Source organism: Acomys russatus, chromosome 6 (assembly GCF_903995435.1).
Source record: "Acomys russatus chromosome 6, mAcoRus1.1, whole genome shotgun sequence".
Lineage (NCBI taxonomy): Eukaryota > Metazoa > Chordata > Mammalia > Rodentia > Muridae > Acomys > Acomys russatus.
In genome coordinates, this window is record NC_067142.1 from 2,792,549 (window position 1) to 2,936,727 (window position 144,179).

Genomic DNA, 144,179 nt, shown 5'->3' on the forward strand with positions numbered 1-144,179 from the left:
TCTCTGGAACAATAAGTACACAGCTCAAAGAGGAGTAGAAGATAGGAAATAATCACACTCAGGTCTGAAATCTACAAATTAGAAACAGAGAGAATAAAAAAATCAACAAAACCAAGAGCTGGTTCTTTAATAAAATCAACAAGATAGACAAAACCTAAGTCAAATTAAAAAACAGTTACAGAGTATCCAAATTAACAGAATCAGAAATGAAAAGGGAGACATAACAACAGGAAATTCAAACAATCACTACATCTAACTTCAAAAGCCTATATTTCACAAAATAGGAAAATTTAAATGGAATGGAAATTTTTCTTGATAGATTTTCCTTACAGAAGTTAAATTAAGATCAAGTAAATAGTTTTAAAAGATATATAACACCTAAAGAATTAGAAGCAGTGATGAAAAGTTTCCCAAACCCCCAAAACAAAACAAATCCCCAACCAACCAAACAAGCAAAAAACAAAAACAAAAACAAAAAACCCAGGGCCAGATTGTTTTAGCATAGAATTATACCAGATATTTAAAGAACAGAAACAGAAAGAACAATGGCAAACTCATCCTATGAGGCAAAAGTCACTCCAATTCCTAAAAGACAAAAAGACTCAATAAAGAAAAAGAATTTCAGACCAAGTTCACTCATGAACATTGATGCAAAAAAAATACTCAAATAAATACTTGCAAACGTAATCCAAGAACACATCAAATACATCATACACCATGATCAAGTAGGCTTCATCTGAGGGATAAAGGGGGTTCAACATAGGGAAATCCATCAATGTAATCCACCATATAAACAAGCTGAAAGAAAATAAATCACATGATCATTGCATTACATGCAGAAAAATCTTTGCCAAATGCCACATCTATTCATGATGAAAAGCCTTGGAGAGATAGGGAGTACAAGGTCCATACCTAATTGTAATAAAGGCTATATACATCAAGTCATTAGCCAACATCAAATTAAATGGAGATAAGTGCAATACAATTCAACCAAGATGTGGGACAAGAAAAGGTTCCCCACTCTCTCCACATGTCCTCAATATAATACTTGAAGGTCTAGCTACAGCAGTAAGGCAACTAAAGTTGATCAAGAGAATACAAATTGGAAAGGAAGATGTCAATTTTTCACTATTTGCAGATGATAAGGTAGTATAAATAAGTGACTCCCCTAAATTCCACCAGAGAACTCCTAAAGCTAATAAATACTTTAGCAAAATGTCCAGATACAAGATTAATCTAAAAGATCAGTAGCTCTTTTGTATACAAATGACAAACATGCTGAAGAAGAATTGAGAGAATCTACACCCTTCACAATAGCTACAAATAATATATAAGCTCTTGGTGTAACTCTAACTAAACAAGTCAAAGACCTGAATAGCAAGAACTTTGTGTCTTTGAAGAAAAGAATTTAAAGAAGACATAAAAAAAAATGGACAGCTATCACAGAATGGTTAACATAATAAAAATGACCACCTTACCAAAAGAAATCTACAGAGTCAATGTAATCTATATCATAATAACAACATAATTTTTATAGACCTTGAAAGAACAATTATAAATTCTATATGACCAAAAAAAAAAAAAAAAAGCAAGAATAGCTAACACAATCCTGTACAATAACAGAACTTCTAGAGGTATCTCCATTCCTGACTTCAAGCAAAAATAATAGAAGCTTCGACCTTCCATAGGTTGAAGCAGAGACCTACCATAGAGTAGGCTCCAGGGAGCCTATAGCTGACTATAGCTGAGATGACTATAGCTGAGACTCCTTTTCTCAGGGGCCATTGAGACTGAAGAGGACACCTCTACCTAGTTGTGACTCTCAGTGGAAGGATAGTAACACCATCCACACATGGAAACATTGACCTAGTTCTTGTCCTGCCTACAAGATATGCAGGGACAGGGATGGAACAGAAATGGAGGAAATGTCCAGCCATTGCCTGGCCCAATCTGAGACACTTCCAAGAGAGACAGCAAACCCTGGGCACTATTGATGATATTCCATTGTGTTTATGAATGGGAGCCTAACATGATTGCTCAATGAGTGGCTCAACCCAACACCTAAAGGAAGCACATATGACCCGCAACAAAACATTGGGCAGAGCATGATGAGTCTTGAGGACATGTTGAGGGGATAGAATGAGGACTCAGAAGGCACAGGAGCTCCACAGGAAAACCATGAGAGCCAACTAACCAGGGCCCAGGGCCGCCCATGGGTACTGGTGTTTCATCTAGGAACCATGCATGGAATGGGCCTATGTCCCTGCACAGATGTAGCTGATAAGCAGCTCAGTTATCATGTGGGTACCCTAGTGAAGGAAGTGGGTACTGGATTTGACATGGACTTTGCTGCTTGCTTTTTTGACAGACTGACAGACAGTTAGATTGTGAGAGAGTGAGAGAGAGCAAAGAAGAGAGGGAAGATGGAGGGAGAAAGGTCTTATAGAAAGTTTATCTTTACTTTTTTAAAAATCAGTGTAGAAAAGAGAGTATCAAAATGAGATAAAGAGGAACAACACAAAGAGCTGGGTATTCTCGTCTCACATATTTGGTTTCTTGGCTGTTCTTAAAACTTACTAAATGCAGTGACAATTCACAAGTTTCCTTTGTTGATTTTCCCCTTTATTTGGTATCATGACCATTTGATCTGTGCTGCCTCAGGACTTCTTATGCTCAAGTAAAGATTTTAAGACTGTCAAGTTTCTTTCAATACAATACTTTGACTACAGAATTTATTAAGACATTAATATAAGTATAAAATGTTAATTTCTGAGATTGTCTTATAAAATAGTAAAAATATATTGAGTTGTATAAAATGATGGTTTAAGGTTCATATTGGAATACAATCTTTTGTAAGGTAGAGAGTTTTGGGTGACTGTTTAGGCTGCAAACTGTCTTTGGCATCCTCTAATTTGGGAAGCTAATAACCTGAACTCCATGTATACTTGACTAATCAATTGTATTTCTTCTAAAATCTCTGATGGGGCTGAAGACCAGATAGTTCAGTTTTCCAACTAATCATAGTTATTTAGGGGTTAAGATGTTTTTACGTCAAAATAGATGTTTTAAGTTGATAATGATGACATATGATACATATTGATTTACATTCAGAATTTTAGAAGCACCAAGATAGGAAAGATGTTTTCTTCAAGGATTCCAAATACAAATAGCCAAAACACTAAGAATGTAACATGTAATTCCTGATCATGTCATGGTTCTTCTTGCTGTAGGTAGTTTATTGTATATATATGTGTAATAATATAAATGTAAAAAAGAAAACATATTTTTAAAAATTAAAAAGAAACGAAATTTTGTGTATCTAAATGAAGAAGGCAGCAGTTAACCTTATTTTCAATGCTACTAATTTAAAAAAATGTGAGTGCCTTTCAACTTTTAAGTTCCACTTGAGATCTGTACAGGTCCCAATAGTACCCAACAGTAGCTGGGGCTCCTGAAAGTTCCTATATATGAGAGAATTGCCACTGGACAAGCACATTAATGATTTTGTATCTGCTCTTAAAAATAAGTACTATTATTTGTTTATTTATTTTGCTAACATCTCACTCTGTAGCCCAAATTGGCTTTAATCTTAATAAAACCTGCTTCCTTATGAACTTACAGTCAGTCTGTTATTATATCCAAGTGTTGAAATTTCAGTTCTGCAATACTGAAACTGGTGAAATAAATGGTTATGTAATCACTGGATTCTTTTTAAATCTAATATTTAATTTGGTGATATTTTTTCCAAAAGGTACATACTTTAAAATTCTAACCTAAACAGAACTATAAGCTTATTAACTGACACAAGAAAGTTTCTGATTTTGGAAGACATAGTAACTGATATAATTAAAATATGCAAATTTATATTATCCATCAATTACAAATATGAGCAGCCAAACAGAGTACTATGGGCCTCCTGGTATAAATTAAACAAATTACAATATAGAAGCAATTTGGAAGTAATGAGTCTTGAACATATGTCTTCTGATAGCCATACTGGTGCTTTATGGGAATTCTTTTCACTTCCTTGATAATAATAATGGAAAGAATTCTGAACGAGATATTGTGCTACATGATTTAAAATAGTAGAATAACCAGTAATTATATGTAACAAAAATAAGGAAAACAATGTATTTTTCCCTTATGGTAATAGCTGGTTGGTACTTTGTGGTATCTGGGTGTTTTACTTAGGAAGCAAAAGAAATTCATGGAGTTTTTGAAATCACAAAAAGGTGAAATAACTAAGAATAACTAATAGCTTGATTTTTATGGCTTTTCAGATATACTTATTATTATTTACCCCCCATTTGCTCTAGTTTCTATGTTTATTTGCCTCCCTAATTCCTACACAGAAATATTTTCTCATTTTTCCTATGCCATCACTCATATCCTGCTGTTAACATTTATAGTCCTTCTGCCTTCTGTATTTATTTTTTTTTCTTTTTACCTAGATACTCCTCCATTTGCAATTCCCCCTTTTAATCCTCCAATTACTCTTACTATTGATTCAAATGCTGCTATCCTAGAACTGGTCTTGTTTTAAATTTCTCATTCAATAATAAACTATTAACCCAAGAAAAAATATAATACATGAAATTTTATGAATAATTATGCATATATAGTTTTACTAAACTTGTCTTATATGGGTTGATGGTGCTACTTCAAATAGCCAAAGAACACCAAATCAAATCATACTATTATCATTTTAGAGTTATTGTGCAGTGTTTTCCATGAGACTCCAAGAGCATATAACCTATCACAGTTGCCTTTAAAAACAGTGCAGGGGGAAAAGGCAAGTCCTCATTACTGAAGATACTTTGCACTTCAGAAACAGGGTCCAGAGACCCAAAATGAATAGCCCTTCCTTGATGACTAGTTTTCAGGGGAGGAGAAAGCAGTATGCAATCTTCTAAAGGGGAAAGACAAGGAAAAGTCATACCTAACTATAAGGCTTATGAAAAAAAATCAGTGAACAAGAAAATAGCCCTAAGTGTGAAGTTGTGGCATCTATATTTTGGTGGTAACTAAAAAATCTCTAATTAGAATCAAAAAAAAAGAAAACCATACTTGGTACTGGACACCTAGCAAATTACATCATGATTGTAAAGCCATGGTTATTGGAAGAAAATCTAAAATCTGCAATTTACTAAATGAGAATAATCCCTAATGACACTCTGTAAACATTTGTCTTTATATTCACAGAAGTATTTTCTTCAAATCTTATCAAATAAATTTATCTTTGCCACAAATGAGACAACCAAAAAAATAAATAAATAAATAAATAAATAAATAAATAAATAAATAAATAAATAAAAGAACCCACAGCCAATCAAAATGCAGAGTTGCAAATCCCAATCTAAATGGATATGTTAAGATACCTGTACCTGAGGCTCAAGGAACATTGCAGAAGATGTGGCAGAAAGATGAAGGGATCAAGGATCAGAGCATTTGCTGTGAAATTGTTTTTCTTGTAATATCAAAAGCTATGCGGACAAAATCTCAATCAACATGACTGCCCAAATGTTTAGCTGAATGAGAACAATATCAAAGGGTAGGATAAAGTGTATGGTGAAAAGCCCAAGAGGTCTCAACACTATACAAAGAACTGCTGTCAACTAAGAAAGTCTGTGAGACGGAAAGCTGATCTTCCCAGAAATGTACATAACAACCGTTTTTCCAGTGTTGAACAGTTTGTCCTGGAAACACACTTACAAATAACTTTATATTAACTGAGCAAGTTAAATATAGGAAAACATATGTACATACATATACCTAGATGCATGCAATATCAATTTGGAAAAAAGAGGCCATGAATTGGAGTGAGATGAAAAATGGTATATGGAAGGTTTTAGAGGTAGAAAAGGGAAGGAAGAAATTCCATAATTGCATTATAATCTCAAAAATAAAAATATAAAAAAATAGATAATTATATGTGAAAATTCATAATTACATACTCTAAAACTTAACAAAATCTTGGAATGACAGTCCATTTTATTTTCAGAAGTATTTAGGAAATAGCAAATTAACAATCGTACAAAATATGCTATAGAAGTATGGGTCTAAGGAAATAATTTTACTACAGAAGAACATTAACCATGATATAAGCAAGAAAAGTTGTACCTGAACAGGAAGAAACATGGATATTTTCTGAATGCCTTATAAATAATATCCATTCTTTCTAGAAGAAAAAAAATATTAGCTGGCCTTTGATGGATGGATAAGGAAATGAATATAAATTGAGAGTTTATTCATTAATCAAGCATTAGTATCTTTTCTCAGAACATGTTTTTTAAATTTTTTTATTAATTTATTCTTGTTATATCTCAAAGGTTATCCCATCCCTTGTTTCCTCCCATTCTTCCCTCCCTCCCATTTCCCCCTTATTCCCCTCCCCTATGACTGTTCCAGAGGGGCAATACCTCCTCCTGTATATGCTCATAGGGTATCAAGTCTCTTCTTGGAACCTGTTGTCCTTCCTCTGCATGCCACCAGGTCTCCTCCACCAGATGACATGGTATATACTCACTTATATCTGCATACTAGCCCAAGGGGCATATCCCACAAAAGCCTTCAGCTACCAGGAAACTGTGACAGAGGAGAGGATATCCTATTGGGACTCTAAATGAGAGAAGCATGGGAGAATAGCAAAATAGAAGGATCCAGAGGGTCCTAGAAACCTACAAGGAGAACATTATGATAGGCAGATTTGGGCCCAGGGGTCCCGCTCAAACTAAGGCACCAACCAAGGACAATACAGGTGGTAAACTTTAAACCCCTATCCAGATCTAGCCAATGGTCAGAACATTCTCCACAGTTGAGTGGAGAGTGGGCTATGACTTTCTCACGTACTCTGGTGCTTCACATTTGACCATGTCCCCTCAGAATGCATGTTTAGGAAAAACAATAGAATGACAGATTCATTCCTCAACTTAATGCCTCAATTGTCACTCACAAGACATTTTTAATTCATTGATATAGAATTTTGTATATCGATGCAAAATAAATTCTAGATATAATGGTATAGAAATCAAATGTAAGATTATTCTTCACATACTATATATATTTTTTCTGACTCTAATATGAGTTATTGTACTCATATTCTCAATTATAATACAAGGTTTACATCCAATGCTTTGAAAGTGATATCAAGCAGTTTAGGAGAAATAAGTTATACAAATTAAATGTTAGTAGATTAGATCATGGTCATGTCAATTGCTAGTCTACTGTTATCACAAGAATATCCATCATAGGTGCAGCAGATTTATATGTCTCTATAGAAAGACAATGTCTCCTAAACCCCAGAAACATGCAGAATATGGCATTTAAAAATATTTTTATTACTTTAAAGATTCATTGAAAATGAGATAGGTTAACTCCTGGCAACATACAACATACCTCAAAGAAGATGATGAGCATCAGAGAACCTCCTTATGGAGACAGTTTCAAATGTGGCAAACAAGCCACTGGGCAACTGGTCATCATTTCTAACACAGACATAATGCTGCCTATAAAAAGGGCAAGATTGGATGCAAGCAGAGTCGAAGGCCGAACTCTGCCAAGACAGGGTAAGCAAGTCCTCAATAGTTCCTGCCTCACAAATATGTCTGTTAGATATATTGGTCAGAAATCCTAAAAAGGTGTTTCATCGTTATAAAGAGTATTAGGTAACTACTCAGGTAGAAAATTGTCTCTGTCATCTTTTTATTTGGAAAGCTCATAACCTTTACTCCCAGTATACTCAGATAATCAAGTTTACTCCTTCTCAAGTCTCTGAGAGAGTAGAATATCAGTAGTTAAGTTTTAAACGAAGCTTAATTGTTTAGGGGTTAAGATGCTTTGGGGTCTAGATAGGTGTTCTAAGTTGATAATGACAATATGTGAAGGAGATTGATTTACATTCAGAAATTTAGATGCATCAAGATAGAAAAGATGTCTTCTTCAAGGCTGTCAAATACAAATAACCAAAACACTAAGAATGTAACATTTATATAATTCCTGATTATGTCACGGTTCTTCTTGCCATAGGTAATCTATTGTGTATATGTGTGATAATATAAATGTATATGTACAAATATAAGATAATTAAAACAAAACAACAACAACAACAACAACAAAACACTAAGCAGATAAAGTGGTGATTGTGGATGTACCTGAACTGGTCTATTGAAGATATTTGTATGAACTTGGAATTCACTGCATTAGAACTAAACAACAAATGGGATTTCACATCACTCTTAGAAATATATGTCTCTATATTAGACTGTGTACCTTGATTTAGCAAATACATTTTTTCATTCAAGTGAATATCTCAAAGGGTCATTAAAAAGGATGTAAATTATGTTTCCTTGCTATCGTTAGATAATATTAATGGCAGGATCTTCTTTATGACACAGATTCAATAAATGATACACAGGTTTATGACCCCAACTTTTAGATAAAAATGGGTTTTAAGATTAACAAGATGTCATATGCTGTTTGAAAAATAATAATAAGAACATAGGGATACATTCCTTAGTACACAATAGAAAATATTTGTATAAAACCTTACTAAATTGCCATTGAAGCATTCTCTGTTAAAATTGGTATGTCTAGCAAAATGTTTAATACATGTCAGTTTGAAATTATACAGAGGTGTAGTGATACAAAGGAAAAAAATGTCTTTATAATCCTGTTAGCTAGGTGACTCTCACAATGTAGATAATAATGATGATGATGATTATATTATTAATGTAGGATTTCACAATACATATCGTATTCTCGAGTGCTGGTTTGTTTACTGAATCAGGAGGGACAATAAGTATGTAAAAAAGACAAAGTTATGTTGAAGAAAGTATATGTTTGAAAGTTTAACAAAATTTTTAATAGAAATATGATAACTTTAAACTTTTTGAAGGGCTGTGATGTGAATGAGAGTACATACATGTTTTTTTCTAATTCATATTGATATAATTAGTATCAAAGAACTAATTGAAATGATAATAATTAGATGATAAATAAAAAATTTGAGGGTCAAATTTTTAAAATATATTATTTTTCTTCATATCCACTTCTTAACATGATAAATAATAAACAAAATGCATAATAAATCATATTTTACAAGGATAATAAAACTCTGCTGAAAACCACAAAATCTAAGAATTTATCATGAAAGTTGCCTAAGAGGTTTATGGCAATCTTTGTCATGTAGCATTTAGAGAAAAGTGACAATTTTTTTGATTTTTGATTCTTTCTTTCTTTCTTTTTCTTCTGTCATATAATATAACTTAACCATAGTTTCCTCTCCCCCGACACCCAGATCTACTGCTCCTCAAAATCTTTTCAGAAAACAACAGGCCTAGTAGTTATGTCAACAGAACACTGCATAACATAACATATCCATTGCAGACTTGATAAAAATTACTATTCTAATTACAATTTTAAAATTAAAACCAATATTTTTTTGATTTTTTTATTTTATTAATTTATTCATATTTCATCTGAACGGAAGGGGGGCAATATTTGAAACAATTTTACTTTTAGTTAGGTGAAGCTTCCAAATTTTAAATGCTACTATCCTTTTCAAACTATTTAAGTATAAGGAGACATACATTTTTTACTGTTGTAAATTTTAGAGTATTTAACTGAAATACATGGAAAATAAAACACATCTGATGATTACAGATATCACTTAGTTATTAGTTGATCAAGAATATACAACTCTACAGTTTTTCAACTGGTCTCAGACCAACTCCTGAGTAAACTATTCTTTCAGAGTCTTTCCTCTGAGGATATTTGGGCATAAGCATTCTATGAAAAATCCAATCTCTGTACAGAATAAATGCTGAAGTCAATGTAATATCCTCACACTTGAAATTATTCTAAGGAGAATGCTCAGATGACAAGATGTATTTGGTCAGTAACTTGATCAACTTTGATAGCATAGCATATTCAGAAGAGAAAACATTTCATGCTGCAGATTCAGATACATATTTGTCTACAGAAAATAAAATGGAAATTATAAAATTAAGGAAAAGTACTGATTTATAAACAGAGCACTGCAACAACTGTCAAAAGTACTTTATCTAGTAGAATCTTCCTTTAACTGGCTAGAACTATGGGAATTCAAGCCTGTTACTTCATCTTAACATTCATCGATAAGGCAATACAGCTATTTAAAAAAAAAAAAACTGTAGTTTGTAAAGTTTTAAAAATGTTCTATATTTCCAATCTGCTTTTTACTCTGTGACCTTTATAATCTGAAAGTACAGTGCTAGCAGTGTTATTTTAACATGGTTTTCTACTTCTAATAACTGGTCACTATTTGGGATCTAAAATAATGTAAGAGACTGAAGAGCCACTACCTCCTAGATGATTCAGAGAGAGCAGATTTGATGATGTCAGTGGTAAGGTAGAAACCTTCATTTTTCAGCTCCTTTTATTAACTGTTTTCATTTCTGCTTGGAAATTCAATAAAAAGGTTGAGACTGAATAAGTGTGAAATATGGTTACATTTCCATCATTTATTGAAACAATTAGCAAATGAATGTTTCCTATGTACAAGATACAGGGTATGAACAAAAAGGAGACACTTTTTTCTTTTACTTTTTTTTTTATGTTTAACTCTGTTTAAGCTTCTGCCATGCAGATCTAGAATATGAATAAGTGTAACAATTATCGTGAAGCTGTGTAACATACACTGTCAAATACTCATAAAAGAGAAGACTTACTTCAGGAAAAAGACTGAGTAAAAATCCTAGCCTTGGCATGATATGCAAGCCACAACAGATGTGTCCACTAGAAATTGATCCAAACAAAAACACCTAAAAAATTGTTAGTGAGGTTTTCTCAATGAGTAGATCTTATTTATTACTCTTTCTCTAATCCACAAAAATGTTGGCTCCCAGACATGGAGGAAAATATGGAGGTTTGTCAAGAGTAAAGATTTGATAGCAACATCAGTTTTCTGAAGACTACTTTTCCATAGCCAAGTTCAACTTGCCTCAATTAATTCACATTCTCCTTTTAAAAAGTATTTGCTTGCCTAACGAGGAATGACATGATTATGATTGAAATATAGTCAAAACAATTCTGAATAATAATTGAAAATTTGTAAAATAAGTTTTGGAATTTTAACATTATTGGTTAGGGAGTAATTGAGAAAAGGTTATGATATAGAAAATAATTGTAGTTCCATGCTCATCATCTTCACTGAGATAGGCTGGGTGTTGTCAGGAGTTAACTTGCCTTATTTTTATAGAATCTTTAAAACAATGAAAACCTCTTTACCTGCTGTATTCTGTAGGTCTCTGAGACTTTTAAAGACCTTATCTAAACATTTTACCTTATATATCAATAGAATCATATCTATCTGTTACACCTAGGATATATATTCTTTTGAATAAAATATACTAGTAATTGACATGACTGTGATTTGATCAACTAATAATTAGCTTGTTTTGCTTAATTATCCTAAGCAGAATCTCCTTATAGAAATGGCTTCAAATGTGGCAAAAAAAAAAAAAACAAAAAAACAAAAACAAAAACAAAAAAACAAAAACAAAAAACAAAACAAAACGACAACAATAACAACAAAAAAAACCACTGGGCAAATGTCCTCATTTCTACAACAGACAGAATTCTGCCTAAAAATGGGCAAGCTTGAATGCAGGCAAAGTCGATTGCCAAACTCTGCCAAAACAGGGTAAGAAAGGCCTCAGTAATTCCTGCCTCACAAATATGTCTGTCAGGTATTTTGAGCCAGAAGGCTGAGACAATGTTCCAAATTTATAGAAAGTTTGGGTGACTGCTCAGCAGCAAAATATCTCTGTTGTCTTCTAATTTGGAAGCTGCCAACCACTACTCCCTATATACTGTCTATGTCATTTTTACATTTTGGAAGTTCCTAATATGAACTTCCAGTTCCTTAAGGAAATTATGCTTTATGTCTTTTCAAGTCTCTGGTGAGGTTGAACACCAGATAGTTTAGTCTTACAATTATCCTTAGTTGTTTATGAGTCAAGATAGATGTTTTAAGTCAATAGGGATGAGATATGATAGATATTGATTTTCATTCATAATTTTTAACATGACAGGAAAGATTTATTTTTTCAAGTTTGCCCAATATGAATAGCCAAATCACGATGAATGTAACAGTTATATAATTCCAGGGTGATTTGTGTTTCTTCCTCCTGTATGTAGTTTATTTATTTGTAATAACATAAATATATATGTAAAAAAGAGATATAATTTAAAAAGTAAAAAAGGAACAATTACATGTACTCTAAAAACATAAATATAAATAACCCTAAGCTTAGAAGTAGAAAAAATGTAGATATTACCTCCTATGTGCTTACTGTGGCAGAATCGATGCTCACAGCGTTAGCTGAGCTACTTGCAAATATAGGAAATACTTAACGGGGATATTTGGTAAATAGTCTACATCTCATGCTGGCTGTGTTCTCCTTGTGATACGCAGCTTCTCATTTCCTCTCTTGAGTATATGCGTTGCCATCTGAGGCCGTACAAGGTTACTAAGAAGGACAGCATCTACAGACATAAAATCCTGATTACTGCATTCAGAAAGGAGTCTGTAGTGTGCTCTTAGGATGTGAGATAATAATGTGTAAACTGCCTAGGTTCAACAAAAAAAGGAAAATGGTTCTAGTATATTTTATATAAAACATTAACCAATAATTGTCATTATTATAGTACCTTATCTATACAGGTAATTATTCTTTAAAAAACAGTTAAGAGAAGAACAGAAAACCTCATAAATTGTCTTCCAAGAATCACTTTTATTTTCTAGAAATCTTGTTCTAGCCAACAAGGGTGATACCATATTACATGAGACCTCTCTGCTGTATAGAGTGTAGTATACTTAAATCACCACCTATAAAGTGTTTGCATTATTTTTGTAGTAAGTCAGCAGTAATGCTTGTTACAATTACACTATTTGAAATAGCATTGTCTGTGATTACGTAGAAGATATGTCTTAATGTACTTCTCATATTTTGACGGATTAAACCATAACCATAATAATGCAGAATGGCAGAGCTAAGTTCCAGTGAGCATATCTAAAGGTATTAATATACCTAAGGATCAAGGAATATTGATGAATAGAAGAAAAGCTCTAAGATCCAGATGATTAGAAAGATCTCAGCGTTGCACACAGAACTACTGTTAGTTGAGTAAAGCAGGGAAAGGGAAAGATGATATTCTCCTGGGAAGAGCACACAACTGAGGGTCTAGTGCCAAATGGTTTGTCCTGAAGACACATATTGTTGCCTTGGAAGAAATAAAGAAGAATTAATGTACTGTCTTTACAGAAAAAAATAATTTAAACAGTGGTGCTTAAGCATTTTTCTTCAAATGTGTCCAAGCTTTTTATTTTCATTTTGAAAATAATTTTTGAGTGATATTGCCTGACCAAACCCATGTGAAATTATAGAGATGTTGTACTAGTCATAATGAAAAGGGGGAAAAGTAATCATATTAGTAAAAATCTTATAATAAATGCCATAAAACAGTAAGTACAGCAGGATACCAATGATTCTTAACTTACAGGATGATTAACGGAGAGTGTGGGAGTGGGAGGTAGCTTTGAAAAACTACCATTCCTATAAGGGTACAATATATGGGTGAGTTAGGTCCGAGGGTAGTTGATTAAATCGAATACTTGAATATAAACTAGAAATAGATACAACTTAGGTCCAACTGCAAACTTTGTCCCAGGGTTCAACATGTTATATTTCCTATCATTTTGTAATTGGTAACTACTAATAATTAAGATAAAGTAAAAAAAATTAAAGCTTATAATTTTTTATCTCATTCCATTCTATCTCCTGGCCAAACCAAAGGCAGTTAAAAATCTGATTTTTAAAAAATTTTTGGCTTTTTATTGTTTAATTTTAAACCAATAAATATGCCAGGGTCAGTGATATACACCAATGTCATTTGAGTATGTAGGAGATAGAATCACGATGATCAGCAGTTCAGAAATCACACTGTACTATATGAGAACATGCCTACAAAATAACTGCATCCAAGCACTCATTATATCATATCACAGATAAGTAACGTGTTACATATTTGATGAAAAGAAGGATGTGTGTACATAAAAATAGCTTTGAAAACATGATGAGTCTGGTCACCAATCATCTTCAACACAGTATTCAGCTCTCCTGTACGACGGAATCTGTTAGTTCTGTTGTTGTTCTCACACAACCTTCAACAGTGTCACCTATGTTCAGAAAGACTTATTATTGGTTGGTAACATTTGTATGGCAACCACAGTAATTCTGACTTGAATAAAAGACCATGTTATTATCTCCTATAATGAATCCAGAGGGTATTGATATACATGTGTTGCAGACATATTTTGTAGTGGTTTGACAATAATATGCTGAGGTACAGTACATATGCCTGTAATTCTTGTCCTAGTCCAGCTGGTATTCATCACTGATCATTTGGTACTCAAATTAAAGGGACAATTATGAAAATATAAACTGGATAAAGGAAGAGTCACATAAAATATAGAACACAGATGGCCAAAGCAATATCCAATAGTTTTGTTTCTGTCTGTTTTAGAAAACATTTATGAACTTTAAAAATCACTGAAATATATGAATAGACATGGCCAAATTCAAATGGTTAGTTAAAATTGCCATTTTCAATTCATGTTACATCCTTTGAAATATATTAGTAGTCTGTAAACTTCACCTTATTGTAGTATACTCTTTTTTGACCTACCTTAGGAAGTATGTTTTAAAAGGCATGTAATAAATATAAGATCTCAATGATTTTACTGTCAATGTGTTTTTCAGACAAGACATTATAATCTGAGAATGTAGACATTGTAGTGTTTCCATTTTGCTGCAAGTGACAATTTTAATAAAGGAGTCTATGTATCAACCATTTGTGTAGACAAAACATTTTGCAGTCCACTAGAGGTCTATGGAATAATTCCATGATGCCAGTAATATGCACAGTCAGATGCACTTCACATTAAATCTCAAAGGACTATGCACATACCATAAGCACTTCTGGAGGTGTATTCTGACTTTCAGTGACATATTGACACAAGCGCACATTCCTTGAACAGAGTCTTCCAAGTGACAATACTTATCACTTATGTACTTTGGAGGGACAATAGCAAAAATTAGGTTATTTCAAACTTGAAAAACTACTGGAACGTATATATCACAGATGCATAAAAGACTATTTGTCCAGATTCTTAATTATTTGACATGTGAAACAAAGCTGTCTTTTCATTCTATTTTAACAACATAGTTATAATCTACATTTCAATGCTTTAGTAATATGTTCTAGAAACTTTTTATAACTATATCTCAATAAATTTTATAGTGTCAGTAAAAGCTTGTATTTTAACACATATCTGATTATATTATGAAGTTTTGGTTTTTCTGGTCTTTTACTTACATTATGAACTGGGCAGGAAAATATTTAAAGAAGCAAACAGCATTCATTTTTAGTCACTGAATTGCTGTGTATTTTCATACAAAAATAATATTTTTATTTACCTTTAGGTGATATAAATTAATAAAGTTTTTATAAAGTAATCAGATGACTATTAAAGCAGACAACAAAAGGAACACCAGAACTTAATCTTTGTTTAGAGACATTACAATTATAGGCACAAAAATTACTGTTAGGTAAAATCAAAAGGTAACTACATATTTTTTAATTAATCAGAGTTTTTAAATATTTCTGAATGTTCCTATCTATGAGAAATAATTAGGTAATACATGGACTTTTAAAAATGGTTCCTACTAAACTCTGATTTGTAGAATCTGATTGTGACTATTTAATAGATTTTAAGTATTCGGATATCACATACTTTACAGACTCTCCATGGAATTTTTTTAAACTATCATAAATTGTTTTTTCCAAGAGGCTTAGTATTAAATAGAAGATATCCAGACTTTGGACAGCATGTTGACCTTGATGTATGCTTCTAACCACAGTACACATTACAGTTAGATTTGTTTGATCATTTAAAACCTTCACTAATCTTATTTGAATTTAAATACCTGTTGAAAGAATATAATCTCTCTTAAGACATTTTCCAATAGTTCATATTGAGAAATCTAAGTTATAACATATAAAATGTAGAAATGAAGCTAGAAAAATGTATTTGCTTTCAATGAGCTGGAGCCACATACAAAGAAAATGGATGAGTTCAAACTTTTTCCATAGATAGCACCTAATTTCTTGTATCTCATCCTTGCATCTATGAGTCATCTGAGAGTGTCTCTTCAGTTAACTAAAATAACACATAATTATATTCTAATTTAAACACCATTCAAAGTTTAAATTAGGTATTCTATGTATATACTATGAATGAGAATAAATTAAAAGATATAAATAGGAGGAACATTATTACCTAAATTTATTCATCAAAGCAACAGTTTGTTCTTAAATCTTCATTGTATTCAAGATAAATTTCTGACATAGAAGGTAACCAGAGTAGGGTTTACTGCAGTGTGAAACCTTTTCATTTTACCTGTATTGGGTAGAACCATAGATAACTCAGAATTCTATTATTTTTCTCCCCAATTTTTAAACACCGATAAACTTATGCTACATAATAAGTCTTAATAAATTTTGGGATTTCCTTGGTGTGTGTGTGTGTGTGTGTTTTTTTTTTTTTTTTTTAAGCTGAGTAGTATACCATAGTGAAAAGGTACCACAGTTTCTTTATCCATTCTTCAACTGAGGGACATTTAGGCTGTTTCCAGGTTCTGGCTATTATGAATAAGGCTACTATTAACATCGGTGAGCATATGTCATTGTTGTATGGTGGAGCATTTTCTGGATATATTCCAAGGAGTGGAATAGCTGGGTGTTGAGGAAGCCTTATTCCCAGTTTTATGAGAAAGCACCAGATATATTTCCAAAGTGGTTGTACAAATTTGCATTCCCACAAGCAATGAAGGAGTGTTCCTCTTTCTCCACATCCTAACCAGCATGTGGTGTCACTTGAATTCTTGATCTTAGCCATTCTGATGGATGTAAGATGGAATCTCAGTTTCGTTTTGATTTGCATTTTTCTGATGACTAATGATGTTGATCATTTCTTTAAGTGTTTCTCGGCCAGGAGATTGGATAGATGTGAGGACATCCTATTGAGACTGTAGGTAAAAGAAATATAGGAGATGGGAAAACAGAAGGACCCAGAGGGTCCAAGAAATTTACAAAAAGATCATCATAATGGATGGATCAGGGCCCAGGTGGGTCTACTTAAACTATTGCACTAACCAAGGACAGTACAATAGTAAACATCAAACCCCTACTCTGATCTACCTAATGGACAGGACATTCTCCACAGTTATGTGGAGAGTGGGAACAGACATTGAAAAGAACTCTGGTGCCACGTATTTGATCACCTCCCCTGTTTGGGGAGGCCTGGTGGCATTCAAAGAAAGAATAAGCAAGATACCAAGATGAGATTTTATAGCCAGTGACCATATAGTGGGGGAGGAGGTCCCTCTTGGTCATTGACTTAGGGGAGGGGAATAGGGTGAAAGCAGGAGGGAGGGAGGAATGGGAGGATGGTGAGTTGTAATATGAATAAATTAATAAAATTAAAAAAAAAAACCAAAAGAAAACCAAAAACAACAAACAAGAAATAAATATTAATGAAAACTTCTAAAACATTTATATATTGACACAATAGCTCATAATGTACTCATGTTAGTAGCTCTGCTTTTGAAAGGTAATTGTCGCTTTGTTCTTATCATTGAATCCATTTTCATTTTCAGATAAATGGATTGAGCTAGAAATGATCATAATGAGTGAGTTAACCCAGAAGCAGAAAGAATCAAATGGTATATACTCACTTATATCTGCATACTAGCCCAAGGGGCATGTCCCACGAAAGCCTTCACTTACCAGGAAACTGGGACAGAGGGGAAGGCATCCTATTGGGACTCTAAATGAGAGACGCATGGGAGAACAGCAAAATAAAAGGATCCAGAGGGTCCTAGAAATCTACAAGTAGAACAATATGATAGGCAGATTTGGGCCCAGGGGTCCCGCTCAAACTAAGGCACCAGCCAAGGACAATACAGGAGGTAAACTTTAAACCCCTTCCGAGATCTAGCCAATGGTCAGAATATTCTCCACAGTTGAGTGGAGAGTGTGATACGACTTTCTCACATACTCTGGTGCCTCACATTTGACCATGTCCCCTGGAGGGGGAGACCTGGTGGCACTCAGAGGAAGGACAGCAAGTAGCCAAGAAGAGACTTGATACCCTATGAGAATATATAGGGGGACGTAATCCCCCTCAGGAACAGTCATAGGGGAGGGGAATAATGGGAAAATGGGGGGGGGGAGGAATGGGAGGATACAAGGGATGGGATAAACATTGAGATGTAACAAGAATAAATTAATAAAAAAAAAAAAAAAAAAAAAAAAAAAAAAAAAAAAAGAAAGGTAATTGTCTTCCTTAGTGTAATTCACAATTGGTTAATCCTCAGCTTTCACAGGGCAATGTAGCTGTGTTACCTTTTCTGTAATATTGATGTCAACTAAAAATCACAGATATCAAACATGCTAATTAACATCACAGCCAACACTATAATTATGGAAATAGTTCCACTGTCCCAGCATTGTTCAACATTCTGATTGAAGGCAATGCTGAAGTAATAAGGTGACAGAGATAAGGAAATTAAATGTATACCAATAGAAAAATAAGTCAAACTGTCTCAGTCATAGATGTCAGGACAATATACATTAGCAATCCCCAAATTTTATCAAAATACTTATAGAAATAACAAATGAATCTAACAATATGACAGCATAGAAATGAGCTTGTACAAATCAGTAGCTTTTTGATAACTGTAACTGCAAAGACACACATCATTCACAATAGCCTCAAAGGGAAAAAAAAATACTTAGTAGTAAACCAAAATAATGATGTTAATGAAATTTTGTACATTTGAAAAAGGAAACCCTGGAAAAGCAAATACATGTCATGATATAAAATGATGAATTAGTAGAATTTATATTGTGAAGATAATCAATTTACCTAAAGCTATGCACCTGTCACTATCACAGCCAAAATTTTTTTCTTTCTTTGCAAAAACAAAAGTATCCTAAAATTCATAAGGGAACACAAAAGAAACTGACTACTCAAAACATTCCTGAAGAAAAAAAAGAATGCTGGAGTGGTTACCACCGCAAATGTTAAGATATTATAGAGGCATATTAATAAAATCAATAAGATATTGAGCAAAAAGAGACATGCAGGGCAATGAATCAAAATTAAAGATACAAACATGAATGTAGGCAACTTAAGCCATTTCATATTTGACACATGTACCAAAAATTTATGCTAAAACTAATAGCACCTTCAACAAATTCTACCAGAAAAATTAATGTCCACATACTAAAGAATACAGTTAGAACTCTACCTATCATCTTGCAAAAAAAGTAACTACAAATAGATCAAAGAATTAAACATGAAACATGAAATACTAAAACTGCTAGAAAGAATCACAGTCAGGAACCTACATTATATAAGTGCATTGCAAAGGACTTCCTGAACAAGCTTTCCTTTGCACCAGACTAAAGTGGTAATTCTTAAAATTGCAATCCTTTTGTACACCTCAATAAACAATTAACTTCAAATCAAAGAAGCAAAGAAATTCCTTGCCACATATACATTTAACAGAGAGTCTTAAATCCAGAATATCTTAAAATATATTTCTATATTTTATATAAATTTTATCTATTAGTATATAAATTAATATATGATATATATTTATATATTTTCTGTAAAATATATATCCAGAAATAAAATATGTAGCTTCAGCAAAAGTAACACACACACACACATACACACCTATTTTTAACAATGGACTTTGAAAGACAGCAAGAAAGATATATTGAAGAATTAGAAGAAAGAAAATGGAAGGTGTGATGTTTTATATTAGAAACTCAAAATTAAGAGAAATAATTTAAAAATCTGTAAATTATTATGAGACTTGAAGAGTCAATTCTGAACAGAAGGGAAAATGGCTAAAAACATAGCTCAAATATATTCAGTGTCCACTTTGAGATTTTATTGTATCTTTTTCATAATTGCAAAGATCAATAAAACAACAGAAAACAAATGTTGAAATAATTTTTTAGAAAGGGAATTCCCATTCACTGTTGATGAAATCGCAAACTTGACCAACCACTCTGAAAATTAGTGTAGAGAATTCTCAAAAAGGCCAAATATAAATTTACCATATGATCTGTCTATATGATTCCTTGGCACATACTCAAAGAGCTCTACTTCCCACTAACCAAATCTGTGTTCAGAATGCTCACTGCTGCTCTCCTCACAATACCTAGGAATCAACATAAATGTCCTAAAACTGATGAAAGAGTAGTTCATATGTGATACATACACAGTACGGAATGCTATTCATATGTGAAAAATTATTGAAATCAAGCAGATTGTTCAGTTGGCGTCTCGGTTGCCCTCCTCTCCCCCTCATGGTTAGGTAAATCCCACTCTTATTTCCAACCCTTCCCTCTGGAAGGAAAGCTTTTACATTACTGACATTCATGAAGACTGCCCCAATCCCCTTGCTTGGAGTCACCAGCTCTCCCATCCTAGTAAGTTGAGACACATCATCTTGCTAAGTCATATCCTTCGCCAGCAATCCTTAAAAACCTGTCTGTCATAGTCTAGGTGAGATTTCTTCTGGTCTCATCCTCTGAGGCTGCTGAACTCTTCATCCCCAGAGGCTCAGTTGCCAAATAAACCTGCCCATTTATACTTTCAATCTGGTTTCCATTGGTTTGTTTCATAGGTAGAGATAACTCATCACAGATTACACATAAATACATAAGATTAGAGAAGATCATATTGAGTGAGGTAATCTTGATCCCAAAGGCAAACCTTACATGTACTCTCTCATTTGAGGAAAAATGGAATGTTGCAAATTGGACTTAACTGGGCCCTTGGCTCTCAGATAGTCTTGGCAGAGGAATGCTAAGCAAGAGAACAGCAGGAGAGGGACTGAAGTGGGAGCCTGGTTCCTTATGGGTGGAAAATTGATGGCTGCTTAAGATAAGCTGGTACCAGGGCCTGGCTGAGAGCCTTGAAACAGAGAGAAACAGAGGCAGCAGCCTGGTTTTGTTCAGGCAGACAAAAATGGGTGCATCAGGAATAGCTGGTCACTTGTTCTTGCAGATGGCCACTGCACTGGGTTGAAAGACTTTACCACAGATGGACATGGTGGTGGACTGGCCTGCACTATGACAGATGGCCACTGCAGTGGGTTGAATTACATTACCATAGATGGACACTGTGGTGGACTGAACTGCACTACCACAGATGGGCATGGTGTGAGTTTAATGACTCTAGAAATATGGCAGCAGTGATCCTGATGAGACACTGGTGCGATGAGAAAGCACACAGCCACCAGGCAGGTAGGATCCTGTGAACCAGTGGAAGGGATTACACTACTATCAGCTAGAATTGCACAGAAACATTTCTGGTGGGAAGGACCTGTTGGTAATGACTGCTGTGCTTCTGTGAAAAGGGGTTACTGACTAAAAATTTATCAAATTCTAGTGGAGTGTTGTCTTGGTCCTGATTTCTCATTTGATTAATATAAACTGAGAATCCTTGGGATTCCCAAAATTCTAGAGTCATTAGTAGAAGGGGAGGTTCACCAGGGTTTTGATTTGATACTTTTCCTGTTTAGTTGCTCGTTTTTGTTTTGTTTTATTTTTTGCAACAGAATCACAGAGATTACAAAATTGATACATAGTACAAAACTGATACAGGGTTGAGGGTGAAAGGCCATGAAGTTATATTGAGCTTCTCTTTTTAAATTTTTGGTGGGTTTTTGTAGGGTGTGATTTTGTTGCCTAGAAGAAGGAGAAGCATAGATCACTTCCTCCATTTTGGCCTGAGTTGAAAGGGGGAAGAAAAGGATTATTCATTTTTATCAGAGAGTCCTGTGGCAAAGTGGGTTTTTTAATTAAGGGATGTGGGGAGAGGTGGTCTGGCCATTTTCAGCACCCATAACAGAAGTTATAAGATGGTGGAAGTGGGAACACAGTTTTAATTTCCTGTTATAATTCAGTGAGGGCTGTGAAACCTGAGGTAGGGTTGGCTTTATAGCCCTGATTCTCAGAAACAGCTGGCAGGGGAGAAGTAACACTTTTGTTTTGGTTTGTTTTAATGGGTCCTAAGCATTGAAGGATTGTGTTTAAACTGAGCAGAAAATTAAAGATGGTTTCCCTTTCTGACTACTTCTATTTTGAGTTAAAGAAGCAACTTGGATCTACAACTTAGCATTGTAAATATCACCAGTAGCTATGAGATGTGCTTTGTGAATCACCTCCCAAAATGAGAATTCCTTTATATCAAATTTTATGCCGTATCCTTTTAGGAGGTTACATGTCTTTCTAACATGATGAATTGTTTCCCAGGATGATAGATAAAGATAGAAAGTGTTCCTCTCAATGGTCAACAAAATTTTTTTCAGGAAGGATTGGCATACCACACCAAAATAAACCTGCTCACAATTTTTTTCTTTTTTTATTAATTAATTTCTTCATATTACAACTCTGTTGTTCACTCATGACTTGTATCCTCCCATTCCTCCCTCCTTCCCAGCCCCATACTATTGCCCTCCTCTATTTCATGATTGGGGGATTTCTCATTCCCCACTTTATGGTCAAAGGCTATCAAATCTCGTTTTGGTAGCCTGCATATTTTTTCTGAGTGCCACCAGGGTTCCCTACCAAGGGGAGGTCGTCAAATATGGGGCACCAGAGTTCATGTCAGAGTTAGATCCTGCTCTCCCCATAACTTCGGAGAATGTCCTGTCCATTGGCTATATCAGAGTAGGTGTTTACTACTTGTATTGTCTGTGGTTAGTGCAATGGTGTGAGCAGACACTCCTGGGCCCTAATCCACCTATTTTGTTGTTTTTCTTGTAGGTTTCTAATATCCTGTGGATCATTCTATCCTTCTATTCCCCCATCTCCTATATTTCCCTTACCTAGAGTCCCAGTAGGATATCCCCACATCTATCCCAATCTCCTGGTAAGTGAAGATTTTCATGGGACATGTCTTTTGTGCTAGTGACCAATTATAAGTGAGTATATATCATGTGAGTCTTTCTGTTTCTGGGTTAACTCAATCCGTGTTATCGTTTCTAATTCCATCCATTTGTCCATAAATTTTTGGATTTCTAATTTTTTATAGCTGAGTAGTATTCCATAGTGTAAATGTACCACAATCTCTTTATCCATTCTTCAACTGAGGGACATTTAGGATGTTTCCAGTTTCTGGCTATTATGAAAAGGATGATGTGAACACAATGCCCACAGATTTAACCATCTGGTAGCTGTTCTAAAGACTTTTAAGTGGTTGGCGTGTAACCAGCTTTTTGTTTTTCTGAGAGGCTAAACGGTCATTTCCTACACCCAGGTTGGGCCCTCATGGTCTGAAAAGAGAGTAAGAAAACGTTAGGCTAATATCAGTGAGTGCTCTGATCAAGAGGCTTCAGTTGCTTTATAAACCATTTCCAGTTCCTCATGAAGGCACAGGCTAAAAACAAAATAGGAAAATAGATAGAGCTACCTTCCTCAGACTGTAATCACCTGCTTAAGGAAGGGGTACAATCACCCATTACCTCTCTAACCAGACCTTCTGTTGCCCTATGTTATGTGCTTCAGATGTAAATCAGAAGGGTGGTGTGGCTTGTACAAAAGTGGACAGATCTTAGGATCTAAGGTCGAAAATCCAGTTTATCACTCAGGCATGGCTAGTGAACATTAGGGTGAGTCCCTAGACTAGGCACTTGGCCAAATTCCCAGTCTCACCAGGGATCAGCACCAGGTAGCAGCAGTGGTGGGGCAGGTCACAGAAGCTTCTATGGCTGTTCCACTGTTATACCAAGATCGCTTAATATAATAATGAAATCACCCAGGACTCGATACCATTGCCACATACAAAGGGTCCTGTACTACACGCTCAGAGCTTGGATCACAGTCCTTCCTGATGCAGTACGATAGGACAGTGACCCCAAGCTTCAAGGGCAATGGGCTTATAAAGGGTAGGGGGGGGGGGGGGTTATGGGTCACAGGAATGCTGACCTTTATGCAGGTTGAGTGGAGGCTGGATCTTCAGAAATGTTGTAGGTCACATGAATGTCGACCTTTAAGCAGGTTGGGTGGGGGCTGAGTCTGGAGGGGAAGTCTTTTTATCTCAGAGGAACATTGGGAGCTAATTGTATGTACTCACTCCAGTGGAGTTTCTGGGAAATGCTGCCAGGTGTCATTCCTAAAACACAGGGAGGAGGGTCACCTAGAGGGCAAGTTCTCACACAGAATATCATTAATTGCAGAATATACATTACATATGGCATTCACTTTTCCCTTACACTATCATTGCTGCCTGAGCACCAGGAATCCAGCAGTGGATCTCCTGGGAATAAACAAAATCTCAGACAGTCATGGTGCAGGAATGGTGAGCAGGTGAGTGAATGAACACTTGAGCAGGCCAACCAACATTTATTTATAAACCTTGGTCAATGCAGAGGGGTTTTAAGGGTTTATATCTCTGATTTTCTATGGCTAAGGATGCAAAAAATTTAATCTACATACAATGGTATAATACCTCATTTACAGTCAGTAACATGGGTCACTATCACAAGAGGGAAAAAACAGTGTTGACCTTACTTGCAAGGTGATGATGTCTAGGTACATTTAAAGGTCATTTGCTGGAGATTAGGATCTCAGCATATGATGGAGTACTTCTAGCCATTCCTTCTGCTTGTTGAAGTTCCTTATCAGGAAAGCTTCAGGCATGCAATCTTTCTTTAGGGCTACATGACACTCCTTACTAAAGGTGGGATTAGCAGTTCAGATCGAGTGAAACCCCAGCCAAGAAAGAATTTTTCCTTTCCATCATTCATAGGCCAAGTGCAAAATAGCTATGTGGAGAAGTCAGACTTCAACCTTCTCCAGAAAATTCTCAGAAGGATGCATGAAAACTAGATTGAGAACCATCCTATTAACAATGCAATGAAATTTAATTGTAATACACATAAATTGTTGTAGAGATATACATACAGAGTTTACATGAGGTGTTCCCATCTGGTCTAACAGTGCTATCTTCAGAAGTAATAGACCATTTAACAGAAACCCCAACATCAGACATAAGAATCCATCTTTTGAGTTGTTTTTCAGAGTTGTCCATGAGAACAGGGTTGTCCCAAAATGTCATAGGCTATTGTTATACATGTTCATTGGCAAAAAGAGGTTGATCATAAATTCTTATTTCTTGAAGTGACTTGAAAGTTTCCTATCTTAGAATTAGCTTTCAGATAAGCATAAGGGTCCTTATAATCTTCTAAGAAAAGCTTAACAACAGTTCTATGAAATATGCTGTAATTTGCAGCTATTATACATATGGGTCACAACAATGTTCAGCATGGTACAATAACTAGAATTAAAGATCTGTATGTCTTTTACTCTAAAAAAAACCTTTTTATTATCAGAAATACAATAACAGACTATAAAACCAGAGATGCAGTGAAATAGTTAAAGTCTTAATTTAATTAATTTATTTATTCTACTTTTTGAGAGAATAATTACACTATTTCATAATTTCTTCTTTTCCCTTTCCCCTATCCAGCCCCGCAGCTTTCTTTCAAATTCATGACACTTTTCTCTATAGTTGTTGTTGATGATGTTGTTAGTGTTCGTGGTGGGTGTGTGTGTGTACATGTGGGTGGATGTGTATAAGGAAGCACATAAATATAACCTGCTCAGTCCATATAACACTAATTTTGTGTATATTTTCAGGGCTAACCATTTGATTTTGGAAATCAAATGATATGAGTGTTTTCTGGAGAAATCATACAGTTACTTTAAATATATTATTGAACTATATTGCTATTTTTATGAAGGAGACATGAGTGAACACACTAAAATTTTAATTTTGTCATGATATATTTGCTTAAAGGAAAGGTTTCCTTCTGTGTGTACTATTGTAATTATAATTTTGTGTTTTTTTCTAGAGTATAGATTGAGTGGGATTCAGGTTTTATAAAACTTAAAGCAGTGCCTGAAAAGAGTCATTGCAACTTCTTTTGGTAGAGTTCTTGGCAGAATTATGAGTCATGTGTCCAGGAATGTTGAGAGTAATTTTATTTTTCTCACTGAGAAAGAATGAAGGATGGAAAGGAATAACTCTTCAAGGAAATCTTTTGTATTTCTTGTCTTCTTTGTTGTTGTTGTTTTTTCTTGTTTTTCAAGACCTGGTATCTCTGTGTAATCATGGCTGTCCTGGACTCACTTTGTAGACCAGGATAGCCTCAAACTCATAGTGATTCACCTGCCTCTGCCTTGCTGAGTGCTAGGATTAAAGACCTGAACCACCACACTTGCTTGTATTTCTTCTTTTAACCCAGTTGTTTCCTAAAACAGGACAATAAAAACCGTTGGTATGACTTTTCCCTAGGAATATGAATCAGAGCAATGTTGCCTCTAACTTCCAGAGTTTTGGGGTAAAAGACTGTTTAATAATTCAGAGTCTCTGAAACAACCCATAGCAATATATCAACTGAGTATACTGCAATCCTTTCCATACCATGTCTAAAAACCTACTTTACAATGAACCACTTTGTTTCTTGTTATAATTCTGGTTTGCAGTTAATTTCCAAATCCCTGAGTCCATAATGTGTTTATGGCTCTCTACCTAAAGCCTTATCACAGTTTTAAAGCTGATACTATTTCCTGTCATATTGATAGCAACAGGTTTATAAAGTATTCTTTTTCTCTTGTATCTTGGGCCTCCAGTTACATAAGTCACTGGATGGCCACTCCCACAAGCTCTGAGCCACTCTCATTGCAGCACATCTTTCAAGCAGAACAGGTTGTAGGTCAAAGATTTTGTCCTTGATTGATGTTCCATTTCCACAACTGAAAGCCTTGTCTGGTTTTAGAAGATGGTAGGTTCAGGATCCATAACCTCCATTTTGAAAAGCTAGGGTTACCCTTGTAGGTTCATGCAAGCTTCCACATGTTTTCACATGGCCCTTCAAATGACTTCCTATACCAATCACCTCACCTCATACTCTCCACATTTTCCATCCCATCCCTACACGATCATTCCTGTTTCTGTCTGCACTTACTATAAGACCACACACATAACCCATTTTATTTCACCTTTCTAGGGAGGTGCTTGTGTTTTCATACAACTTTTTTGGTTACTTATCATCTCTGTGTCTGGGGTTTCTGCTCAGAATGATCACTTTTAGTTCCTTCCTTTTGACAGCAAATGTCATGGTGTCATTTTATTTTCTAGTAGCTGAGAAATAATTCACTGCACTGTGTAAATGTAGACCATTTTCTGTCCCATTCTTTGGTTGAGGACACATTGTTTGTAGTTTCTGCCAATTATGAAATAAACCACTATGAACACAGTTGATCAAGTTTCCTTGTGGTAGTATGGAACATATTTTAACTTTATGCCCAAAAGCAGAATAGCCAGTTCTTGATGTAGATTGATTCTAAATTACCTGGTGAACTTCCATATTGATTTCCATGTAGCCTTCTGAGTTACACTCAAACTTGTAATGGTTGAGTGTTCCTCTTGCTCTACATTCTTGCCAACATGAACTGCTATTATTATTTTTTTATCATTATTATCATTATTGATTTTTGACATTTTAATAGATAAATGATGGAATCTCAAAGAAGTTTTGGTTTAAATATCCTAACGGACAACATGTTGAACATATCTTTAAGTGTTTTTCAGACATTTGTGATTACTCTATTAACAATTCTCTGTTTAGATCTGAACTCCATTTTTAATTGGGTTGTTTGATTCGTTAATGTCTTATTTCTCTCATTCTTCATACAATTTTGATATTAGTCTTCTTTTGGATGTGGAGTTGGTGAAAAGCCCATGCTCATTATTGCCTGGATGGCCAGGAACTGAAGGTTGAATAGCTCAGGGACTTAAGGTACAACAAAACGTATCTGCCAAAAATAAATAATAGATAGACAGATAGGTGATAGATAAATGAAGTGGTAAATAATAAATTTCTGCTATAGTCATAGATCAGTGCCTACACCAATCATCATCAGAGAGGCTTCCTCTGTTAGCTAATGGGAGTCGATGTTGAGACCCACAGCCAAACATTACTCATAGCTCTGGAAACATCACATAAAAGAGGAAGGAATGGTTTCAGGGGCCAGAGAGGTTAAGGACTTCAGGAGAATACCATGGCCTACAGAGACAGAAGCAGCAATAACTGATCTGGCATGGATCTGTACTAGGTCTTCTGCATACAAGCTGTTGCTCTTTAGCAAAGGCTTTTTGTGAGACTCCTAATAGTGGGCATGTGGTATCTCTGGCTCTTTTGCATTTAGTTTTGGGACAATTTTCCTCCTTGTTTGTCCTCATGGCCTTTTTTATCCTCAATATGAAGTTTGTGACTACTCATATTGCACCTTATTATACCATGTTCAGTTGATGTGCCTAGGATGCCTGCTCTTTTTAAAAGGGGATTGGAGAAGCATAGAAGGAAAGTTCAGGGAGGAGTGGAGGGAAGAGGAGCTGAGTTCTAGATGTGTTTTATGAGAGAAGAATGAGTAAGAAAACAAAAACAATAATTTTATGTCTAAAGACTCAAATTCATTTTAAAGAAATTTAATGCTTAAAATCTCAGTATTAACAACCAAACTCAATGTTGTGGAGTGTATGTGGAAGTATGAAAATAAAATGCAAACAAGCCATTGTCCATAATATTACAAGTTCTTCAACAAAACTGTTGTCATGAACATAAATACCAGAAAAATGGAAAAGTTCTTGTAGCAATTGTTTAGATGGAAGGAGAGAGGCAATGGTCTGTCTGCTTGTGATACTTCACCAGGAAATGTGCTAGTGTGCTAGGTAGGTTGCTGACTATTCTGTATTTTTAACATGAGTGAAATTGTATATTGAATGCAATGAGAAGACAAACACTTGCTTTTGAGAAGATTATAAAGTTTATGCCTACTTAAAATGAAGGAAATGTTTTGGTATAAACTTAAATGATCCTTTATGTATCTACATTACCATGCTATGGTCACATTCTTCTGGATCTCTGTGCTAATTTCTTCTTGAGTAGAACATGTATACCCTCCAGCAGATACTGATGCAAACTTCAGATGGCAAATGCATCAACACAGCACTTTTCTCTATCATAGCTCATTTCACAAACACTTCATATCTCCTTTTGTCTTAAATTGCTTTTTCATCATCTACTTTCTTGTTTAGCCCATTTAAGAAAAATAATAATACTCCAAGCACTTAATAGAATTTTCTTTCAGCTAGTGAACATAATGTATATTGTAAACCTTATTCATAATTTTCAGATTCTCTTGGGAATTAATATAAAACAAATAATTAGAATCTCCTTCAAGGCTTAATTCTATTCAATAATAAAACACTCTGTATTTGATATATGAGGCTCCATTCTTTATTTCACAATGAATGTGATAATGACTTTCTAGGAGATTTCTGTGATATTTCTGAAGCTGAACTGGCTGTTCCAATGGATTAGATATTATATTTACCAGGCTGAAACGTTGCAAATAAGTATAACCTAATGATGTTAAGATGGAACAACAAAGTTTTCAAGTACAAAGAACTTCTACATCTTTTCAATGGCACATTTAAACTTATGCCAGTCTCAATTCTCAGTATGGTGATAAGGAATTGTGCCTTAATTCAATAGCAGACATGTCAGTGGGACATCTTTTACATATGCATGAAAATGCATGCAGAATTTCCTACAACTTATTGATCACTTATAACAAACACACCATCTACTGATCAGTGAAACTTACTTTTTGGAAAACCAAACTATTACACACCATGAGGATCCCTTTACCAATATTAAGGGCTCAGTTTTCAGCAATAGTTATTGAATTTTTGGCTCTTGTTAATCTTTGGCTATTTTAGACCTTTGAAGACTCTAATAGTGAAGTTTCTCTTTTGTTTAGAATGAAGAATGTGTGAGTCTTTTCAAAAGACATTGTATGTAATTCTCTGTGTGGATAGGTTTAATCACCATATTTCTTTGGTAGGGTAACATATGGATTTTCTTGTGTGTGTTTAATTACTCTTCTTTGCTTCCTTCCTGTCTGCCTGCCTGCCTGTCCATCTGTCTTTCCTTTTTTCTTCTTTTCTCTATTGTACTAATATCATCCTTTCAGAGACCTTGTGGAACAAATGCTTATGCAGAACTAATGGAATAAATTGATGAACAAAACCAATAAAGATACAAAACAGATACTTTTTTTTTGTATATAACTTACATTAATCAGGAAAGTTCACCTCAAAATGAACAGCTTACTTTTCTTAACTGGCACAGAACAGATTAACATTTGCAATTTCTTCTTGTTTCAATTATTTTTTGTGGAAGGACAATGCAAAAAGAGTGTAAGACTGGCTGCCTTTCAGTGCAGCCATAATGATGAAAGCCAGATTCTCACAATTAGGTCCACATGCTATAAAATCCATCTTGTCTCCTTCCCATTGCTCCCTAGTTCTCTTTCCTTTTTCCTTCCACCCTTTTTTTATTCTGAAAATAAAATTATTTTGTCTCCAACTTGTTTTACTTCAAAGTCTCTTTTTATATTTTATTAATTTATTCATATTACATATAAATTGTTATCCCATCTCTTGTATCCTCCCACTCTCCCATTTTCCCCTTACTCTAAGGTGAAATGGAGAATGCTGAAGGTCAAACAATGATATTTACTTACATCAGAAATGGATATGTTAGTTTATATTTTATTCAGTAAAAAAAAAAAAAAAAATCTGAATATGCTAATGACCACATCTCAGGAAAACAATTGGGATAATCAGTAAGTTCTCTAGCTATCACAGAAAATTCCAAAGCATTTTGTCATAATGCCTCTCTGTTCTGAGAGCACACCATGTAGATGTGTTTATATACAACTAAATCCTTGTTCAAGACTACTAAGATTAAAACCAGAGTTTCAGTTTCTTTGTTTCTTTGTGTTTTGCTATTTGCAAGGTACTTTCATGTGCATATTTGTTTTATAGATTCATTTGGGAAGAGAAATTCTCAGTTGAGAAAATGCCTCCCACTAGACTGGCCTGTTGGCAAATCTGAGAGCCATCTTCTTGATTGATGTGGGAGTGTCCAGCCCATTATGGGTGGTTCCACCCCTGTATTGCTGGATTTGTGTTTGAAAAGAGAGACTGAGAACACTATAGAGAATAGGCCAGTAAGAAGCATTCTTTTTTTTAAATTTTTTTATTAATTTATTCTTGTTACATCTCAAAGTTTATCCCATCCCTTTTATCCTCCCATTCTTCCCTCCCTCCCATTTTCCCATATTTCTCCTCCCCTATGACTGTTCCTGAGGGGGATTACCTCCCCCTGTATTTGCTCATAGGGTATTAAGTCTCTTCTTGGCAACCTGCTGTCATTCCTCTGAGTGCCACCAAGTCTCCCCATCCAGGGGACATGGTCAAATATGAGGCACCAGAGTACGTGAGAAAGTCATATCCCACTCTCCACTCAACTGTGGAGAATGTTCTGACCATTGGCTAGATCTGGGTAGGGGTTTAAAGTTTACCGCCTGTATTGTTCTTGGCTGGTGCCTTAGTTTGAGCGGGACCCCTAGGCCCAAATCTGCCTATCATAATGTTCTACTTGTAGGTTTCTAGGACCCTCTGGATTCTTCTACTTTGCTATTCTCCCATGCTTCTCTCATCGAGAGTCCCAATAGGATGTCCTCCCCTCTGTCCCAGTTTCCTGGTAAGTGAAGGCTTTCATGGGACATGCCCCATGGGCTAGTATGCAGATATAAGTGAGTATATACCATTTGAGTCTTTCTGTTTCTGGGTTAACTCACTCATTATGATCATTTCTAGCTCAATCCATTTATCCACAAATTTCGGGAATTCCTTGTTTTTAGTAGCTGAGTAGTATTCCATAGTATATACGTACCACAATTTCTTTATCCCACTCTTCTACTGAGGGACACTTTAGGCGTTCCATGTTCTGGCTACTATGAATAAGGCTGCTATGAACATGGTTGAGCAAATTTTCTTGTTGTGTGCTGGAGCATCTTCTGGGTATATTCCAAGGAGTGGAATAGCTAGGTCTTGAGGAAGCCCTATTCCCATTTTTCTGAGATAGCACCAGATAGATTTCCAAAGTGGCTGTACTAGTTTGCATTCCCACCAGCAATGAAGGAGTGTTCCTCTCTCCCCACATCCTCGCCAGCATGTGGTGTCACTTGAATTTTTGATCTTAGCCATTCTGAGGGGTGTAAGATGGAATCTCAGAGTTGTTTTGATTTGCATTTCCCTGATGACTAAGGAGGTTGAGCATTTCTTTAAGTGTTTCTTAGCCATGTGATATTCCTCTGTTGAGAATTCTCTGTTTCATTCCAAGCCCCATTTCTCAATTGGGTTATTTGGTTTGGTGGTGTTTAATTTCTTGAGTTCTTTATATATTTTGCAATAAGAAGCATTCTTAATTTGTGGCTTGCAGCTTCTACTTCAGCTCCTGCTCAGACTTCACTAAGTGATGGCATGTCACCTTAGAGTTATGAGATTAAATAAATATAGGGATTATGCTGATGAAGTTCAGAACCACTGGCAGGAACAATATCTAAGGTGGCACTGCCAGTGGCAGCAAGATCAAAGGTGGTCTGGGCCATCACATATGGTGGGTACTGCTACCAATGGTGGTTACAGCTACTGCAACATCTTACTTCCATCTAGGCCATCACCACACACACACACACACACACACACACACACACACACACACACACACACTTATGGTTTTCTCTATGCCTAACACTACCAACTCCCTTAAACCTGTGACAAGAAACATTGCCCAAGCTGAGGGGAACACACTCTTTCCGCTGTCCCTTCCTCCCAACTCCCATCCGAGTCTTTCAGCTGGAGTGCCTGATGCTCTCACCACTCATAAGAGCTATGTAGCCGTTAATCATCAGGACACTAAAATTTAAAATCACTGAATGTCAGTCCTCCTTCCAGCCTCATGGCAGTTAGCCCTGGGAAAATGGTGCTTCAACTGGAGCTGTCCGTGGTTGCTATTACTGCTTCAACTGACAACTCAGTGAAAACCAGACACCTTTTCTGCCTCAGAAAACCTGCTTTTACTGCCGTGGGAGTTGCCTATGCCTAAGACAACTTTTCCTGCTTCAGGCTACTGCCTTCACAGTAGACTCTTTGACACATTGTAATCTTTATTACCTCTCGGGGTAGAAAATTGGCCTGACCTTTGCCTAAGAAAGCTCCCCCAGCCCGTCCACCACCCTACACCCCAAGATCTCTGTTACTGCCCACTCCAGCCCCTTGTTAGGAGTCATCCAATATTATAATAATTTGGAATGAGACGTCTGGACAAAAATACCACCAATCCTTAAATGTCCCCCAGCTCAGGCTTGAAATCCCACTAATCCAAACTCTGGAAATTCTTGCCCCAGAAAGCTCTGCCACTTACAAAACAGTATATAAATGCAGTGTTCGTCCATTTTCTGTGGTCTCCTCCTAGGAACAGAAGCAGACACACATGGATTTAACCCTCTTCTCCTGAATTAATTCCTTCAATTAATTGTTTAAGAGATTCACTGCCTGCTGTGACTCTTTCACAAGGAGAAGAAGAGGAAGAAGAAGAAGAAAAAGAGGAGGAGGAGGAGGAGGGAGGATATTGACAACTACTCAGGGAGAGAAGAAAGAGAAGAAGGAGCAGAGCTCAGGCTCCAAAGCCCCTCAGTTCCCCAGGGTTTAGGAGCAAGACTTCCCTGGGAGCTGCTTCATCTCTGTTGAGGAGGCCTCTTCTCAGATCTGTGAAATTTCTGGGCTCCCGTGTTTCAGGATACACTTGAGACACTCTCTAACCTCAGGGCTGGGATATTTCCCAGCACCCAGAGTCACAGCCACCCTTCGACCAGAGTCCTGCAAGGCATGCCATATAATGCACACAATGCATGAAACAATGGCAGTAAACCCTTTTCACATTAAGTTACTTTTGGTCCTGGTGTTTTATCAGAATAGAAATTAAGCTAAGACAGTACATAATTTTTGTTTCCTGGTTACTGTGGGTCTGCAGAAAAATTTTCTCCACAGTATTACCAGAAAAAAATAACACATACGTGATGGAAATATGAACTATAGACATTAAATTTTATTGCACAAATTCATTCAAATTATTATATTCTACAATGAAGTATTCTGAGAAGACTTAAGGATTATCCTTATTATGTAAATGATGACAAGGGAAACGGGTTCCTTATAAATAAATTGCTTTGTGTTTTCCAAAGTACTTGTTATTTTTAAACAGTTTTCCATGATTGAACCAATGAAAGCTATTTTCCCATCCTGAATAATTGAAAAAACTTTATATTGAATAATTTTTAAAAATAGAGCTTAAAATTAGAAAAGTCATTTAAGAAAAAAGAAACTGATATTTCATTTAAAAAACAAACATTAAAAAATTATATAGGCTCAATTTCTTAGATAGTTTGTTACAAAATGCTTTTTTTCTACCTTTAGAACATTATTTTGCTTGATATCCACTGTATAGACAACATTTAGTCATTGTTTTCATCTGCAGGGATAGTTTTTCCCCAGTATGTTTTAGCCAAAAAGGCATGGCAGCAGCTGTCTCAACTGGAAAAACCAATTATTTGCCAAATAATGGGATATTGCCTGAATTAACTGGTGGTTGACAAAAACTTCCAAGTATTATGTAGTCTTTGTAAGAACCGACACATGTTTTGATCTACTTCATACATTCTGCCTTTATAAGTCTTTTTTTTTTTTTTTTTACTTGTACTTCTCATATATTTTTGCGGATAAACTTTTTTTTTATTATTAATTTATTCTTGTTACATCTCAATGTTTATCCCATCCCTTGTATCCTCCCATTCTTCCCTCCCTCCCATTTTCCCCTTATTTCCCTCCCCTATGACTGTTCCTGAGCGGGATTACCTCCCCCTGTATATGCTCATAGGGTATCAAGTCTCTTCTTGGCAACCTGCTGTCCTTCCTCTGAGTGCCACCAGGTCTCCCCCTCCAGGTAAACCAATAGTTATTTTCTTTTTTTTTTTTTTTTTTTTGATGTATAAAACCATGTTTGTAGTTAAGGAAACACTATGATAGAGGCTAGTAACTTCAGAAAATCACACAAATCAGTCAGCCTGTGTGTACTCCTACCTGCTAGTAAAAACTAAAATTCTGATGATTATAGTAGGATTTAGAAATCATCAGTCATTTCTTCTAGTATTTTCTGTTTTTTGTCCTTATTTGCCTGCTTCCAATTTCAACAAAGTTCACATTCTTTTCCTAGCCATAATGAACCTGTTGGTATCTTCACATTTTTATCTTTTATTATAAGTATAAAAGCAAACCAAATAACAACCTTACCTCGGTTTAAATTTTATTCATTCTTGATATTTCTTCCACCAAACAGCATAGGTCATTACTTTGAATGCAACCATATCAGAACATTGGCAAGGCTATCATGATTTTGGCTAAGGTATTTATAAAATGCTTCTAGTCAATTTCTCAACATAGTTCTTTCACAATTCGGAAATTTCATGAGGACAATTAACTGGCTGCTGTTCTGCTGTGATTCAAAACTTCTATATTCCTATCAGAATGTCCAATTAACTTCAAATTACAATGGCCTGGGGGATTTTCTAGCCAATAAACCTTACTTTTTCCACATTTCATCTAGAAACAAGTTGTAAATGATGATGAACTACACTATCAGCCTAATTTTTAACAATGGCCTATCCACACATATTTTCACTGTGAGGTACTTTTCTCATCACTGTGACTACATACCTAACATAAGGCAACATAATAGGAGAGAGTTTATTTTGACCTACAGTTTAGTGGAAAATCTTCTATCAGTTTGGACTATTGTGACAACAAAAAATAAGAGGGATGAGAATACTGATCTGTTAGATTCTTTTTCCCTTCAGTTTTTATTCAATCTAGGAATCCAACTGATTAGAAAATATCAACTGTACTTAGAGTGATTCTTCTCTGCTCAGCTAAATCTCTATGAAATAACCTCCTCCCATATCTACAGAGATATGCTTCCTGAATGATTTCCAATCCAATGTACTTAACAATAAATATTAATCACCATACTTATATTTTTGGCTACTCTAGCAAAGGTTAAAAAATCTTTAGCTAAATAAAATTTTATTATGTCTAAGTTTTATCTTTTACATCTATTTCAGAAGTCAGTTTTTTATATTTAAACTAATTTATTTGTTGGATCTCATTACATTCCAATTTGAGCCACTTTACACCTCTCTTCCAAGGACCACCCTCCATCTCTCTGACCCCATATTTCCTCATTTACTCCTAAGAAATGGGGAGCCTCCCACCCTAACCCAGCTCATCATGTCTCATCAGAATTGCATTCATCCTTTCCCACTATGGGCTGGTGAGGCAGCCACACCACAGGTGAATGATGAAAAGGCAGGCAACAAAGTGCATTGTCAGAGACATCCCACACACCCCTTACTCAGGAAGCCACATGAATCTTAAGGTTCCCATTGGGTATAAACATTTAGGGGCCTAAGTCCAATCTATGCATGATCCGTGGATGGTGTTTCAGTTTCTGCAATCCTCTCTTAGCCCTTGTTAGTTGATTCTCTTGGTTTTTTCTTTTTTGTTCGTGTGTGTGTGTGTGTATTTGTGTGTGTGTAGTTCCTGTCCTCTTCAGGTCCTTCTCTTCCCCCAAAATTTCCACAAATCTCCCCATGCTTGCTCCAATGTTTGACTGTGACTCTCAACATCTGTTTCAAGCTGCTGCTGGGAAGAGCCCTCAGAGGGCAGTTACGCTAGGCTCCAGTCTGTGAGAATAGCAGAATATCAATAATAAGGTCAGGGCTTGGCTCTCTTTCACTGGGTGTGCCTAAGTTTGGGCCAGGCAGTGGTTGGCCATTCTCACAATCTCTGCTCTATCAATTCCCCCCAGTGTAGTGTCATTCCTGCACATCTTTGTGTTGTGGTAAATTTGAGATTGAAGTTTTGTGGGTTTGTTGGGGTTCCCCTCTTTTCACTAGGAGTCTTTCTAGTTAAAGGGTGTCTACTTCTGTCTCTATGACCCTTGCTACTAGAAGTCTTATCTAGAGTCACCCCATATCTTCTCAAAAGCCTACACTGTTTTAGGTATCTAGCTTGTCACAGAGATGACTCCACCCAAGGTTTCTATTCTCTCTGTAGGCCCTCTGTCCTCCTACAGCAGCTCTCCCTAGGTCTGGTTTTAACTCTCATTTCTCTCTGTGTTCCCTCTCATACTTTGTTCCCTCTCTTCTGCTATCTATTCTATTTCCCTCTCTTAGTAAGATTTAAGCATCTTCCCTTCAGGATAAAAGGTCCATACCTAAACACAATAAAGGAAATATATATCAATCCATCAATCCAGGAGCCAACATGAAATAAAATGGAGAGAAAAAACAATTCCACTGAAATCAGAAAAAAACCAAGACTGCCCATTTTCATCATTTCTTTAAATGTATTACTTGAAGTCCTAACCAGAGCAATACAACAACTAAAGGAGATCAAAGGGATACACATTGGAGAGGAAGAAGTAAAAGTATCGCTATTTCCAGATGCTATGGTAGTATACATAAGTGGCCCCAAATTTACACCAGAAAATTCTTATGTCCAATCAATAACTTCAGCAAAATGGGTGGATACAAAATTATTTTTTTAAAAAATCAGTAGCCAAACACCTATCTAAAAAATTAAAACTAAAGCAACTTATCTGTGCTATAAAGATAAGTTTTAGAATACAGTTAATAATTAAAATAGTCCAGCAAATTAGTGGTAATTGGGTTTCCTCTAAAACTTATGATTTAACTAGCTCCATATACTTACCTAGAGTTTCAATAATAAGCAGAATTATGCTCTGAAATACAGCAAATGTCCTAATTTAAAATGCATAATTATTGATGACCACCAAGCTATGATGGCAACTTTTCCACCTAAGGGATATTTTTGTGATACATGGACCTCTCAGCTGGTTGCTTGCCTTACTCTCAAGCTTGCACAGTATTTTTGGTACCAGGAAATGTATGCCTCAGAGAGAAGAATTTTAGATCAGTTGTATCTCAAATCATCAGAGAACATATCTGAAGTGTGGCATCTTCAGAAATAAAAAAAAAAATTAGCTTTAAACTCTGGTAGGTACCCAAGAGAAACACCTTGTTTCTAAAAAACTAAAACAAACTAACGAACAATAAACAAGGGATAGAAATGAAGCTCAATAATAATTTGTCATTCCTAACCTTCTCAGGCCTCAATTTTGAATCAAAGCGGTGGAAGAAAATTAATTCTTTGCTATTGTCAATTTCCTTTTTTTTTTCATTTAAGTAATTTATTCAGATTTCATCTACATTGTTATTCCCCTCACCTGCATCTTCCTGTTCCCTGCTCCTTCCCTCTTTTATCCTATTGCCCTCGCCTAGTCCTGTGATAGAAGGGCCCTCCTCTCCCACCATATCACATGCTAACAGGTCTCATCCTGGTAGCCTGCTTACCCTTCCTCTGAGTGTCACTAGGCCTCTGCAACAAGGGGAAGTGGCCAAATAGGGAGCACCAGAGTTCATGTCAGAGTCAGTTCCTGCTCTTCTTCCAACTGTGGAGATTGTGTTGTCCATTGACTAGATCTGAATACAGGTTCTAGGTTTACTGCATGCATTTTCCTTGTTTGGTACAGTAGTTTAAACAAAACCCCCTGGGTCCAGATATAGCAGCCTTGATGGTCTTCTTGTAAGTTTCTATGACCCTCTGGATCCTCTTATTTCCCCATTCTCCCATACTTCTCTTGCCTGGAATCCTCGATGATCTTCTTATAAGTTTCTAGGACCCACTGGATCCTTCTATTTCTTCATTCTTCTATACCTTTCTTTCCTGGAGTAACAAAATGAAGTCCCAGTACCTATCCCAATCTCCTGCTAAGTGAAGATTTTCAGGAGATGTCCCTGTTGTGCTAGTTTTCAATTATAAGTGAGTTTATACTATGTATATCTTTCTGGGTCTGGGTTAACTCACTCAGGAGTATAATTTCTACTTCCATTCATATGTTGCTCTGTCAAAGAATGACTAAAGAAACTGTGGTACTTTTACATTATTAACTACTGATTAGCTATTGCAAACAAGGAAATTCTGAAATTTGCAGGCTCTTTTCAGTATTCAAGCAAAGTAAAATTGCAACAACAAGGGGAAAATCATATAATAATTCTAACAAATTATTTCACCCGTTTTTACTAGATTGTATTTATTTTACACGTTCTTGGCATATACCTTTAACCAGACATTTTAGCTGAGATTAAAATAAATGGAAGAAAATTACTACATTTTCAATCTTACATGAAAATCAAATATTTTTTATTCGATATATCTGTAAAATACAAGGATTAATGTCCTGAGCTCACACACACACACACACACACACACACACCTATCAGCATATATATAATATGTATATACTATACGTACAATGTATATGTATGTATGTATGTATGTATACATAGGCATTCCTACATACATATAAATAGATAATTATATTTCAGGGAACTAACATGAAATATTTGATAGATGAAAATAAAAATATTCATACCCTCAGATGTAACATAAATACAAAAAGAGATATTCCACCGTTTTGGAATATACAGGGACTTACAATGAAATTGACATTTAGATGAATCTGAAAACCATGACAATAGTTCTGTAAGGGATGGTAATTTGGCTGTATAATTAAATTGGAATGTGTTCAGTAAGCAGATGTGCTGGAATAAAGAAGACTATAAGATCCCTATTCTCACTTCTTGATCTTTCTTTGTTTGCTTTTTTATGAGGACACCCCATGGCTTTTTGTCGCTGTTGCCTTGTAGTTGTTGTTTTTCTCTGTACTAAATTAGCTACAGCACTAATACACTTTAGGTTTATGCAGGAGCCTTCCAGGCTGCAGGGATCTATTTAGTCAACAGATGGCGTAAGGTATGATTCTCCATTCTCAATGACTACAAACATTTTGCTATTTCTGTCTCTTGATGCTTCTGTTGAACAAACAATGCTCATCTTGCTTCAGATATCACAGAGACATGACATTGTAAATTTAATGAAAAATCAAGTTACTCAGAAATGTATGTATTTGCTTCATTTGCTGCTCCAATAACTATATACCCAGATCTGTTTTTAAGATGTAGTTTTTTAAGTTATGTGCATTGGTGTTTTGTCTGTATGTATGGTTGTGTGTGAGGATACCAAATTCCCTGGAACTGGAGTTACCAGTTGTCAGCTGCTACATGAGTACTGGGAATAAGAACTATGTGCTCTGGGAAAATAGCTAGGGCTCGTAAGTTCCGATCCATCCCTACAGCCTCTAATCCATTTCTTTTATCTTATAGTTTAAAGTAAAAAATTTCATCATAATGTAATATAGATCCTCCAAAAACAATTGTCTTCAATTCTTGGTAACTGTCAAGTGCTTTTTGTACTGATAAATTCATTATATTTCATCTTAATAGAATGGAAATTTGATTTGAAACAGCATTGGGTATAAACACAACTGATAGCCATAAAATGTAATAGCAGAATTTATACATGGTTTATTCCAAGGAATTAATTCTATAAGTTATGTAGATGTCATTAGGTTTAAGCTATTTAATTCTTGTTTCTTTGTTTGTTCGATGATAATAAGACAAGCATCTAAACTTGTGGAAATAACTCGTGAGTGCTGACATTTTCCATGCTTTAGTGTGTTCAATCTCTCATAATAGATGTTGTTAAAAATTAGTGTTGACATAGATTCTGCCTCTGCCTTTACTGTTGAACCTAATATAGGAACAGTAACACTAAGGTAAGGAACAAAGAATGTTATTGGTACCTGGAGATCAGAGAACGCAGACTATTGATTAGATTAACTTTTCCTTTTGCAAGTAATCTGGCAGGAACCAGACTTTCTATTTCTAGATAAAAATATTCAGGGGCCATCTCTTATATTTGAGGCATGAGAATGAGATTTCTTAGAAACTGCAGTTAGAGCCCCTGGGTGACTATTTGGATTTCAGTGATAAGAAGTTGGAATATTTTATGTTCAGTTTTAAACTAGGTTACACTGTTTTCAGCTTCCATACTAGCCATCCATTGTCCACTTCTATGCTTGACCTATTGACTTTCTTACAATTGGGTTAATAACTTGGAATGGATTAATGGACCCATAGTTTCCAAACAAAAAGCTAAGAATATTTACAGTTAGCATCTGGACTCCTTTCTTTTCTGTAACCTGTCTACCTGATTTTCTTAACACTATACTAGAAAATTGGTGTGATTTATTTACGTTGCTCTCTTACTGCAAAAAACAACCTGCGACAACTGCCACATGGGTACACTGGATTGCAATGAACCTAAATTAGTTTTCCTATTGGTAACTATTTACATTTGGCTACAAAATCAACCTCTTACACCCTTTCAGGTGAAAATTGATTTTTGTTTTGCTTTGGGGTGTGTGTGTGTGTGTGTGTGTGTGTGTGTGTGTAGTTTTTTTTCCCACAGATGTAAGGAAGGTAATGTGTAGCTAAAGTTACTGGTATGTGCCAGTTGTTTGTTTGATTGTTTGTTTTTGTTTTTTGTTTTTATATTCCCTTATACTTGGTCAAGAAAGCTAAAGGAGGAAGATCATTGCAGAGAGAGAAATGTTGCCAGGGAAAGTGAGAAATGGGAAGGAAAGTGAATAAAGAGCTTGTATGAAGACAGGGGAAAGAATAAAAAGAAAGGGAGGGGGCTAAAGGAAAAGAAGGAAAGGCAGGGACAAGGACATGCTGTCATTTTGTGAGGTTCTCAATCACTCTCCTTTCCTTTAAATTCCTGAGGATCTGTTTCTTTATCTCTAACTCTGTAATGATATATTCCAAATTAATATTTTACTTAGATGGCTTTGAAGCATTTTTACACATATTTGCAAATATATTTAATTTGTACTGATACAAATTGAATTTGTAGAATAAAAACAGATTGAAATGTACCAAATTTCAAGTATATGCCTAAGAGTGATATAGTTGGGTTTTGAGTTGGAGCTATTCCCAATTTTCTGAGAAAACACCAGATTGATTTCCAAGTGATTGTACAATCTTGCACTCCCACCAATAATGGAGGAATGTTTCCCTTTCTCCACATTATTGGTAGCATGTACTGACACTTATGTTTTTAATCTTAGCCATTCTGATGTGTGTAAGATAGAATCTCAGATTTCTTTTGATTTTCCTTTCCCTGATGGATAATGATATTCAACACTTCCTTAAGTGCTTCTTGGCCCTTCAAGATTCCTCTATCAAGAAATACCTGTTTAGCACTGTACGACATTTTTAATTTGATTATTATGTTTACTGGTGTTTATTTTTTGTGTTCTTTATAATATTGGTTATTAGCCTTTTTTCAGATGTAGTATTGGTGAAGATCTTTTGCCAATCTGTAGACTGCCATTTCATTCTCTTGACTGTGTCCTTTGCTTCACAGAGGAATTTTCAGTTTTAAGAGTTCCTATGTATTAATTGTTGATCTTAGAGCTTGAGCTGTTGGTGTTCTGTTCAGGAAGTTGTCTTTCTTTCCAACGAGTTGAAAGCCCTTTCCCACTTTCTATTCTAATAGATTTAGTGTATCTGATTCTATGTTGTAGTTGTGATCCACTTGGACTTAAGTTTTATGCAGGGTGATCAATGGGGATCTATTTTCCTTTTTCTATGAGTAGACATCTAATTAGACAGAATAAATTGTTGAAGACACTTTATTTTTTCCATTGTATATTTTTGGATCCTTTGTAAAAAAAAAATCAATTGTGCATAGATATATGGAATCATTTTTGAGTCTTCAGTGAAATTCCATTTACCAACCAGTCTATTTCTGTGCAAGTATGTTCAGGGATAAACATAGAGCAGAAATTGAGGGAATGCCTAACCAATGTCTGGCCCAACCTGAAATACACCCTATGTGAGAGAGCCAAGCCCTGACACTATTAAGGATATTCTGCTTTCCTCACAGACAAGAACCTAGCATAGTTGTCCTCTGAGAGGCTCTTCCCAGCAGCAGATTGAAACAGCTTCTGATACTCATAGGTAAACATTGGGCCGAGCATAGGGAGTCTTGTGTAAATTTAGAGGGAGGGAACAGTACCTCCACAAGTAGACCAACAGAGACAACTAGTAGGTCCCAGGGGTCTTGCAGAGAATGAAGCACCTATCAAGGACTACACATAGACTGGACCTAGGTCTCATACACAGATGCAGCTAATAGGCAGCTGAGGCTTCATGTGGGTTCTCTAGTAAGGGCAGTAGGGCTGTCTCTGACATGAACTCTGTTACCGGCTTTTTGATCAATTGTTAATCGGTGGGACTGCCTTACCTGGTATAGAGGAAGAGAATGCTCTCAATCCTGATTCAACTTGATGAGCTGGAGCAGGTACCTTGTGGGGGCTCCCTTTTTTGAGCAATAGGGGAATGGGGATAAGGGAAGAGAAAGGTTGATAAGACTTAGAAAAGAGGAGAGAGGGGGCTATGGCTGAGATATAAAGTGAAAGGAACAGGATGTTGTCAATCCTGATTAGACTTGATAAGCTGGGGTGCATAAATACGGGGTCCCTCATTTTCTCAAGTATAGGGGAGGATGTATGAGGAAGAGGGAGGAAGAGAAGGACAGGGAAAAGAAGATGGAGGGGAAGAAGATGAGGGTGGAAGCTGTGACAAGAATGTATAGTGAATAAATTAATTGATTTAAAAAAGAAATATAGCGATTTTCAAATTCCATGAAATATCTATGTATTATTTAAAGAAATTTTATGTAATGTGATTTTTGTGCTATATATTAAGGAATTGTTTTCAGTGTTTCCATAAGGGAAAATAACACTACTAAATAAGTTAACAAATCTATATTCTTTATCTTTTATTAGTGACACCATTAGGAAGCAAACTATTTAACACATAATCACAGCAGGAGGCAATGGAAATATTAAGACTCTAAAGGGAAGTGTAAATATTGATAAGAAAATTGTTTTTTGCCTACAAATAGTGATTTAATACCATGAAGCTTCTGACCATTTTTAACTTGTTTGTACTATTTTTCTTCTCATTCATAAGAGTATTCTCTAATTTATATTATGTAAGTCTTTGACACAGTCATTTAATGAATTATGTTTGGTAAACCACTTCTATATAAAGTGTTTCTATTTTTCATCAGCAAAATAATATTCTGTAAGAATATTCAAAAGTAAGTTGTGAATTGTAATTCCAGGTTATCCTGCTCAATATGCAACAATGAATCTTGCACACAACAAATTGAAACTAAATGTTAAGAATTAAATTATAGTAATTACAAAACTTTTTTTTTGAGACTACAATGAAAATTACGAAAATTTAAGTTATAAAATGAACAGTAGGAAGGAGTAACACAGCCTCAGAAAGAAACCAGCAGTCTCTTGGTAGTGAACACAAGAATATTTGTCAAACTGGAGATATTTTTTAAAAAATGAAAAGCTTTAAATGCCTGGAAGTATCATAACTATAGAGCAATCTATAAAAGTTAACATATAATAAAGTCAAAGTGCAAGGGTCCAAGGACCAATCCAATCCTGAACATTAGTGATGCCTGTGTGGGACATGGCAGGGTTCTAAGAAGAAAAGCTACTCTTACTCTTAAGTAAAAGGCAGAATTATTGCCCAAATTTTAGAATATCTCACCCACTTCAACTCTTCTTAGCCCTCAGTCTCTTGTTAATGTTAAATAATTTTAAACACAATTAACAACTTTATTGACTTGGTGGAACAGAAATTTGATAAGAAATCAATTCAATGACTTGCTATATATGTTTTATTACATTAAAATAAATTTAAATAAAATATTTACTAGATACTAACATTTAATATATAAAAATAACACTAAAATTTTTAAAAGCTGATCATTATTCTGGTGTGAACCATAGGTATATGCTAACATAACATTCTAAGTATTCTGATGTGAACTGTAATAGAAACTATAGATGCAACGAAAGAAAAAGCAGATCACCACCTATTTTCATAGGCACTTGAACATTGCCAAAATAAGTTAAAATGGATTAATTTTATTATTAACAGCAGAATCTTAACATCCATAGTTGGATAATAAACTAGAGCTCCATTGATCAGTGTCAACACTTTGAACATTTGATACAAGAATAACATAGCAAGAGGATGAATAAAACATATTTTAGACATTTTAACCATTACAAATTGCATTTATCAGCTTAGATCTTCTAACAATCATACAACACCCTTTTGGAAGCTTTAAGATATAGGGGAAATTGCTGTAATGACCTAGGGAGTAGAGACTGAACATGTGCCCATCCCCCATGATGTCCTAGCAAAGGAGGTCAGTATGATAGAAAGATAACAGTTATATAGAGAACTTACGTAAGTCTCAATGATCAAGACAGGGACTTTTGTAAGACTGGCTGTGTACTCTGGACAAGAGTAATGTTTTGTCTTCAAGCAAAAGTACATGAGAACTTGAATTTATTATGGAAAATTTGAAGTCATTTTGTCAATAAAGCAAATACAGAAAGTCCACAGAGCTAGAAAATCCAAGGGTTTGCTTATACACTAATTTCCTCTTTACCACTAGAGATTAGAGGAGAGGAGCATTGTGGATTGCCAAAAATGACAAAGGCCCATGCTCCTGTTGAAGATATAGTAAATGATTTAATGTATCATAAGAAACACTATCAACTACAAATTTACATATCACTCTATTACTGGTCCCAGTGTATAATCTCCAACAAATGTTTGTTTTCAACAGAACTAATGGCTATGACAAGAAATTGATTTTCTGTTCTAAACCCAGAATGGGAGATACATATATAGATTAAGAGACAATAGAAAGAAAGAAAAGATGGAGAAAGAAAGAAAGAACAAAAAACATGAATACAAAAAATGATTAAATGTTATGGTGTCACCCAAAAAAAAGATGGAAATGCATCAATCAGGTACCTCTGAATGGTTTAAGGTGTCTATTGCTACGTTTCTAGTCATATAGGAAGCCTGAATTCTCAGTTTTTTCAAATATCTCATCAAAGAATACAGCTGGTATATCAGATGCATCAGTGCAGCTACATTCTCTTAACTTACTTTTCTAAAAATCTGCTTACAGAGGTAGTATACTCTATTACTACTTATTCACCAGATTTTTACTTACTACACAACTAAAAATTAAAGCAATCTGAAAATGAAACAGATTTTCCCCCCATAAACTTTCTCTAGCTAACATAATAAGAATACAAATATGCTAAAAGTAGACATGATTTATACGTTTTCCTTTCTCACATAAGACAATCAAAATTCTTTTATATGTTCTGTGATTTGGTCGATTCAAGGTATAAAAATCAGAATCTTGACTATAAAAAATATCCTTATGCTTCAATATACAGAGTGTATCAGTTGAACATTATCATAGAATATCTTTACAACAAACATATGGGTGAGATATACAATCCTTAAGTGGAAAGTATTCCAATGGTTTGGTGGACAGTCCAGGGTGAAGTTATCAAGACTACTACTGAAACTGTGATTCTAAGCTGAGGTAAATTTCTGCTGCTCCTATTACTTCCTAGGACCCAATGCAGAGCACAGGTTATTCACTCTGGCAAGTGGCTGGGCACCTCCCTCAAAAAGGCTCTCTTTGCAGTTTGGACCAGCTGACTGCCAAACCTTTTATTGTTGGTAAATAATGCAGACCACAAAGTGTGACTAATTTTAGATCCCTCTGATGAGAGTGACTTTGAACAGGCTGAGTTCTGCCAACCTGCATACTGCTACCTCCCGTTCACTAGCACTAAGCTGCTAACATGTGGCTCTGAGTAAGCATGGGAAGTGGGAGAGCAGGACCAAGAGAAAGGAATTTAAACAATGGAATGGTCCTCTTGGTTTCTTTTCAGAGTTTCATAACACCAACTTGATGGTTAATAATATGAAAATGATAAGATAATGAGATACCAGATGCCAGATATTATGTTATATGGAAGGTTTAATAAATGACCATAGGGAGAAAAGGAAAAGAGAGAGGGGTACACGAGACAGAGAGAGAGAGAGAGAGAGAGAGAGAGAGAGAGAGAGAGAGAGAGAGAGAGAGAGAGAGAGAGAAAGAGAGGGATAGAGAAAGAGACTGAGATAAAGGATTGGAGAGGAAGAATGAGAGGAAGAGGAAGAGTTGAGATATGAGTTGAGACTGTCCTTTTATATAGCCCTGGGTAGGGCCAGGCCCCTGTGACAAGTAGGCAATGGCATCACAGGTAGCCATACTGTAGCAGAATCTTAACATTCATAGCTAAAGAACTGTTTGTGTCAACCATGTGACCGACCACCACCTGCTTCCTACAAAGGCCCCAGCCCCTCCTTCTTTCCCACAGTGTCTCCATGAGGTGGGGAGGATATGTTCAGTCTCTATTCCCTAGGTCCTTACAGCAATTTCCCCTATATCTTAAAGCTTACAAAAGGGTATTTTATAATTGTTAGAAGACCTAAGTTGGTAAATGCAATTTATAATGGTTAAAATGTCTAAAATATGTTTTATTCATTCTCTTGTTATGTTATTTTTGTATCAAATGTTCAAAGTGTTGACACTGATCAATGGAGCTCTAGTTTATTATCCAACTATGGAAAACATTTCTATATATGATCCTATTAGCTCAAGATTTTAAATTTTCTTTTGTTTGTCTTTCTCTTAAAATGTCTCTCATTGTGCTTGAATTACCCAGCCTCTAAACAGAGGTAAGAGGCCCCTCTTTCATGATGAGTAGTGATGCTAAAGTGAACTATTCGCTGCTACTCTACAAGAGATTTCTGTCCTCCCTATGTTACTATTTCACAGACACACACACACACACACACACACACACACACACACACAAGACTTCTGCCTTTCCTAAGGTCACCTCAAAGTATTTGTGCTTTTAACAAAGTCCTTTTCCCAAGCCTCTGCTATGCTGTATGTCTACTGCCTTTTTCTACAATATGTTCATGTCTTAACAATGTGTATTTCACTGCATATTTCAAACAGTGATGATGATTAATTTATCTTCCTTTAGGATCTTAAAAGGATTCGAAATCTATGTCTCAGATCAAATGGAATCCAGAGAAGTACTGCAAATTCAAAGCCCAAGTTTCTCAACCATCTCCTTTGTCCAGTCGTAGTATTCCTTCCATTTTCACTAGTTTTAGGACTCCCCTCTCCCTCAATACCAGATTGCCACTTTTTTCCACGCAATACCAGCTGACCTTTCCCTTCCTAGTCACATAAATGCTTACCTTTGTCCAAGAGACTGATGACACCTCTCTGGTTCACTGGGAGTGGAGGTACCCAACCCCAGTCTTCATGACTGAGACTGGTCCTTTTTGCTGAACTACAACTAGGACATAGCTTCTCTTCTGCACCTGTGGTCACACTTCCAGCTGCTGTCCAAACCCTAGTACACAGGGTGGCTACATCTCTGGGCCAGCTGATTTGCTGTTGAGTTGTGATCTGGGTTGCTGGTCAGTGATGATGAGCTACTGAGTAGTCTGTACCTGTCTTTGACTCACTATTAGTTTTGGGCAATGCCATAATGGCTTACTGATTTTACCTCCTCATGGAAAACGTCTAGACACCTGTTCCTTCCTAGCATGGCTTTTGGATTCTTTCTGAGAATTTCAAATCCTTACACCCACATTACTGGCTTCTAAGCTTACATGCCCCTGCAACCAAACTTGGAGAGATCCAAAATTAAACTGATTTAATTATTGCCAACAGAAAGGTAAAATGGAAAGAAGTTTCCCATGTCCAAACCCTTTTCATTGCTCTCCCAAAATTTTCAAGAATTGTCAGCATTTTCTCTTTCCTTATTTTTAAGCCTTTTCCCTTTGCTCTCACAAAATTTCAAACGTACACATAAAGAGAAGTTTCTTCCTGAACTAGTAACTTTGTCTTCTGGCCAAATATATGTCCCAGTGTCCTGCCGGACATCCTTCGTCTGAGGCAGTGTCAAAGCAGCTATCCCTAGTGCTCCAGTCTAACTTCATAGATTGTGCCAGGTGGACCTGAATTGTTTCTCCTACTTGGACCAGTATTGCCTTTCCAAACTGCAGATGTTATCAGATACTGGACTGCAAATCAGCAGCCTGTTCTTCCAGAACATAGCCAAATTTTCAGCCATTTAAACTCCATACTGTCAGAAACAAATAAGTAAGATGATAACTTTTCCCCTTATCCATATAAAAAAGGTTGGATGGTGTGCTCCAGACCTGGGACAAACAATTCCAGATTCTCCCAGCATTCCTTATTCTCTATCTGCTGTGAGACATGGCTGATATATCGTACCCTCTACCTTGAACATTCAGGGCAGAACTTTTTCTTCCCCTTCACTGTATAATCTAGATATTTTGTTGCTATTGCTTTTTCTCTCTGTCTTGTGTATATACACAATACAATGTTCTTTGTTTTTTTAATTGTCGAAAAAGTTAGGAATGTTAGGATTCTGCTTCATCTGCCTACCTGTGATATCATTGCCTACCTGCCAGGGGCTGTGGCCCTCCCAGGGCTATATAAAAGGAAAGTGCTACCTCATCTATTTCTCTGACTTTTACCTCTGCCCCTCTCTCTCTCTCTCTCTCTCTCTCTCTCTCTCTCTCTCTCTCTCTCTCTCTCTCTCTCTCTCCAGTACCCCTCTCCTTTTCCTTCTCTCCCCATACTCATTTGATAAACCTCATATAACATAATATATGGTACCTTATTATCTTATCTTACTGGCTCATTTTCTAATTATTAAAGATACAAATGAACTTCTTAGCCATAATTTCAAATTACTTGTAAAGGAAGCTTAATATTTTTTTTCTGTTTACAAATGTCGGAAGAAATACCATTGGAGATATAAGCCACTCTTAAGATTGGTTACAATGAAAACTTCATAAACATCTAAAACAGTAAAAAGCATTAAACATAGCACTATGATATTTTCTTGATATGGCAATGTGGGGAACATTGAAAAATATGCCAATTTTTACAGGATCCATGAAGACATGCCTTTATGTTAGGGTCAGTGGCCAAGGCAGAATGGCTTGATGTCTCAGCTGACAGCCCAGTCTTTGCTCTTAATAGGCTGGCAACAGATTTGCCGAAGTTTTTTACTTTTAGATTCCAGTATATTCTGATGTTGTTTTCCATCCATTTCTACTTCTTGTTTTTGCACATTTCCCAGATCTGTCCTCTATTTTTAGACGCTGCACATATATACAGGTTCATCAAATTCCCATCAAATTCAGTGCAATCTGGCACCTGAGTATGCTGTTCAATTCAAGAGATGAAACCTTTTGTTTAGTGCCAGAGCATTTGTTAAGGCACTCACCAGTTTCCAGAACACATCTACCCAGAGCACAGAGCCTTTCATGAGCAGTCCTCAAAGCACTTTACTTTGATGGTGAAATTTGTTCTGTTTCATTTTGCTTTGGATTAACAATACTGTTTTAAATATGCTTACAACTCTATCTTTTAATTATATAGTTTACACTATTACCTTGCAAATATTTATATAAATAAGAAAACAGTTGATAAAAACTAGATAATTAAGGACTAAATCGCTTTAGTCTTTTTAAATACAGAGTTTTATTTTTAAATATTAAGTGCTGTCCCAAGTTTAATGGAAAATATTCAAGAACTTGTTTTGCATTTTTTGGCAAAAAATTACTGAGTACCTATGTTGACCATCTCCACTTTTCTGTAATACAGACAACCTGAAAATGGTGGTGGATGATATTTTTAAAGTATTGTCAGCATGTGGTCAGTAAGATTTTTATGGTTGTTGTTGTTGTTGCTCTTCCAAACATGATATCTCAATGGAAATGTATCCCCCTTCCACTCCTCCCCATTCCCCCCACCCCATACAAAAACACCTCCCCTATCTTCTAGAACCATTTTTCTCTCAAGAAAACAGCATCCTTCCAGGGATATCAACAGAAGATAAGAAGCTACAATAAGAGTAGGCATAAAGGCATAAAGGCTTTACAAGGGAAACCAGTAGGAAGACAAGGTCCCAAGAGCAGGAAAGAGAATCAGAGACTCTCCATGTCAGGAGAACATGTTAGGGACTTCCATGTCTCACTCATAAGAGTTCTAAAAGAATACAAAGCTACACAATGATAATATATACTACAGTATTTACCACAGATGCAAATAGGTTCCTGGCTGCTGTTTCAGTCTTTGTGAGCTCTGCTTAGTAGATTCTGTGTGTCATATCCTCATGGTGTCCTCACTGCTTTGGCAGTTATAATACTTTCTTCTCTTCCTTGTGGTTACCAGAGATCAGTCTAATTTTTGATGCAATTTTCTACATATGTTCAAATCAAATGTTTGATGAAGTTCCTTTGATGAAAATTGGAAACAAGGCACTGAGTAAAAGAAAATATCATTAGAAACTTGTTTTTGCTGGTGTTATTTGTTTCTACCCTACATCTATGGGCTATCTAACCTCTGACTTTGGCAATCCAACCAGTGTCAGGCCCTCTCCTGGCATGTACCCCAAGTTGGACCAGTTATTGCTTGGCCACTCCCTCAACTTCTTCTCCGCCATTACCCCAATACATCTTGAAGGCAATAAATATTATAAGTCAAAGGTTTTGTGGACGGATTTATATCTCAGTCCCACTGGTAGAAGCCTCACCTCGTTATGGATAATGGACAATTCAGGCATCATATCCCCTAATACAAATAGTCTTTGCTAGGAACACCCTTGTATGTTCCAGGGAGTTTCCACTGTAGCATGTTTCCTCTTAACCTCCAAAATGCAACCATTTCCAGTCATTTTTCCCAGGTTTGCAAGTATTTCTCTCTCTCTCTCTCTTTTTTTTTTATTAATTTATTCTTGTTACATCTCAATGTTTATCCCATCCCTTGTATCCTCCCATTCCTCCCCCCCCCATTTTCCCATTATTCCCCTCCCCTATGACTATTCCTGAGGGGGATTACCTCCCCCTGTATATTCTCATAGGGTATCAAGTCTCTTCTTGGCAACCTGCTGTCCTTCCTCTGAGTGCCACCAGGTCTCCCCCTCCAGGGGATATGGTCAAATGTGAGGCACCAGAGTACGTGAGAAAGTCATATCACACTCTCCACTCAACTGGGGAGAATATTCTGGCCATTGGCTAGATCTGGGTAGGGGTTTAAAGTTTACCGCCTGTATTGTCCTTGGCTGGTGCCTTAGTTTGAGCGGGACCCCTGGGCCCAAATCTGCCTATCATATTGTTCTACTTGTAGGTTTCTAGGACCCTCTGGATCCTTTTATTTTGCTATTCTCCCATGCGTCTCTCATTTAGAGTCCCAATAGGATGCCCTCCCCTCTGTCCCAGTTTCCTGGTAAGTGAAGGCTTTCGTGGGACATGCACCTTGGGCTAGTATGCAGATATAAGTGAGTATATACCATTTGAGTATTTCTGCTTCTGGGTTAGCTCACTCATTATGATCATTTCTAGCTCAATCCATTTATCTATAAATTTCGGGAATTCCTTGTTTTATAATAGCTGAGTAGTATTCCATAATGTATACGTACCACAGTTTCTTTATCCACTCTTCTACTGAGGGACACTTAGGCTGTTTCCATGTTCTGGCTACTGTGAATAAGGCTGCTATGAACATGGTTGAGCAAATTTTCTTGTTGTGTACTGGAGCATCTTCTGGGTGTATTCCAAGGAGTGGAATAGCTGTGTCTTGAGGAAGCCCTATTCCCATTTTTCTGAGATAGCACCAAATAGATTTCCAAAGTGGCTATACTAGTTTGCATTCCCACCAGCAATGAAGGAGTGTTCCTCTCTCCCCACATCCTCGCCAGCATGTGTTGTCACTTGAATTTTTGATCTTAGCCATTCTGATGGGTGTAAGATGGAATCTCAGAGTTGTTTTGATTTGCATTTCCCTGATGACTAAGGAAGTTGAGCATTTCTTTAAGTGTTTCTCAGCCATTTGATACTCCTCTGTTGAGAATTCTCTGTTTAGTTCCAAGCCCCATTTCTCAATTGGGTTATTCGGTTTGGTGGTGTTTAATTTCTTGAGTTCTTTATATATTTTGGATATTAGACCTTTGTCAGATGTAGGGTTGCAAGTATTTTTATTGAGAATTTTTGTATGTAACTTCATCAGGAACATGAGTCTATAGTTCCTTTTTTAGTTACTGTGTCTTAAATTTTTTTTTATTAAAGGAATACTGGCTTTGTATAAGGAGTTTGAAAATATTTCCTCTGTTTCTATTTTTATTCCTTTTATTTTTGAGTATATAATATATTTTGTATTGAAGCGGAAGTTTAAGATTTTTTTAAAAACTCTGTTGAGTCATGTGAATATGATTTTTTGTTTTGCTGCAAAGTGTGGGATGTGAAAATGTTTTTCCACTGGTGAAAACATTCATGTTCTCTGTTAGTGGAAGACAAACTCACATTTTCAGGACTAATTGTTGTTAGATAAATAATTATTATCCATTCCTCTGGAAAAAATTTGTTTCTACTCTCTCAGAATTCCTAAACTGCCTGTAGTTTTGCTATGTGGAGTTGAATCCTCCATAACTGCCCATTTCCTGTGCACATTAGCATTTCTATTGTTGTTCTGTTTCAGCCTGTGTTTAAGCAACATTTTTGGTGATACTTGAAAGGAATAATTTCTGACATTATGCCCTTCCTAGTTTTATGTCAGTTTGAAACAAGCTAGAGTCTTCTGAAAATAGTGAATCTCAATTGAGAAAATGCCTCCATAATATCCAGCTGTAGGGTATTTTCTTAAATAGAGATTGGTTGGGAAGAGGCCAGTCCATTTTGGGTGATGCCATCTCTGGGCTGGTGGTCCTGGGTTCTATAAGAAAACAGGTTGAAGCAAAATGAGCCAAACAGTAAGCAGCACTCTTCCATTGCCTTGTATCAGCTCTTATTTCAGGTTACACTTCTGTTTCAGTTCCTGTTCTGAATTCCATCCAAGATGAACAGTGATGTAGAATTATAAACCAAATAAATAATTTCCCCCTAAAGTTTCTTTCATCAGGTGTTAATCACAGCAATAGTCATAGTAGGCAAGACATGTTGCTACCATGATAGTGACATAATTCTCTGAGCAACCTATTCTTTTGGTGAATGGTTGTGGAATGTCTTTGGACTAGAAAAGCTATTAAATATTGAATGCTCAGTGAGCTGTTTTTTAGGAGCTTGGAGGAAACGAATACTGACAATGGGGTAGAGAATGGAGATTTGGTTTGTAAAGTTTCGGAGGAAAACAAAAACTCTACATCAACTTTTGTATGAAAAATCTATGGTGTCTGGTAAATTGGAACTTAAGACCTGGATGTGACAAACAAGGAAAAAAAAACTATTAAAATAAAACATTTGCCTTGCTGGGATGCTAGTCACCTGTATCTGTGGATTCAACGAGAACAATGTCAATGATAAAACAAAAACAAAAACAAAAACAAAACAATCATATATCAATCTATGCAGTGCCAGGTTTGGGCTTCCTCTAATGGCTTGGGTGTCAAGTTGGAATAGTCATTGGTTTGCCACTCCCAAGAGTTTTGTACTACCATTACCCAAGAATTTCCTTCAGTCAGGAAAAATTATAAGCCACCCTTTTTGGCAGGGTTGATGTTGCAGTCCCACTGATATAAGTTTTGCCAGGTTATAGAAGATAGCCAGTTTAGCCTCCACAGATCAAATTACTAGGAGACTTAGTTTTAGTCATTCTCATAGATTCCAGGGACTGCACTTGGTTTCTACATAACCCTCTCAAAAGTCACTCAATTTTAGTGTTCTTTCCTTCCATCCCTCTTGCCTCCACCTGCTTGATTCCTTGATTTCCCGTACCCACCAGCCCTATTTCACCCACAAATCTATTCTATTTCTCCTTCCCAGGGAGAACCATGTGTTTCTTCTTATTATACTTATCCCTTAACCACTTTGTGCCTGTGGATTATATCACAATCTTTCTTTACTTAATACCTAATGTCTACCTATGAGTATGTACCTACCAACATCTATGCATCAAATGCAAGAGCAAAAATGTTTGTTAGAACTACCACCACCACAACAAAACAAACAAACAAACACAAAGCTACTATGCCTTAAAACACATTTTGAGTCTCATGCACTGATAATAGGTAATTTTAATACCCCATTCCTGAAAATGGTTAGCCCATCAAAAATTTTTTAAAGGAGAAAAATATATTGTGGATTTAACAGACTTCATAAATCATGTGAATGTAATATTATTTGAAGAACATTTCCTCAAAACATAAAAGAACATACCTACTTCTTAGCATCTCATGGAATTATTTTGATAATTGACCATAGACTTTGCTTCAGCAGACATGGGAAAGTAGAAATAACAGGATGCATCTTATGAGATTTCCCACAAATTAAAGCTGGAATTCAATAACAACAGAAAGAATAGAAAATTTAGAAGGGAACACCGCACTACTGAATGAAAAATAAACCAAAGAAAAAATTAAATACTTTCTAGTATTGAAAGAAAATGAATACACCATATATCAAAACTTATAAGACCTAGTGGAAAGTGGTTTGCAAGGATAACTTCATAGCATTGTCTATATAGTAAAATAACTGTAGAGATGTCATAGTAGCAACTTAAAAGCACATGTGAAAATGTGAGAATTAAAAAATAGGAAATAACACCTAGAAAGACTCGAAGGAAGAAATAATCAGATTCAGGTCTGAAATCAAAATAGAACCAAACAAACCTAATATCAAGGAATAAATTAAATGAGAAGTTGGTTATTGAGAAAATTAATAAGATTAACAAAACTTAACAAACAAACAGGCTGAGACAAAAAAATATAAATTTAACTTTTTTAAGATTAAAAGGGGGACAGAGCAACAAACACCAAGGAAGTTTAGAAAATCATAAAGATGTACTTTTCAAAATCATTAATACAGCAGATAAAAAATGTAAAGGAAATTAATAGTATTCTCAATACATACAACTTTCCTAAGTTAAATAAAAGTTAGGTAAATATATAGACCTTCAATGAACAGGGAAAATACAATCCTTAATTTAAAGCTCTCATCCTCCTCCCAACTCTCAGATCCAACACTTTTAGTACAGAATTTGATCATATTTTCAAAGAATAGTTAATGCCAGTATTCCTCAAATTATTTCACAAAATAGAAACAGAAGGAACATTTCCCAAATCATTTTGTCAGGTCACAGTATTCTGAGATGTCAACAACATAAAAACCCAACAAAGAAAGAGAATTATAGACCAATTTTCCTTATTGCATACATGGAAAACTTTTCTATAAAATATATAAAAATTGAATTAAAAACATATAAAAATCATAAATTATCCTTAAAATTTCACAAAGGAAACTTCTACAAAGGGTAAACAGTTTCAGAAAAGAAAAAAAAGAAAGAAAAATAATAAAAACTGTGATACCCAGCAGGCAAAACAAGTCCCAAATTAGTATTTAAATACTACTTTTTTGATGGTTATGTGCTCATGTTTTACCTATAAGGCCCTGGGTTGTCAGTAGTACTGAATACTGCTGTGGAATATTTGATATTTATGGGCCATGTTCAGGACCTCCTTAGGTATAGGTGTTTTCACCATGCTTACAAAATCAGATAACATACTGAAGCTGTGATTTCAACCTTGCAGCAATCTACATTTGAATATGTCAGACTTGGACATTGAAAATTGTAGTATGAGAAATATTTTTCAAAATTAAGGCTAATTAAAATTAATGTTCTTCTGAGAGTCATTTTGGAATTTTGCATGAGCCTGTGTGATGATTAGAGACACCCAAGAGTGTCACCAAATCAGTAATGGGAGTCAATGCTCTTTCAATCATGACCCATAGAAGCAGCTCCTGTGTGGCTATTAATATCACCAACTGAAAAATATGCCAAAGTTTATTAAGTCAAAATCTTATAGTGGTTTGCAAATAATGTACTGCTTATGCAATATAGATAGCATGTGATTTAGCTCCCCTAGGAAGAAGAGTATTAATAAACAAAGGTAAGTGAAGAGTGTGTTTATTATCAGCAAATTATTCGAAAGGTATTCCTGGGAATTCAAAAATTGTTTTTCTAGTTTAAACGAAATATTGCACTAAGACTGTATGGAGAATAGAATTTCTCTTTCTTCCGTAGAAATTATTTGGTGTTCATATATAAATTAATCAGCAATCAATATTTTTCTTAGACTATTCCACAGTATAATTTTTCTATCATTGTTCCTAGTTTCCAATGTAGATTGAGTTACATAAAAAACTGTTATATAAATATTGGAATACTGAAACGATATAATTCCTTTGTGTTAATCAAGAAACTCTTGAAATAGAGACCATTGTGAAGAGATCTAGCAATAGCTAATGTAACAGTCACAGGATACGGATAAGAGGTGAGTAATAGTATGTTAATATTAACTGAGAGCAATCCATGGATTTAACTTAAGTAGGTGAGAGTACACACAGAGAGAAAGAGTTTTTGCCAGGAGTCAATGGTCTTCAGAAAGAGAATTTTAATTCCTATTATCATCAGATTATAAGAGCACATGACCTTAATTAATTTTATTTTTCTAAGAAGGAAAAGTACTTATATAGACATGTGGTAGCTTCTGAATTGTCTATCCAAGACACACAGAAACACACTGACATACCAGTTCCTAAAAACACTTAATAGATAAAGTTCAAAAAAGCATGCACACTATCTCAATGATTAAGAATTTCCAGTTCCTTACTTTTGTTTACTTTATTTCATTTACAACAAAAATGCTTGTAAATGTCAGTGTCTTGGAATTGCCATAGAACTATCAGGGACAAATAGCTCTCATACCAGGGAGGTTGAATACAGTATGTTTTGCCTTTAAATTCATCTACGGGATTTGTTAGGAGTCAGAAATAAGGTACATGGGAGTATAACCGGGAAAATTCATCTTTGTCAACTCTAAAGTTTGGAAGAACTTAAACTCCCGAAAAAAAAAATTTTTTTGAGATGGACCTGTTGCTGAGAGTAGAAAAGTAATGACTCTAAGAAATTATTTAAGTCAAGTCAAACATTAGATGAAGTTTTAATAGCTGCTTAAATTATTTCTCACACTATGAAAGAAAAGAAAACTAATGATAATTAAGTTCTTTTACTTCACAAAATGTTTCCAGTCCAAGAGCAGAATGTTTTCAAAGTTTCCAAATATTCAAGTACCTAATTGTTTTGTATAATTGTGTCAGCAATGTTTAAATCACAGTATGTTAGCAAAGCCTCGTCTGTTTGGAAGTACTTAATTAATCTAAATAAAAAATAAACAAAGATAAACCAAAAACAGATGTATGATGAAACTTTAAAAAGTGCTAATTAATTTCCATCTTCTAGAGTTAAAGAAAGAAATTTGATAGAAATTTACTGAGACATGTCAAAATTTTATTTTTTCTCTTTGACTAGATAGCATATGGGTTAGAAACAAAACTATTAGACATTCTTTCAAAGGACAGACCTTTGTATTTTCAAAACGTTTATTAATTATGTCATTGACTCCCATAAAAATTGCTTACAAGAGATAATATTAAAACCTGCATAGGGTTTAAAACTAACCAGTACTTTCTGGACAAACAATCATAACACCAGTCTAAGAAAAAAACTCTTCTAAATACATTGACTGTAAAATCTCTGTCCTGTGTGCATGTGTATTCAGCCTCTCAAAATTATATCAAATATTTTCATGATATGTGTGTACTATATCAATAACACTTTTAAATATATTATTTTATTATATTATGATTAAAACAAATATTTTCAGAAATTAGAGTGATATATTATTCTTTAATTATGAAAATATATTAATGGTTTGATCCAAAAAATAAAATCAAAATCTCAATTGCTTAATTTATTTAATATTCTTGTTCAAATATTTATTGTTATTTTGAATGAAAATGTAAAATATTAAGCTAGTTGTATATAATAACCATATATTTTTAAGTAATTGAAATAAAAAGCTAGCAAGATTATTGAAATGTTATTTTCTGTCAATTAGATATTAAGAAGACTTTAAATGCTGTGTGCCATTGCACATACCTGTAATCCCAGCACTTGGGGAGGCAGAGGCAGGTGGATCTCAATGAATCTGATGCCACTGTGGTGTACGTATTGAGTCCAGGAGCGTCAAGGCTACACAGAAGAACCATGTCTTGAAAAACAAAAACAGACAGCCAAGTAAATAAATAAATATCCCCCAAAGAACAATTTCAAAAATATCTTTGTCTTTATAGTATATGTTTATAAAAAATGTAGAAAGGGGCAGGTAGGTATAAGATGGCGACAACAAGAGTGCACTGTATCTGAGTGACTGAAGATCAGAGACTATGAATCTGCTAAATAACCTGGCAACTGACTCAAAAACAGAGGCTTCAGTATTTCCTACAGGGAAGGAAACATCCCTGGAGTTGGAATGCTCAACGTCAGGCCCAATTTTCAATCCTACCCTTTCCCTTGGCCATATCCCAAGTCCAAGAATAGCTTGGGGTTTTCATCCCACATCAGTTGCTTCTCACCCAGCCAACACCTTCATCTTGCCCAGCTCTCTCCACCCACACCATCTCTGGGCTCCTACCTTGCCTGGCACTTCTACCCAACTCCCCATCCCTTGCCTACTCAATATGTATCCTTGGTTCCTGGAGTGACTTACCTCAGATCCCTCCTATTTCCCTAAAGACAGCACACCAAACTCCAGTCAATAGTGCCACTGGTGTGATCTATTCAACATTAGGTGTACAGTAGGATCCAGAGTCAAAAATGGTGAAGTAAAGCAGGGAGCAAACATCCACTAGGCTATAAACCTATTGCTCAAAAATACCACTGCCTTTGTTTATGTTCAAATCTTTCCCTGCTACCTTTAAGAGTACTCCAAATTCCAGAGATATGCAGATAGGACCTTCAGTACAGATCTACCAGATGTCTTGCGGATCCTAGGAGGACCTCACTGGATCACAAAGGCCTGAGAAAACAAGCAAGTTCTTTGAACAACCACCCAACTCAACAAAATTTAAATGTATGAAGGCCAGCATAAGACACAATTAACAAAGTCCAAGGCAGTATGGCTCCACCAGAATCACACCAAAACACTAATAATTCCAATGCAGCAGAAGCAGGGGAAAATGACCTTAAATTGCAGCTTGTGAAGTTTGAGACATTTAAGGAGGAAATGAATAAATCTTTAAAACAAATAATAGGGAAATACAATCAAACAAAGAAATGCCATAAAAGATATACAGGAAAATAGGAATGGGTGAAGGAAATGGTTCAAGACCTGAAAATGGAAATATAATCAATAGGAACAAAACACAAACTGAGAGAACTCTGGACATGGAAAGCTCAAAGAATAGAACAGGAACCATAGAGGTAAGCATCACCAACAGAATACAAGAGAAGGAGTAGAAAATCTCAGACACAGAAGATACAATAGAAGATTTTGACACATTGGTCATAAAAAATACTAAATTGAAAAAAAATTCCTGATAAAAACACCCAAGAAATCAAAGACACCATGAAAAGCAGAATAATAGAAATAGAAGAAAAAGAAGACTCCAGGCTTCAAATATCAGAAACAGTTTTCAAGAAAATCGTAGAAGAAAAATTCCCAACCTAAAGAAAGAACAAGAACCCTACAGAACACCAAATAGAGTAGACTAGAGAAGATATTTTCCTGCCACATAATAATCAGAACACTAAGCCTTCAGAACAAATAAAAAGTAGGAAAAGCTACATGGGGAAAAGTCCAAGTAACTTATAAAGGCAGAACTATAAAAATCATACCTGTCTTCTCAACAGAGATTGTGAAAGCCAGAATGATCTGGGCAAATGTCCTGGAGACACTGAGAATACAGATGCCAGGTTAGACTATGTACCCAGCCAGTTTTCAATCACCACAGAGGGCGAAACCAAGGAACCGCATCACAAACTCAAAATTAAACAACATCTATGCAAAAATCCAGCTCTTCATAAGTTACTAGAAGGAAAACTCCAACCTATCCTGTTCAACTACACACACACACACACACACACACACAGAGAGAGAGAAAAAAATACAAACAAACAAACAACAACAACAAAAAAAAAAAAACAGGGTACAGAAAGCTGTACCACAACAAACCCAAAGAAGGCAAGTCTGCAAACATGCTATCACCACCAACACTATGATAAGTGAAACTAAAATCTATCAGTATCAATGGACTCAATTCTGCAATAAAAGGACACAGAATAAGAGAACAGATGTGTAAACAGGATCTGACATTCTGCTGAACACAAGAAATTCATTTCAGTAACAAAGGTAGATATTACCTCAGATTCAAGGGCTGGAAAAAGTTTTCCTAGAAAAGATCTCCAAGCAAGTGAATCCAGGAAGCAAGCTGGAGTATCCTGTCTAGAATCTAATGAAGTAGACTTTAGCCAAACTTAATCAAAAGATGTGGAGAAGGACATTTTATAGTCATCAAAGGAAAACATACACCTTGAAGATATCTCAATCATGAACATCTTTACCCCCAAACACAATGGCACAATAACTCCCCATACATTAATAGTGTGAGACTTCAACACCCCATGATCACCAATAGACAGGTCATTTTAACAGAAAATAAATAGAGAAATAATGAAACAGACAGAGGTCATAAATCAAATGGACCTATTGATGTCTACAGAATTTTTCTTTCTTTTTTTTCTTTTTTTTATTAATTTATTCTTGTTACATCTCAATGTTTATCCCATCCCTTGTATCCTCCCATTCCTCCCCCCCCCCATTTTCCCATTATTCCCCTCCCCTATGACTGTTCCTGAGGGGGATTACCTCCCCCTATATATTCTCATAGGGTATCAAGTCTCTTCTTGGCAACCTGCTGTCCTTCCTCTGAGTGCCACCAGGTCTCCCCCTCCAGGGGATATGGTCAAATGTGAGGCACCATAGTACGTGAGAAAGTCATATCACACTCTCCACTCAACTGTCACCCAAATACCAAAGATTATACTTTCTTCTCAACACTGCAGGGAACATTCTCTAAAATTGAGCATATAGTCAGTCAAAAAGCAAACCTCAACAGATTCAAGAAAATTGAGCTAACCGATTGTTATTTTTCAGACCACCACCGATTAAAGCTAGACCTCAACAACAGAAATAACAAAAATCCTGGCCACACATGGAAACTGAAGCCCTTCCTTCTTAATAGACAATGGTTTGAGGAAGAAATAAATTAAAGACTTCCTAAAGTTAAATGAAATTGAATACACAATATAAGCAAATATGGGACAACATGAAAACAGTACTAAGAGGAAAATTCATAGCACTAAGTGAATTTTCCAAGCAGGATACCATTGTAGATCAAGTGTTTTGTGCATGTATTAATGTTTACATTTTACTTTTGGTAGTTTGCAGAGTACCTTCTTCTACCAAAGACACTAGAACATAGGGACAAAGTTTCTATGTAAACAACAGCTCAACCTCCCCATGTTCCTTGAATAGAGTCAGTGTTTTACTCAGCAATGTACTCTTCCCATTAGTTTGTGAAGAGTAGCCTATTGGCTTGGGAAGAAGCTGCATATTTTACATTTTTTATATAGTTAATTGACTGCTGTATGCAACAACTTTTGACCACTATCACATCTTCTAACTCCTCCAGGTTTCATCCCTACTTTTCTAACAAATGTATCATTTAATTTCATCCATCAACTATAGTTTCTTCACTAAATATGGAAATTTGTGCCAGCTTCCTTTTCTCAGTACTGGAAAGACAAAAGAAATGCGTGTCTTATTTGTGCTATCATATATGTGTGCTAAGTGTACATATGTGGATCAGTCCATCTATGTCTGAAGTTTTCAGTTTACTTTGAGTCATCCATCACCTCTGGCTTTTATAATCCATTCACCTCCTTTCATACAAAGAAACCTGACCCATGAAGGGATTTATTTTATGAGGACATGTCATTTACCAAAACTATTTGCACATTATTCCAGTTGTGTTAATTACTATCTCTGTGTTAATTACCATCTAGTACATGAAGCTTTTCTGATGAAGACTGAGTTATGATCTTATATATGAGTAATTCAATCTCTTTTTAACTTATATTTTATTAATTTATTCATATTACATCTCAATGGTTATCCCATCCCTTGTATCCTCCTATTCCTCCCATTTTCCCCTTACTCCCCTCCCCTATGACTGTGACTGAGGGGGACTTCCTCTTCCTGTATATGGTCATAGGATAAATCAATCTCTTTAAGAGTAATTTTATACCTACATTCCTTTATCAGTATACAACCTATGTATTGTCAGGTGTTTGTTCCAATTCTTATAGTGGTTACGAAATACAATATTGTCATGGGGTTGGATAATATCATTCATTTTTGCCACTGTTGCACTAGTATATTTTTTTCATGAAAGCCACTGTTGTAAGTTACAAGATTTGTAACTAGGTGACATTGATCATTACTTTTAATCTCTAATAGCAAGGAGAATACCTTCCTCCTCCATGAATTCTGATTGGAAGAGGTAAATCCAATTTGATACCATCTCAATTTCCACATGTTTGATGACACAAGTAAGCATTTCTATGAAATGTGAAAAGAGACAAGGGTGTTCACTCAGTCCATATCAATTTAATATAGTATTCAAAATCTTAGCTAGAACAATAAGCTAAAAGAAAGAGATCAAGGGCATACAAGTTGAAATGGAAGACCTTAGAGTGTCTATATTTTAAGATGTTATGATTTTGTGTATCTTAAATGATTTACCAGAAAATTTCTACAAATAATAATATTTTCCCTTAAATAGTGGAATATATGCTTAACTTACAAAAATTGTATTCTTCATACATCAAAAGTATAAATATATTGATATAAAATCAGGACATCAGTACCTTTCACAATAGCCCTACTCCCCAAAAATAACTTGAGATAACTTTAACCAAGCAAGTGATGTTATTGTATGGTACAAAAATGAAGAAGGAGGAGGAGGAGGAGGAGGAAGGGGAGAGGAGAAGGAGGAAGAGGAAATTTGAAAAAGACATGGGAGTATACAAAATCCTCCAATGTTCAATGTTCACAGGTCAGTATGGTTAATATTGGGAAAATGACCATGCCACCAAAATCAATCTACACATTCAATGAAACCTATATCAAAACCTTAACATATTTCTTCACAATAATTGAAAATATCTTTAAGTTCATATGGAACACAAAGAACTGAAAAATAATTGAGTTAATATTATATAACAAAATAACTGCTGGAGGTATCACCATTCCAAATTTCATATGTATTACAAAGCTACAGTAATGGAGACAGTTTGGTATTGCAGTAAACACCAACATGTTAAGTGGGGAAAATGCATTGAAGAGTCAGATATAAATCCATACAGCTTCTTACACCTGGCTTTTGACAATAAAGCCAAAAGAAATGCCCAACCAAAAAAGTTGTATGGTCACACTGGATAGCTGCCTGGCGAAGATTGCAAATAGATCCACATTTATTGCCATGTGCATAACTAACATCAGAATGGGTCAAGGACTAGGACCTTTTTTTTGTCTAGTTGCATCATTTTAAAAGAATAAGTAGCTGCTTGTTTCTCTTTAGTCCTGATGGTGTGCAATTTAGATTATATCCAATTTTTTTAGTCTATTGAGTAAATATTTTCAAAAACATTATTTAATAAATATATCCATGCAAGAAATTTCCAATTCTTTTCATAATAATATGATAATTTTGATTTTTTTCTAATAAAGCATTGAAATCCAGATCATTTATATTCTCTGCAGTATTTGGTGTTAATAATATTTTCATATGTGAATTATTGCTTTGGGACAAGTGGTTCAGCAGTGGGCCTGAGATTAGTTAAGAGAATGAAAGTAAGATGTCACACAATTACTTTCAGTACCAGCTCCAAAGATTTGATATCATCTTCTGGCTTTTTCATGCTAATCAAACTCACATGAGTTTGCATGTATCCTGACAAATACACACACATGCACACATACACACACACACGCACACACATGCACACACACCTATATATACATATATATGTAAAATTAAAAAACATATCTATCATTGTAGATGTTATTTAATAGTTTTGATTGAAATAGTAAATTTCTACTTTCTTAACTTTTTTTGCTTTCCTTTTATTATATATTTGTGTGTGTATGTGTGTGTGTGTGTGTGTGTGTGTGTGTGTGTGTGTGTGTGCTCATATTGAGATCAAAGGACAACTTTGCCTGCCTTTCTGAAGTTTATTGAACTTAGCTTTGTTATAATTTCTATTATTTGATTTTATTCTGCTTATTTTTTCTTTTAATATTTTTTTCAAATACATAATGTTTTTCTTTGATTCTTGACTCCTTAGTGTTTGTACATTAAAGAACATACTTCATAATTTTGGCATATTTTCTTCATAAATTGTGATAAGAACACAAAATAAACCAAATACTATTTAGAAATAATTTTGGGAAAAAAACAATGAGTACATAAGAAATAATGAAAACTAACTCTAAATGGAATAAAATTTGAAAAAACATATTACTAGAAAAGGCAACTAGAGAAAAAGATCATAACATTGCTTTTCAAAATAGTGTCATGATTAGGGACAATCATATTTAAATCAAAATTTGTATATGGCAAAAGAAAGAATCAACAGAGTGAATGAAATGCAACCAGTGAATGAGTATAGAAATAAATAATAAATAAATAAATTTTAAAATAGTTCAATGTGTAGATCATATCACTGACTTATTTTAAACTGGAAATTATTATTATGTGTGGCCCTCTGTATACCACAATCCACACATAGAGGCCAGAGAACAACTTTTTTAAAATTTATAAAAAAAATTAATTCATTCAATTTACCTCCAGATATTGGCCCCCCCCTCATCTGCTCCTTGTTCTACCCTCCAACCTTCAAGCCATTCTTCAAAGTTCTCAGAGAAGGGGAGTGCTCCTCCCTTATCATCTTACCCCAGTATATCAGGTCTCTTCTGGACTCCCTGCATCTTCTTCCTCTATGAACTAGCAAGGCAGCCCCACCAGAGGAAAGTGATCAACAAATGGAAACCATCATCGATATCAGAGGTAGCAATTATTCCCCCATATAATGGGGCCCACAAGGAGACTGTGCAGCCCACTGAATACATCTGAGCAGGGCATCTTAGGTCCTCATCTTGCAGGGTCTTGGTTGGTGTACCAATCTTTGCAGCACACACACACACACTACAACACATATCCAGGCCCAGATTTGTTGGCCCAATGGGTCTCCTTATGGGGTTCCTGGTCCCATCAGGACCTTCTATCTCTAGCTCTTCCATAAGACTCACTGAGCTCCATCTCGAATTTTCACTGTGAATCTCAGCATCTGCTTCTGTCCCCTGCTGAGAGGAGTCTTTAAAAGGATGTATAAGGAAGGCTCCTACCCTATTCCTTCTCTTTAGCTGCTTCTGTTGTCTATTCCATTTGTCTTTCTGAATGAGAATTAATCATCCTTTCTAGTGTCTTTCTTGTTATTTTGCTTCTCTAGTTCTGTAGGTTGTAGTGTGAATATCCTGTATTGTGTGGTTAATAGCTGGATTGTAAGTGAGAAAACATTGGGATGATGTTTTCTAGTTCCATCCATAGGCTACAAATTTCAAATTTCCTATGTTTTTTAATACCTGAGTAGTATTCTACTGTCTAAATGTACCAAAGTTTCATTATCCATTCTTCTGTTGAGGGACATCTAGGTTGTTTCCAGATTCTGACTGCTAGGAATAAATATTTTATGAGCATAGTTGAGCAAATGTAATGGATGAATGGTGAAACACCTTACAGGTATATGCTCAGGAATTATATAGTTGGTTCTTGAGGTAGAGCTATTCCCAATTTTCTGAGAAATCATGAGATTGATTTTCAAAGTGGTTGAACAAGTTTGCACTCCCACCAGCAATGGAGAAATGTTCCCCTTTCTCCACATCCTCACCAGTCAGTGCTCTCACTTAAGTTTTTGACCTTAGCCTTTCTAACAGATGTGAGATGGAATCTTGGAGTTGTTTTGTTTTGCATTTCCTTTATGACTAAGGACTTTGATCATTTACATCACACATTCTAAGTCATTAGATATTTTTCTGTGGAGAACTTTCATTTTAGCTCTGTACCACATTGTTAAAGTGAATTATTTAGTGTGGTGGTGTTTAATTTCTTGTGTTCTCTATATATTTTGGATATTAGCCCTTTCTCAGTTGTAGAGTGGGTGAAGATATTCTCTCAGTCTGTAAGCTGTCATTTTGTTCCATTGACAGTGTACCTTGCCTTACAGAAATATTTCAGTTTCATGAGGTCTCATTTACAAATTGGTGATCTCACAGACTGAGCTGTCTGTTTTTTCTTCAGGAAGTTATCCCCTGTGACAAGAAGTTCAAGGCTCTTTTGACATTACTTTTCTGGCAGTTTTAGTCTGTTAGTTTTTATGTTGTGGTCTTTAGTCCATTTGGACATTAGGTATTGACTGGGCAATAAATAAGAATCTTTTAAAATTTTTCTACACATGGAAATCCAGTTAGACCCTCACCATTTGTTGAAGATGCTTTTTTACATTGTATGGTTTTGGCTTCCTTGACAAAAATCAAATCTCCATAGGTGTGTGGTATTATTTCTGGATCTTTGGTTAGATTCCATTGATCAACCTATTTATATGCCAGTTCCATGTAGTTTTTAATAGTATTGCTCTATAATACAGCTTGAGATCAAGGCAAGAGATAAATCCGGAAGATCTTTTATTATACATGATTGTGTTAGCCATTCTGTTTTTTGTTTTTGTTTTTGTTTTTCCATATGAAGTTGAAAATTGTTCTTTCAAGGTATGTATAGAATCTATAGATTGATTTGGTTTTCCCTCACCAAGCTGATCTGAGGTGTTTTTCACTTTCATCCCATCCTGATCTATAATTGTTCCAACTCTACTTAGAGAACAAATAGGCATCTAAGGAATAAAAATATAATAAAATAAAACACCATCAAACAAATCGGACTTTGTCAAAACAAATATCAGGAAAAGAAGCAAAGGGAAAACACAAGTAATACATAAATTTGCAGAAGCACACACATTTGAACACACATGTATTTTTTAACAACATAAAACCAGATCATATAATGGACACACAAAGGACTGTAAGAAAAATAAAAGAAGAGGAAAGAAAGAAAGGCATGACAGAATGATATGAGACAATCTCCACAGATGCCTTTGATTTGGGTTTGTGATAGTCATCCACCGTTGTGTAAGGGGTCTGTTATTAAGTGCTTTTTAAAATCATTCTGAGAGGAAGAGACTGATAAATTTCTGTAAGTATAAAGCCTTCTTGATACACAAAATGAGTCTCTGATAGGCAAGGCTACACAGAGAAACACTGTCTTGAGTGACTGGTTCCGTCCCCCAAGGAAAAAAGTGTTTTCTTGTTTGGTGGTTTGATTTTCTTTGTGTGTTTGGTTGTTTTTACCAGGGAAAGTCACAAGAAGAAATATAAGATTTTGTTTGTGAATAGTTGGTAGTTGCCACTTCTTTCGGGGTTAGATATGGGACCATGTGTCTACTTCTCTCAGTTCTAGAAACTCATCTGGTATAGACCAAACCATATAGGAAATGTGCATGATCCTACAATTTGTGAGTTCATGTTTTTCATTTCTGTCATGTTTAGAAAACCTTGTTTTCTTTGTGTAATCCATCTCATCTGATTCTTACAGCTTTTTCCATCTACACTTCTGCCTACATGAGCGCTGAGAGAAAGGATTTGTAGAGAAATCACATTTAGTGCTCAGTGTTCCATGGTCTCCCACATTCTGTGTATGTCTGGCTGTGGACCTACTTGTTTGTTCCCATCTGCTTCAGAAGGAAGCTTCACTGGTGATAGGTGAGCGAGGCATTGATCTATCAGTATAACATCATTAGTACACATTTTATTGATAATCCTTTAGCAGAGCAGTAGTATTTCATTTTTCCTTAAGTCCGGTGTTCGGTATGGGTTACATCAGATCATATGACTTAAATCAATTCAGATATTGGTTGGTTACTCCCACAGTTTTGTGACAGTAGAACATCTTGCAGGCAGGATGCCATTGTAGACCAAAGAATTTTTAGTTGGGTTGATGTTTGTCTTTCTCTTTTGATAATATGCAAAATACCTTCCTCTATCATGAACTAATTAGATTTTAGGGTTGAAGGTTCAAAGGAGGCAATAGCTCCATTTCTGCATGTTCAGTGAGGTGTTATATGTTGCCTTCAGTAGTTGGGCTTAAAATCAATTTGTGGAAAGCAATCAACAGCTTTGAAAATAGCTTGGGTTGTTTGGGGTTTTTATGAGTTTGGTCAAGAACATGATTAGATATAATCCATTCCCAACATTAGAAGCTTCTTATGATGACAAGAGATGACCAATTATGGCAATTGCTGCCACACTATGGCGGGTTTTACTTTTGAGGACCTTCATGAATTTATATATTGTAGGAAGCTTCCACTCTATTAACCTTCCATATGATGCCACAAATGTTCTTATTTCTAGCTGTCCCTCATCCCTCCCACATTTCTCTCCCCATATTAATTTTATTCTATTATTCTGTTAACCCTATCCCATTTACCCAAAACTGTATGTTATCTCATCTTTCCAGGCAGATCTTAGAGATGCTTATTTGCTAGTCCCTTACTCCATACCTAACACCTCTGATTACACAGATTGCAGCTTGCTTAACATTGACTTAATGCTAACATACACTCAAAAAGTAAATGCATACCAAATTTGCCTTTAGGGTTCTTGGTTAACTTACCTGAAATGATTTCATCTAGCTCTATCAATTACGCTGAGATTTTCATGATCTTAGTTTTGATAGTTGAGTAATATTCCATTGAGTAAAGATAACAAATTTTCTTTACTCACTCATCTGTTGACAGACTTCTGGGACTTTTTAAAAGTTTCTAGCTGTTCTGAATAGGTCTGTGTGTCTTTGTAGTATGATATAGAGTCTTTTCTGTATATGCACAAGAGTGGTATAGCTGGATTGATTCTAATATTCCCAAGAAACTCACACTAATTTTAACAGTGTCTGTACAAGTTTGTATACCCACCATAAATGAATGAGTACTTCTTTTATTTTCTTTCCTCTCCAGCATATTTTCTCTCCTCTCTCTCTCTCTCTCTCTCTCTCTCTCTCTCTCTCTCTCTCTCTCTCTCTCTCTCTCTCTCTCTCCCTCTCTGTGTCACTCTCTCTCTCTCTCTCTCTCTCTCTCTCTCTCTCTCTCTCTCTCTCTCACACACACACACACACACACACACACACACAGACACCCTGTCTAACAGGAATATGATAAAATATCAAGGTAGTTTTTGTTTGTATTTTCATGATGGCTAAGGATGCTGAACATTTCTTTCTTTTTAATTTTTTTTTAAAATTTTTAAGAGCTTTCTTTTTATTTAAAAATAGACTTTTGTCTCATACATTACATCCTGACCACACAGACATTTAAATTTCTTCTTAGATGAGTTTTAGATCAGGAGATCATTTTTTAAAATGAGTTTTTTTGTTTTTATTTGATATCCAAGTTTGGGAGTTCTTTTTATATTTAAGCTATTAACTTCCATCAGATGTCAAGTCCATAAAATTATTTTCCCATTCTGTACATTTTTGCCTCATCTAAATTATAGTGTTATTTTTTATACAGAAGATTGGCATGTTCTGGAGGTTCCAAATATGATAAAGACGTTATGTTTTGAACATCTTTCCCTGTGCAAATATGCTTAAAAATATTAACCATGTTCTCTTCTATCAGGTTGAGTGTTTCTGGTTTTATGTTAAGGTATTAATCCTCATGATTTATGTGTAGATAATAATTGTAGATGTGTGCTCATTATTCTACATATAGACATCATGTTCAGTTGGCACCATTTGTTGAACATGCTGTTTTCTTTCAGTGTATATAATAAAATATGTTTTTGTGCCAATACTGTGTTTAATACTATGGTTATAGTTTTATCTTGAAATGTTGATACCTCCAAAACTATTTTATTATTCAATATTGTTTTTGATATCCTGTTTTGTTTCTGTTTCGTTTGGAGGATGAAAATTATCATTTTAAGATCAATAATTTTTTTGGAATTTTAATGAAAGTTGCATTGGATTTGTAAAATACTTTGGATACTTTCTCCATTTTTATTAAATTAATCCCACCAATTCATGATCATGGGATAATTTTCCATCTTCTAATATCTTTTTAAATTTCTATATTCAAAGACTTAAAGTTTTTAATCATGCAAATTATTCGCAGGTTTTGTTATAGTACTGCAAAGTTATTTTATACTTGTGCAGTGTTTTGGAAAAATGTTATTTTCCTGATTTCTTCTTTGGTTTTTGTTGTTTTTGTTATTGTTTTTATTATTTGCATACAGAAATGTTATTGATTTTGTGTATTAATTTTGTATCTTGTTGCTTTGTTAAAAGTGTCCATCACCTGTACTAGCTTTTTGGTAGAAGTTTTCTGGTCACTTATTTATATAAACATATCATATGCAAATAAAAAAACTTTGACTTCTTTTTTTTCTATTTTGTATCCCCTTAATCTTCAGTTGTATTATTGCTCTTGCTAAGTTCATGTACTTTGTTAAATAGCAGTGTAAAGAGTGGACAAACTTGTCTTACACCTGACCTAATGAAGTTTTTTGAATTTATCTACATTTATCTAAGATGTGCTGAAACTGTCTGCCCCCTCCCCTCACAAAGTTTTTTATTTGTTGGGGGAAGAGGTTGAGAGACATTTTACTTCTTTTACAAATTAGCTTAGAGGTGGGTTTTTATACTACTTATTTCATCTTTGATTATGTTTGGTAGGTTTAATACAGATCAAGAAAATTATCAATTTCCTGTAGATATTTAAATCTAGTGGAGTGTAGTTTTTTTCATTATGACCTTCTGATTACCTAGATTTCTTTATATACATAATTATGTTATCTATTTTGTCTCTAATAGTTAAATTTTGCATATTTTTACCTTTTTATTATTAATTATTCTAAAGCTTTGACTTCCTCAAAGGAACAATTTTGTTTCATTGATTTTTTTTTTTTTTTGCTTTTAATTTTTAAATTTATATACCATATTTTCTGGCATATAAGATGGTCCCAACTTTTCCAGTCAAAATACAGTGTTTAGAATATACTTGCCCTATATGACTGCCCCTCTTCCAACTCACACACTGGGCAGCAGACTCAGGCATCCCCAGCAGGCAAGGCACAGACAGCCAGGTGCTTTATTAAATGCTAGTAGACGGCTAGTGACACTGCCCCTTTAAGGCATGCTCTACAATCAACTGAAAGATGAGCAACTAACCAATCAGATGGGTGGATTCTGGTGGAGGGCCAATTCATGTTCAAGTTCTCTTCATCAAGGTACAGGAAGACGTCTGCAACTTGCTCCTCCCTGCTCCATACTCCTCACACTAAATGGAGAATCAGCTGCAGCATCCCCCACTATATGCACTGGACATATAAAGCTAGGGGAAGAAAGCTGCAGGTAAGTACCCATGGTATAAGATGACCTCCGAATTTGGCAGGGAGTTTTTAGTGTTAAAAATTCATTTTATATGCTGGTATATATGGTATTTACTTTATACCCTGAAGTTACCCCCTTACTTCTCTCCTACAATCCCTTCTCCAACCCTCTTCTACTACCCATTCTCTCCTGGCTTTCAGAAAAGTTGTGCCACTCCCACCCATTCACCCCACCACATCAAGTTGCATTAGGACTGAGCTCCATGTCATCCACTTAGGTCAGGCAAGGCAGCCTGATTAGAGAAAAGTGGCCTAAAGCAGGTAACAAAGTTCATTTCATAAACAGCAACTGCTTAATTTACTAGGGAACCCATATGATGATCAAAGTGCTCATCGATTCCGTATATGTAGGGCTCCTAGGCTTAGTCCATGCATGCTCTTGCTTGGTGCTGAAATCTCTGTATGCCTCCATATGTCTAGGTTATTTGACTCTGGTGGCCTTCTTGTCTCCTTTCTGTCTTTCTATCATTCCCTCTGACTCATCCACATTTTTACCCGACCTCTACCTAATGCTTGGTTTGAGTCTCAGTATCTAATTCTATTAGTTGGTGGGGGGAGCCTCTTAGAGAACAGTAAGTTAAATTTCTATCTAAAACATAGCAGTATATTTTTAGTGGTGTAAGAGATTGGCTCTGTCCCATGAGTTGTCTCTCAGTTTGGCCCATGCATTGGTTGGTCATTCTCTCATTCTCTACCTTATATCTATATACCTTGTACATAGGGTAAATTTATGTTGGAAAGTTTTGTATGTTTATTGGTGTATGTATATTGGTAGGTCCTGCCTAGGCAGAAGGTAGCCTGTACAATCTTGTGTTTCCCACTCCTAGGAGACACAGCTAGAAATATTCTCCTATGCTGCCTCTAGCTGACCTGGTTACAGGCCTCCAGCTTGTCTAAATAATGTCCCTGCCTTTCTTTTCCTTTTCTCTACAGGCCCTAAAACCTCCCCTCTACACTCTACCCACATGTGATCCCTCACTCATTTTCCTCCCTACTTCCTCTCCAATCCAGTTCCTCTCTAATTCCTCTTCCACTGACTATTCTATTTCTACCATCTGTGTGAGATTCAAGGAAGTCCTCCCTTGGGCCTTCTTAATACTTAGCTTTTTTGGGTTTGTTATTTATAGTATAGTTATCCTGTACTACCTGGATAATATCTGCTTATAAGTGAATAAATACCATGTATGTCTTTCTGGGTCTGGGTTCCCTCACTCTGGATGATCCTTTCTAGTCCCATCCATTTGCCTTTAAGTGTTATGACTTCCTTGTTTTTAATAGTATAGTAGGGTTCCATTGTATAAATTACCATATTTAATTTTTAATTTACTCACTTTACATCCTGGTCATATCCCCATTCCTCCTCAACTTCTAGTCCTACTCTTTCTCCTTCCCCATGTCCTGTTATTTAGAAAGAGGAAGCCCCCATTCCCATCCACCCCAGCTCTGGAAGCCACATCCTTGTGGCCATGCAAGGCAGTCCTCCCAGGTGGAAGTGATCAACTAGCTGGCAATTGATTCCAAGTCAGAGACATCCACAGTTCCCCTTACTAGAGGACCCATATGGAGACTGAGCTGCCCATTGGCTACATCTTTGTAGGGGCCTAGGTTTAGTCCATATATGATCCTTGGTTGGTGCTTCAGTGTCTGCAAGCAGCTGTGAGCTCTGGTTAGTTGGCTCTGTTGCTTTTCTTGTGTAGGTCCTATCATCTCCAGGTCCTCTTTTCCTTCTCTACAAGATCCATATGACTCTCTAAGCATTGCTCAATGTTTAAGTGTGATTCTCAGCATCTCTTTCAAACAAATGAGATTTGCACCTCTCAGAGGACAACTGTGTTATGCTCTTGTCTGAAAGAATAGCCAAAGATTATTAATAGTTTTAGGTTTGGGCTCACTCTCATAGGGGTATGTCTTTGGGTGGTCCAGGGGTTATTTGGACTTCTCTACTCTTATCTGATATAACCATATCCCTGCACATCTTCTAGGCAATGTGAATTTCAGTTGAAGTTTTCATGGGTATGTTTGTGTTCCCTTCCCTCTATTAGGAGTCTTGTCTAGTTAAAAGGTTTTGTTTTCAGTATATCTGGTCTCTGCCACTAGGAGTCTCATCTGTACTCCCTATAATATACTCTAAGAAGACTACCTTGACTTAGGTCTCCAGCTTTTCCCAGAGATGCCCCACAACCATAGTTTCTCATCTCTTAACTTGCCTTCTCTCCTCTAGCCCCTGCTATCCTCAGTGCTGATCTCCTTCCTCATATCTCTGTGTTTCCATTCCTACCTTGTTCCCTCTCTTCAAACACTACCTCTCTCTGTTTCTCTTCCCACTTCTGAGTGGGATTTAAGTACACTCCTTTGGATCCTCCTTGTTATTATCTTTTCTTTTTGCCTCAGCATTGTAGTATGTTTATCCTGTATTATATACCTAAAATCCACTTATAAGTGACTACATACCATTTGTGCCTTTCTGTGTATGGGTTTCTTCTTTCAGATGATCTTTTCTAGTTCTATCCATTTGCTTAAAAAATTCAGGATATCTTCTTTTTTAATACCTGAGTAGTATTCCATTGGGTAAATGTACCACAGATATGTATCCGTTCGTTAGTTGAGAAGCATATAGGTTGTTTTGAGATTCTGGATAATACAAATAAAGCTTCTATGAACAGAGCTGAGTAAGAGTCCATTGTAGATGAGTGACATCTTTTGGGTATATACTCAGGAGTGGTATAGCTGTGTCCTGAGATAGAGTTATTGCCAATTTTCTGAGAAAATGCCAGATTGAGTTCCAAAGTGGGTGTACAAGTTTACATTCCCACCAGCAATGAAGGACTGTTCCATTTCTCCACATCCTTGCCTGCATGTACTGTCATTAGAGATTCTGATCTTATCTATTCTGACAGGTGATTTGCATTTCCCTGATGACTAAGGACATTGACCACTTTCTAAATACTCTGTATCCCTTTCTTAAATGGATTATTTGATTTAGTACTGTTTAGTTTTTTAATTGTTTATATACTTTTGATATTAGGCCTTTTTCAGATCTGGGTTGATTGTTCTTTTCCCAGTGTGTAGGCTGCCATTTTGTTCTTTGCATACTGTTCTTTGCCTTATAGAAGCTTTTGAGTTTCATGAAGTCCCATTTATTAATTGTTGATCTTAGAACTTGAGCTGTTGCTGTTCTCTTGAGGAAGTTGTCTCCTATGCCAGCGAGGTCAAGGCTGTTTCTCACCACCTCATCCCTCCCTCCCCCCACAATTTTATTTTTATTATAATAATAATAATAATAATAATAATAATAATAATAATAATAATAATAATAATAATAATAATAATATAATTATGTTAATTAATTATATTAATTAATTTTATATTATTATTATTATTATTATTATTATTATTATTGTTATTATTGTTATTATTTGGTTTTTTGAGACAGGGTTTATCTTTGTGACTTTGTCTGTCTTGGACTCACTTTTGTAGACTAGGCTGGCCTCAAACTCACAGCAATCCAACTGCCTCTGCCTTCCAAATGCAGGGATTACAGGCATTCATTCACTTCCTCTTTTAAAAGACTTAGTATTTCTAGTTTTATTTTGATATCTTTGATTTACTTGGTCTTGAATTTTGTGCATGGTGATAAATATGAATCTTTTTGCATTTTTTATCATAGAGACATCCAGTTGGACTAGCACCATTTTTTGAAGATGCTTTATTTTTTTCCATTGTATGGTTTAGTATTCTCTATCAAAAATCAAATCTCCTTAGCTGTGTTCATTTATTTCTGTCTCTTTCATTTGATTCCACTGATCAACACGTCTGCTTGCCTGCCACTACAATGAAGCTTTTAGTACGATTACTGTGTAGTATAGCTTGAAGTCAGGGATGGAAATTGATTTATTTTATAGGACTTTTTAACTATTCTTGGATTTTTGTTTTTATGTATAACATAAAGAATTGTTTTTCAAATTCTTTGAAGAATTTTATTATTTTTTCATTCCCTTTGTGGTTTTTTGTTTTGTTTTGTTTTTTATTAATTATTTTAGTGGGAACTGTATTGAATTTATATATTGCTTTTGGTAATATGGCCATTATTACTGTTATTCCTACTGATCCATGAACATGGGAGACCTTTAATATTTTTTTATTTCTTTCTTTCAGAGACTTGAAGTTCTTGTCATACAAATCTTTTACTTGCATTGATAGAGTTACACCAAGATAATTTATAGTACTTACGGCTTTTGGGCAGTGTGTTCTTCTCTAATTCCTTTTTCTGATAATTTGTTGTTTAAATTTAGGAGGGCAGGGTTTTTAAAATAAAGTTTGCACCCTACTCATTTCCTGAAGGTATTTATCAGGTCTAGGAGTTCTGTGACAGAATTTTAGGTGTAGTTAACATACACTGTTATGCTATCTCAGAATAAGGGTAACTTGACTTCCTCTTCCTCTCCAATTTCTATCCCTTTAATTATTTTTAGTTGCCTTATAGCTCTAGATAGAATTTAAAATACTACATTAAAGAGATATGGTGAGACTGAATAGCCTCATCTTGACCCTGATTATATTGGAATTTCTCTGAGTTTCTCTCAATTTAACTTGATATTGGTTATCATCTTGCTATATATAGCCATTATTATGTTTTGATGTAGAATTTCTATCTCTGAATTTTTCCAACACTTTTATCATGAAGGGGTGTTGGATTTTGTCAAAGGCTTTTGCAGCATCTAACAAAATGATCATGTGGCTTTTTTCCCCAAGTTTCTTTATATGTTCAATTACATTAAGACATTTTGTATGTTGACCGTTCCTGCATCCCTGGTATGAAGTGTACTTGGTCAAGATGGATGATATTTTTGATGTGTTCTTGGATTGGGTTTGCAAGTACTTTATTGATTATTTTTGCATCAATGCTCATGAAAGAAATTGGTCTCAAATTCTCTTTGTTGTTTTTTTCTGTGGTTTAAGTATCAAGGTGATGGTGGCATGATAAAATGTGTTTGTTAATTTTCCTTCTTTTTTTAGTATGTGGAATAGTTTGAAGAGAATTGATATTAGCTCTTCTTTGAAGGACTGGTAGAATTTGTATTAAATCCATCTGACCTTAAGCCTTTTTGTTTTGTTTTGTTGGTTTGTTTCTATTTTTTTTTTTTTTTGTTTTTTTTTTGGGGGGTGTTTAAAAATTTATTGATGACTGCTTCTATCTATTTCCTTGGGAGTTATTTAAATTTTATCTCTGATCTTGATTCAATTTTGGTAACTGGTTGTTATCAAGCAAATAGTCCATTTCATTTCAAATTTCAAAATTTTTGGCACATAGGCTATTGAAGTAAGACCTAATACTTTTTTGGGGTTTCCTCAGTGTCTGTCTTCCTCATTTCTAATTTTGTTGATTTGAAATGCTCTCGCTCTGCCTTTTAGTTAGTTTGGCTAAGGGTTTTTCTATTTTTATTAATTCTTCTTAAAGAATCAGCTTTTTATTTTCTTGACCTTTTTTTCTTTCTTCCCTGATTAAATGGTCATCAAGTAGACAGTTGTTCACTTTCCATTGAGTTTGTAGGCATTCTGTTTTTTTTCTGTTGTTGAGATTCAACTCTATGCCATTGTATTCTGATAGAATATGGGGATTATTTCAATCTTCTTCTATCTGTTGTGGCTTTCGTTGTGACTGGGTATATGGTCAATTTTTGGACAGGTAAAATGTAGTGCTGATAATGAGGTCTATTTTTATCTGTCAGATCCATTTGATTCATAATTTATGTTAAGTTCATTATTTCTTTGCTTAATTTCTGTCTCATTGACATGTCCATTGGTGAGAGTGGGGTGTTGACGTCTACAACTTTTACTGTGTGTGGCTTGATGTGCTATTTAAGCTTCAGTAATGTTTTTAGCAAATGTAGGTACCCTTGTATAATTGTCAAGAATTGGTACAAGTATGAAGTGTGTTTCTCCATTCTTTTGATTAATTTTCTCTCAAAGTCTATTTTATTATAAAATAAAATGGCAACTTCTGCATGTTTCCTTGGTGCATTTTCTTGAAGGACTTATTTATATCCCTTTACTCTAAGGTACTATCTATCTTTATTGCTGAAGTGTGTTTCTTGTATGTAGGAGATTGATGGATCCTCTTTTTTAATCCACTCGTGTCTGTGTGTGTGTGTGTGTGTGTGTGTGTGTGTGTGTGTGTGTGTGTGTGTCTAAGTTGAGTCCATTCATGTTGAGCAATATTAACAAAAAATGATTGTCAATTCCTGATATTTTAATGTTCGTGGTGGTAATGTGGGGCGTGTTTGTGTGTGTGTGTGTGTGTCTGTTTTCCTTAGTATTTTTACCTATGGGAAATTATTTATTTTCTGTGTTCTCTTGGGTGTAAACTTCTTTGTTTTGAGGTTTCCTCCTAGTATCCTCTGTAGCTCTACATTAATGGAAACATATTGTTTAAATTTTATTTTTCATGGTTTCTCCATTTATGGTGATTGAAAGAATTTCTGGATACAGTGTTCTGGGATGACATCTATGATCTCTTAAAGACTGCATGGCATCTTCTCAGGCCTTTCTGTTTAACAGTTCCTTTGACAAGTCTGGTGTAATTCTCATAGGTATGCCTTTATAAGTTATTTGGTCCTTATCCCTTTTAACTTTTAATATTATTTCCTTATTATGTACATTTGATATTTTGATTATTATATAACAGGAGGTTATTCTTCTTTGGTCTAATATGTTTGATATTCGATAAGCGTCTTGTACTTTTTATGTACTCCTTTCTTTAGATTAGGAAAGTTTTCTTCTATGATTTTGTTAAAGATATTTTTTTGAGTCACTGACCTTGGATTCTTCTCCTTCTATTCCTATTATTCTTATGTTTAGACTTATTATAGGTTCCCAAATTTCCTAGATGTTTGATATTAAAACATTATTAGATTTAGCATTTTATTTGACTGATTATATATATTTCTTCTATCATAGGCTCTAATCCTGAGTTTATCTCTTCAATCTCTTGTATTCTGTGGGTGATGTTTGTATTTGTAGTTCCTGTTCCTTTTCCTAGGTTTTCTGTCTCCTGGATTTCCTGAGTTTGTATTTTCTTTATTGCTTCTATTACTTTCTTAACTTTTGAAAAGATTTATTTATTTCCAATCACGTTATGAAGGCCCTTGGTGCTATGGACTTTCCCTTTAGCCCTGTTATTTATTGTGTCCGATAAGTTTTGTCATGTTGTAGTTTCATTTTCATTGAATTGTCATTGAGTTGAGATTTGTTCAGTTTCCTTGTGTATAGGATTGTTGCTATTTCTATTGTTGTTAAGGTCTAGATTTAGGTCAAGGTGGTATGATAGGACACAGTATATTATTTCAGGCTTCTTTTATCTGTGTCTTCTGCTTTATCACCAGTTCTGTTTTGTGGTCGATTTTGGAGAAAGTTCCATGAGGTACTGAGAAGAAGGTATCATATTTTATGTTTTTTTTTTTTTTTTATTTTGTGTGTGTGTGTGTGTGTGTGTGTGTGTGTGTGTGTGTGTGTGTGTGTAAAGTTCCTTAGATGTCTGTTAGGTTCATTTGATTCATGACAAATGTTGGTGTCATTATTTCTTTGTTTAATTTTTTTCATTGATCTCTCCATTGTGGATAGTGAGGTGATTAAGTCTCCCACTATTAGTTTGTGAGGGTTTATATGTGATACAAGCTTTATAAATGTTTCTTTTACAAATGTGGATGCCATTGTATTTGGAGCATAGATGTTCAGATTGCAATGTTATCTTGATTGAATTTTCTTTTGATGAATATGAAATGTCCTTCCTCATTTCTTTTGATTACTTTTAGTTGAAAGTCTATTTTATTAGGTATTAGAATGGCTACTCCAGCTTGCTTCTTGTGTACACTTCCTTGGAAGAATTTCTTCCATCCCTTTATTCTCAGACAATATCTATGTTTGTGGGTACAATTTCTTGAATGCAGCAGAATGATAGGTCTGATATAAGCATCCATTCTGCTAGTCTGTGATTTTTATTGGAAAATTGAGTCTAGTTATGTTGAAAAATATTAATGACAAGTGATAGTTGGAAACTTTTATTTTGGTATTGGGTTTCAGAAGTGTTTTTTTGTGCTTGTCTGCTTTTGGTTGCACTGTGGTTAAATTATTTCCTCTGCTTTTTAAGGTATAGTTAACCTCCTTGGGTTGGGGCTTTCCTTCTAGTATTTTCTGTAATGTTCGGCTTGTGGAAAAGTACTATTATATATTGTTATATCTGTAAAATATGTTTTCTCTATCTATAGTTTTAACACTTTCGTGGTAGGCTCAACTTGCATCTCTGGTCTCTTACAGTTCACAAGATATCTGGTTGTAGGTCTTCTGGATTTGATGGTCTCTGGTGAAATGTCAGATGTATTTCTGATAGGTTTGCCATTACATGTTACTTTGCTTTTTCTCTTGCCATTTTTAATGTTTTTCTTTTTTCTGTACATTTAGTGTTTTTATTATTATGAGGCAGTGGTTTTTCTTTTCTGGTCTAATCTATTAGTGTTCTGTAGGCCTATTGTATATTTATAGGCATCTTTTTCTTTAAATCAGGGAAATTTTATTCGGTGGAGTTTAGAAAATATTTTCTGGGCCTTTGAGCAAGAAATCTTCTCTTTCTTCAATTCCTACTATTCTTTGATTTCTTCATTTTATGGTGTCTTTGGTTTATTGGATGTTTTATGTCAGGAATGTTTCATATTTAATATTTTCTTTGATGTTCACAACAAATGCTTCAGTTGTTTCTTCTACATCTGAGATTCTTTCCTCTATCCCTTGTATTCTTTTGGCAATGATTACTTTTTAGTTCCTATTTTCTTTTTTAGTTCCTGTTTTCTTTTAGTTTATGGTTTCTGTTAGTTCCTATTTTACTTCCTGTTTCCTTCTCTAAGTTCTACCTTTCCTAGTTCTCCTAAGTTTGTGATTTATTTTTATTATTCCCATTATCTTCTTCAGACCTTGAACCATTTTCTTGATTTTCTTCACCTGGTTGTGTTTTCCTGAATTTCTTCAAATGATTCATTGATTTTCTTCTTATATGCCTCTGTAATGGCCTCTCTAAGGACTTCAATCAATTTTACTCTATATTCTTGTATTTATTTATGGATTTTATAGGGTAGATTTGAGGATGTGTGTGTGTGTGTGTGTGTGTGTGTGTGTGTGTGTTTTAGCTGTGTTAGTTTTCAGAAATGATTGCCTTTGGATAAGTGGGTTTTGAATATGTCATATTGTTATGGGTTTTATTGTTTTTGTTTATATGGTGGCCTTTAGCCATCCATCTGTCTCAGACATTGGGGGGTAACTTCTGGTGCCCTTTACTGGCCACTGAAACATTACATAGGGGAGTGGCTACAAGCTGAAACTTAGCACCTGTGAGGAACCAGGAAATTTTCTGTGGATTATCTGGGTGATCTAAGGTCAGACCAACTTGTTTGCCACATTGTCAGCTCTCCTCTAGGCTGGGAGAGCAGACAAAAGTATATTGTGGCCTATTGTTATTTCTGTGCCACTGAGCACAGACTGCTGGGAATGGGGATATGGCTAGATTCTGGAGACAGTATGCACACCTTCAGTTACCAAGAATTTTTTTTTTTTGAATTAGCTGGGTAACCTTAGGCCTGACACAATTTTATTCCAAAATATTTCATCTCCTTTTACCTGGAAAGACCAGCACCTGTGTTTTCATGCTTACAGTTCAGTCCTTTTATTACCGTGTGGTGTGTAGTCATTGCTGTCTTTTTAATAAGACACAGTGTTTGATTCTTGGATCCATCTTAGATCCAACCCACAGTATTCTACTTCTTTATTATTGTAATTATATTGTAGTCAGACACAGCACACATACACACTCACACACATACATACTAAAACACACCTGTAGGAGGGGAGGAAAAGGCTGTCTGCTGATTTTCTGTAGTTCTGTACATGTGATTCAGGGAAATATTTTTCAGGTTAATATATACATTTTTCTAAAGTAATTTATTTCAAAAAATACATAAACATTCATATGTAACAGTTGATAAAATTCGTAGACTTTAAGGTAAGTACTTTAATAAGATGAACACTAATACATATATTATACTATTTTATATTATATTATATTGTATTATATTGTAATATATTATATTATATCATATTATTATATTATATATCATATATATATCATATATTATTATATATTATATATATATTATTATTATTATTATAAAATCCCAATTAACCTCACTAAGTTTAAACTAAAGCTGTGAGTGTAAAACTTTGGTTACTCATGGAGATGGAGGAGTTTTAGTGGGTGAAGCAGAGATGGAAAATATAATAGGGTATGAATTTAAATGAAATGCACCATAAAGATTGTGAAAATGTCAAAAATCAAATCATATCATGTATAATAGTGTATTCAGACAAAAGATGTAAAGACAAAGAATTAATTTGAAAAATAGCACTGAACAAAGATAATCTTCATATAACATTATAAACCAAATCTCTATATGTAATTATGTCAGTCAATGAAAAACACAGGGCATGAGTTGTATTATCAGAATTCAGCTTTCTACATAGATAAATGTTGCTTTTAAAGGAGTAGTGGTGATAGCATTTTTCTCTGTATTTCACAAGGAAGTTCTGTGTAACACTTTGAGAAGGGACCTCAAGAACTCATCAAACTCAACCCTAGGACACAAGAACCAATCTTGCTTTCAGTACCAAAATGCTGAAATAAGACATTTTTATTTCTGTGGCATTTTCCTTTAATAGATGTAATAAATTATATGTTACTCATTCTCTGACTTAGTAACATATTTTCCATCAAACATTAACTCTTGAAAATTAGGAAGAGACTTGAGTGTCTATCATTGAAATTTTTAAATATCTGGTTGATTTTATTTATCTCCAGTTGCCTCAAACTCTACTTAACAACTCGGAGAAGGAGAGCACTGTTTCTGTGAAGAATTGTCACAAGAAGTCTTGAGAATATTGAAACTCTCAGAGCTTATAAAGATGAAGAAGTACCAATACTAAAGGCATCATTCATAAAGCACCAGTGCTCAGTGTTGCTCTTTGATATTAGAGATTCAGTAATCAGAATCCTTATTTCTAGCATATTCTAAGATAATCAATTAAGAGGAATAGAAAATTTTCAGGAATTGTTGAACTTTTTATTTTATAAGTGTTTCAAGGAAAAATATTTTTTATTACATAGAATAGGGAGTGATTCAAATTAAGTAGTGTAATTACAATATAAATATTTAATTTTCCTTAAAACCATATCTGGCTGATTAATTATATAAACTTGATTATTATTTGGGGAGGCAATTTAGTTACAGTGTTGTATATGGCCTTTCTCTGAATATAATATACATGAAGAATTTATAAACTTCAACCGAATTTGCACAAAACTAAAGATACATATGCCTTTATTAACCATATAGGAAAATATAGAATTTAATGTGTTCAAGTTTTATTTTGAAATGTAGATGTCAAACAGAATACCACTTTGGCATTAATAAAAATGTGTTGATATTTTACTGCTTAACATAAAACCTATTAAAGAAATTAGAATAAAAATTATTTATAGAAGTTTTATGAAAGAAAGTTTCTACTTTAGCAACTCAGACTATATTTGGAGGAATTTTATAGAAAGGTTTGCTGGATTGATACCAAATGTTTGATAGGAAATGTATGACTATCTTAGGAGATATAATTGAACTGAATATTAGGTACAAATTTTCAGGGAATGAGATGGTTGGGTGCTGTTGTTTTACATGTATGCTATTTATGCAGATTTTTCTGATCTCTTTTAAAAGAACATTAAGAATCCACAGTACAGTTCTTTATGTTAAAACTTTCAGTATTACTACCTATGACAGTTCTGGCTGTATATAAGTATAATCTAATCATTTTATTCACTCTTTCTTTTGGTATCATATATCTGGTACAATAAACAGTGAAATATAGAGTAATATTACTAAATTAATAAGTAACATAATGTAATAAATTAATTAAATCATTATAAAATCAACACACACTATCTAAAATATTCAGCAGAAACAGATTATTTATTTATTGAGATTGACTATAGTAAAATAAACATCAGAACAGAATGGCCAAAAGTACTAATATACATTTTTGAAGAATGATGCATGTACATATATATGTTCATATTTTATAACCATATATTACTTATATTATCTCATATATATATATATATACGTTTTATATATACTCTGTCATGCTATTCATACTCATATGTATTATTTTTCTTTAAAATTCAGCCAAACAGGACAAAACAGAGGAGGAAATAGATGGAAAATGAGTATCTGGGAGTAGAAATGTGGGAATACTGGAGGAATGGAGGAAAGGAAAATTATTGTTGATACTTACTATATGACAGAAGAGTCTTTTTCAATAAAAAATTTTAACATTTTATTAATTTATTTATATCACATCTCAATTGTTAGCCCATCCCTTGTATCCTCCCATTCCTCCCTCCCTCCTGCTTTCCTGCTCTTCCTTCTCCTTATGTCTGTGACTGAGGGTGACCTCCTCCCCCTGTATATGCTCATAGGGTATCAAGCCTCATTTTGGTAACCTGCTATCCTTCCTCTGAGTGCCACCAGGCCACCTCATCAAGGGGACGTGGTCAAAAATGGAGCACCAGAGTTCGTGTGAAAATCAGTCCTCACTCTCCACTTAATTGTGGAGAATATCCTGTCCATCGGCTATATCTGAGTAGGGGTTTGAAGTTTACTGCCCCTATTGTCCTTTGCTGGTGCCATAGTTTGAGCAGGACCCGTGGGGCGTGATCTGCCAGTCATAATGTTCTTCTTGTAGGTTTCTAGGACCCTCTGGATCCTTCTATTTCCCATTATCCCATGCTTCTCTCACCTAAAGTCCTAATCAGATATCCTTCCCTCTGCCCACTTTTCTGGTAAGTGAAGACTTTCATGGGACATGCCCCTTTGGCCAGTATCTCAATATAACTAGTACATACCATTTGAGTCTTTCTGCTTCTGGGTGAACTCACTCATTATGATCATTACTTGTTCAATCCATTTGTCCACAAGTTACGGAAATTCCTTGGTTTTAATAGCTCAATAAAAGATCCTCTGGAGGAACCTCTACACCTGATCTCAAGCTGTACTATAGAGCAACAGTAATTAAAAAAGCATGGTACTGGCACAGCAATAGGCTGGTGGATCAACGGAATTGAATTGAAGACCCAGAGATGAATCCACACACATTTGGTCATTTGATCTTTGACAAAGAAGCCAAATTAGTTCAATGGAAATGCGATAGCATCTTCAACAAATGGTGATGGTCTAACTGGATGTCTACATGGAGAAAAATGCAATTAGACCCCTACTTGTCACCATGCACAAAACTCCAGTCCAAGTGGATTAAAGACTTCAACCTAAAACCAGAGACATTAATTCAGTTAGAGGAAAAAGTGGAGAAGAGCCTGGAACACATAGGCACAGGAGACAACTTCCTGAACAGAATACCAACATCCAAGGCCTTAACGTCAACAATTATTAAATGGAACCTCATGAGGCTGAGAAGCTTCTGTAAGGCAGATGGCACTGTCAAGAGAACGAAGCGACAGCCTACAGACTGGGAAAAGATCTTCACCAACCCTTCATCTGACAAAGGTCTAATATCCAAAATATATAAAGAACTCAAGAAATCAAACGCCACCAAACCAAATAACCCAATAGAGAAATGGGGCTCAGAACTAAACAGAGAATTCTCAAAAGAGGAATATCAAATGGCTGAGAAACACTTAAAAAATGCTCAACCTCCTTAGTCATCAGAGAAATGCAGGGGGACGTAATCCCCCTCAAGAACAGTCATAGGGGAGGGGAATAATGGGAAAATGGGGGGGGGGGGAATGGGAGGATACAAGGGATGGGATAAACATTGAGATGTAACAAGAATAAATTAAAAAAAAAAAAAAAACAACTCTGAGATTCCATCTCACACCCATCAGAATGGCTAAGATCACTAACTCAACTGACACCATATGCTGGCAAGGATGTGGAGAGAGAGGAACCCTCCTTCATTGCTGGTGGGAATGCAACCTAGTACAACCACTTTGGAAATCTATCTGGTGCTTTCTCAGAAAATTAGGAATAGGACTTCCTCAAGACCCAGTTATTCCACTCTTTGGAATATACCCAGAAGATGCTCTACCACACAACAGGGACATATGGTCAACCATGTTCATAGCTGCCTTATTCATAATAGCCAGAACATGGAAACAGCCTAAGTGTCCCTCAGTAGAAGAATGGATAAAGAAACTGGTACATTTACACTATGGAATACTACTCAGCTATTAAAAACAAGTAATTCCCGAAATTTGTGGACAAATGGATTGAACTAGAAATTATCATAATGAATGAGTTCACCCAGAAGCAAAAAGAGTTCAAGGGTATGTACTCACCTTTATCGAGACACTAGTCCAAGGGCACGTCCCAGGAAAGTGGGTCAGTGCAGAGGACATCCTATTGAGACTTTAGGTGAGAGAAGCCTGGGGGAATGAGGAATTAGAAGGATCCACAGGATCCTGGAAACCTACAGGAGGGACTTTATGACAGGCAGATCTGGGTCCTGGGGTCCTCCTCAAACTATGGCACCAGCCAAGGAAAATATAGGCAGTAAACTCTGAACCCCTACCCAGATTAGCCGATGGACAGGACATTCACTACCATTGAGTGGAGAAGGAGATCTGACTTTCACACAAAGTCTGGTGCCCCATCTCTGACCACATCCACTGGATGGGGAGGTATGGTGGCACTCAGAGGAAGGATAGCAAGTTACCAAGAAGAGACTCGATATCTTAAGAGCATATGTGGGGGGAGTTACCCCTCAGTCACAAACATAGGGGAGGGGAGTAGGGGGGAAGTAGGAGGGAGGGAGGAATGGGAAGATACAAGGGATGGGCTAACAATTGAGATATAATATGAATAAATTAATAAAAAACTATTAAAAATGTGTGTGCCCTTGTTTTAGGAGCATAGATGTTCAAAATTGTGGTGTTTTCTTGGTTGACTTTAACTTTGATGAGTATGAAATGTCCTTCCTCCTCCATTTTGAATAATTTTGGTTGAAAGTCTATTTTATTAGGTATTAGAATGGCTACTCCAACTTGCTTCTTGAGACCATTTGCTTGGAATATTTTTCCCCAACCTTTTAGTCTGAGGTAATGTGTGTTCTTGCTGGTGAGAGGTGTTTCTTGAGTGCTGAAGAATGTTGGTTCATGTTTATGCATCCTTTCCATTAGTCTGTGTCCTTTTATTGGAGAATTGAGACCATTGATGTTGAGAGATATTAATGAAAAGTGACTTTAAGTCCTTTCATTTTTGCTGTTTGTTAATAGAGAGTTTTTGAGATTGTGATTTTGCGATTGTGTAGTTATCTATATCCTATGTAGTTTTGGTTGTAATTTGACCCTTTGGAGTGGAGTTTTTCTTTTAATAACTTCTGTAACGATGGATTTGTGGATATTTACTGGTTGAATTTGTTTTTGTCATGGAATATCTTGTTTTCTCCGTCAATTGCTATTGATAGTTTAGCTGAATATAGTAACCTTGCCTTGCATCTGTATTCCCTTTGAGTTTTCAAGACATCTGTCCAGCCCCTTCTGTCTTTTATGGTCTCTGCTGAGATGTTGGGTTTAATTCTGATAGATTTGCCATCATATGTTACTCGGCCTTTTTCTCTTGCCACTTTAAATATTTTTTTATTGTCCTGTATATTTTGTGTTTTTATTATTATGTGGCTGGATGATTTTCTTTTCTGGCCTATTCTATCTGTGTTCTGTATGGCTCTTGTATGCTCATATGCATTTCCTTCTCCAGGTTGGCGAAATTTTTTCTATGATTTTATTAAAGATATTTTCTGTGCTATGGCGTCAGGTGTCCTCTCTTTCTTCAATACTTATTTTTTTCAAGTTTTGTCTTTTCATGGTGTCCTTGATTTGTTGGATGTTTTGTGTCAGGAACTTTTCATACTTAGCATTTTCTTTGATGGTTGTTTTGAGTTCTACCATTGTATCTTCAAATCCCGAAATTCGTTCCTCCATTTCTTAGATTCTGTTACATAAGGTCACCTTTGTGATGCTTGCTTTCTTCTCTGAGGCCTCCTGATCACGTTTTTCTTCTGTTTGTTCCTTTATCATAGCTTCCATTTTTATCTTCAGATCTTGAACTGTTTTAATGATTTCTTTCATCTGGTTGTTTGTATTTTTCTGAAATTCTTCCAGTGCCTCTCTGTATTAATCTTTTATGTCTTCAACCCACTGAGTTGCATCCTCCTACAGTTGTTTACAGATTTTATTAATTTCTTCCATTATCATCTTCCTTACTAAGGACTTGGGATCATTTTCTTGTATTTTGATTGTGTTTGGGTTCTCTGGGTTGCGTTCATTGGGATTGCTGGGATCTGGAGATGCCAAAATCTTTTGGTTTTTGTTTGTATTCTTTCACAGTCCTCTTGTCATTTTGGTGTCTCTGATGTTGGGAGATATCTTCTGGTGTCCTTCACTGGTTGAGAGTGGATAGTTGGTGAATTATTATAGGTCATGTGACCTTGCGTGTGGGGATCAGGGAGTATTTTCCTAGAACAGGCAGGTGATCTGGTTTCCACTCCTGGAGATTTTGCTCTACACCTTAGACTCTGGACTGAGTCAGCAGAAATTGTTTTCTGTCTAGGCCCTATCATTTTTACTGCTGTAATTCAGATCAGCTGTTTTGGGACTTAGAAAAAGGTCAGCACACAAGTGCTCTGGTTGGGTAGGTTGGTCCTGGCTTCCTGTCCTTCCTGTCACTTTGTACCAAAGGCCATAGATGGATCAAATTTTCTGAGCGGTAGCTGCCTTTTAGCTCCTCCTCTAAACACTGCCGAGGTGTCCAACCTCTCCTGAGAGCATGGGAGATCCTGCCAGGCTTGTGGGAGCGGATCCAGTTAGGATCTGTTTGTTGGAGAGTGCAGGATCAGTATGCCGTGGCCCAGGGACAGGGCCATTTCAGACCGCAGGCAGGCTCAAAGCTGCCTGCACTTTCTGTGACCCTGTATCCGGGACTGCTCACAAGTCCTCAGAGCTGTAGTCACTTTTTAGTTTAGCAATTAGACACTGCAAAGATGTCCACCCTCTCCTGAGGGTGTGGACAATTCTTCCAGGCCTGTGGGGGGTGATCCAGTTAGGTTCTGTGTTGGAGAGTGCAGGATCAGTATGCAGCAGCCCAGAGACAGGAATGTTTCAGACCACGGGCAGGCTCCAATGTGCCTGCACTTTCTGTGACCCTGTAGCTGGGACTGCTCACAGATCCTTGGAGCCATAGTTGTCTTTTAGGTCAGCAATTAGACACTGAAGGGGTGTCTGGCCTCTCCCGAGATCATAGGCAATCTGGCTGGGCCTGTGGAAGCATTCCAAGCTGTGTTCTAGCTGCCCCTGTTTTCAGGCTCAGCCTGTTGTGTCTGGCTCTAGATTGGGCCCAGGTCAGCCCTTGAGATGCACACCCTCTCTAGCTGTTTTTGGTGGTCCCTGCTGCCTGTGTTTCCAATAGGCCTGGGAGACCTCCGCAGTTTGGTGTATGGTGGGTGGAGGAATCCAAGGGCAGTTTCACCCTAGTCCATGAGACTCCTCAGGCCAGAGGCTCCAGTGTAGCACCTCTCCACACACTGAGTTTGTGCTTTATAGGCTGACTGCAGCCTGCAGGTGAGTTCGGTTGGAGTGTTTGGAGAATGGGTTTAGGAACTCTGGGCTGTTGCTTGTCCTAGGGCCAGGTCCACCAGTGGAGTGCGGAGTTTTGGACCCGACTCACCTATACTTCTCTAGATACAGCAGTCTGTGGCTCCATTCAAATCCATGGCCTCCATGCAGTAGATCAGATAAGGTGCATACTGGTCGACGCCATCTTGGAACCCCTCAATAAAATGTCTAACAAAGCATGTTAACAATAAAAAGAATATCCACATGCCTCATAAATTTGTCACTTTTATTTTAAAAAGTACATATGGAATAATTTCTATGTGAATAAAAGTCTTCTACATTAAAAAAGCTGTATTACATTTAAATTTGTTTCACCATTCAACCTTAAAAAGAATATATCAATCAAATCCCTCCCCTAGCAGCTCAGGGAATTCTGTGGAAGGAGAGGCAGAAAGAATGTAAGAGTCTGAAGGAATAAAGGACACCAGGAAATGAGATCCTCTAAATCAACTTGGTTGATGTACATGTATATACAGTGACCTTGAGATAGGCCTGTGTAGGCCTGTATCAGATAGGAATCCTGAGTTGAAAGGACTCATCCCTAACTCAGAAGCAGTCTCAGATGGATAACCATTTGCAAATCAAAATCAAGATTTCTTCAAAGAAGATTCACTGGGGAAACAAATTATTCATATGGTTAGGCTGCATGTCTATCAACAGATGATCAACTAAAAGGGAAGCCAAAAGTCGTTTCTTGGTTTCTTATCCTGTTAAAGCTTTTCCCCTTTTGATTCTTCCTTCCTTCCTTCCTTCCTTCCTTCCTTCCTTCCTTCCTTTTTACAATCTAATCATATTTTTTAATATTTAATTATTTATTTATTATTTTTATTTTACTTCTCCATTTTACCCAAAAGCTCTCTTGTGCACATATTATGGTTTCCAGGTTAATGATTTTATGAGATACAAAGAGTGTGCTAACGTTTATATCATGGCATCCATGTATGTGTCTTGTGCTCTCTCTTGCGCTCTATTCACTGTGCTTGTTTGATTTGTTGTATTCCAGTTTTAGTTTCTGTTTTATTTTATTATGATCTCTTAGAAGACTGTTTATTTCCTAGTCAGAAACAGAAAAGATGTTAATCTTGATGTGAAAAGAGGTAGCAGGAAACTGAAAAAATAGAGAGAGAGGAAACTATAATCAGAATTTTATGGAAGAAAGTTTCCTTTTTTTTTCTTTTTTGCATATACATTTATATTATTACAAATATATACAATGAACTACATACAGCAAGAAGAATCAGAAAACAATCAGGAATTATATAAATGCTACATTCATTGTGTTTTGGCAACCTTGAAGAAAACATCTTTCCTATCTTGGTGAATGTAAAATTCTGAATGTAAATCAGTATCTATCACATCTCATCTCTATGAATCAGAAACATCTATCTAGACCTAACATCATCTTCTTAACTCCTAAGCAACTAAGCTTAATTGTAAAACTAAGATATCTGGTCTTCAACCCCATCCAGACTTGAGAAGGAATTTAATTACCTGAGTAACCAGTAATTGCAGTGTAGCAGCTTCCAAAATGAAATAAAAAATTACCGAGACAGTTCTCTGCCTGAACAGTCACCCAAATGTCTCGATAATGTTGGAGCACCATCTTCAGCCTTCTGGCCCAGTATATCTGACAGACATATTTGTGAGGCAGGAGCTATTGAGGACTTGCTTAACCTGTCTCGGCAGAGTTGGGCCATCAACTCTGCCTGCATTCAAGCTTGCCCATATTCAGGAAGAAATATGTCTTTGTTAGAAATAAGAACATTTTCCACAGTGGGTTATTTACCCCATTTAAAGCCATCTAAATAATTCTTTGATATTCATCATGTTCTTTGAGGTATGTCAGGTACAGCAAGTAGTTTATCTGTCATATTTTAAAAGAATATATAAAATAATAAAAACATCTTTAAATGCCATATTCTATAGGTCTCTGAAGTTTTGAAACCTTTTCTATTTTACCTGATATATCTATAGAATCATATGTATCTGTTAAACATAGGGCATATATTCTACTGAGAAAATTAGACTAGTAATTGACAGGACCATGTTTGATCAAAGAACAATTGCTTTGTGTTACTTAATTATCCTAAATAACCTGCAATATCACTTTAAGCATATTGTAAGTAAGCCTTATATTATACTTGAGTTGTATGGATACAAATCTCGTGTGTGTGTGTATGTGTGTGTGTGTGTGTGTGTGTGTGTGTGTGTGTGTAGAATAATCTTAAAACTTTATTCTATACAAATGTATCAAAAAAACTTATTTTTAATCCATATACAAAATTTCATACCAATAAATTAAAAATAACCTTGTGAGTAACAATTAAAGTCTTAAGTTGAAGAGCCGATGCAATAATCTACTTCTTGTCCTATCATCTATATATATTTTTATATTATCCTGCTTTTCTTTTTAACCAGTATATTTAAACCTAATAAAGAAAGATAAAGGAAAAAAGTGACATCCCTGAGTAAAACCTTGTTTTATCTCTAAATAAGACCAATAATAACTTATTATCATCTTCTAATGCCAAAAAAATTCTTCAGTCCAAGAAAACTACCAAAAACCTACCCAACCTGCTTAAGGGAAATGTGGAGTCATTCTATTAAGGTTTCTTCTGGTTAATTTTGGATGAATAATACTTTTGTAGGGGCCAAGTAAAATTGGGGAAATGGTTAAACAAGCTAGGAATAGAATTTTTCGCCCATTTACTAAATGTTGAGAAATTCCAGGCTTAAGAAAATTCCTTTGTGGGATAGTCTGAAATGCTATACCACATACTCTTTTTCTCCACTAATTTATATTTAGTACACTTCTAATTCTATGTTTGTGTAATGTATTTTAAAATATTTTATGTTTATAAAGTTAGGTGAGGATTATATCCTAATAAATGAATTTTTAAAGTAGAGTAAAAATGAATATACATTTTAAGTTTGTGCTTTATAAGATGCTAAAATATATTCAAAAACAACATGCAAAGTACACTTCCTAATATTTTCATCATATGTATGCATATGAATTTTGTTTACATTTACGTTTCTTAGAAAAACCTACAGTCAAGATATAATTGTTTGAGCAAGATTATATATTCTTTTTAATGATTATTTTTATCTATATTATACTTGTTTTACATACATGGTTTTATGTGACACATATCTCACACATTTATAAATTCTATGTATATTTAATGTAAATAGTAATTGGTTTCTTTGAGTTTTTGTTGTTTTCTTTGTTTGTATTTACAGTGATGAAGGATATCCTACTTAAAGACTGATTCATGAGATGGAACCCATACCTAACTCTCTTATGGATATCAAGAACCCAATAATAGATAGATCTTGAGCCCTAGGATAAAAAGTACTACTATTATTCTTCTAAATAAGCATAGTAATAATAAGCTTAATGGCATATTTCTATACCTGTAGAGCACATATTCATGCTTTCTTGTACTAGTTTCTTCTTATAGAAGATGGTAGTTAATTGAGGGATCCACAACTGTCTAACATACAATGAGTGAGAAATTTGGTTCTCTGTATTAAATAGGATGTCTGTATGATATTCTTCCTGCAATGGTTTTTAGGATTACGTATAAGGAGAAGAATGTGATTTCAGTCAGAGACTGTGGATGACCTGAAGGAAACACTATCTTGCAGACACAGCAGTGTAAATGGACTTAAGTCACAGAAACTGTAAAAAATTCACAAGACATGAGCCAGTTTAAACAGACAAAATTCCCAAAACTAAGATGAGAAAGTGGGCACAAGTTCACACCCCTAACCAAGGAGCTTTCTATTCAATTCTCTTTAAGATGGGTGTCTCAGTAAATCTACTACATTCCAATAAAAGGCACATATTTAGAAATGTAGCACAAATTATACCCTATGGTTATGTGAGATTTTGTCTGTTTTTATGTCTAAAGGAGAGAAAGAGCATGAAATTTGGTGGTGGGAAGATTGGGAAGGATCTGGAAGAAGTTGGAGGAGGAAGAAAATATGACAAAATTATATTTTGATGCAATTCACAAGGAATAAACTAAAAAGTCTTTAGAAAAAGAACATTCCACAGTGCAACACTCTAGCACATATCTATAATTTACTTACCAGAACTAAAATTTATCAGGCAGACAAGAGAATTAAAACAGGTCTCTGCTTTCTTGCCTTCACCCTGACAACAACACATGTATACTCCTCCTAATTATTGGGTTCCTAATACATTTTGATAAAAACAAGAATAACAATAAAGCTATACTATTTGCATGTCAATATAAATTAAAACAAAATATCAGGAAACTATTAAATACATTAAAGTTAGTTGTGCCTATTTTTACATATTTTAAAAGATTTAGATGCCTTCATCAACACATTAACTTGACTCTGTGATATTTATTTGAAAAAAAATAAGAAAGAATATATATTTTTCATAGTTTTCAAAATTATGATTTTAGTTAAAGTGTGACATATATTAGTAGTTGGAAAATATAAAATGAAAATAACTGCTTAAAATAAGGATATCTAATCTCCAAATGAGAAAAAGTTAGTTCTACCTATTCTGACAGGACTAAAAGCAGATTTGATTTTTTTTTTCAGATTTCCAACTAGATTTTAATGGCATCATTTGGACTCTGGCTATTACAGGTTCCAGGCCTCTTGATTTCCCCTCTACCTTATAATTATGAGTGGAGAAAATGGGAGGTGGTAAGGCATTATTCTCTCTAATTTCCTTTGATTTTCCTTCTTCAGAAGTTATTTTTCTCCTTTAAACCTTTGCCCTACATATTATATTTGTGTCACTGCACAAGCTGTGGGCATAATAAGCAGCATTTTAACACCATTCTGGTCTCTGCCTGTGATGTATAAATCACAGCAGAGTTGCTAACAGCTTGTGACTGACAATCTTCCTTGATAGACAATCTGTGATCCTTTCAGCCTTTTACTAATAAGCTCATTAGGAGAGGATGGCGCAAAATCCTTTCTGGGATATAGCAATGAACCATGGCAAATTCAGTGCATGTCAGACCACTCAAACTTTAGAGAATCTATCTTTCCTCAATCAAAACTTTGTCAAATCCTTCTAAATGTCTGCTGAAGTTTACTGATTTGTCTCCCTCTTTCTCTCCTCTCTCTCTCTCTCTTTCTTTCTCTCTCTCTCTCTCTCTCTCTTTCTTTCTCTCTCAAACACACACATACACACACACACACACACACACACATTTATAATGTCAGTTTTATTCTTTGAGAGAGTGGCAATTGATACAACTAATATAGCAGGGGATCCAGACTATACTAATTCATCTTTGCTTCTTGAGTGAGAATGCAACGTTCCTAGTTCCCTAAGGTTCTTCTTCTATAATTTTTATAAATGATAGACTATAACCTCAAGCAATAAGCTAAAACAAATATATTTGTCTATAAACTGCTTTGGTCATAGTACTTTATTACAGTATCACAGTATCACAACTGTAAATGTTGCTAAGAAACTGTGACCAAGAATGTTATGATTCTGGTATATATATATATATATATATATATATATATATATATATATATATATATATATATATAGTACAATCAGGTATTTTAAATGTATAAGAGTATTATGCCAGCATGTGTTTATGGCTACTACTTTAGTGTAGTGAGCTCTGATGTCAGAAGATAACATTAGAAGCCTTGGAGCTACAGTTACACCTGCCATGTCAGTGCTAGGAAATTAATCAAAGAGTAGTCACTGTACTGAAGCCATGTCTCCAATCTCAGAAATACATATTATCTATGTTAAGAAATGAAGGCCTATGCTGGATTGCACTTAGGATGGTGATCAACTCATAATAATCAGGACCAAAACAGCTGACCAGCTTGTCACACTGAATTCTTAGTCCAGAAATCAGAGTTAGCAAGAACTGAGACAGGGATAGCAAACTCCAGGCATGCTTCCAGTGACTGCTTCTTTCAGATGGGTCCACCTCAAGGTTTCATAACCCCCCCAAATATTACCATCTGCTGGACTCCCAAAGGTCAGTCAAAAAAGTCATTGTTGGATAGGGCATATTCTAACCACACTGAACATGGTTAATACAAATGAGCACTGTTAGTTAATTGGATATTTTTGAAATTTGATAGATTATACAAATTAAAACATTCCAAAGTACAGAGTCAGTAAGTATATATTGGCAATATACTCAGAACTAATGTGGGAAACTCTGTATTTAAAATACTGATGCTTGTCAATTAGGTAAGTAGGAAAATATTCAAAAGCAGAACAACTAGAAGGAATAATTAGTAAGCATCATGTCCCTGGGCAGTGTTTCATGTTGCCTTTTTCTTGAACTAATATTCATCCCATTTATTATGTCAATGTGAAATAAAAAATTAAATACAACATCAGGCGATTGATTTCACTAAACCTTTTGTTTACAAATAACTGGAAACACATTGTTACTTTGTAGACTCATAAAACTCTAACAGATTACTGGTAAGAGACTACTTATTCCACTTCCTTATTTTGACCCTTCTGAGTATAATACAGAGCAGTTTATTACTAAGTATATATTAGGTACCATAATGCAAAAACATTTCATGTCAAAACAACTGCGGTCTAAAATTTCATTTAAGAATCTATTACATTTTACAGTGTAGTACTGTTAAAATCATTTTTATGATTCTAATTTAGTAAATGTTTAATAATATTGAGGAAATTATATTATGAAACATGCATCATATCTATCAAAATACAGTCATATTAGTACCATTGAAATTCAAATAAAACCAATCTGATAAAAATTGACGAAAGCTGGCAAACTACTATCAGAAGATATACATTTGAATTTTAACAAAATAGAAATAACGATAAATAATTTAAAAGCAAAATAATGGATTTTTATGGATTGAGGCCAGGTATGCATACTAAGTGTATTGCTAAATATTAAATTTACACTTTGTGAAACACAAATAATACACTATTTTTCTTTAAGGATGAAAAAAAACATTTTTTAATGTAACAAAATTATACCTAACATAAATACATCCAACACAGTAGATATAATGTGATAGGTATCTTCCCTTGCCCATATGAGAGACATGTCTCTCTTCCTTTTTGTTTCTTTATTTTTTCTCATTTATAAAGCAGTCTTCATTAAATTTGGAAGGTCATAGCCACATATATAAATTTTACACTTATTCCTTTGAAGTCTTCTCACAATATTTATCCAATAAAAGATTTTTCTCTCTTGAAAAGTGGAACCAAAAACAATACTGAACCCCAGCTGAGCATCAAAGGGGCCCTGCATTTGGGGCTAAGTATAGGAGAACTGGAAGACAGAGACATCAGTCAGTTTTTCAACTGATTAGGCTCAGTGGAAATGTATAAAAATCAATGACTGGAAAAGATTAGCTCATAAGTTGGGGAGATATTGAAGTCTTTTCTGAACAGCATGGGTTCCAATGACATTAAAGATCCTATGACATGTTTCATATCTATTTTAAATCAAAATAGTTTTCTATGGGCAAATTGAATAATTCGTGGTATTCAGGCATCCAGTTGTCAAAAAATTAAGATTGTTAGACTTCATCTATAATTCATAGAGGTCATATAATTACAACACATAATAACAATTTCACTAAAGAAAATAATAGTATTGAAAACTTGGTTTTCAACTGTTAAAATATACAGCTCTTTATAGCATCCTTTAAAGTACCATCTAACATGAAGTCTAGATTCAAACAAAGACATAGAAAAGTGTGATTTACTTAGTCTTTAAGGAATAAACATGACACACAATTATGGCATCAGGATCTTAAAGATGAGTTAGCAAAGATATCAACAAAATTACTTGACATTTAGCAGCAAGGCTTATCACTGAATGTCCCAAGTGACCTGAAGATAATAATATGGCATGACTGACTGAAGAGAATCCAATTCACTCATGCTTCTATCTTCTGACATATTTACAAACTCAGTAGCTTGTGGTAGAAATAAAGGCGCCAAAGCACCAGCCTTTTGATAAAATGGTATACCTTCCTGATCATGGGAGAGCATGCCTTTAATCCCAGCACTCTGGAGGCAGAGGCAGGTGGATCGCTGTGAGTTCGACACCTGCCCTGACTGCAAATGAATCCAGGACAGCCACAGCTACACAGAGAAATCCTGTCTCAAATAACAAAAAACAAAAAAGAAACAGGAACAAAAAAGTGTTACACCTGGGCATTCAGAAGGGTCCTCACTTTATTGTGAGAATTTATTAACCTGAAAATGAACACTACTGCATCAGAATCATGGAAAGGAACACATTTTTAAATGATGCTTTAAATGTACTTTAAAAAATTGTTGAAATGTGCTAAAAGCAAAACTGGTCACACTGAGAAAACCAAGGAAGACCTTAACATATGCTTATCTAGAAAAATGCATTTTAATGCAAGAAACACTTAGATTAAAGGCAAAATAATAAAAAAAAGTTTCATGTTAACACTAATCCAAAATTCTTAAATGGTCTACCAGTTACAAGATATAATCAATGGAATTGTCATTTTTGAACATTAAAATTGTCACTTCATCAAAGGGACCAAGTAAATTTAATAGTAAAATTAAAGTTTCAAAACACACACACACACACCAAACTCAAACTCACAGGAGAGAGAGAGAGAGAGAGAGAGAGAGAGAGAGAGAGAGAGAGAGAGAGAGAGAGAGAGAGAGAGAGAGAGAACAGAGATATCTCATCAGAGAAATGCACTATTTCACTATCTGTACGTTCAGGTTTTAATCCCTTTCAATTGGAGAGTAAAACAAGGTCAGTAGATGCAGGTATCTTGTTTATAATGCATATTAAATATGATAAGTTAAATACTATTATTCAAATGGTACCTTACACAGAAGATAGGTTTGTCTTTAGTGTATATATTCTTTATACATTAAAATACACTTCTACCCACTTGAAAATACTTAGGCCATAAATTTTACTTTCTTCTTTTGCTCTTATGAGTTTAGAAATCAATAAAAAAATTACAAATACTTTTATATTTTGTACTATTCATTAGCCTTTCAAATAAGATACAGATGTAGGAGGGAAAAAAATAAAGAGACATTGTATAGTATTTTTGACAACAATTTAGCAAACTTTGTAAGATACTAATTAATTAATCACTTAATAAGTGAATATTATAGCACTAAAGATATATTTTATGAAGGGAAATAAAATCCTCCAAGTAATGACTTTAAATGTTTAGTTAATCCACCTAGGACAGAAAATACATTTTAACCTAAAATGAGCAAAACGAGAGAAAATGTAACTTATTAGACAAAATTCAATGGTGTAATAGTATAATTGATGAATATAATTGAAAATATAATTGATAAAATCGGTAAAGCTGGATAGAACTTGGCAGCCACTGTGCTAAGGGAGTTGTGTGTACTTTGGGTACCTAACCTGAGGGTCTGACCGACGTAGATGCTGTGAGTTTTATCCCAGTCATGTATCCACAAAAGGGCTTCTCTACATTTCTCACAAATGGAAGAACAATAATAATATTGTGTACATACTAAAACTGCCTGGCAAATCTTGGAGACTCACAGAAATTTACCATTATCGATACAAATAAAACATAGCAAGTACAGGATGTGTTATTTGGGAGAATGGATACAAGCCTTGTTCATCATTCAGGCTTTGGCTCAGTTAGTGTTCAGTGATAAAAGGGGGCCTGAAATAATTAATCAGGTTCTTCTAGAAACACACAGCATCATAGCTATAGACCATAATATGGAATTCAGATCCAGCTTATATGTAGCTGAGTCTACTTCAGGTTAAGGCCAGTGCCTAAATCTCACTGGTTACCACGGCCGAGGTTGCTTTGGTATCATGGAGAAAGTCTATTGCTATTATTTTGTGAGTTGGTAGAAGGACCCACACCCACAGCAGAGGCATCCAAGATGGTGGTCAACCATGCCAAGGAGCACATTTAGCAGCTTTGAAGCCACACCATCACCCACACTCCGTGACAGTCATTTAGGTACCTCAATGTATATAGTTTACATCTATTTTAAAAAATAAAAACAATTATTTTTTAAAAATCAGTGAAACTAAAGTAAAATTGATGAGCCTGTATTTTGTTTATTTTTAAAGCAGTATTCTTACATTTTATAAAGATAAATGTTTGTCTGTGTGAGTTTATGCTATATGAATGTAGATGGCTGTGGTGGTCAGATGAGAGCATTATATCTCATGAAACAAGAGGTATAAGCATTGTAAATTAAGCACCATTGGTATTGTAAGCTAACGCAGGTCTTCTGAAAGAGCACCAAGTTCTCTCAAACAATGGGCCATCATTCTAGTTCCTGAATTTTTTTTTTGTGAAGCTTCACCATTTCATGTGCTAAGTGAAAAACCGGAATATTTAGATTTCCTGAAAAATTCATGTAAAACTCAGGTTCCAATTGCATACTCTAAAAAGGCTGAGGCTTCAGAACATAAAACTTCAGTGAGGGTAGTATCCTCATGAGTGGAATCAATGTCCTTCTGGAAGTGGTCCAAGCAGAATGTTTGTTTTATAATGAGAGATACTTAAATAAAGGCATTTATTGTAGTATATAACCACTCAGTTTATGGAATTTTTGAGTGGTATAAAACAAGCATATAACTTTTTCCATAAGGGTGAATTGAGGTACTAAAGACACATATAACCAAATATCTAAAAAAATGAAATCCAAAAGAGAATCTATTAATGATTGTGGGAAATGTGTAAAAATAAATAGGACATAGACAGACACTTTAGACTTCATATTTTTATTTATTTTTTTATTTTTAATTTGTTCATTTTACATCCTAATTGTAGTCCCTCCTGTTCCACCCTCCCACCCTCCCTCCCACTTTCTCCCTCCTTTCCATAGTTTTCAGAAAGAGGAGCCCTCCTCCTCGAATATCTGACCTCAGCTTATAAAGTCTCACTTGTACTGCCTGTATCGTTTTCCTCTGTAATCTGGCAAGGCCGCCCAGGCTAGGGGAGAGTGATCAAAATGTGGGAACAAGAGTCCATATCAGAAGTAGAGCTTACTCCCTACATTATGGGACCCACAAGGAGAATAGGCTGCCTATTTATTACACCTGAGCATAGGGTCTAGGTCCACACCATGTATGGTCTTTGGTTGGTGCATCAGTTTCTGTGGCACCCCCTCCTCCACCCTGGTTTGTTGGCTCCACTGGTCTCCTTCTGGATCTCCTGAGCCACTCCAGGTATCTCTCTATTCCCCAAGTCTTCCTTAAAATTCCCTGTGCTCCAACCCAGTTTTTGGCTGTGTTTCTCTGCATCTGCTAGTACCTCCTGCTGGTTGGAGTCTTTCTATGGATTTCTATGGTAAGCTTTCTTCCTGTTCCTTCCCTTCAAATGCTTCCAGGATCCATTCTATTTTCCCTTCTCAATGATAATTAAACATTCTCCCTAAGGCCCTCCTGGATATTTACTTTCTTTAGTTCTGTGTATTGTATTGTGGTTATCCTGTATTCTTTGGTTAATATCCACTGATAAGTGATTATATATCATGTATGTCCTTCTGGGTCTGGTTTAACTCACTCAGGATTATCCTTTCTAGTCACATCCATTTACCAGCAAGTTTCAAGATTAACTTGCTCTTAATAGCTGAGTAGTATTTCATTGTATAAATGAACCAAATTTTCTCTATTATTTCCCTGGAAGGATATATAGACTGTTTCCAGATTCTGCCTATTATAAATAAAGTTGTAACAAACATTGTTGAGCAAATATCCTTGTTGTATGATACAGCATCCTTCAAATATATGCCCAGGAGTGGTATGGCCAAGTCTTGAGGAAGAATTATTCCAAAACTTCTGAAAAAGTGCCAGATCAATTTCCAAAGTGGTTGTATAAATTTGCACTTCCATCAGCAATGGTAGAATCTTTCTTTTCCCTACATCATTGCAAGCATGTGCTGTCATTTGAGTTTTTGATCTTCGACATTTGGGTAGGTGTAAAATGGATTATCAGAGTTCTTTTTATTTGAATTTCCATGATGACTAAGGACTTGAACATTTCTTTAAGTGTTTCTCAGTCATTCATGATTTCTTTGTTGAGAATTCTCTGATTATCTCTGTACTCCATTTATTAATTGGATTATATCACTTGTTTCTCAGTTTCTTGAAATCTTTATATATTTTGTTTATTAGCCTTCTGTGGTTAATCAGTTGGTGCAAATCTGTTCCTAGTCTATAAGTTGTTGTTTGGTTCTGTTGACAGTGTCCTTTGCTTTACAGAAACGTTTCGGTTTCATGAGGTCCAATGTATTAATTGAAGATCTCAGCGTCTCAGCATTGAGTGTCTTATTTAGGAAGTTGTCTTCTGTGCCAATTAGTTAAGGTTGCTCCCCCTTTTTTCTTCTAAGAGATTTACTGTATCTGGTTTTATGTTTAAATCACAAATCCACTTTGATTTTAGTTTTGTGCAACATGATAAATAAAGGTCTATTTTGCATTTTTTCCAAGGAGACCTCCAGTTAGACCAACACCATTTACTGAAGATAGTATCTTTTTTCCATTGTATGAATTTTTCTTTTTTTGTCTAAAATCAGGTGTCCATAAATATGTGAGTTTATTTCTGGGTCTTCAATTCTATTCCACTGATCCACCTGTCTGTTTCTATGCCAGTACCATGCCATTTTTCTTATAGTTGTTCTACAGTACAGCTTGAGACCAGGGATAGAAATACCTCCATAAGATGTTTATTATATAGGATTCTCTTAAATATTTATCGTTATTTGTTTTTCCAAGTGAAGTTGAAAATTGTTCTTTCACAGTCTGTAAAAAAGTAGTGTTGGCATTTTGGTAGGAATTGCATTGAATCTGTAGATTGCTTTTGGTAAGATGGCTATTTTTACTATGTTAAACATACTGATCTATGAGTGTGGGAAATCTTTAAGTCTTCTGATATTGTCCTCAATTACTTTTTTCAGAGACTGCAAGTTTTCTTCATACAGGTCTTTCACTTGCTTGGTTAGAAGTACACCAAGACACTTTATGTTTTATGTGACTATTGTGAAGGGTATTGTTTCCATAACTTCTTTCTTAGCCTATTTGCCTTTTGTATAAAAGAGGGCTGGCAATGGTTTTGAATTGATTTTGTATCCAGTCACTTTGCTGAAGTTCTTTAGGAGTTGTAGGCAATCCCTGGTGGACCCTTGAGGCCACTTGTATATTCTATCATATCATTTGAAAATAGTGATACTTTGACTTCTTCCTTTCCAATTTTTATCCCCTTGCTCTCTTTTAATTGTATTATTGCTCTAGCTAGAACTTCAAGTACTATAATGAAGAGATAGGGGAAAAAAGGACCCTGACTAATGTCCCTAATTTTAGTGGAATTGATTTAAATTTCTCTCCATATAATTTGATGTTGGTTATGGGTTTGCCATATACTGCCTTTGCTATGTTTGGGTAAGAGCCTTGTATCCATGATCCCTCCAAAACTTTTAACATGATTGGCCATTGGATCTTGTCAAATGCTTTTTCAGCATCTAAGGTGATTGCTATGTTTTATTTTCCTTTAGTTTGTTTTTTGATGAGTTACATTGATGTATTTTGTATATTGCACCACATCTGCATGTCTGCGATGAAGCTTACTAGGTCATGATGGACGATATTCTTAACGTGTTCTTGGATTTAGTTTGAGAGTATTTTATTGACCTTTTTTTGTTTGTTTGTTTTTTGTTTTTTTTTTTTTTGTTTGTTTGTTTTTTTTCATCAATGTCCCTAACAGAAATTGGTCTGAAACTCTCTTTTTTTGCTATGTCCTTGTGTGGTTTAGGAATCAAGTTGAATGTGGCTTCATAGAATGAGTTTGGCAAGTTCCTTCTGATTCTATTTTGTGGATTAGTTTGAAAAGAATTGGTAGTAGATCTTCTTTGAGGGTAAGGTACTATTCCTCACTGAATCTACCTGGCCCTGGGCTCTTTTTTGTTTGTTTGTTTGTTTTTGTTTTGCTTTGTTTTTGTTTTTAGACTTTTGATGACTGTTTCTACTTCCTTAGGAGAAATAGGACTATTTCATTTGTTAAGCTTTTCTTTATTCAATTTTGGTAATTTATAGATATCCAGAAAATTGTCCATTTCATTAAGTTTTCAAATTTTGTGCCATATAAGCTTTTGAAGTAGGATTTAATGTTTCTTTGAATTTTCTCTGCCATAATGTCTCCCTTTTGGTTGGAAAAGGGTTTGTATATCTTGTTGATTTTCAAAAAGAAATGGCCCTTACATTCATTGATTCTTTGAATTGTTCTCTTTGTTTCTGATTTATTGATTTCAGTCTTGAGTTTGATGATTTCCAGCTGTCTTCTCTTGGGTGTGACTGTTTCTTTTTGTTCTAGAGCTTTCAGGTATACTGTTAAGTTGTTTCATAAAATTTTAGTATTACACACACACACACACACACACACACACACAGAGAGAGAGAGAGAGAGAGAGAGAAAGAGAGAGAGAGAGAGAGAATTAACAACGTGCAATGTGGCATATACTACAATCAAGACTCCCAAATTCTACAATATTTAAGATGGATAATGAACTTTACTAATTATTGACGATTAATGCCTGTTCTTCATTATAAAGCCTGTTTTTACTGTATATACTCAGGCTAAAAATAGACTTAATATGTGCAAATAAATTATATATAAATTATATATAACTAATTAAAACACTTTTCATGAACAAGAAATTGTTCATTGTAAATATTTACAAATATCCCTACAGAATTTTATATGCCTTTATACACAGTATGTGAGAGAACATTTTAAAAGCATCTCTGTTTTGAGTCAAAATTTGCATGCACATTTGAACCTTATTTCAAAAGAAGATACTAATAAAGATTTTGAAATATTTTATCAAAAAAATTGTCAACATTAATATACAAAAGTAATTCATTAATAATATCAGAGCTGTCAATATCTAATTAGGTTGTGTATGTATCTCAGCTGTTATCAAAGTCATTAAGATTTAAGAAGTCTCTCATTTATAACAAGAAAATTCTTCTCTTTGCTTCCAAAGGCTTAATCCTTCTCCTGTGCAAATTTTCTTTATTTCACCTATATGATTCCTCCAAGTTTTAACCACCTAATTATTATTCAAACACCAAGTTTCAACTGCTTATAAGATTAAAGGTAGGTTCCTAGCATTGAATCACTATAAAACTAAAAATAAAGGCCTCATATTTCTAAGACACAGCATCATATATATTTTCTTTTTAAAGGAGAGAGATAGGGCTAAGTCAAGTATTGGATCAAAATAATTTTAAAACTAAATAGGGCAAAAATTGAATCATATACCTCCTGGATAGTATACAATGTAAGTGATATACCGCTTGGGAGTCTCTAGAGCTCTGATTATGGCATTCTCATACATTTGTCCTCATTATTGGGAGACAACAATTGTTGTCTGAAAGATCAGATGATTTATGATTCTTATATCTCTAATCTTTTTTTCTCTACTCTAAAGACATGCATCACCACATAAAGAATGGACCATTTTTAGGGGAATCCTTCAGGAGTTCTGACCATTTTTCAGATTGTCTAAATCCCCAAGCCCATTTTTTTTAAGTCTAGGTGGAAAATTCAATGAGACTCTTATTTTTATATTCTGTACATCTTCATTTATAATACAAATATTCAGGATTTCAAAACTGTTGTCCAAGTTTCCTACTAAATCTGCTTGCTGTATTACTGGGCTTCTTTTTGCCCATATAATATGAACCAGTACTAAGGCAAAAGAAACAAAGTGCAAGTTTACTCTTCTGTGCTATAAAATGTTTTAGTAATTCACCCTTCCACTTCTGGGGCTAATACCTGAGAATTAAAACTTTCCCAACCCTATCATTTCTCAGAGGCTGATCAGATAATAAACACATGGCCTATATTCATATATCTGGGAATATTTTATATTAAGGCCATTAGAACCCTTGATTACCCTTTCAATTTGCCATGCATTTTTTTCACACAACAATTTAGTCATGTATTCAGGGCCAAAAAGTACTGCAATGTGTTGATAAAAATGGATATGTGGTAAGTCAAATATCAAATTAAAACTTGCTGTTATGTTAAAAAATTGAATTTTATTTGATTTACATAAAACTAAAGAACTCAGATTACCATATATAAATTAATATGAGCTGATTTCTAAAGAAGACGATATGAACATTAAGTTAAATAATTAAGGCACCATTAATAAATTGTAGTAATTGACAAATATTTGGGAAGTGAAATTTTTTCCACTCTTTTTATTTTTAACTAGATAGGAAGATTGCTGCATTATACTTTGTAGCTCCCACTCTATTTTAGCCACATATATAATTTAAAAAATGGAAAGAAAAAGCATTCTGTGAAATTTGTTTCAGGAGAAAACTGAAATTGTTTGTCTTCATAAAAATATCCACTTTACTAGGGCTCTGGGGAGAAGTCATTTAGAATGACTAAATTTGGTTTGTAGCAGGATAGTGACCATAAATAATATGTACTTAAGAAAGAAATATGTTCTAGAGAAAGTCATGAGATAGAGAAATGAGATTTTCTTTAATATAGCAAATTATAAATAGTTAATAGAGACATATTATAAATGGTACCAAGTTTAATCATCTCAGGACCAAAAAGATTACCAGTTTCATACACTTTCCCCAGAATAAAATTACACCATCCAATATACATGTGTTTGGAACTTAGATGCATGAAACCTACAATACCTATGAACATATATTTGAAGATTAAACAACCCAGTTTCCTGAAATAATTAAATATGGAATTCAAGAAAATGTCAAAAAGTCATTTAGTTGATTGGAACATTAAAAAGGGTTTGAGTTTTTTTGTTTGATTGTTTCAGCAGTTCTCAACATATGGGTTACTACACTTTTGGAAATTTTCTACATCCCAAAATATTAGCATTAGTATTAATAACACTAGCAAAATTACATTTATGAAGTAGCAATCATTACAATTTTATGGTTGGGGTCACCATAACATGAGGAAGTATATTAAGGGTTTCAGCATTAGGAAGGTTGATAACCACTGGTAAGGCCATGTGAAAATATGCAACCATGAAATGAGAAGATATAGTAATCCTATGTCTACCTCCTATTCATGATTCTGATGAAATTTTTATTTTGACAGTTAAATATCACTTTCATTTGATGAAAAGTGGGAGCCATAAAGGATGATGTGTGCTCTAAATCACTAACCAGCAGCACATTAGACTGTGTTTTCTCTTAACACAACTTGGTTAGTTCTAATGTTAGCATTTTAGGTTAAAATTGTGGGTCCCTTTTTGGTTGAGGTACTTTTGATTACTGCTCTTATTTTTCTTTATAAGTAATAAATTACTATGGTTGTGTAATTCACTTGTAAAGAAACTGAAATCATTGTTAAGAATACTTAAATTGTGTACTGAAAAGATGACTCAGTGGATAAAAGCACTGACTACTCTTTCTGAAGACCGAGGTACCATTGCCAGTCCTTACATATTTTCTCACAACCATCTGTACTCCACCCAGTGGGGGATTGGGAGGATTCCGAGACTCAAAGCTGAGATCTTGGTTAAGGGCTGAGAGTTGTATAGAAGAGATAGGCTGTGACGGGGCATACAGGTGGGTAAGAAAAGCTCCACAATGAGATTATCAAAGCTGGAGAATCTGGACCCAGGGGGACCTGCACAAACTGATGCACCAAGCAAGAACATAGCAAGCAGAGAACACAGAGCCCAATTAAGATGTACCCTATGGACAGTTCATTGTCCATTTGAAGAAGGAAAGGTGAAATTGGGGGATTGCCTCTGACATGAACTCTGGTGCTTGTGACTTGATCACTGGGTTTTGGCTGAGAGGCCCCGTGGGAACACAGAGGAAGGGGATGCACGCTATCTAGATGAGACCTGATAGACTGCAGTCAGATGGTGGGAGAGCAGGACCCTACCTCTCAGAGATCTAGGGGAGGGAAATAGGGTAGAAAATGGAGGGTGGGTGGGAATAGAAAGATAAGATTGAGTGGATTACAACTGAAATGTAATGTGAATAAATTATAATATAAGAAACTCCATTTGATATTTTTCTATTTGTTATAGTTTATTCACTTGATGTTATGATTATTGTCACCCCACATGCTCCAATATTCCTGTTCCCAGTCTACCTCCCACTTCCTCCCATTCCCCTCCCATAATCCTCTGACAAGGAGGGCTCTTCTTCCCTATCATCTGAACCCAGCCTATCAGGGGCTACCCTGAATTGTCTTCAGCTGCAGAGGGCATACAACTATCTATATTCACTGACCCTTTGATGACTGATCCTGTGAATGAAGAATATTCAAGAAGATTACCACAAGAACCAATGACATTAGAAAGCCTACCATCTCATTCTCATTTAACTCTTTTGTGATATTTTCACAACTCACTATTAACCAGAAAGAGAAAAAAAATATCAAATATGGAGGAATAGCATCACATAAGGAACACAGGACATAATATAGCTTTTGCCCATCTATGTGCTACTGTGGTACAACAGGAAACTTTGTTGTAAAGGCCACTGAGAGTTGAAAGTTATTTTTAAAGAAATACAGAAAGTTATTTTTACAGAAATACAGAAAAAACGTATTCTATAAATATGTTTTTTGTTATTGGCAATGAAGAAGCAAACAGGGGCTCGTACTGCCTTAACTAATGTGCTTATGACATGCAGAACCATAAACTGAAAGGCCGTGTGTCAGCTTGTACTTTCAGTGATATCACCAGAAACAAGCTGCTATAATCAAATTTGAGCTATTACATTTCTGATTCCATTTACATAATATGAACCACATGGATGGTGGAGAGGTTATATCTGGAGCAGGAGAGCATGATTAGATTTTTTTCAACAAATTGCACATAGAAAGTATAATCAGGATCAAATGGGCTTGCATATATATATATATACAATATCCTCCTGGATATTTCCCTAGATATCTGAAGGCACATTTGTTTTATTTTTCTTTTCTCTTGGTCTTTATCTTGTAATGTACTCAAAGATTTCATATTATATTATTTCTCCATTAAATATAAAATATTTCTTAATGTATTATGGAATTATATATTATAATTTAACATAATAATGGCATTTAACATAATTTATTTTAACATAATAATTATCGCATATATTAATTTCCATGACTATTTCTGGAAGTGTATTACATATAGCAATTTATAATTTACTTTGTAAAGACTAATAGAATAAATAAACCATTTTAAAGGAATAAGTAATCTGGATTGTAACTCATTTTAAAATCTGACTTGCTTGTTTTGTTAAGAGGTGTACTGCATTTTATAATGGATTTTCTCTCCAATGTACACATGTATGTACGTGATTAGCTAGGAAGTGACACTCTATTTCCCAGTTTTTTTTACTCATCACTGAAAAAGTGTTTCCTTGGAATAATCCCTCTTTCACTGAAAAAAATTCACAAACATCTACAGAAATTGAGAAATATAGAGGTGGCATGTTTGGAAACAACATAACCTGTTAGAATAAATGCATTGCTTCAAAAGTGCACCCAACACTATCTGTGAGAAAATAGAATTTAATTTCATAGGATAAGTGAATACTTTGTTTTTCATCATTTTATGATTGATCAAAGCAAATCACTGTAAAAGAAGGACTCCTTTTTCCTTTATTACCCACTTTGTTTCTTGAAAATTTTTTAAATTTTGTGTTATTTTTAATTGATTCACCTTACATACTGATTGTAGCCCCCTGCCTTATGTCCTCCAAGTCCTACCTTCACTTCCTCATCCACCTACTTCCACCCCTAGTCCCTATCAGCTGACCTCAGACTATAAAGTCTCCTCTTGACAACCTCCATTCTCTTTCTCTGTGGCCAGGTGAATCCAACCCACTAAGGGAAAGTGATCAATGAGTAAGTACCAAGAGTATGTGTCAGAGATAGGCCCTACTGTGCTGTCTATCAATTACATCGGAGCAGGGGCTCTATGTCCTCACCATACATGGTTCTTGGTGAATCACCCTTTGTAGACCCCCCACACTCAATGCCCAGATTTGTTTGTTCCATTGGTCTCCTCAAGAAGTTCTTATCCCCTTCATGTGTTTTATCCCCCAACTCTTTCATAAGATAACCTGCATTACACCCAAAAGTTGGCTGTGAGCCTCAGAATCCTCTGAGTAGTCTCTTTCAGAGGACCTTCATGGTAGGCTTCCATAAGGTTGCTTCTCTTCAACCCCTTCTGAATGAGAATTAAGCATGCTTACTATGGTACTCCTTGTTATTCAGCTTTTATATGTCTATGAATTCAAGTGTTGTTTGTTGCAGTTAATTTCTCAGTGTGACTCAATAATGTTCATTATCAGGACTATAATTATTATCATTATGGTATTTTATAAACTTCTAGCAATCAATAAAGCCACAGACACCTGATATATATATTAAAATAGTTTTAATTAACCTAGAGGAGGGCAGATATTAATCCCCGTGACTTACCATATGCCTGTTACAGTGCCATGGCATCTGTATTTAATAATTTCTATTGTGCTACCTCCTATGAATAATCCCTCAAACTTGCTTGTTATCATCATATGGGCCACATCTCCATACATGCTGGCCCTGTGTTTCTGTCTTCCTCTAACCCATTGCTCGGCCTTCATCTCTCTGCATTTCTTTTTTCACCTCCCCCTTCCCAAGATTGTCTATTTCCCAAAGCCATGGGAGTCTTAGCCTCACCTATCCTATTTGCCCTGCCTTGGTATTATGGCCCTTAATTGATCAAACAGGAAGGTCCTCAGGCAAGGCTATATAGACGTCTTAAAGCACAGAGAGAGCAAGCAGTAGGTAATATCAAATATATCAGACCAACTTCCAACATGTCCTCTTTTTGGTCCCTATCAATAGGTCATTTTTATAGCATACAGTGAGAACAATTATAAAAAAATATAAAACAAACAGCCAACATTTACATAGATAATATCTCATAAAAGGTATTTGGCAATCTTGGCGAAAATATTATCTAATCAATGTTGGTGATTCTAAAGTTTGGAACCTAAATTAATCTCTGTAATATCCAGTATTTATCAACCTAAAAACATCTATATAGATCAAAAAGCATCCTCTTGACTCCTAAACAACTAAGCTTGATTTTAAAATGAAACTATGTGGTCTTCAACCACATCAGAGACTTGAGAAGTAATACAATTAATTACCTGAGTGAATAGGAATTGCAGTTAAGCAGTTTCCAAAATGAAAAATGAAAGAAAGAGTTTGCTGCCTAAACTGTCACTCAAAATTATCTATAACATTGGAGTCTCAAACAGAACCTTCAGGCCTAGATTATCTTGAAGACATATATGTGAAACAGGGACTATTGTGGACTTGCTTACCCTATCTTGGCAGAGTTAGGCCTTTGACTGTACCAGTATCCAAGCTTGCTTATTTCACACAGAATTATATCTGTGGGAGAAATGAGAACATTTTCCCCAGTGGCTTGTTTGCCACATTTGAAGTCATATACATAAGGAGGTTCTTTGATGCTCATCATCTCCTCTAAGGAAGGCTGGGTGTTGCCAGGAGCCAATCTGTGTTATGTTCAAAGGATCCTTAAAATTATAAAAAATCTTTAATGCCATATTATGTAGGTCTCTGAGGTTTTGGAAGACATTACTTAACTATTTTACCATATCTATCTATCAAAACATATCGATCTGTTAAGCCTATGATGTATATTTTGTGATTAAATTAGACTGGTATTTGCAATGGCCATGAATCTGATTAACCAAGTAACAATTAACTGTTATTACATAATTATCCTAAATATCCTTAAGTAGAATTTTCTAAGTATTGGATATAAACTTTGAATTAGAGTTTATTTGTATGGCTACAATACCTCATATTAGCATATATATATATATACACATACATACATACATACATACATACATACATACATATGCAGAATGTCAGATCTGAGCATGCTGGAGGTTTAAATCCTGTCAGGTCTGATCCATTGTCATTGTCCGGGTCTTTTGTTCTAACAACATACAATTTCTCAGAAGCATTATACAGTCCTTAAACTATAAATGTATGAGGTGTGCAGAATGCACAGAATTAATTAAGGCTGGTTCTCAACTCAGTGTATAAACAGAAAAAATGATCTCTGAAATCTTCATTCATGCCATAGGAGGAAAGACATCTAATAATAACTCACGTTGATTCTATAATGAACAAGAATCATTGGCTATGCATATACATTCATGTCTCAGCCAGCCTCTGATCTATTCCCATGTAGTGGGGATAGCAATATAAGTTAACTAATTGTGGAGGATCCAAGATGGCGGTGAGCAGTGTGGACTGTGTTTGGAGGCTCCAGTGAACAATTCAGGACTTTGCACAGATTTCTGAGCCAGGAACACCGGGGTCCTCACACCACGGCAGCGGGAGTGCTCCAGGGTTTGGAGAGACCAGGGGGAAGAGGACGTGAGTGCCCCTGCACATGGGAGGAGCACGGATTTTCTCGAATCAGAGCAGCAGCAGCAGAGGCAGCAGTAGCAGCAGCGGCACCAGCGTCAGCAGCAGCGGTGGCTGAGGTTTGCAGCTCAGAGCCGTCCTGTGGAGGTGATTGGTGTGGTGGCTGGTGTGAGTTGCTGCGGGAGAGGAGACTCTGGGCAGGATTTGGGTTGTGTGGTACCTTGGGACCCAGACTGGACTCGGCGGACAGTTCAGCCCCAGAGTCCCGGATTCTAGCTCGGCTCAGCAAGCAATTCTGACTGAAGCACTGACTCAGCACAGCCACAGCTCCCCTGCTGTGGTGCAGGCTGGGCAGAGCACTCAGTTCCACCCTAGGCACCACCTCAGCTCAGTGGCAGCTTCCCTGTGGTGCCACAGTTTGGGCGGAGTGCTCAGTTAAACCACCGGTGCTGGCTCGGCACATTCTCAGTTCTCCTGCTGTGACGCAGGTAGAGCGGAGCACTCAGTTCCACTGGAGGCCCAATATAGGTGCAGCCGCAGTTCTCTTGCTGTGACGCAGGCTGGGCAGAGTGCTTAGTTCCACCAGCTCTAAGACTGTGGTTGGACACAGTGTGCAGTTTGAATCCAGAATTCCTGGCTGAGCCTGGCAGACAGTTCGGGCCCTGAGTCAATAACTAACCACAGCATGCACTTTGGGCCAAAAGCCCCTAGCTGAGCTTGATGCACAGTCCCAACCCAAAAATTCTGGATAGACCCTGTGTGCATTTTGTGCTCAGAATCCCTAGCTGAGCCCGGCAGATGGTTCAGGCCCTGAGAATCTAGATGAATTTGGCCCGTGGTTTGAGCCCAGTGTTACTGGCTGGATGTGGCAGGGGACCCAGAAGGCTGTAAATAACTTGGCGTGCCCCAACACGCATTCAGAGACCTAGAACGATTGCAGGACCCACAGAACAGGGGAGCTGAGGATCACTGGCTGTGAGAGTCAAAAACAATAGGGTGAACCTCCTAACATCAACACCAGTGAAGCATTAGAGATTCCAGCCTAGGGAAATCTTGAGAAAACAAGTGAATCTATCATCAGACTCCCTCCATGCAACTCTGGAAGCTACCCAACAAAAACAAAGATGGCAAGATGTCTAAAGGACAGTGAAAAAGCATACACAAAAAAAAACCAAAACAACATGGCATCTCCAGTTTCCAGCTTTCCCAAAGAAAACAACCCAGAGAACTTAAATATAATGGAAATGCAAGAAAATGAGTTCAAATCCTTAGTAATGAGGATGATAATGGAGGAAAGAAATAAAATACATAATCAAATGCAGGAAGACACAGCCAAACAGGTGAGAGACATAAAAGAAGCACATAGAGTGGAACTGGAAAAATTGCAAGAAAATGCAAACAACCAGATGAAAGAAATAAATAAAACGGTTCAAGCTCTGAAGACCTATAAAGAGGCAATGGAAGATATTCAGGAATATACAAACAATCAGATGAAGAAATAAAAAAATCAGTTCAAGATCTGAAAATGATTATGGATTCAATGATAAACACACAGACAGAAGAAAAATGAGAACGTGAGACCTCAGAGAAGAAGGCAAGCAACACAGAGGTGCGCTTTTCTAAAAGAATCCAAAAGATGGAAGAATGAATCTCTGGTGTAGAAGATACAATCACAGATCTTGAAGCAGCCATTAATGAAAATGTCAAATCTGGAAAACTCCTTACACAAAACATCCAAGAGATTAAGTACACCATTAAAAGAAGAAATCTGAGGATAATAGTCATTGAAGAAGAGAAGATATCAGATTCCATGGCCCAGAAGCTATTCTCAACAAAACCACAGAAGAAAATTTTTCCAATCTAAAGAAAAAGATGCCTATAAACATACAAGAGGCCTACAGAACACCAAATAGAATTGACCAGAAAAGAAAAACGGCCCGTCACATAATAATCAAAACACAAAACATACAGAACAAAGAAAAAATATTAAAAGCTGCAAGGGAAAAGGGTCAAATAACATTTAATGGCAAACCAATCAGAATTATACCCGACGTCTCAGCAGAGACCATAAAAGCCAGAAGGGCCTGGACAGAGATCCTGCAAACCCTAAGAGACCACAGATGCCAGGCCAGACTACTTTACCCAGCAAAACTATCAATAACCATTGATGGAGAAAACAAAATATTCCATGACAAAAACAAATTCAAACAGTACCTATCCACAAATATAGATTTACAGGAGGTACTAGAAGGAAAACTCCATCCCAAAGGGTCCAGCTAAAACAAAAATACTCAGGAAGTAGATAACTGTCCCATGGCAAAACACAACTACACAAACGCTCGACTGGAAACAACATCAAAATTAAGACCCTTAACAGTCACTGGTCATTAATATCTCTCAACATCCATGGTCTCAATTCTCCAATAAAAAGACAGACTAACTAAATGGGTGCATAAACAAGATCCAACATTCTTCTGCATTCAAGATACACATCTCACCCTAATGGTAGGCATAACCTCAGAGTAAAAGGTGGGAAAAAAATATTCTAAGCAAATGGTCACAAGAAGCAAGCAGGTGTAGCCATTTTAGTATCGAACAAAATAGACTTTCAACCAAAATTAATCAAAAGGCATGAGGAAAGACACTTAATACTCATCAAAAGTGAAGTCAACCAAGATGACATCACAATTCTGAACATCTACGCTCCCAATACAAGGGCACCCACATTTGTAAAAGTTCTGCTAAAAAAGCTTAAACCACACATCGATCCCCATACAGTAATAGTGGAAAACTTCAACACCCCACTCTCACTGAAGGATAAGTCAGTGAAACAGAAACTAAGCCGACAAATAACACCATTATCCAATGCCTGGGGTCAAATATATCTAACAGATATCTATAGAACTTTTCTCCGAAACAAGAAAGAATATATCTTTATCTCTGCACCCCTAGAACCTTCTCCAAAATTGATCACATCGTAGGTCACAAAGCAAGCCTCACTAGATACAAGAAGATTGAAATAATACATTGTATTCTATCAGATCACCATGCTCTTAGGCTGCAATTCAACAACAACAGAAATAACAAAAAGCCTACATGTACGTGAAAAATAAACAACTCTCTGCTAAATGACACCTGAGTCAGGGAAGAAATAAAGAAAGAAATCAAGGAGTTTCTGAAATTCAATGAAAATGATGGAACAACATACCCAAATTTGTGGGTTACATTGAAAGCAGTGCTAAGAGGAAAATACATAGCAATAAGTGCCTTTAAAAGGAAATTGGAAACATCACACATAAGCATCTTAACGACACAACTGGAATCCCTAGAAAAAAAAGAAGCAGAAACAACCAAGAGAAGTAGACTTCTGGAAATAATTAAACTCAGGGCTGAAATTAACAAATTAGAAACTAAGAAAACAGTCCAAAGAATCAACAAAACCAAGAGCTGGTTCTTTGAGAAAATCAACAAGATAGACAGACCGTTAGCCAAAATAACTAAAAAGCAGAGAGACAGTATTGAGTCAACCAAATCAGAAATAAAAAGGGAGACATAACAACAGACACTGAAGAAATTCAAAGAATCATAAGATCCTTTATGAAGGCATATACGCCACAAAATTTGAAAATCTAAGGGAAATGGATAATTTTCTTGATCAATTTCACTTGCCAAAGTTGAGTGAAGAATAGATAAACAAGCTAAATACTCCTATTTCCCCTACAGAAATAAAAGCAATCATTGATAGGCTCCCAACGAAAAAAAGCCCAGGGCCAGATGGTTTCAGTGCAAAATTCTACCAGACCTTCAAGAGTGAGCTAATACCGATACTCTTCAAGCTACTCCAAAAGATAGAAATGGATGAAAAATTACCAAATTCATTCTATGAGGCCATAGTCTCATTGATACCTAAACCTCACAAAGACTCAACAAATAAAGAGAATTTCAGACCAATTTCTCTTATAAACATCGATGCAAAAATACTAAATAAAATACTTGCAAAACGAATACAAGAACACATCAAAGATATAATTCATCATGACCAAGTAGGCTTCATTCCAGGCATGCAGGGATTGTTTAATATACAGAAATTCATCAATATAATCCACCATATAAACAAACTAAAAATAAAATACCACATGATCATATCTTTAGATGCAGACAAAGCATTTGATGAAATCCAACACCCATTCATGTTTAAAGTTTTAGAGAGATTGGGAATACAAGACACTTTCCTCAACATAATAAAGGCTATATACAGCAAGCCAATAGCCAAAATTAAAGTAAATGGTGAGATACTCACGGAAATTCCTCTAAAATCGGGAACAAGGCAAGGCTGCCCACTCTTCAATATAGTACTCAAAATTCTAGCCAGAGCAATAAGACAACAAAAGGAGATCAAGGGTATCCAAATGGGAAAGGAGGAAGTCAAATTATCCCTATTTGCAGATGATATGATAGTGTACATAAGTGACCCTCAAAATTCCACCAGAGCACTCCTACCGCTGATAAACACATTCAACAAATTAACTGGATACAAAATTAACTCAAAAAAAGTCTGTAGCCTTCCTATACACAAATGACAAACTTGCAGAGGAAAAAATTAGGAAGACCACACCCTTCACATTAGCCATAAGCAATATAAAATACCTAGGAGTTACTCTAACTAAGCAAGTGAAGGACTTGTTTGAAAAAAATTTCAAAACTCTGAACGAAGAGATTGAAGATGACCTGAGAAGATGGAATGGTCTACCTTGCTCATGGATCGAAAGAATTAACATAGTAAAAATGGCCATTCTACCAAAAGCAATCTACAGCTTCAATGCAATCCCTATCAAAATACCTACACAATTTTGGAAAGACATTGAAAGTTCCATTCTGAACTTCATATGGAAAAACAAAAAAACCCAAAATAGCTAAAACAATCTTGCACAATAAAAGGTGCTCCGGAGGAATCTCCATACCTGATCTCAAACTGTACTATAAAGCAGTAGTAATTAAAACAGCATGGTACTGGCACAGCAACAGGCTGGTTGATCAGTGGAATTGAATAGAAAACCAGATATGAATCCACACACATATGGTCACTTGATTTTTGACAAAGAAGCCAAATCCATTCATGGAAGAAGGATAGCATCTTCAACAAATGGTGATGGTCTAACTGGAGGTCTATGTGTAAAAAAATGCAACTGGACCCATATTTGTCACCTTGCACTAAACTCAAATCCAAGTGGATTAAAGACCTCAACATAAAACCAGAGACACTAAGTGACTTAGAAGAAAAAGTGGGGAATAGCCTGGAACATATTGGCACAGGAGACCATTTCTTGAACAGAACACCAACGGCCCAGGCCTTAATGTCAACCATTAATGAATGGGACCTCATGAGGCTTAGAAGCTTCTGTAAGGCAGGAGACACTGTCAAGTGAACAAAGCGACAGCCTACCGATTGGGAAAAGATCTTCACCAACCCCACATCTGACAAAGGTCTAATATCCCAAATATATAAAGAACTCAAGAAATTAAACACCACCAAACCAATAACCCAATTGAGAATTGGGGGTTGGAACTAAGCAGAGAAGTCTCACCAGAGGAATATAAAATGGCTTAGAAAAACTTAAAGAACGTTCATCCTCGTTCGTCATCAGGGAAATGCATATCAAAACAACTTTGAGATTCCATCTTACACCCATCAAAATGGCTAAGATCAAAAATTAAAGTGACACCACATTTGGCGAGGTGTTGGGAGAAAGGAACACTCCTTCATTGCTGGTGGGAATTCAAACTAGTACAGCCATTTTGGAAATCTATCTGTTGCCATCTCAGAAAACTGGGAATAGGGCTACCTCAAGACCCAGCTATTCCACTCTTTGGAATATACCCAGAAAATGCCCCAGCATACCCACAACAATAAAATTTGCTCAACCATGTTCATAGCAGCCTTATTCATAATAACCAGAACATGGAAACAACCTAAGTGTCCATCAGTAGAAAATTGGATAAAGAAACTGTGGTACATATACACTATGGAATACTACTCAGCTATTAAAAACAAGGAATTCCCGAAATTTGTGGATAAATGGATTGAGCTAGAAATGATCATAATGAGTGAACTAACCCAGAAGCAGAAATACTCAAATGGTATATACTCACTTATATCTGCATACTAGCCCAAGGGTCATGTCCCATGAAAGCCTTCACTTACCAGGAAACTGGGACAGAGCGGAGGGCATCTTATTGGAACTTTAAATGAGAGAAGCATGGGAGAATAGCAAAGTAAAAGGATCCAGAGGGTCCTAGAAACCTACAAGTAGAATATTATGATAGGCAGATTTCGGCCCAGAGGTTCCGCTCAAACTAAGGCACCAGCCAATGACAATACAGGTGGTAAACTTTAAACCCCCTACCCAGATCTATCCAATGGTTAGAACATTCTCCACAGTTGAGTGGAGAGTGGGATATGACTTTCTTATGTATTCTGGTTCCTCACATTTGACCATGTCCCCTGGAGGGGAAGACCTGGTGGCACTCAGAGGAAGGACAGCAGGTTACCAAGAAGAGACTTGATACCCTATGAGCATATACAGGGGAAGGCAATCCCCCTCAGGAACAGTCATAGGGGAGGGAAATAATGGGAAAATGGGAGGGAGGAAAGAATGGGAGGATTACAAGGGATGGGATAACCTTTGAGATGTAACAAGAATAAATTAAGAAAAAAAAATTAAAAAAAAATAAGTTAACTAATTTTTCTATACTTTGCATTCATCTAAGTATAAACAGACTTAAGTTAATGGTCTCTTTCACCGAGGTCTTTTTTTTTTTTTTTTTTACCTCTTTCAAAAAGGAAGTATGGCATGACAATTACCAATGATACAGCCATTACCATATTAAAACCAAGACAAGACTGTATAGTTCCAAATATTCTCCTCTAGGCTCTATTGTGCCTGATATGTAGGCCAAGCCTCTACTTGTTTCCCTGGAGAATGCACCTTGCTTAGAAACAATCTGATTGCACTTAGCAGATGAAAAGGCATCAAGCTTTAAATAAAGTTATGCATATGCAAGACATCTTGTACCTAGGTTTTTACATTTGTTGCTGGTGTTTTTGTCTCAGCCATTCTCTCCATAGGGGATTGAACACTTCCACCTTTTAAGCAAATGAACTGTAGCCTTTGAGTTTCTGGGACCTAACTAGGCTGACATGTACTTTGTCATCTTTAAGTTCCCTGTGTCTACTTGCATCAGGATTGACCACCACCTATTAGTGGTGATAATGACTCTGCTGGAGCAGTGACAACTCAACTCAGTCAGCATACAAAAGTTTTTCGATATGGAAGGCATGCGGCTTGCATGTCTGTCTCCCATCCTAAACTTGGTCCTAACATTGACAAACAAAACATAACTCTTAGGCTAATTCCCCTTTGGCACCAGCTCTCTCATTGAAGCCCCACTTTTAAGGAGAGTGACTATCCTTTTAAGATCAATATGACATCATTTCTTCTTACAGAAACCTAAGAATGATGTATGTCCATTATTTAGATCAGTAAGGACATATAATTCATTATTAATTAAAAGGAACTTACATAGTAATTTTAAGGAACATTTTGTCATTTTGAACCCTACACTGTCTCTATACACAGCTCTTCTCATGAGCAGGGGATTACACCCTAACTTTCTGTGGAGACCAGGCTGGTCTAGATGTCACAGAGACCATGAGTCTTTGTCTCCATTTTGTTGGGATTAAGGGTGTGTTTCATCATTGTGCTGATCAAATATTTTATCTCAATTCCAGTCAAATTCTGCAAAATCTCAATCAAAAATCATCTAAGGAAACAAGAAAATTTATGTCTTGGGTCACTTTTGCAAACCTAGGCTTCAGTGAGTGATGCCCTGTCCATCATTCTTAGGAATTTAGTTATTGTTAACTCTTATAGGTGGACCGTTCCCCAAAAGAGCTGATAAACACTTCACAGATAAGGAGCTCTGAATTCTAGCTGTTATCAACTCAATGGGAAAGTATTCTTTTCCTTCTTCCCTTCTTATTGCAAGAATTTAGCCTGGCATCTCTGAGCTTTCTGCCATTCTCCCTGAACATCCTTAGAGAGGGTATGAAGAAGCATGACTACAACTAAGCACATTGCAAACAATTCCACAAGTGCCACAACAAAGACAAATAAGACCCAGGAGCCTTCTACCATAGTGACTTAAATAGGGACCATAGCAGTCTCATATTTTTAGGTGGTAAACTCCATTACACAGGTTGGTCTAGAAGACTGCCAATACTAGTTCTGCCTCTCCAACTTGCCATGTGTCTGCAGCCATCACTACTCTGTGAGAATTGAGTCTCATGCATCTAGGAGCAGTGCCTGTGAAATGCTCTGGCCCATGGACACACATGTGTTAAACTACAGTGCATGCCTTTTGAACCTCGAAAGGTTTCTGGAAAAAAAAAACAACAACAAAAATACCAACCGTTGCTAAGGAACATTTTCAGAAGTAGTTAGCTTTGCTTTTCCATGTCTGCTCAGCTTGTCTCTCATATGCCCTCAGTAGATTCTCAGCTTGAATTATCTGTCTGGGAGCTATTCCCACCTGCTAAACTATAATAAAGTAAGTTATTATACTTAAGGGTGTGAATACTTGAATTTATCTTGGTGCAATATTTTGTGCTTAATTTGTCAGTATGGCCTAATAATGTTTATTATCATAACAGTAATTATTATTAGGATGCTATTTTCTAACCCTCTAGCAATCAATGAAGGTGCAGGTACCGGTTATATTTTAAAATAGCCTTAGTTAACCTGGGGATTGGCAGATATTAATCTCCTAAATAACTTGCCATATTGGGACAGGTAGGAGATACATGCACCAATTCATGCTATCAGTTTCTAATAATTTATTTTCTGCTACCTTCCATCTATAATACCAAATACTTGCTAGTTATCATTACCTGGGCCAAATCTCCATCCATGATGGCCATGTGCTTCTTTCTTCCTCTAACCCGTGGCTCAGCCTTCATCTTCCCGCTTTTCTCCTCTCATCTCCCTCTTCCCAAGATGCGCTCTGCCCCCCAAAGCCCTGGGACACTTAGCTACACCTATCCTATTTGCCCTGCCCAGGTGTGATACCCTTTATTGGTCAAACAGGAAACTCTTCAGGCAAAGTTATATAAGTCTCAGGGCAGACAGCAAGCAGTAATTAGCATTAAAATAAATCAGACCCACCTCCAACAGTTGTTATCCTGTATCATGTGGTTAATATCTGCTTATAAGTGAGTATATACCATGTGTTTTTCTGGGTCTGCGCTACCTCACATAGGATGATCTTTTTTAGTTACATCAATTTGCATGAAAATTTCAAGATTTCGTTGTTTTCAATAGTTGAATAGCTTTCCATTGTGTAAATATACGTCAGTTTACTTAACCATTCCTTGGTTGAGGGATATCTAGGTTATTCCCAGATTCTGGCTATCACAAAAAAAGCTGTTATGATCGTAGTTGAGCTACTATCTTTGATGCATGGTGAAGCATCATTCAGGTATATGTCTAGGAACAGTATAGTTGGGTCTTGCGTTAAAGCTATTATCAGTTTTATGAAATAATGCCTTATTGATTTTCAAAGTGGTTGTACATGTGTGCACTCCCACCAGAAATGGAGGAATGTTCCTCTTTTTTCCACATCCTTGCCAGTATGTGCTGTTGACTGAGATTTTGACAGATATAAGATGGAATCTCACAGTCATAATAATTTGATTTTTCCTTATGGTTTAGGCCATCGAAGATTTCTTTAAGTGCTTTTCAGCCATTAGATATTCCTCTGTTGAGAAATTTGTGTTTAGCTCTGTACCCCATTTTTAATTGGATGATTGTGTTTGTTGGTGATTAATTTCTTGTGTTCATTATATATTTTTATATTAAACTTTTGTAGTATGGAGGGATGGTGACAATTTTTTCCAAGGCTGTATGTGGTCATTTTGTTCTGTTGATAGTGATATTTGCCATACAGGAGCTTTTCTGTTTCATGAGGTCCCATTTATTAATTCTTGATTTTAGAGCCTGAACTGTGGGTTTTATGTTCAGGAAGTTTTCTCCTGTTCCAATGTGTTCAATGTTCTTCCACAATTTTTCTTCTAACAGATTTAGTGTCCCTGGATTTATTTTGAAATCTTTAATTGACTGGAACTTTTGTGCATGGTGGTAAATAAGGGCCTATTTGCATTCCTATATTTGTATATATCCAGTTAGACAAGTACATTTGTTGAACATGCAATCTTTTTACTAATGTGTGCTCTTAGATTCTTTGTCGAAGATAAAGTTTTCAAATTTGTATGGGTTTATTTCTGGGTCTTTGATTCAATTCCATTGACCCACCTTACTGTTTCTAGTACACTACCATGAAATTTTTATTACTTTTGCTCTATAGTACAACTTGAGATAATGGATAGGCATACTTCTAGTAGATCTTTTATTCAACCAGGTTGTCTTAGTTTTAAATTGCTTCTTTATTTTGTTCTAGGTTTTGTTTTTCCATATGAGTTTGAAAATTGTTCTTTGAAGATCTGTAAATAATTTTATTGGAATTTTGATTGGAATTACATTGAAACAGTAGGATTATTTGTAAGATGGCCATATTTTCTATGTTATTTTACTGATGCATGACAATAGGAGATCTTTCAATCTTCCGATATCTTTTTTGATATTTTTTTCAGAGACACAAAAATTTTTTTCACACAAGCATTTCACTTGCTTGGGTAGATACACCAAGACATATTATATTATTTGTGGGTACTGTGAATGGTATTTTCCATAATTTCTCTTTGAATTTCTTTTGTATACAGGAGGGCTACTAAATTTTCTGGGTTCATTTGGTATGCAGCCACTTTGCTGTACAAATTCCTTGGTAGAACTCTTGGGGTCACTTATTTATATTATCATATCATCTGCAAATAATAATACATTGGCTTTCTTCTTTCCAATTTGTATCCCTTTGAGATTTTAGTTGTCTTATTGCTCTAACTAGTACCTCAAGTACTATATTGAAGAGATATGAAGAAAAAGGACAACCTTTTCATGTCCCTGATTTCACTGAATTGGCTTAATGTTTCTTTCCATTTAGTTTAATGTTGACTATGAGCTTTCCGTATATTGCCTTTATTTTGTTTATGTCTGTGCCCTGTATTCTTGATGTGCCAAGACTTGTAATGTGAATGGGTATTGAATTTTGTCAAATGACTTTTCAGCAACTAAAGAGATGATCATGCCATTTTTTTCTTTCAGTTTTGTTATATGATGGATTAAATTGATGGATTTTGGTATACTGAGCCACCCCTGCATGCCTTGCCTGGAACTAAGCCTACTTATTCATGGTGGATGCTACTTTTGATATGTTCTTAGATTCAGTTTGCAAGTATTTTATTGAATATTTTTCATCAATATCTGTAAGGAAAATTAGTCTGAAATTAAATTTCATTGTTGGGTCTTTGTGTACTTTAGGTATCAAAGTGATTGTGGCTTCACAAAATGAGTTTGGTAATGGTCATTCTTTTTCTTGAAAGTTTCAAATAAATCAAAATATGTATTTATCATCATCATGGGAGTGCCTCCTTAAAGAGATAATTTTGTACAAAGAAATGTGCTCTTATGACAATCTTTTGTACCTTCATAGCTCTAATCATTTGAGTTCTTCTTGTAATTAAGATGTAGAAGACCAAAAGTGGCAAAATCACCCTCTCCTAAAAGCTAGAAGAAAGCATCACCAGATCTGTTAGATAATTAAGGGACCACTGAATTAGAGGAAATATGCTCTGCTGAAAGAAGCAGTCTATAGCATGTTGGCATCTTTCTTAGAGTATTAGTATGAGAGTTGGCAAATATGGAACCAAGTAAGAGAAAAATAAAAGCTTTCAATAGATTTAAAAAGAGAACATGGAGATGAACATAAAAGTTTGATTCCTGAGAGCTTCAACTTTTGGAGAGGCTGGTCAACTTTTTTCCATGGACATCTCCAAACACTCATTAGAATGAATTATGACATTAGTTCTTCTTTTACTCTTATTACCAAATGTGGAACTGGAAGTATTGTAATGGAAGGAATGTTTATTTTTCCTCACATTTTTAGGAGATATTTCATGGTTAGATGGCTTGGCACCAGTAAGCTATGCAACCATGGAAGGCTGCTTGGCTTTGGAATGAAAAAGAGAAGAATTATTTTTGTAATATTTTAACATTAAATTTTATATAATGTATTTTTAGTCATGTTTCCTTCTTTTCTATCACTTCTCAACTGCCCCTAACTCTATATTGTCACAATTCCATGTTGTTTCTCAAGACAGAAAAAGAAAATAATACTTAAATATACTGCTCTTCACTCCTTTAATTTTCTTTGTGGATGTCAGGTATAGAATAGTGCTGCTCACATTCAACTTAGCTCTTTCTCACTCTTTTCATCCTATGTAGACAAATAGTTGAAGACAAATTGAACATTGTTCTTTACTCATGCCCTAACTGTTTCCCTTTCTTTTTTATCTTCAGATAAGAGAAAGTTAATTGAACACTAAACAAAGACTGCCCTGTCAGGGACACAGTATGGATTAAGAAAAGAAGACCCTGATACATTCTCAGAGAAATATTTTTTAATTTTTTATTTATTATAATTCACTTTACATCCTGCTTGTTATCTTCTTGCACTTATTTTTCCGATCCCACCCTTCCTACATCTTCTGCCTTTTTTCCATCTTCTAGACCTCTGACAGGGAGCCCTCCTCCCTCTCCCCTGCTCAGAGCCTGTCAGTATTCATCAGGTTAGCCTGCATCCCTTTTCTCTGTGTGCCTGAAAGGCTTCCCTGCCAAAGGCAGTGATGAAATTGTAGACACTAGAGGATATGTCAGTGGGTCAGAGGCAGTCCTGCTTCCCCTACATCCTCCACTCCCCAGCAACATGAACAATTGTCTATTGGCTACATCTGAACAAGTGATCAAGGTTCTCTTCATGTAATGTCTTTGGTATGTGTCTCAATTTGTTCATGTCACTTTGTGTCCATATGTGCCAGTCTTAATGGTCTAACTGCTGAGCTCATGACCATCCTGGGTCTTTCCATCTCCCCATTCCTTCTTACTACTCTCAGTGTTTCACCCAAAGTTCAGCTTCCAGTCCCATTATCTGTCCCAAATACCCATTGTAGGGAGTCTTTCAGAGGACATTTATGATGAGCTAATATCCACATAGAAGTGAATATATGCAATTCTTGTTATTCTGGGTCTGGTGCATCTCATTCAGGATGATTTTTTCTAGTTTCATCCACTTACCTGCACATATCAAGAATCCGTTTTGTTTTTAACAGCTGAACTGTATTACATTCTGTAAATATACCACTGTTTCTTTAACCATTCTTCTGTTGAGGGACATCTAAGTTGTTTCCATATTTGGATATTACAAAATCTGCTGCTGTGAACATAGTTGAGCCACTGTACTTGTTGTATGGAGGAGCATCTTTTGGGTATATGCTTAGGATTGGTATAGCTGGGTCTTGTGGTAGCACTATTCCCAATATCCGGAGAAAGTACATGACTGATTTCCAAAGTGGTTGTACAAGTTTACATTCCCACCAGCCATAAAGGAGTTTTCCCCTTTCTCCACATCCTTGCTAGCATGTTCTGTTGTTTGAGATTTTGATCTTAGACATTCTGGTAGATGTAAGATAATTTTGTTGCTCTTAAAGCTTGATCCATTGGTCTTCTTTTTTAGGAAGTCTTTAACCTGATTGGTATCAAGATGATTGTAGCTTCATAGAATAAGTATGATAATGATCCTTCTATTTCTATTTGTGGATAGTTTGAGGAATATTGACATTAGTTCATCTTTGAAGTACTGGTAGAATATTGTGCTAAATCCATCTGTCCCAGGGATTCTTTTGGTTTCGAGTTTTTGGATGAGCACTTCTATTTCCTGAGATGATATAAGCAATTTAATTTGTTTTCCTGATCTTCATTCAACTTTGCCAAGTGGAATTTATTGAGAAAATTATCCGTATCATTTATATTTTCAAATTTTGTGGCACATAGGCTTTTGAAATAAGACCTAATGAATCTTTGGATATCCTCAATACCTGTCTTTTTCTCTCCCTTTTCATTTCTGATTTTGTTGATTCAGGTACTCTTCCTCTGCCTTTTAGTTAGTTTGGCTAAGTGTATGTGTACCTTCTTATTTTTCCCAAAGAACAAGCTCTTTGATTCATTGATTCATTGAATTGTTTTCTTTGTTTCTAATTTATTGATTTTAGCTCTGTGTTAGGTTATTTCCAGATATGTACTCTTCGGTATGTCTGTTTTTTTTCCGTAGGGTTTTCTTGTGTTCCATTAAGTAGCTTGTGAGAAGTGCCTCCAATTTCTTTAGGAAGGCACTTAGTGCTATGAACTCTCCTCTTAGCAATTCTTTTACTGTGCCCCATAGGTTTGGTATGGTGTGCTTTCATTTCCATTGAAGTCTAGGAAGTGCTTAATTTCTTTCTTTCTTTTCTTTCTTTCTTTCTTTCTTTCTTTCTTTCTTTCTTTCTTTCTTTCTTTCATGTCCTTGTTGCCATTGAGTAGAGTATTGTTCAGTTTCCATGAGCGTGTAAGAATTTTAAAAACTGTTGTTGAAGTACAGCGTTAGTCTAGCATGTTCTGTTAAGATACAGCAGATTATTTCAATTTCCTTGTATCTATTGGGGCCTGCTTTGTGACCTACTACATTGTCAATTTATAAATTTTCATGAAGTGCTGAGAAGAAGGTATATTCTTTTATATTTAGGTGAAAACATTTGTGGTTGTTGGTTATGTCCCTTTCATTTATTTTCTCTTTTAGGTTAATTATGTCTGTATTTAGCTTCAGCCTTGAGGATCTGTACTTGGTAAGAATGGAGTACTGAAAGCTTCCACTATTAATGTGTTCAGATCAATGTGTGACTTAAGCTTTAAGAGTGTTTCTTTTATGATATGAGTACCATTGTATTAAGGGCATAGATGGTCAGGATCGTGATGTTCTCTTGGTGGATTTTCCTTTGATGGGACTGAAGTGTCTTCCGTATGTTTCTTGATTAATTTAGTTGAAAGTCTATTTTATTAGATACTAAAATGGCTACTCCAGCTTGATTCTTGTGTCAGTTTGCTTCGAAAATTTTTACAGCCATTTACTTTCAGGTAACATATTTCTTCATTACAGAGGTGTCTTTCTTGAATGAGGTATAATGTTGGATCCTATTTCCTCACCCATTGTGTTAGTGTTTTTTATTGGAGAGTTGATGTTGTTGAAGTTGAGAGATATTAGGGACAAATGATTTTTAGTTTTATTAATTCTGGAGTATCTATTGAAAAGACAGTTGTTATTCCGAAGGGTTTGCCTTTATATATTACTTGGCCATTTCCTTGGTGCTTTTAATATTGTTTCTTTGTTCTGTAGATTTTATTGTTTTCATTATTATGTGGCAGGAGGAATTTTCTTTCTGGTTTAATCTATTTGGTGCTCTGTAAGACTCTTGTATGTTTAAAGCCATATACTTTTTTAGGTTGATGAAATTCTCTTCTTTGATTTTCTTAAAAATATCTTTTCATCCTTATTATTCTGAGGTTTCTTCTTTTCATATTGTCCTTGATTTCTTGGAGGTTTTATTTCAATAATTTTTTTTATTTTAATATTTTCTTTGAAAGTTGTATCAATTTCTTCAATTGTATCTTCAACCTCTGAGATTCTCTCCTCAATCTCTTGTATTCTGTTGATTATACTTACTTCTATACCTTTTCCATTTCCAGGGTTTTCTGACTTTATGTATTCTTAATTTATTCTAATCAATTTTCATGTCTTCAACAACTTTACTCATTTCCTTCTCTTTTCTGATTGTGGTTTCCCATTTGTACTTATGACATCTAGTGTTTAGTTTGTGTTTTCTTGCAATATTTTGAAGGATCTAGGCATTTCCTCTTTATATTTCTCAAACAACTGCATAAGCATAGTTTTAAGGTCGTTTTCCTCAAATTCAGATGAATTAGAATATCGATTGTTTTTTGGGTCTCCTGGTGAAGCCATATTGTCTGGATTTTCTTGACACTGTCCTTACATCTTCCTTTAGCCTTCGGCTGTAGGGTGTAGGTTTTCTAAGCTGGCAGTAAATTGGGAAAGTACCTTCAGAAGGCAGCTGCTTGGTTTCCAGGCCTAGAAGACACTGTCATCCTAAAACTTAGATTCATCTGATCTCTGACACCTAGGATCCAGCATGCATTAGGGTGCCACTGACAACCTTGTCGCCTCAGGTAGATCAGTAGCAGAGTAGCATAGTGAATTGGAAGTTAGCAAGAGGTACTTGAGATCAAGATGCCATTTTATGGGTCACCCACGATGTGGAGAGTGCAAGGTGCTTAGAGTTCGTACCTCCTAGACCACGGGATGGCTGTAACCTCCCAAATTTTCCCTTTCTGTCTGAGAAGCACCAAATTTGGTGTTTGAATCCAGCAGCCTGTTTTGGATAACTTCATCTCATCCAAGGCTTCCCAAGGAGTGCCTGTGCTCAGCTGGAGTATTCAAGTACGTAAAGACTGCAGGTTTCTAGCAGTTCCTGATTCCCAAGACCAGGACTGGATGTCTGGCTGAAGCAATGGGGAATGAGCTGATTCTGATCCTCCTGAAATTCTGGGTTGTCCTGTCCAGTCTGCGAACCACCAAAATCAGTGTTTTTTAATGTAGGAGCCTATTCACTAACCACTTTTGCTACATTTGTTCTCTGTTCACTGTGGGAGTCTGTACTCAGTTCAGTATTTTGAAGAAGCAGGGTGCTCAAAGATTGTGAATCCCAACCCTGGGGGGTGTCCAGTTATGATGGGGGGAGAGGTATGTTAAGTGTTTCTTACTCCATTAAGTTAGCCAATTAATATTAACTTTTGACAAAGATAAGCAAATCTATAATGAAAGCAAATAGAACAATATTTTACTATTATATAATAATTTTAGAATATAGCACACTGTAATAGTAGAATCCATAGCATGTTTAGGTTTACGTAGAATATAATCTATAAGCCAAGTGATATTAGGGTATATGACAAGTTTCAATACCTATAGAAACTTGTAATTATTATACAATGTGATACCAGACTGTGAAAATATACATTTACAAATTAAGAGGGAAAACCCCTTGAATTGACACAAATACAAAAAATTAAGAGACCATCTTATGAATTAATGAGTCAAGGAAAAAGAAACAGAAACATTTTAAATCATCATGATCAACAGCAGAAGCAGGAGCAATAATAAAGGACTTAATATGCAACTTGTGATGAGAAAATTGCTTTGAAAGTATTATTTTCTTTCTCTGTTTCTTTCTTTCTTCCTTTCCTTCACTTCATATTCTTGTTGTACCCCATCTCTCCTTACCTCCCAGTCCCATACTCTCTTCCTCTCCCCATCCCCTATTTCTCAGGAAAGGTGAGTCCCTCCTTCCCACCCCCCAGCTCCTCAATTCATATCATGACTGAGTGTGACCTCTCCCTCAGTGGCTTGACAAGACAATAACTCCAAAGGGAAAAAAAGCTAGCAAGAAATTCTATATCAGAGAGAGGTCATGCTCCCCCTTGTAGAGGATACGCATGGAGCCTGAGCTGATAATAAGCTTCATCTTTAGAGGGCCCCTAGTACCTATCCAAACATGGTCCTTGGTCGATGGTTCAGTCTCAGTAGGCCCTTCTTGACCATGGTTAGTTTTGTTTGTTGTGGATATCTTGGTGTTCCCCTTCCCCTACTAGGTGACTTATCTAGTTACAGGGTGTCCTCTTCAATCTCTATGGCCCCTGATACTATGAGTCTGTGCTAGAGTCCCTCTCCTATCCTCTATGGAGCCTGTGTTAATTTAAGTCCCTAGCCTGTCACAGAGATGTCCCTGCCTCCAAGTTTTCTTTTCTCTATAGGCTTTTCGTCCTACTGCCCCAACTCTCCCAATGTCTGCTATCACCAGAGACAACCAAATGGTTAGAGGTCAGCACAAGGACACAGAAACAACAATCAGGGCCATATGTCACCACTTGAAATCACCTATCCTAGCAAAGCAAGATCTGAATATTTTATTTCCAATAAGCAAGTAGGGTCAAATATTCTCATATATTTTCAGTTATTAAATATTCTTTCTTCTCCTTCAAGCGGCAAATTGCCATGCTATTCATTGAGAAAACGAAAGTTTAGTTTCACTTTTCTTAGTATATAATTTCTCCAGTCCTTACAGCAAGTTCAATAATTGATGAAAAGATGTTGAGCTACAAAGAGGACAAGGTTATGTCAAAATGACCTCCTGGTTGCATTGTGCACTCTACTTATAGTTGTGAGGCATACAAATGTTAATCTACAAATTATGGTAGCTTGTGCTTCTAAATTTACTTTAAAATATTTTAAAAATAGAAGAAATGAATAAAACCAGAAAAGTGGTTTGAGATATGTAACAACGCCTCCAGTGGAGTCTGTGTGACAAATGTTACTGCACAACCCAAGGCAATGCCTCCTGGAATGGGTCTGTTGGTCCTGCAAGGAATAACTTATTGCAGCCTTTCTTCTTCTCATTGTTTTTGTATTTTCCACCTTTGTTTTTTCTCCTAACCGAAACATGACTCTGTTACTATGAAAAGCCCTTACTTGAGACTGCAGCCAAGGGTTATTCAAGCCTGTATTATACCACTGAGTTACTCTCGACTTGTTAATATACCAGTTAATCACCAGTTAATATAATGGCTTACAAATAAAGTGTTTAAGAAAGCTACAGATAGTGACGCTCAGGTATAAAGAGGAACTTAGAAAAAAACTGTCTTGACACACAGATGTTTGGCATAATGAGAGAACACTGACCTTTGATAAAGAGGGCACATGCATACTGATACTCAAGATTAATGACAACATTATTACTTTGCATCCTGTATTTTGAACTGTAAGAAAAAAATGTTACCACAAAACACTCCCCATTTCAAAAAAAATGTGTATAAAAATCTAATTTGCTTGCCTGAAAAAATACACTCAGATTCAAACACTACCCCTGGCTTTGTCTCTGTTTGTAGTTCCCCTATCTTTGTCCACCGACGCTTCACAAACTCTGGTTTCCAAGGACCCTAGTGAGACGGCCTGCGGCAGAGATATTAAAACATTAGATAAATTGGATAATAAGACTGATTAGTAATAAACATCAATGTACGTTAAAGAAAATAAAGATTTATTCATTTGATGTCCTTAACATTCACAACTGAATGCAATGGCACTTAGTGAGTTATTATGTATCAATTTTAACATAAAACACCAAAGTAATAAGCAGAATTTGAAAAGAGTCATTTTATACCTCTTTTATAAAGTCATTGTGAAAATGCTTCCTTCCGAAAAACAATAACAAAAAAGTTATTATGTCTAAATACTTTAAATTGTGAAATTACATACAATTTAAAAAATAGGAAAAAATTTGACAATTTGCTACAGTCTGCTACCTGGATATGGGACGTGAGAACTAGGAAGTAAAAATTAATTAATTAATTCAGTACATCTCAATGTCAATTTCTCCTCCTTCCAACTCCTCTTAGCCCCTGCCCACCTACTCTGTCCTCAAGATTGACCTCTCCACTGATTCTTCTTAAGAAGAGAAAAGGGGTCAAAAGATGACTGCCAAGAAAGTGTCATGAAAAGTATTTGGCCATGATTATAGGGATATGCACAGACAACAACTAAATGTAGAAAGGGACAATTATAAAATCAGATTGTAGTGGCTTGTAAAGTATATAGTCTGCAGGGTGCAATGTAAAATATAGAAAAAATATTTGAAAACCACAGAGCAAAGTGTAATGTCTTATATATGTACTCTATAGGAGGCCTATCTAAACAAAATAATAGGGAAAATCATTAAAACACAATTCAAAAGTGAATTAATCACTTGAGGAGGCAGTTCTTCCTTAAAAAGGCCATTCCAAAGAGCAACACATAGAAATCCTAACATGTACACAATTGCAGTATTATCCAAATTTATATGTAAGGAATGCCATGACATCAAACACAATGGGTGAACTTGGAGGAGTATAACTCCAACTTCTAAAGTTTTAAAAATAGTCAGTCATAGACAAAAATACTGTAGGAATTACTATTAAGGTCTAGAATTGTTCCAACTAATAAGAATAACATTTCAGTTATGTAAGGTGGATGTTTCCATAGCTCCTGCATAACTCTGTGCCCCAGATAATAATATTGCATTCTATTAAGGTGATATTTCTCTTATTAAACTTTCTTCCCATAGTTACTTAATCAGTAAAGAAGACTATAAAGTTACACAGAATTTTAAAAGAAATAAATATATAACTGATGTGCTGAGGAAAAAAAGAAACCAAAACCCCAATGGATACTTCCAAGGGGACTTTCGTAAAAAGAAAGAGATGCAGAGGTGAAGAGGATATTCATACTGTAACAATGTGAGAACTGCAAAATTGTATTTGATATTCTTGCTTTGGCCATCCTCACATAGCTACTTACTGGTATCCATTTAAAAAAAAATACATCTTAAGGATCACATGAGAAATGAACAGCTTCAGGACACTGAAGTGTGGGAATTGTCAGACCAAACTGCATAAAATCAATGGTGTGCCTCATTTCTTCCTAATTGCCTCCTGAGACATTGCAGCTGGGGAGAAGACCCTGTATGACTATGGCCACTGAAGCAAGGCTGCCATCCTAGGCTCTCCTTTCTTTTTCTTAAACCACTTTCTAGAAATTGTGCTATTATTTGTACATAGGTATCGGGCCATTTACAGCACCCCAGGAAACCTTGCAATGAGCATTCCCCTAGAATAAAAACCATTTTTTTCTTAGTAGTCAACAATTGCTAATAATTCTTCAGAAACTTGAATTTTTCAATGGAAAATATTTTCACAAGGCTAGCACTGGAATTGTGGCAGAAGATATAAAAGAGTTACCATGGAGTTCAAACCTATTTGCAACTGCTGCTCTCTCAGCTGACTTATTAAAACTGGCTTCTTTCTTTGCCCTTGAATTGTTCTTCTGGGCCTCAAAATAACATTAGCAATCTGTTGTAATCTCTTGACTCCTTCTCATTTTCTGGCTCATTCAATATTAATCTTAGTACTCTCTCTGCATCCTGTCTTTCTTGTTACATTTCCAAGTAAAAAAGTAAAATTGCTTCCTCTCTCTCTCTGTATTGATTCTTAGATAGATTCCTTTTCTCTTCTAACAAGAGTTGGGAATATCATATTCTATCCAATTTTTCTCTAATTCCTCACTTTCTGCCACTCAAATATTAGACATCACTTTCAAATATAGGAGTTTCCTTATACAAACTAACTTTACCTTCATGTTTGGGATTAAAGGTGTATACTACCACACATGACCCTAAGCTTTTCTGTATCTGAAACTTGCTCTATAACAGGCTGGCCTTGAAATCAGATATATTTGCATTTGTCTCCTGGATTAAAGGTGTGTTTGCATTCTAGCTGGATAACGCAGACCTAGAAGGTCTCTAGGTATGCTCTGTTGACAGAGCAACCATGTTATTAATTAAAATCCTTCTATATATATGGTGATTTTTTCATGCAGGATTTGATAAGAATTCTATTTTCTACTTCTACTGTATTCAGTATTTAAGATATTTTATATAATTTAAAATATAATTTAGTCTTTTTATTAGACTATTTCAAAATTTTAATTTATACTAAGGTTCAGTAAGTTAGAAAAGCATAGTGTGTATGAATTCAAGAATTAGAACAAACTATGGTTTTACTACAGATTAATACTATGATTCAAACATTGAAAAATATACAGTTTTATTTAATTTTAACTAGTTAATCTTTTTGACTTACATTTCCAAATATGACAAGGGAATGTATTCTCATAAATATAGTATTTCACAAATAAAGCAATAAAATTATTGTATCCATACTAAATTCTAAGCATTGTTCCATGTTATTTAAAAATAATAGTAAACTCTAGAAGCAAATGTTGTATTACAGAGAAGAGAAAGAACATTATGGACAGTGAACAGATGGAAAGTATAAGTGGTAAGCTGTATTACCTGGTATATGGGGTAAACCTGAGATACAAGATAAAAAGAACAAGTAAAGAAAAGCAGAAATAGGAAAAAGACATTTAAGAGTAAAATGTTACCATGATGACCCTGTGAACCGAACTGGAAAGCTCAGAAATTATTTACTTATGCTGATAAAGTGGCTGATAAACTGCTTTGTTATCATCATATTTGCAGATGTGCTGCTCCTGTTATGCCTCATTACAGTTTCACACTTTAATGTTCAAGAATATGTACTCATCTTTTTCTCATGCAGGTTTAATCTTTGCTTTTTATTGTTCAGCTTTTACAAGCAGGAGATCTGCAGGAAGAATAAAATGGATGAAGGTCTTGTGTAAAATGGAACTGTTTATTTAGATACAAGAACTAGTATTTATGAAATTGTAATTGTGAAATTGTAGTTGTGCATATAGATTGTTATTTATAAATTGAAAAACAAATACAGCATATTTCAATCTAGCATCACAGGGACTCTAGACTTGAGTTGATCTAGTCATAATTTGTTGGAAACAAAAGCACAAGTCAGAAAGGCTTTACTTGACAAAATTCCAGAAACCTCCAACTGTACAGCATGATCTCTGGACATCCAGAACAGCTGTTGTGGCATTGCCTGACAAAATTTCAAAGATTTCCAGTTGATCACCACTGCCTCTATATATTATGAATTGTCCAGGTGAAATTTTATTTAAAAACTACTTTAAACTCTTCTTTTTCTTCTAAAACTTGCTTTCTTTCTTTATTTCTCAGCCCTAATATAGTTTATACTGGAAGACTTTTTCACACAGAGACTGTTGAAGGAAGGTATCTGAACAAAAGCTTGTCACAATGAGAATCATTGCTTGGTTCTGACTGTGAGCAGTCAAGTAGAAGCTGCTTAAAAAGAATGTTAGGACTTAAACATAACAGTATTTCACTAGATACTGTTAGGTGTAGAAAATTTTTTTTTGGATATGATTTGAAAGCAATAGAAGGTGTACTTGTAATGTCATGTTTTACAGATATTTTACAATAGAGGACCCCTTGGCAGCTAGCTCTTGGTTTGGGACTGGGAGTAAATCAAGTTTTTTCTTTATTAGTTTCAAGATATATTGCTAAGACAATCATGTAAACACAATATACTTAGCCTGGGGAAATTTATTATCAAACCTTCCTGAGTATTGTTTAAGAAATACTAATCAGCTCCTGCTGACCATTGAGTGGAAACTTATTGATTTTTGCTTTATGTTTTGATTATACATTATACAGAACTGCTTATATTTCTTTTTAAGACTTTTATCTTGCTCTGTTGATATTTGAATGCTCTATTGATTGTAAAGATAGGACAAATCATGATGTAATCTATAATTAAAAAGTGAACTTGACTTTACATAAATTATTAGGGTTGTCCCAAGTAATAACAGAGACAGAAAAGTAAGAGTAACAGACAAGGAAAGCAGAAGAAAAGTAAAGTTCTCCTGGGTTACAGGACCTTACAATTTGGACCACATATGCCTAGGTGTTAGTATTTCTTTTTACTCCATTCCTCCACATTTCTTCAACAACTAGTTCCTATAACTAATTGTTCACCAACAGTTGGTTTCCTTTAAAGAGCTGTTCATCACATGCTCAATTCTCCCTAGTGTAGAACAACCACGACTTTCTCTTCTCTCTTTTTCACTGGTTCCCGTAGCTAGTCTCTGGTGATTTGACACCCAACATCCTTTTGGCTATACTTATTATGTGTCCTGGATTGAAGAAATTAAGAAAAAATTCCCTATAGGGAAAATTTTAATAGAAAGAAAAAAGATTACAGGTTTATTAGGTACTGACGCTGAGGTCTCATGCATATCTAGCAAAGACTGGCGAGCTTCAAGGCGTACTATTCAGATTTCTTCCATTCTGTATGCGGTTGGAGTAGGTTAAAATGCTACAAAGATCTCATAGATTCTACATTGGGTCTGAGGAAAATGAATCAGGTATTTTCCAGCTTTATGGTATTCCTGCCATCCCTCTTACCTTATGGGGAAGTTATTCTTACTCAAATAGGAGCTTTTCTTATATATCATCTGATTTTATATTTACAAAAATGTTAAAGATGGGCTCTGATCTTCAAAAAGAACTGGGTAAATATAGTCAAGGCACACTCAAACCTATTCATCCTGCCCCCTGGCCAGAGAATCTAGGATTTTCCTGAGCCCTTTGGATAAACTGCTGAGACTTTTTGGCTTTAAAGTGAACCAGTCTGGATCAACCAATAGCCCCTGACTACTGAAGAGATCTAGGGTTCTCAAGTTTTAGTCCAAGAACAATTGCAACTAGGTCATTCAGAAAAATCTAAAAGCCCATGAAATTCTTTTTTGTAATAAAAATCTTGAAAATGGAGATTGTTACAAGATGTAAGAAAGGTAAATGCTACTGTGGAAGCCATGAGGGATTTACAGCCTGGATTTCTAATTGTCATGATTCCTTCTAGGTATGAAGTGGTAGTAATAGATTTGAAAGATTGTTTTTATGCTATTAGGCTTGCTGAGCAGGATAGAAAAAAGTTGCTTTTAGCTTTCCTTCAATTAATTTACAGAGACCTTGCAAACATTATCAGTAGAAGGTTTTGCCTCATGGCATGATAAACAGTTTAAACTGTGTCAGAAGTTTTTGGATGAATCTTGTTGTATACAAGAGAAAACCATCCCCTTGTCCTTATTATACATTATATGGATGATATATTAAAGGATTATCCTTACATAGCTATTTAATGCATGTTTTGCAGGAAATGACTGGCTCTTGAAGCCTATGGACTTAAGATTGCTCCTGAAAATATTCAATTGCAACCTCCTTTCAATTATTTGGATAACAATATCCAGACATTGTCTTTGATTCTTCAGTGACTAAATTTGAAATTTTAATTTATTTATTTATTTAATTTATGAAGATTATAACTCAATTGTTATCCAATCACATATATCCTCACCTTCCTCTTTCCTTGCCACTTTCACCCTATACCCCTCTGCTAGGTCTGTGACCAAGGGGGACCTCCTCCATTATATGGTCATAGAATATCAAGTCTCTTCTTGGTAGCCTGCTATCCTTTCTCTGAGTGCCAACAGGCCTCCACATCCAGGGGAGGTGGTCAAATTTGGGGCACAAGAGTTCATGTCAGAGTCAGTCCCCACTCTTCACATAACTGTGGAGAATGTTCTGTCTATTGGCTACATCAGAGTAGAGGTTCAAAGTTTGCATTTTGTATTGTCCTTGGTTAGTGCAATAGTTTGAGCAGAACCCCCAGGCCCTGATCCACCCATAATGAGGTTCTTCTACTAGCTTTATAGGACTCAATGAATATTTCTATTTTCCCATCTCCTATATTTCTCTTACCTAGAGTCCCAATAGGATGTTCTCATAACTTTTCCAATCTCCTGGTAAATGAAGACTTTCATGGGACATACCTTTTAGCTAGTGCACAATTATAAGTGAATATGTACCACACGAGTCTTCCAGCTTCTGGCTTAAGTCACTCAGTATGATAATTTCTAGTTCTTTTCATTTGTCCACAAATTTTGGGATTTCCTTGGTTTTAATAGCTAGGTAGTATTTCATAGTGTAAATGTACCACAGTTTGTTCATCCATTCTTCTACTGAGGGACACTTAGGCTGTTTTCATGTTCTGGCTATTATGAATAAGGCTATTATGAACATGGTTGAGAATATATCCTCGTTGTATGGTGAAGCATGTTCTGTGTATATTCTAAGGAATGTAATAGCTGGGTCTTGAGGACGCCCTATTCCCAGTTTTCTGAGAAAGTGCCAGATTGAGTTTCAAAGTGGTTGTACAAATGTGCATTTCCATCAGCAATGAAGGAGTGTTCCCCTTTCTCCACATTCTCACCAGCATGTGTTGTCACATGAATTTTTAATCTTATCCATTCTAATGGGTGTAAGATGGAATCTCAGAGTTGTTTTGATTTGCATTTCTCTGATGACTAAAGATGTTGAGCATTTCTTTAAATTCTCTGTTGAGAATTATCTTTTATTTCTGACCCACATTTTTCAATTGGGTTCTTTGGTTTGGTGGTATTTCATTTCTTGAGTTTTTTTTATATATTTTGGATATTAGACCTTTGTCTAATATTAGACCTTTGTAGGGTTGGTGAAGATCTTTTCTCAGTCTCAAGTCGTTCATTTGTTTCTGTTGACAGTGTCTCCTGCCTTACAGAAGCTTCTTAGCCTCATGAGGTCCCATTTATTAATTGTTGACCTTAAGGCTTGGGCTCTTGGTGCTCTGTTCAAGAAGTTATCCCCTGTGCCAATGTGTTCCAGGCTCTTCTGCACATTATCTTCTAACAGATTTAGTATCTCTGGTTTTATGTTGAGTTCTTTAATCCACTTGGACATGCATTTTGTACATGGTGACAAATAGGGGTCTAATTGCATTTTTCTACATGTAGATATTCAGTTAGACCAGCACCATTTGTTGAAAATGCTATCTTTTTTTCATTAAATAGACTTTGCTTCTTTGTAAAAAAAAAATCAAGTGAGCATATATGTGTGGATTCATTTCTGGGTCTCTTCAGTTGAATTCAATTGATCAACTAGCCTATTGCTGTGCTAGTCCTAGCCTCTTTGAATTACTGTTGCTCTATAGTACAGCTTGATATCAGGTATGGAGAGTCTTCTAGAGGATCCTTTATTGTATAGGATTGTTTTAGTTATTCAAGGTTTTTTGTTTTTCCATATGAAGTTAAGAATTGATCTTTCAATGTCTTTAAAAAATTGTGTAGGTATTTTGAAAGAGATTGCATTGAATCTGTATATTGCTTTTGGTGAAATGGCCACTTTTATTACATTAATTCTCCTGAACCATGAAGAAGGGAAAACCTTCCATCTTCTAATGTCATCTTCAATCTTTTTCCTCAGATATTTGAAGTTTTTTGCAACAAATCCTTCACTTGCTTTGTTAGTGTTACTCCTAGTTACTTTATATTGCTTGTGGCTATACTGAAGGGTGTAGTTTTCGTAATTTCTTACTCTGCATGATTATCATTTATATAAAGGAAGGCTACTGATTTTTTTCAGTTAGTTTTCTATCCATCCAATTTCCTGAAGGTGTTTATCAGCTGTTGGAGTTCTCAGGAGGAATTTTTGAGGTCACTTATGTACCATATCATATAATGTGCAAATAAGGATAATTTGCCTTCCTCCTTTCCCATCCCCTTTTGTTGTCTTATTGCTCTGGCTAGAACTTCAAGAACAATACTGAAGAGATATAGAGTAAGGGAGCAGCCTTGCCTGGTGCCTAATTTTAGAGGGATTTCCTTGAGTCTCTCTCCATTTAATTTGATGTTGGCTATTGGCTTGCTGTATATAGCCTTTATCATGATTAGATGAGTGGCTTGTATTCCTGATCTCTCCAAATCTATAAATATGAATAGATGTTGGATTTTGTCAAATGCTTTGGTTTTTTCTTTGGATTTCTTTATATGGTGGATTACATTAAAGGATTTCCATACATTAAACCATTCCTTCATGCCTGGAAAAAAACCTACTTGGTCATGGTGAATGATATTTTTCTTATGGTTTTGTATTAGTTTTGTGAGTATTTTATTGAGTATTTTTGTGTCAATGTTCTTAAGAGTAATTGTTCTGAAATTCTCTTTTTTTCTTCGGTATTTGTGGGGGTTAGTTATCAACATGACTATGACCTCATAGAATGAATTTGGTAATTTTCCATCTATTTCTATCCTTTGGCATAGCTTGAAGAGTATTGGTATTAGCTTTTCTTTGAAAATCTGGTAGAATTCTGTGCTGAAAACGATCTTGCACTGGCCTTTTTATTTTTATTTTGTTAACTTTAATTATTATTTATTTATTTATTTTTAGTTGGGAGATTTTCAATGATTGTGTCTATTTCTTTAGGCAAAATAGGACTATTTAATTTGTTTACCTCACTTTGACTCAATTTTGGCAAGTGGAAATGATCAAGAAAATTGTCCATTTCGCTTATATTTTCACATTTGTGCCATATATGCCTTTAAAGTAGGATCTTATTATCCTTTGTATTTTTTCAGTGTCTGTTGTTTTGTCTTCGTTTTCATTTCTAATTTCGTTCATTTGGATAGTGTCTCTCTGCATTTTAGTTAGTATGGCTAATGGTTTTTCTATCTTGTTGATTTTCTCGGAAGAATCAGCTCCTGGCTTTGTTGAATCTTTGTATTGTTCTATTTGTTTCCAATTTACTGATTTCAGCCTGGAGATTGATTATTTACAGATGTCAACTCCTCTTGAGTGTTTCTCATTCTTTTTTTTTCCTTTGGATTCCAGATGTGTCGTTAAGTTTCTTATGTGGGTTGTTTCTAATTTCTTTTTAAAAGGCACTTAGTGCTATGACTTTTCCTCTTAGCACCACTTTCCATACATCCCACAAATTTGGGTATGTTGTTTCTTAATTTTTATTGAATTTCAGGAAGTCCTTAATTTCTTTCTTTATTTCTTTCCTGACCCAGGTGTCATTACGTAGAGAGTTGTTTAGTTTTTTTTTTTTTAATTAATTTATTCTTGTTACATCTCAATGTTTATCCCATCCCTTGTATCCTCCCATTCCTCCCTCTCCCCCCACCCATTTTCCCCATTATTCCCCTCCCCTATGACTGTTCCTGAGGGGGATTACCTCCCCCTGTATATTCTCATAGGGTATCAAGTCTCTTCTTAGCAACCTGCTGTCCTTCCTTTGAGTGCCACCAGGTCTCCCCCTCCAGGGGACATGGTCAAATGTGAGGCACCAGAGTACGTGAGAAAGTCATATCACACTCTCCACTCAACTGTGGAGAATATTCTGACCATTGGCTAGATCTGGGAAGGGGTTTAAAGTTTACCTCCTGGGGGAGATCCAAGATGGCAGCAAGCAGTGTGGACCACGTTTGGAGGCTCCAGTGAACAATTCAGGGAATTGCACAGATTTCTGAGCCAGGAACACCGAGGTCCAAACATCACGGCAGCGGGAGTGCTCCATGGTTCAGAGGGACAAGGGTGCAGAGGACCTGCCTGCCCCTGCACATGGGAGGAGCATGGATTTTCTCTGATCGGAGCGGCAGTGGCAGAGGCAGCAGAACCAGTGGCACCAGCAGTGGTGGCTGAGGTTTGCAGCTCATAGCCTTACGGTGGAGGCGATTGGTGTGGTGGCTGGTGGGAGTTGATGCGGGAGAGGGGACTTGGGGCAGGATTTGGGTTGCGTGGAGCCTTCAGACCCAGACTAGACTTGGCGGACAGTTCGGCCCCAGAGTCCTGGGTACTGGCCCGGCCCAGCAAGCAATTCTGCCCGAGGCACTAACTCAGCGTGGCCACAGCTCCCCTGCTGTGGCGCAGGCTTAGTTGAGCACGCAGCTCCACACTAGGCAGCTACTCAGCTCAGCGGCAGCTCCCCTGCGGTGACACAGTCTGGGTGGAGCACTTGGTTCCACCACAGGCGCTAACTCAGAGCAGCCGCAGCTCTCCTGCTGTGGCGCAGGCTTGGTGGCGTGCTCAGTTCCATCCTAGGCACCACCTCAGCTCAGCGGCAGCTCCCCTGCGGTGACACAGTCTGGGCAGAGCACTTGGTTTCACCACTGGTGCTAACTCAGAGCAGCCTCAGTTCTCCTGCTATGGCCTAGGCTGGACAGAGTGCTCGGTTCCACCAACTCTAAGACTCTGGTTGGACACAGTGTGCAGTTTGAATCCAGAATTCCTGGCAGAGATTGGTGGTCAGTTCGGGCCCTGAGTCAATAACTGACCACAGCACGCACTTTGAGCCAAAAGGCCCTAGCAGAGCTTGGTGCGTTGTCCCAGTCCAAAAATTCTGGCTGGACCCTGTGTGCATTTTGGGCCCAGAATCCCTAGCTGAGCTTGGCAGATGGTTCAGGCCCTGAGAATCTAGCTGAGTTCAGCCCGTGGTTCGGGCACAGTGCTCCTGTTTGGACTTGGCAGGGAACACAGAAGGCTGGGGATACCTTGGCCTGACCCAATGCTCATTCAGAGACCCAGAACAATTGCAGGATCCACAGCACAGGGGGGCTGAAGATCACTGGCTGTGAGAGACCAGAACAACAGGGCTAACCTCCTAACATCCACACCAGTGAAGCTTTTGAGCTCTCAGCTTAGGGAAATCGTGAGAAAACAAGTGAATCTATCGTCAGACACCCTCCATCCAACTCTGGAAGCTACCCAACAAAAATGAAGATGGCAAGATGTTTAAAAGGACAATGAAAAAGCATATGCAAAAAACCCCAAAACAACATGGCGTCTCCAGTTTCCAGCTTTCCCAAAGAAAACAACCCAGAGAATTCAAATACAATGGGGATACAAGAAAATGACCTCAAATCCTTAGTAATGAGGATGATAGTGGAGGAAACAAATAAAATTCTTAATCAAATGCAGAAACACACAGACAGGTGAGAGACATAAAAGAAGCACATAGAGTGGAACTGGAAAAATTGCAAGAAAATGCAAACAACCAGATGAAAGAAATAAATAAAACGGTTCAAGCTCTGAAGCCCTATAAAGAGGCAATGGAAGAAACTCAGGAATATACAAAAAATCAGATGAAAGAAATCAAAAAATCAGTTCAAGATCTGAAAATGAAAATGGATTCAATGATAAACACACAGACAGAAGAAAAACGAGAACGGGAGACCTCAGAGAATAAGGCGAGCAACACAGAGGTGAGCTTTTCTAACAGAATCCAAGAGATGGAAGAACGAATCTCAGGTCTAGAAGATATAATCACAGATATTGAATCAACCATTAAAGAAAATGCCAAATCTGGAAAACTCCTGACACAAAACATCCAAGAAATTAAGGACATCATGAAAAGAAGAAATGTGAGGATAATAGGCATTGAAGAAAGAGCAGACATCAGACTCCAGGGCCCAGAAACTTTTCTCAACAAAATCATAGAAGAAAATTTCCCCAATCTAAAGAAAGAGATGCCTATAAACATACAAGAAGCCTACAGAAAACCAAATAGAATTGACCAGAAAAGAAAAACTGCACGCCACATAATAATCAAAACACAAAACATGCAGAACAAAGAAAAATATTAAAAGCTGCAAGGGAAAAGGGCCAAAAACATTTAAAGATAAACCTATCAGAATTACACCCAACTTCTCAGCAGAGACCATAAAAGCCAGAAGGGCCTGGACAGAGATCCTGCAAACCCTAAGAGACCACAGATGCCAGGCCAGACTATTTTACCCAGCAA

The 144,179-nt window shown here is 35.7% G+C and overlaps 1 pseudogene; it reads left to right on the forward strand.

Moving 5' to 3' along the window:
• The first annotated feature begins 21,402 nt into the window (after positions 1-21,402).
• On the forward strand, positions 21,403-100,435 carry LOC127190900 (39S ribosomal protein L22, mitochondrial-like; annotated as a pseudogene).
• The last annotated feature ends 43,744 nt before the right edge of the window (positions 100,436-144,179 follow it).